Source organism: Nannobrachium achirus (assembly GCF_963921795.1).
Source record: "Nannobrachium achirus genome assembly, chromosome: 20".
In the NCBI taxonomy this organism is placed as follows: domain Eukaryota; kingdom Metazoa; phylum Chordata; class Actinopteri; order Myctophiformes; family Myctophidae; genus Nannobrachium; species Nannobrachium achirus.
Window position 1 is genome coordinate 30,608,746 of NC_137827.1, and position 144,179 is coordinate 30,752,924.

The 144,179-nt window shown below is 41.3% G+C and overlaps 9 protein-coding genes across 10 annotated transcripts in view; 8 read left to right on the forward strand and 1 right to left on the reverse strand.

The window, feature by feature from the left end:
- The window catches only part of lbh (LBH regulator of WNT signaling pathway), a 12,257-nt gene extending 8,363 nt beyond the window's left edge, over positions 1-3,894 (forward strand). Inside the window, exon 3 of the mRNA XM_080750672.1 lies at positions 1,986-3,894. Within this exon, the coding sequence (XP_080606798.1) occupies positions 1,986-2,198 (213 nt within the window). The 3' untranslated portion in view covers positions 2,199-3,894. The remainder of the gene's footprint in view (positions 1-1,985) is intronic.
- A 9,009-nt stretch (positions 3,895-12,903) lies between these two features.
- Positions 12,904-33,373, forward strand: lclat1 (lysocardiolipin acyltransferase 1). Its single transcript, XM_080750006.1, has 6 exons — positions 12,904-13,212; positions 24,300-24,469; positions 24,905-25,103; positions 26,425-26,571; positions 29,305-29,421; positions 30,863-33,373. Exons 2-6 carry the CDS (start codon positions 24,302-24,304, stop codon positions 31,387-31,389), a joined length of 1,158 nt encoding a protein of 385 aa, XP_080606132.1. The 5' UTR covers positions 12,904-13,212; positions 24,300-24,301; the 3' UTR covers positions 31,390-33,373.
- A 2,741-nt stretch (positions 33,374-36,114) lies between these two features.
- On the reverse strand, positions 36,115-39,775 carry ypel5 (yippee-like 5). Its single transcript, XM_080750482.1, has 3 exons — positions 39,637-39,775; positions 37,675-37,845; positions 36,115-36,932 (listed from the first exon to the last, which is right to left on the reverse strand). Exons 2-3 carry the CDS (start codon positions 37,813-37,815, stop codon positions 36,708-36,710), a joined length of 366 nt encoding a protein of 121 aa, XP_080606608.1. The 5' UTR covers positions 37,816-37,845; positions 39,637-39,775; the 3' UTR covers positions 36,115-36,707.
- Positions 39,776-44,749: 4,974 nt separating this feature from the next.
- plb1 (phospholipase B1) lies at positions 44,750-61,386 on the forward strand. The gene is made up of 42 exons (XM_080750974.1): positions 44,750-44,877; positions 45,687-45,736; positions 45,860-45,920; positions 46,263-46,326; positions 46,490-46,524; positions 49,283-49,337; positions 49,421-49,472; positions 49,748-49,819; positions 49,947-50,012; positions 50,134-50,189; positions 50,383-50,455; positions 50,551-50,658; positions 51,240-51,305; positions 51,539-51,616; positions 51,708-51,768; positions 51,853-51,911; positions 52,105-52,178; positions 52,616-52,659; positions 53,073-53,181; positions 53,384-53,435; positions 53,566-53,646; positions 54,010-54,075; positions 54,200-54,300; positions 54,379-54,460; positions 54,742-54,846; positions 55,118-55,213; positions 55,811-55,882; positions 55,986-56,063; positions 56,319-56,379; positions 56,459-56,517; positions 56,772-56,839; positions 56,937-56,980; positions 57,144-57,243; positions 57,414-57,465; positions 57,672-57,752; positions 59,031-59,096; positions 59,288-59,382; positions 59,690-59,771; positions 59,871-59,975; positions 60,285-60,380; positions 60,494-60,568; positions 61,009-61,386. The coding sequence occupies exons 1-42, from the start codon at positions 44,805-44,807 to the stop codon at positions 61,273-61,275; spliced, it is 3,240 nt and encodes a 1,079-aa protein (XP_080607100.1). The 5' UTR covers positions 44,750-44,804; the 3' UTR covers positions 61,276-61,386.
- Positions 61,387-63,211: 1,825 nt separating this feature from the next.
- On the forward strand, positions 63,212-84,642 carry LOC308305230 (serine/threonine-protein phosphatase PP1-beta catalytic subunit-like). Its single transcript, XM_080749978.1, has 8 exons — positions 63,212-63,285; positions 69,421-69,552; positions 79,176-79,406; positions 79,579-79,683; positions 79,969-80,040; positions 80,309-80,460; positions 81,954-82,088; positions 82,464-84,642. The coding sequence occupies exons 1-8, from the start codon at positions 63,234-63,236 to the stop codon at positions 82,566-82,568; spliced, it is 984 nt and encodes a 327-aa protein (XP_080606104.1). The 5' UTR covers positions 63,212-63,233; the 3' UTR covers positions 82,569-84,642.
- Positions 84,643-87,045: 2,403 nt separating this feature from the next.
- On the forward strand, positions 87,046-91,058 carry manea (mannosidase, endo-alpha). 2 transcript variants are annotated; one of them, XM_080750439.1, is made up of 5 exons: positions 87,046-87,287; positions 87,853-88,474; positions 89,419-89,528; positions 89,682-89,758; positions 90,075-91,058. In XM_080750439.1, the coding sequence occupies exons 2-5, from the start codon at positions 87,958-87,960 to the stop codon at positions 90,706-90,708; spliced, it is 1,338 nt and encodes a 445-aa protein (XP_080606565.1). In that variant the 5' UTR covers positions 87,046-87,287; positions 87,853-87,957; the 3' UTR covers positions 90,709-91,058. The 2 variants fall into 2 exon arrangements, with proteins under 2 accessions (XP_080606565.1, XP_080606566.1); XM_080750440.1 differs by lacking the exon at positions 87,046-87,287 and adding an exon at positions 87,433-87,551.
- A 4,974-nt stretch (positions 91,059-96,032) lies between these two features.
- fut9a (fucosyltransferase 9a) lies at positions 96,033-97,115 on the forward strand (the record flags this gene model as incomplete). Its single annotated transcript, XM_080750442.1, has 1 exon — positions 96,033-97,115. The coding sequence occupies one exon, from the start codon at positions 96,033-96,035 to the stop codon at positions 97,113-97,115; it is 1,083 nt and encodes a 360-aa protein (XP_080606568.1).
- Positions 97,116-111,559: 14,444 nt separating this feature from the next.
- On the forward strand, positions 111,560-114,536 carry fhl5 (four and a half LIM domains 5; the record flags this gene model as incomplete). The annotated part of the gene is made up of 5 exons (XM_080750781.1): positions 111,560-111,721; positions 112,159-112,333; positions 113,096-113,265; positions 113,551-113,737; positions 114,385-114,536. The coding sequence occupies 5 exons, from the start codon at positions 111,560-111,562 to the stop codon at positions 114,534-114,536; spliced, it is 846 nt and encodes a 281-aa protein (XP_080606907.1).
- Positions 114,537-119,367: 4,831 nt separating this feature from the next.
- On the forward strand, positions 119,368-129,257 carry LOC308306074 (transforming growth factor-beta receptor-associated protein 1). Its single transcript, XM_080750975.1, has 13 exons — positions 119,368-120,094; positions 121,767-121,984; positions 122,479-122,606; positions 122,972-123,166; positions 123,969-124,123; positions 124,966-125,048; positions 125,210-125,557; positions 125,752-125,809; positions 126,182-126,325; positions 126,551-126,691; positions 126,786-126,945; positions 127,903-128,324; positions 128,422-129,257. Exons 1-13 carry the CDS (start codon positions 119,675-119,677, stop codon positions 128,563-128,565), a joined length of 2,616 nt encoding a protein of 871 aa, XP_080607101.1. The 5' UTR covers positions 119,368-119,674; the 3' UTR covers positions 128,566-129,257.
- The last annotated feature ends 14,922 nt before the right edge of the window (positions 129,258-144,179 follow it).

The window sequence follows — 144,179 nt, forward strand, 5'->3', positions numbered from 1 at the left end:
ACAATGTGTTGCTGTTTCCTGCCGTTGGGAGTGAATACAGTCTATGACATGTTGGCTAGGGGTCCACTGCCAAGGTCATTCACTGCCTGACTCCTCTTAGTGCTGATGCATAGTGAGTACGCAGGCAAGCGAATGCAGAGGGTGAATCTGGCCAATACACATGAATACAAGCAGCTGCACACAAAATGGTGTCTCATTCCTGCTTTTGTGTGTGTGTGTGTGTGTGTGTGTGTGTGTGTGTGTGTGTGTGTGTTTGAATTCAATTAAATTAAATTTTTGAATTGAATTGAATTGAATTTTTGAATTGAATTGAGTGAGTGAGTGAGTGAGTGAGTGAGTGAGTGAGTGAGAGAGCCACACTTGCTCACCAATAGAGAGAGAGAGAGAGAGAGAGTGTGTGTGTGTGTGTGTGTGTGTGTGTGTGTGTGTGTGTGTGTGTGTGTGTGTGTGTGTGTGTGTGTGTGTGTGTGTGTGTGTGTGTGTGTGTGTGTGTGTGTGTGTGTGTGTGTGTGTGTGTGTGTGTGTGTGTGTGTGTGTGTGTGTGTGTGTGTATGTGCACCTGGCCTGGCCTGAACGTTTGTGTGTGAGTGTGCCTGGCCTATCCTGAACAACAGCGCCCCTCCCTCCCCTAACATGTGTGGTTACATGTGTGGCTACAGACACGCATACAGACAGACATACATACATACATACATACCCACACACACCGCCACGTATAGGAGCGTTGTGACCACCGCTCAAAACTGTCTTCAGAGCATACGGCGTAGACCCCAGTATCAGGTAGAACACAGCACTGCATATATTGTATGTTTATGTATAACATTGTGTTTCATGTGTATAAACATACCATGTTATTGTGCATTCAGTACTATGCTATTAAAATAATAGATTAATATATTCATGCTTTTATTTTAAACATGCATGTACAAGTGACCGTACCACTGCCATTTATAAACGTACTTAATAAACTGAGAAGAACCAATGTCAATACTATCAATCTATCACTCACGAATATGTCAATTGCACCCCCTGAAGTATCCCCACGGAACCCCTAGGGTTTGCGGACCCCTTTTTGAAGATCCCTGCTGTACAGTACAATTATGTTCATACACACAGCTGTATTTTGCACATGTAAAAGCTACTGAAAGTCACACATGCTTTCACACCCTGACAAATTGTCACATTCACACAGCCGTTTACAGAACATTTTGTCTTTCTGCTCATTCCCTCTCCTATGGTGTTCATAAAGACTTGAAAACAGCTGGACCCCCTCTTTCTTCCCCTCCCTCTCTCCAGCCGCATCTAATGCTTTCTTTCCACTGGGCTCTTTGCCCAGACAGCGACATCGCTTTCCCCATCCAATGTCTCCAAGTGAAATATGCAGGTCTAAAAATATTCTTCCACTTTATCCAAACAACAGCAAAAAATGCTGTTCTTGGATCAGGAGTGGCAGGCTTTTCCCCCTGGGCCATTTCTCCGGTTCCTGAGAACTGAGTCTCGAGTTTGGTGTCCAATCTCTCTAGGACAGGGAAGACATGTAATCTCAGTTTAAATCCACATAGCTATGTCGGCTCTCATAAACAAGTGTCTGGCTGGGCTTGCATGCCTCATATTACCTGAGTCTTTTGTTTTATTATTTTAATCCACACTGATGTTGGGTGCTGATTTCACATTGAGAGAGAAGCTGATAAATGGCCAAAAGACACACACGTCCCAGAACTACTAGGCTGGGTGCCTGATCAAAAAACGTAACGGTATAACAATAGAAAATCACACCAGTATTGCTGCTACCAAATATAAGTTAACTTGTTTTCATGTGTGAAGGTTCCTCCTCAGACCTTTACACAATGTTTAGACAGAAATGTTTGTATACATTACAGTGTGAAATCCATCATCTAGGAGTGCACAGTATTTAGTGTGACTGATGCACTTTCTTTTTAAATAGATGAGACTCAATGATTTTCCCTAATCTTGTCCCTTTACAGATATTCCCTGACCCCACAGACTTTGAGCGCTGCTGTAAACTGAAAGACCGGCTGCCATCCATTGTGGTTGAGCCCACAGAGGGTGAAGTGGAGAGTGGTGAGCTTCGCTGGCCTCCGGAGGAGTTCCTGGTCAGTGAAGAAGAGGAGGAAGATGAGGAGGAGAATAATGGCAATATCCAAAATGGACAGCCAATGCAGAATTCTCAGCATTAGACGCTGAGGTATCCCTTCTCTGGCCATCCCTCTGTTCATCCCCCACCCTATACACACTGGCTGTACTGCACCTCAGATTTCCTGGCAAGGCACACATTACCCAGTGATGCCCTTCACAAATCTCTCCCAGAAGATGAGCCACACACACACACACACACACACACACACACACACACACACACACACACACACACACACACACGCACACACACGCACGCACAGATATCCTGCAACGCATCTTTCTGGATCTCACACACCCAGTCAAACTTGAAGAGCAAATACGCACACTTGATAATTAACTTTCTACCATGCATACCACCCTGTGTGTCTCAACCCAGAATGGTTGTCTCATTGGACAGTGGCAGCTCAGTGCTCCATGGACAGCTCTTGCACTGCAGGAGGCTACTGCTGCACTTGTTCTTTACTCCAAAATGGCTGGCGTTATGACCCCAGAGACTTGATAATCAATATACATAACTACTGTGGTACCCGTGAGGATTTTTGTCTTTGTTTCAGTTTCTGGACATTGTTAATGATTGTGTCTATACGGAGCTGAGCCCATAATGAAAGTTTGTGTGTTGTATAAAGATTCTGCAGATTGTTCATTTGTGGTGCATTTTGTGCAAGGTTGACTAAATGATGCACAATTATTGTGGGAATGCATCAGACGTTCATATAAATAGGAGAACCTGGAAGCTCTTTCACTGAAATTGAGAAAGCGAAGGAAAATAAACAAGTGATCTGTGCCCCACATGAAGAATATGTTACATAATGGCTGATTATGCACTGAGGCACACGCATGCTTTAAGTTTAGTCCTCACCTTTGCTCCCTAGAAGCCTTAGGAAGAAAATTTAGATGGTGAGGAAGTCAAATTGACTGCTCTCATGACTAAATATGATGCAAGTTTGTTATAGCATTCAAATGAGAGGCTGGGAGGTTTTTAAAAGATGGCAAATGAAGATTAAGACTGATGGTGAGTCATAAATTGATATACAAACCCAATGAAGGATATGTAAATATTTGTACCATAATCAACCCCTGAGGCCTTGTAGCGCTTTGCTTCTGTGTGTATTATAGCTTTGGTCTATTTAATTGTGTTCACACCAGAAGTGAAAGTTGACTCCTGCCTAGTCTTCCTGTTCCTCTGAACTCAGCCATAGTGTTTGACACCATGACATACTGTAAGGTAATGCACAATACAGGAGCAAGTTCACCAATGTTATAGGCAATATCTTGATTGTATTAAATCTGGACATTGCATTGTAAACTGGTCTCATACCTTCCCAGAAGGACTGTAACACAACAATGACAAGGGGAACTGAATGACTTGTCGGTTCCTTTTTATTCTCAAAACATTGCCAGGTGATGTCAGTTATTTTGGTACAGTTCATTGATCTACGTAGCATCCTACCATCATAATAGTAATTTGCTTGAATGCAAATGCTGTGGATATTTCTGTCTTTACATCCACCACTTATTCCCCATGGAACCAATTCGGAGTGTTTTTGGAGTGATGTCCTAACTTGTGTACACAATAATTTGTGCTCTGAGATAACTGTTGTATGAGCATGTTCAAACGTAGTCTTTGGTTGTCTTGTAATGTCCATTTGAATGGCATTAGGGCTGTGTACAGAACATCTTTCAGCTATCTATCACCTACAGGTCCCACATCAATTATGTGAAGCTCAGGGAGAATAGCCGCCATCTTTCCTTTTTTTCTTTTTTCTTTCTTTTCTTTTCTTTTTTTTTTGTAGACCACTCTCTGTGACAAATAACAGAGGCTGTAAATAAACATTTGAATTTGTTATTCAACTGTTGTGTGGAAGGATGAAATATTTGCTGATAAGTAATTAAGGTTTTAGGGGCAACCCGATCTTCTACAGTATCTTTGCAAAGTCAAGATGTGTATTTACTGTTTTTCCATTTTGAAAACCCCCTTTGGCCCCCTCACGTCACCTGCAGTGGTTAGAGATGAGTGTTACTTCCTGCAAAGAACATGCTGAATCTCTATGCGAATCAAGTAGCATGTGTACTAATGTATATAGAAACACCACATACTACTTCCTTTCTTCCTGTCTAACCTCCCCCAAACAAACCTTACCCGACTCTTAGACACAAAATCTCAAATATAGCACGCTGTTTTGCTGTGCTTTGGTTTCCATATTGTTACCCTGCAAGGGCGGGATGTATCTGGTTTTCACCTGTGTGTGTGTGTGTGTGTGTGTGTGTGTGTGTGTGTGTGTGTGTGTGTGTGTGTGTGTGTGTGTGTGTGTGTGTGTGTGTGTGTGTGTGTGTGTGTGTGTGTGTGTGTGTGTGTGTGTGTGTGTGTGTGTGTGTGTGTTGCCAGTCGCTGCCTAGTGTAGATGTCAAGATAACAACCAGAATATTTCTCTCTCTGCAAAGACACAGGCTACAAACTGGAACCAGAATGATAGATCAGTCTGGCTGATATATCCAATATCAGACTTTTTATGGTATTGGCATTACGCAGCCAAACAATTCCTTATAAGTTCAATGGTTAATGTTTTCAAGTAGAACCCTAAGTCAAATCTATGATTCTCAAATGTATTAAAAAAGGTTTGCTGGTATTGACAAAATATTGGTCAAAACAATGGTGGTCTAGGACTCCAAAATCTGGATCAGCATCGGAACCAGAAATCATCTGTCCGGCTCTACTACAAACACTGTTGTCGACATAGCTGTCCTGCCTCACTCATGGTGCTGCACTGTGAACTCTCCTCTCTCAACTTGTCGTGCTGCTACTGTAGTTTGCGGTGCTAGTTTGCTAGCTAAAGATAAAAAGCCACTAGGAAATTATTGAGTGACAAAATATGTACTGTATATGCTTCGGACAAAAGCCAAATGATTGTACTTCCTTCCTCTTTCCATCTCTCACTAGCATGATTTGTCAGACTTTTTACTCAGGGCAGCCAGAAAACAGTGCTGTCTGGAAATACGTCACAGTTGAGGCAAACTACTATACCAAGGAGAGATTGAAGATAAATGTAGCACATGTGTTGCCCTACTTTGGACCAGGAACATAATGATGATGATGGTGTACATTTGATTCCATATACGTATGTGCATTTGACCAGGGCTGTATGTACATTTGACTCCATATTATGTGCTGTTGAAAATCAAATCTTCATATATGTGCATTTGGTTTATGTTGGGTCTGACATCGGTGCATATTGATCTCCATTCTCTATATACTGTAGGTGCATTTCACTAAATAATGTACATTTGACAGGGGCCCCCAAGGGCCGTGGTGACAGTTTTTGTTGTGTCACATCAGTGCAGACGGTGTCTGAAATCAGTGCTGATGGGAGCCATTGTGCATTTGAAACCATATACAGGACCTTACAGGTATGTATGTGCGGTGTTCCACCAGCTCACAGACTGCAGCAGGTGAAAGACTCGCAAACCACAACACATTTATGGATGACTCTTTGGCAGAGACTAAAATGTTGTATTTTTGTGATAAAAGGACAAACATTTCAGTCTCAAGACCATCGTCAGTGCCTGAGCTTACCCAAGAATATTGTGGTAAGCTATATTTTGTCATACGATGTATGGTGTTTCTTTTTTCAATTTTCAATTCGTTGTATGACATTGTTGTACAACAAATCGTAAAATCTTCACCACAATGATACAATACATGGGCATAGCCCATAACATTTTTATAAAGCACTAATGACGAACACAGGAATTTACAGGAATCACTGTGGAAACTTCTCCAGTGATTTGTTGCAATGTTTTAGTGACCCACTCTGGTCACATTTGATTGCTGTGTACCTGGAACTGTCCATCAAAGTTGCGGTAGGAGGGCTTTTAGAGGGCCAAGGGCCTCATAGATTGGTCAGGGGGTACTCTCAAGGTCTTAAGGTCACTTCCTGGAAAGAGAACAATGAGCTGACATTCTATCTCGCTTCCTTCTTCCTGGAAAAAACTGAGCATAAAGAGTTATTAATACACACTGTCCGATAATGGTGGAGGGCTGTGGGGCTGCAGACATCGCTGGGTGCAGCGAGTTGGTAACCTAACCAGTAACCACCACTTGCTTTGCCTTCTCACCCCTGGCTCTTTGTCAGAGCTCTAAATCTAAAGAATTAGGTATAGGCCTCAGAAGACAATGTAGGTCAAAATGTTGCTGATTTTGAGCAGTTAAGCAAGTTTTCTGCTAAAAATGTAATTTATATTCTACCATAGCATCTACCAAGGCAGTTCAAAGGTTAATCACCTTGGTTTTCAGCTGTTTATTATGGCGTAATAGTACAACATCTTGCTTCCCTCTTTGGCTGTCACGTATAAGTAAGTAAGTAGGTCGGAGAGGCTTATTGTGGGTATCAGATGATGTATGAGTGTCCTTATACTGTAAATCTGCTTATTAACCTCCATGCCAGGGAGCAGAGGTGACAGCCTTCATTTGGCAAGTGACACGGTGAGAGAACCTCTGTGACATCGAGGGACGGATTATGTCTTGCACACCATTGTTGGCGTGCTACGCTGCATGCCTGGGAGCGTGTACAGTGTGTGTGTGTGTGTGTGTGTGTGTGTGTGTGTGTGTGTGTGTGTGTGTGTGTGTGTGTGTGTGTGTGTGTGTGTGTGTGTGTGTGCGCGCGCGTGCTTGCGTGCGTGCGTGCGTGCGTGCGTGCGTGTGTGCCTGGTTCTGTATTAAAACTGTTGTCAGAGTCCTCTGAGTGAAGCCACTGATAGCTCTTCTAGCTCATTCTCGGAATTCTTTCCGATGGAAACAATCCCGTCACTGATCCCAGTGTGTCAGCAGAGTCAGACCTCTCCAGCCTCTGACTCCCCTTTGACTCCCAACTAGCCCACACCAACACCTTATAAAAACACACTCACACCCTGACCAGCACCTTCACCCACACATCACTATCTGTCTGTCTCACTCAGATCTGGGGTCTCGGTGGGGGAACAAAAGGCTTATCCTATGAACTCCTTTTCCAACCTCTTTCCATATGTTGTTTCCATTCTCCTTTTTCAGTCTATGTTCTCTTGTGATTTTATTCTCTATTTCTCCCTCTCCCAGACCTTCATCCTACTATGTTGTTTCAGCAAGGTTCCCATACTTAAATGGCAACAGAAACATAGCCTGCATTCCCACAGCAGAGGTTATGTAATAGAAGTTAACATGTCATTATAAACAGTGCCTGTTGTAACAGCACTATATGTTGCGGAGTAGGACTATTCTCTTAGTGTGCGTGCGTGCGTCCATGCGTGCTTGTGTGTGTGCGCGCGCGCGCGCCTCTGTCTGTGTGTAGCTTGCCAGTGGGTGCATATGCCTGGAGATTTTGTATATAACCGTGTGTTATTATGAGTACCATGTGCGTAAGGGAAAGATTCTTTTCCCATGGTTCCTCAAGTGTGAGAAGAAAGTAGAGCTCTCAGGACATGAGGCAAAACCCCTGCTAGATATTTATAACCTGTCTAGAGACTGGACACCAAGCATAGACACATATCTGGCACTGCCAACAAGGGATGATATGCAGGGGGGCATACAGTACAACAAGAGTGGGAGGATGAAAAGGTGAAGGGAAAAAAGCATTGCAGTACAGGGACATATTAAAGATTTGGTTGGCCAAGTAACATAAGACTCGTGAGAAAAGACAAGATGAAAACACAGCAAAAGTCATCTTGGAATCCATCACCGTATATCCATAGAATTGAACCAGTGTGATTTAAGAAAAATAAAAAAGCTTATTCTTTTCTGCCATCATGTGTCTTTCCCCTGAAAACATTTCACATCTAAAAATCCCATAGCCTCAAACGATACATCCATCGAGGATAAGGGAGAATGACGCAGTGATTGCTATTCAAAACAAAGCCTCAGTGACTTCATAATTAATCAATGTCAAGCACAGTCTATTCTGCCAAACAGCTCTGCGCTCACGTTCTTCAAGAGGCAAATATTGTACTAGACAGTGAACCTACATCACAACACACACTATTTGGACATATGACTCTCAGCGCCATGGGATTCATACACGGTTTAATAGGGTGATGTAAGAGTATATTGCCTTCTTGTCTCCAAGCTTTCAAAGCTTTGATCAATGCAAGTCTATTGGGGTCCACTTACGTATGTACTTTTGTGTGTTAATGTGCTAAGCCACAGACTGCTGCCCTTCCATAGGCCAGCACTGATATAAATAGAACACGTTTGCCCCACCACTCTAACCCTTACTGCCTAGAGACCAGGGTGGAAAAAGGACAAAAAAGGGAGTGTGCAAGACAAGAGACAGACAGAAAGAGATACAGACTGAAACAGAGAGAGATGGGGAGTACATGGGGGAAGCACAATTAAGTGCTGTAGATGTAGTTAGAATTCCAAAACAGAATAATATGTTGAGATGCATTGCAAGGAGGAAGGGAAGGGTAAAAGGAAAGAAGACTTAAAGACTTAAATCATCCATGTCCCTTCTTTGAACCCCTTCAAACTCCTTTTTCCTCCTCCCTCCCTGCTATACGGAAAAGCACAAGAGGTCATAAGAGGCAAGAATGTTTAAAAACAACAAACCAGATGAGGTTTTCTTTTTTAACAAAAACTTGTTTAAATGCTATCAATACACAGATTTAAAAATAAACCCCAAACATGGTATTCGGTGCCTGAAAAAAGTCATTCTTCTTCCCCCCACAGACTAGCATAAATGGAATGGCATGTCTAATGTACGAATTTTGTTTGACCTCTACCTTTATTAATTCCCTTCTGACCTTCTCTTGTGAAAATAAGATTTCGCCTCCATTTGCCCACAATTGTAAACTATACTGCACTCTGTCGAGGTGCCAACTTGCGATTTGTGCACTCGTGGCCATGTATGGCCTACTTGTGCGCCATCAACAAGGTCGCACTTGTTGATGGTGGTGTCACCAAGAATGATGGTCCCTGATTGGCCACGTGGACATTGATACCAAGAATGCTGGTCCCTGATTGGCCACACGGACATTGACGGACAATGCATACAACGCATACAAAATCACCGAACGCAGTACTTGCACACTCTGCTGGCAAGTAATTATGAGAGCACTCACACCATAACACATGACAGTGGACTTGGTCAAAAGCTTGGATTTATTAAAGTGAGTGGATGATGATCACATTGTTCCCGATAAATAGTTTTAGACCAGGGCCATTAACTGTTGATGCAATGATGAAGGAGAATTCATAATTTTATAGATGTGCTCGTCTGTTGGGGACTAAAGAGGAACCCAGAGAGCTTGTTTCGAGGCGAGGTTTCATACTCCCTCTGAAGTGATGCGTTGACCCTCTGGAAGTTTATACTGATAAAGCTATACAGTACACTCAGCCTCTCAGATAGAGTGCATGCCATAGGGAGCAAGTCATGGAAAAGTCTTGAGTTTGACTAAGTGCACTCTCTTTTACTCTCTATCTGTACCTCATTCAGCACACATGCACACACTCCACACAGAACACACATGCAAGCACACGCAAGCACACACACACACACACACGCACGCACGCACGCACGCACGCACGCACGCACGCACGCGCGCACACACACACACACACACACACACACACACACACACACACACACACACACACACACACACACACATCTCTCACTTCTGATGTAATTCGTAACACTAGAATAGCTCAACTGTGGGTAAAAGAAACAAATGACACATACAAGGATTTACACTGCTTTAAAAGGTTATGCTAAAGGACTCTGTCAAGCAATAGAATGAATTCTGACATATCAACACACTGGTAACCTACAGTGTGGAACACTTTGTTCAAAAATAAGTTAATTAATGTCACTAGACTTAGAAGATTAAAAAGGTTGTCACTGGGGCACCCGCTGGCCTTACTGGTCCAGGCGCATACCACTTAGCGTCTGGATCGGGAATCAAACCGGCGACACAGCCAGGCATCCATGCCTGGCGGTGTCGCCGGTTCAATTCCTGATCAGTCTACTGTCCTATCAATAAAGGCATAAAAGCCCAAAAACAAATCGTAAAAAAAAGGTTGTCACTGTTGTTAAGGGAAAAGCCTTGTCTTACAGTACACTACTGACAAATGAGGTTGTGGTTCGCCTAGGCCTACCAGTGTTCTGAATATGACCTTATTATAAACCAGTGGTGTAAAGTAACTAAGTACATTTACTTAAGTACTGTATTTGTACTTTACTCAGGGGCGTCACAGGGGGGGGGGGGACTGAGTTACTAGAGCCCAAGGTGAAGGGGCCTGTCTTTAGCTATTGAAAAAAAGCAGATATGTAGATCTATGCTATTTTTGAAAAGTCGTGAAAATGTGTGCAAATCTTTGAATGTATGTATTTTTTACGCGAACATTTGTAACTCAAATTTTGCTTCTGGGGGGTCCCTGGAACTAAAAGAGATGGGGGTCCGTTGCCAAATATATATCATTTTTGGGGGTCCTTCACATGAAAAGGTTTGAGCACCACTTAGATATAGAAACCTAGAAGGATTTGAAATATTCAGACTCCGCACAAATTGTCACAGCCGTGCTGTGTGAGCTTGTATATCTGCTATTTTTCAATAGTTAAAGCACAAAATGTGAGTGAATCCTTGTACCCAGGGCCCAGAATTTGGTGCGACACCCCTGACTAGGATTTCCAATTTCCAATACTTTTACTTGTACTCCACTACATCTTGGATCCAAATAGGCTATTGTACTTTAGTTGCTAATTACTTTGCAGATTTTTTCAAACATTTTGTACTTTAAGTACATTTTGATGCCAACACTTTCATACTTTTACTTAAAGAGGCACTCCACCACTTTTCAAACTATGTTCATATAATTGGTCCTCACTCAAAAATAGCTTTTTTTTTTTTTTTTTCAGAGGAGGGCTGTGGGCAGGTCAGAAACCCATTGTCTTGTGACATCATCGATTGCCAATCCAGCTTATAGAAACTGCAGGCTTTCTATTCCTGAAAAGTTGCAATTTTAAAGTGGAAGCCATTGTTCTCGCGATAATAAAAATCTAATTTTTTTTTCAAAAATATTGATATTCTTTTTTTTTAAAACGATGTCACAAGACATGGATTCTGAACTTCCCACAGCTCTCCTAGGAGACTTGGACTGAGTAGAAAAAAATTTGATATTTTATCATGAAGTGAGGACCTATTATATGAAGACAGGTTGAAAAGTGGTGAACTACTCCTTTAAAGTTGTACCATGTAACTTTTTTTATAAAACAAATCTTAAAATTGTCCTAACTCTTAAATCGCTAAAGTTTTAGAACACCCACTCCGTTATTTTCAGCTTCTGAAGCCTTCTCTTTATATGTTTTCTATGATCCTGACCGGGGTCCGGTTTTCGCGCAAAAATTACGTCATCATACACTATCGGCCAATCACAGCGAGGGTTATACACTGCCGGCCAATCACAGCGCATCTTGAAGTGGGGTCGCTAGCTATCACAATAGGGCGGCCATATTTGTAGGCGCCCGTGTGTCTCTACTCGGGTGAAACACTCCGTTTCTCCGGAATGCCTGAACGCACAGGAACCAGGGACCCCTCTAAAGATAGATCTCGGCGAGGTGGAGGCAGGCGGGGGTGACGCGGGGGTGTGAGGCCCGGTCCGCGGCGAAAAGCGGCCGAAAGACGCGGACGCTACTGACCACTAGTTGAGCAACTTACACAGTATAGCTTTAAGTACATTTTGAATTCCGGACTTTTACTTATATTTAAATAAAGGAGTAGTTCACCCCCAAAATGACTTTTCTTCTATTGATTAGTCACACCATGGAGACTTGAGTTCAATAATATATATATTCTTTTGTATTTTTTGCATTCCTAAGACAAAAAAAAAAAAAAAGATTATAAAATGTACCCGCTTGATTCTGGATGGGGACCGAAATGCATGGCCCTTAGCCTAGTTCCAGACCCTGAATCGCTAGCCACTACCCTTTAATTTTTTTGTTGAATAATGAAGTGAAACGAAATGTCAATTCAGGCTGAGTGTCAGGCTACATGGCCCTGGATGGGGACCCAAATAAGGTCCTGGATGGGGACCCAAATGCATTTCGGTCAGAATCAATAGGGGGTAAATTTAGGGTTGAGGGTCAAGTAACCCCAATTGATTCTCACACAAATTCATGTTTTGGTCCCCGTCCAGGGCCTTGTATTTGGGTCCAGGCCCATGCATTTGGGTCCCCATCCAGAATCAATGGGGTAAATTTACTCTAATACATTTTTTGTCTTAGGAATGCGAGAAAAACAAAAAAATATTATTGAACTCAAGTCTCCATGGTGTGACTAATCAATCGAAAAAAAATCAAACCTCGGTTCGAAGTGGAGCGGTGAATCTGTGTGTGTGTGTGTGTGTGTGTGTGTGTGTGTGTGTGTGTGTGTGTGTGGTGTGTGTGTGTGTGTGTGTGTGTGCGTGTGCGTGTGTGTTTGTGCCTGCACAACAGCGCCCCTCCTTTAACTTGTGTGGCCACTCAAGGTATTGCCAGGCTACAGACATACCCAGCCAGCCAGCCAGCCAGCCACATAGCCAGCCAGCCACAGACATACCTGTCTATTGGGAGCGCTTTCACCGCTCCAAAAAGGCATTTGGGGGGTGAACTGCGTGAACTACTCCTTTAAGATATAGTGCAGTAATAAATGTGAGTACTTTTTCCACCACTGGTATAAACAGCACCCCCTGTTGATACAGGGGCGTAAGGACAGGTGAGAGTTAGAAGTTGAGAGGTCGAGTCGGAGTGGCATGGCGACTATTTTCCTGTTGCAGACAGTAGTCAAAACGAAAGTACTATAATATGTGCCATTGCAATTGTGTCAGGTTTAGCTTACACGTCCCTGGCTTTAAACTACGACGCTTGTGAATTGTTTCCATTGTCTTCTTATGGGATTGTTTATGTGTTCATATCTGCCAATATAGCGTAGCTACATGCTAACATGCTATCTACTTAATTATGTGGAGTTGTTGACACGGATGTCGTCTGGCCGCACCTCTCGGATGAGCTGAACTGACTGTGAAGAAAACCCCAACAAGACGATAAAGAGGTGGGTGCTGTACTGCCGTTGATATCTTTTTGCCATTATCATGGAGGCATAGGATATATACAGATAGTGCACCCAAAATTAGCAAGACAGTGTACTGTAAACTAAAGTGACAGTATCTTCGCAGGCTAACGTTAATTTGGCTTTATTATCTTGTTGTATATCAGTTGATTTCTAATTATTCGCTCTATGAAAATGAATTTAATGTAAATCGTGTGTACACCATGAAACGATATTTTGTGGCAGTGGTCCAGAAATGTGGCGCATTGCACCTTCAAACTACACCGCTATTTAATCCTGTGTCTGCATGTCTGGTCAGATTGTCAAACTCGGAAAAGCGCACAGTATCTATCCATATGTTCAGGCGTCATCGCCACGCTGGCTTGTGGTGCACACGTGTCAAAATTAAAATGTTGCCACGCACATATTATTATTATTGATTGATTGATTGATTGATTGAATACATTATTGGAAGTTTGCACAGGAGATACAGGATAGTACAGTTCAGTGAGTTCACTGATACAAGGTCAACTAAACGGATAGACCCCAAGAAAGCTTTTGGGCTTGTTTAAATTGGGGTCGCTTTTTCTCAATTCATACAATATTTACCAACAAAATGAGAAGACAATAATATTACCAGAAACACCAAGAGATAAACCCTGAATGACTATATCAGGTCTGTAACACTGAGAGTGTACACATGGGAAATGGAACCCATTTGTACACAGTTGGTGTTATGGAGGTCCACTGAGAACCATAGTACTAGTGGATTACTAATATGCCATAGTGTCGCAGTAAATCAGTGTTGCTCATATTCTGAAGAAAACCATGAGAGTGACATTCAGTAATTGGGTATTATTATGAAAATAAGAACATTATAAGGGTGTGTAAAAAAAAAAATAAAAAAAAATCTAAGATTTGATATGGACAAGACCAAGTCTTCTTTACCACGGACACATTTGTCCATGTACGGGCATGTTGATGACCCCTGTCATGTGTATGTTGTGTGTGATGTCGAAAAGGTGTTGGGCCATCACGAGCCGACACCTTCAATGCGCCTTAAATTGTCATAGTTTGTACAAGTCAGAGGAATAACAAAATGTGTTTCGAAGGGTCCGTGGGGAGGAGTTCTTAAATGCCGTTCTAAAATCTACCATAGGTGAGTTCTGGTGACTGCAAACTGATATAGAATAATGACTCCCATCAAACCTTTGGTGACACCTCATGTCCTTGTATCTGGTTCATGCACACTGTGGTGCGCTGCCCTCCTCTATGTAGATTGTTGACGGACTTGCTCAACAAGCCAGCCAGTCTTGCTAGCTCTTACCACATCACATTGGTCACCCGAGGAAGAGATGCACTTCTGTTTTTCCTTCATATTACACTAGTATACATCAGTTTGATTTATTATATCACGAAGTACAATATGGTCTAAATATGTCCCTATGGTATGCAACAACTTGCACGCACACACACACACACACACACACACACACACACACACACACACACACACACACACACACACACACGCCTCTTGGACAGAGACTCTAGGAAGCTATCCAAGTGTTGTCCAACCTGTGTGGTCACTCATGAGAGTGACCACATGCCTGCACTCAGGCTCATAGGAAGCTGTTAGACACACACACACACACACACACACACACACACACACACACATGCGCGCACGCCGCACGAAACCTTCAAAGCCAGAGGATACTACTGTAACTTGTTTGACCACGACCACCACTCCCTGCTCACTCTCTGTTTCCTTGTAATTATCTTATGTATGTATTGTATTGATTATTCAATGTATGTAACAAAACCTGTTTGTGTTTGTATGGTTTCACCCCATTGTATACTGCTCCATCCCCTTATGCTTAAGGGACAGAGCCAGTCAATATATACTGTATGTTTCCGGTCATTCTGTGTGATTCTCTGGTGACAGCCACATGCTGTCACTAGACTTTACCACCCGGACATGTATGCAAGTGTCTTATTCTGGTGACAGTCCATTGGACTGCCAGTAGACTAGCACACACTTTTGCTATGTTCGTTAAATAAACAAACGCTCAGAGACTCAACCTAGTGACTTCTTATTGAACACTCAGTACCGTTTTTGCCTCAGAGTGTACGATAATGTACACCCCAAAAAACGCCACCTGAAGCTCCTGTTCTCTGTGCCCCAATAAATACCCCTCTTTCATTAGACATAACATCTTTTTGCTTGTCATCTTGGTCCAAAATCAAGCTAATATGGGCATTGCAGACCTGCCAACCCGTACGCATTTTGCGTACTTTGCACGCATTTTAAGTGTCAATACGCAGGTACGCTATTTCCCCTCATTGCTACGCAACTTTGGGGGATCTGCAGCGCACGCATCTGCAGCACACTATTGAAGTGAAACATTTTTGGTCCCTGCCGTGTAGTTCCTCCCAGGCACCACTTGATGGTGTGTGAATGGGGCGCATGGCGCTGGGGAGCACTAGAACAGAAGGTATGCTCTTTTTTTGTCGTCAGAAGAAGAATTTAACCGGATGGAAAGCGGTTTGTTTTGGTTTCATGTCAGCATGTAGTCAGCTGTCGCCGCTCGGTTTGTACGTCGGAGTCGATGCAGTTGCACAGGGACAATTCGCCCCCCACAATGCTGCCTGTAGTATAACAGGTAATATATAAACGTACAATAATATTACACTATTAAATTGCGGTCGCCACCGCTACAGCTTGTTGTGTATGAAGCCCGTGTTATACTGTACTTCGTCATACGACGGTGTTGCACGCGAGCAAAGTCGGAAAACTTGTGACGCAGGTCGTAGTACAGTAAACTGGAACATACATTGACCATGATTGGGCTTTAGAGTAAATATCCATCTCTAAAGCTATCTCTAAATGAGTATGAATGAATGAATTAGGAGGACTATATGTATTGTCAAAAACAAAGGTGAACAAGTTATTTATCACCTGTGAATATATGAAGACATTAATGGTTTGTTAACAATGAGTAGCCTGTATCCTCTATGAATGAATATACAGACTAGACGGTATGTGATCTATACACAATGTAGGCCTATATATCAATTAATGAATGCACTAGAAACCTACATGAGTTGAATACTTTCAACTTCATGCAAATCATGCACAGAAAGGTGGTTTTATTTAGGCTGCTCAATTAACAATGTTTAACAAAGACACAGGTAAATATTTAAAGGTAAATAGCCTACCTGACAATGTAAAGCTATTTTGCTATTTGAATAACATGATTATGTTGATGTATGTTCATTCATTAAGTCACTGGTGAGACTGTTTTGCTAGTCTATTGTTAACTAACTCTGAGCAAGTGCAGTTAGTATATTTTATTAAAGATTTGCCAACAATATTGCCAAAGCAACATTACTGTATTGCCTGGTAATACTAGCCTACTTTTTCTCCAGACCAAATGGCATTTTTATTTAAAAGGTTGTTCTAACATCTTGCCTCCTCCTATTAGTGTAAGTCAAGACATGCAATGTGCTACATTTCTGGTGTGAAATTTTGTTAACATAACTGTAAACGTCCCACCCAAAAAGGTGCATGGAACCCCCCAAAATATACGCTGTTTTGTGCGGGAAAACAACAAAAATTGCACCGCGGGCGCTGCGCGGGCGCTGCGGGCGCCGCGCGGGCACTTCGTGCCCGCGCATGAGTACTCAAAAAAATTTGCCAGGGTTGGCAGGTCTGGCATTGTTATACATGCCACAGTCAGTCATGCTCATTTCTATTGTTGCAGACCACTTGTATGGATGCAGATACATTCATTCTGTTTCTCCATCCACAGTACTAAACTAGGTTTTCCTTTAATCAATTTGTTGTAAGTTAATCAATGAAAGTAACGTAACTTACTTACAGTAAGTGGTATTTTTGTTGTTAAAACGAGAAGTGTTAAATGGCTCTATATACTCTGACAGCAATCACTGCTAAAGTGTTTGTTCAGTGACAGAGGTCTCTCTGAGTCTCTGTCTCTCCGGCTTTTTAGTAAATAGGAAATACATTTTCAAGTCAGGATTCCAATATTATATCTATATATCTATATATTTATCTGATTATCAGGAGACATTATTCATATCTATCCCATACAGGAACAGGATGCAGTTGTAAGTGATTGTCAAATTTGAAAGTGAGACAAATTTGAAATTGAAACTATGCATTTTAAACTGATGAATTGATATACTGAAATTGACAACCCACCTGAAAATGCATTTTCTGTTTATTAAATAATTGGAGAGATGGGGAGACTGTATACTGTGTAGAATTCTAACTTTTTGTTTTAACATCAAATATCACTTACACTACCTGTGTAACTTGATAATGTATATGACAATATGGTGGTGTGCAACATATAGCACCTGTGTTGGGATATCTTGTTTCAGACTGCTTTTGTGAATTTGTATATTATTCAATCAAAGCCATTTTTTAAACACAAATAAGTTTTATCTACACCTCTTATCTAACACCTTTTTTAATATTCCACTCAAGTCCTGCCCTACCTTTTTTATATGATAAAATATGTATATGATGGGGAGCCTAGTGGACCAGGCGCATACCAGGCATTGCCATTGCGGCATCGATGCCAGTCAGCGTCGCCGATTCGATTCCCGATCCAGGCGACCTTTACCGCGTGTCACTCCCTGTCTCTCCCCCATTTCCTGTCAGTCTACTATCCTATCCAATAAAGGCAAAAAAAAAACATAAAAAAAAAGATGTATATGATGAAAGATTAATACTGTACGGTATGTGCTGCTTGTCATCCAGTGATTTGATTAAGCCTTTTTATACTGATACTTCTTAATGTCACTAATTCATGGGGATTACCCAGAGCTGATTAATAAACCTAGGCAGATGCCCTCTGTGTTCTGCCACAAACACAAATCTCTCCAGTGGAAATAATATCCATTTGCAAATTGAACAGGTCCAACATATTCCACTCTAATTCGCATTCATTTGAGGTCAATAACAACAGATGCACTTGCACACACAGTATATGAGTATATTGACTGATGTTTGACAGTTATTTATTTTTTTGGGCTTAAAAATTGTTGTCTCTAATGTGATGAAGTGCCAAGCTAAAATGTGAACTGATGGATTTGGAAACGTCTAAAGTAATTACCCTGTTCATGTATGACTCATGGCAGTACATTTGAACATTTGTAAAGGAAATTAAAGCCAATGTGTTGACTTAAAGCTATTAGTCCATGGGCCATACGAGATGTCGGTATCAAAAAGGTGGCAAAGGTTATCATGCATTTTATAAAAGCTCTATATCAGTAGATTATATTTTGGTATGATAACCCTTTCTTAGACACATCTAAATTGGTGTTATCAGCCGCTAGAGTTGTTGTCCCATTAACTTCACATTACAGGAAAAAAAAGCTAAAAATGAATCTGCTTTAATTAGCATAAGAGGGGTCCAACTAGGAGGTTTTCATGATGCTGAATCCATTGCAAGCATCTGTTTTGCACGAAAAACATCCGTGGGGCTAAAACGCCCCCCACAACAGTGTGAAAAGTGATGACTCATCACTAAACCATAGTCTTGTGGGACAGTTTTTAGCCCAATGAATGTTTTTTGTGCAAAACAGATGCTTGCAATGGATTCAGCATCATGAAAACCCCCTAGTTTGACCCCTCATATGCTAATTAAAGCAGATTCATTTTTTGCTTTTTTTCCCCTGTAATGTAAAGTTAATGGGACAACAAATCTAGAGGCTGATAACACCAATTTAGCTGTGTCTAAGAAAGGGTTATCATATCAAAATATAATCTACAGATATAGAGCTTTTATAAAATGCATGATAACCTTTGCCACCTTTTTGATACCGACAACTCGTATGGCCCATGGACTAGTTGCTCAGCTAGTGGTCAGTAGCTCTATAGCAAACCGCGGTCGCGTCCGCGTCTTTCGGCCGTTTTTCGCCGCGGACCGGGCCTCACACCCCCGCGTCTGCCTCCACCTCGCCGAGATCTATCTTTAGAGGGGTCCCTGGTTCCTGTGCGTTCAGGCATTCCGGAGAAACGGACTCCTTCACCCGAGTATTAGAGCTATAGAGACACACGGGCGCCTACAAATATGGCCGCCCTATTGTGATAGCGACCCCACTTCAAGATGCGCTGTGATTGGCCGGCAGTGTATAACCCTTGCTGTGATTGGCCGGTAGTGTATGATGACGTAATTTTTCCGCGAAAACCGGGCCCCGGTCAAGATCATAGAAAACATATAAAGAGAAGGCTTTAGAAGCTGAAAATAACGGAGTGGGTGTTCTAAAACTTTAGCGATTTAACAGTTAGGACAATTTTAAGATTTGTTTTATAAAAAAAGTTACATGGTATAACTTTAATGGTTTTCCAGTTTAAATAAAATCTTTATCATTAAGACATAATTTATACTTTGACTGTATTGGCGCTATAAATATAATAGTTTAGACTACTTAATTACTATGTGTGCCCTGGAACAGGGCCTCTATTTCCTGACTTTTGGACAGCTAGTAATGTTGTCAAATCCTAAAGGTCATCTGATGGCAAAAACTCATTAAAGAGATTTAGTTTTCCACTCCAGCCTAAGGAACCATTGAGACTAATTAGCTGCTCAGTCTAATCCAAGAGTATTGGAAGTGCTGTGTGTCCACTGATCTACATGGTCATGTCCAGTTACCTATTTTATACTACCATAACTACTTGAAAACACTGTTAGTTGTGGCTATATTTTTCTGTTTTTCATTGACAGCTTGAGTGTTCAGTGCTGAGGGACGTGAGGGTGTATTGGCATTCATCAAACTCCAGTGTTTTTCTTGGTGGGTTAGAGGCAGTTTTAGACCAAAAACTCAATTCTTAAAGGGATATTCCACTTTTAAAAACCTTTGGTCATTTTATCGTCTACTCAGGCTTTTGTGAACACCCTGGACAGTATTTTTTTAGCTTGATTCAATATTTAGATATTTGACATTAATTTTTTCTGACACTCCCCACCCAGGGCCCATAACTATATCCCATTGTAACTCCATTTTAACCATGATAGATTGATCTAAAACACCGTCTTTTTTCTGTTGACTCATACTACCCTCCTAATACGATATTTATTTATTTATTTTTCATTTATTTTTAATTATTGTATTATTTTTCCATTTTCCCAAAAAGTTAGCGAAAAAAACATGGCCAGTCCATTGATCCAAGCCGATCAATTGATTGATAATGGAAAATAAACATGAAAAATGCACACAGCCCACCCATCAAATGAGTGTGCTGCGAACGCCTTTGAGATTTTCAAGTAGGCACTGAGCCAGAACAGGTTGAGAACCTACTGATGAAGCAGCCTACTGATGAAGGCATCGGATGCTTCTTTTCACCTGACAGCGAGGAAGAGACATTTTACCGGGACAGCAGAATCTCTCCCAGTCCCCCTCCCCGAATCCCTGCTGAACGGGTGCCTGACCAGCCATATAGTGCTGGTGCTGAGCGAGTGTTTTAGTTTTACCTCTATACCCCAATTCTTAAGACTATATACTGTATAAACCAAGCACAAAAAGAAAGGAAACTTGACTTTGGTCCATTATATATCCCCTTTAATAATACCAATTTGTATTGTGTTTTATATCATTTTTTATCGTTGATTCGTCACCTTTACGACGAGGTACAGCTTGTAAGCATCGGGCATTCGAGGCATGAGCTACACAGCCAAACGTGTGGGTAGCACACACACACACACACACACACACACACGCACACGCACACACAGAGAGAGAGAGAGCTTTAGCTGAATGTTTAGCCTAGACCAGGGTCACCTCTTTATTCAGGGATGTCTGCTCTTGGCACTTAAAGGAAGGAATGCAGGATGATTGCCAGAGAATTTGGGCTTGGATTTAGGAGCAGCGTGCTGTGCATTGCATGTGGACATTGTTTAGGGAAGTCTTTTGTGATGATTACTATGGTGATTGAATAAATGTTTAATCAACTCAGATGGTGAGACTTAAATCAAATTCACAAATGTTACTGGCCCAGGGTATGGAAAAACAAAAAGTAGGCAACAACAGCAGTCTAGTACAGTAGACAGACCTCCCTGCTCTCCTGGATGGAAGGAAGAAAAACATGTTGTGTTAACTTAGTATTGTGTTGGGTTCATAATTCCATTCAGGTTTCACCTTTCAGTCTCTAGGTGTGTTCATGCCCGTTTGCCACATGTGTGTGAGAGGGCTCATTTGCTTGTTCAGTGGGCACCCAGGGGTGTGTGTGTGCACTGGGGCATAATTGTGACAATTGTGCTGAGCCAGCTTGTTCCTCACCTCTCATGCCTCACATTTTCCGTTGTTAAAACCCAACAACCCTTAAACCCATATTGCTTGTGTGCACGTGCTCTCTCTCACACACACACACACACACACACACACACACACACACACACACACACACACACACACACAGATTTAAATGCACCCTCAGTCATGTTGCATGATACAGTGAGACCTGCTGCATCATGGTGCCGGGGTTGCCAAGCGTGTCATTGATGGCAAGAAGACACTGGTGGTTAGGGCTAGGAGTCTAGAGACTTAAGAGGCCAGAACTAAAGGCCTGTGCAATAACTGTAGCATTTGGAGGTGGAAAGGTGTGAACCAACCAGAGTTCACAGAAGGGAAGAAAACACCTGCTGCATGAGACTGCGGTCTATGACTGGGTTCTAATCAGATTCCCTTTGTCAGCACAACTCTTGGCTTTGTCAAATTGGCAATTTCCCTAATTGTATACAATTCATGGGACATGTTTGTACTGTACTTTAAATGATGTGCCTAGACCCAGGTACCAGACTGGTGTGTCCTAGTCATTTTACTCTACAGTCTCTCAAAAAAAGAATATTATTTGTTTGTCATTGAATTGGTTTAGCATGTTTCATTTTGTATTGGCCATGTCTGAATGACGTCCTATTGTTGGTTGCTGAGGCGATGGAGAATTTTACTCATTCACTTTCAATGTGGATATTATGAGAGTAGGTCTGTGCCTGGCCCTGTGGTGGGTCATTTCACTTGTTGCTGCTGCTTGATGTTTTTTTTGTAAGATATGTTTTTGCAGTTGAAACATTGAGGCTGCCTGCAAGCACAATGCTCTCCAGTGACTCTTGTCATTGAAGATATTAGGGTTGGGATATAGCTCCCTCCATTTCTTCACATAGAAGTCCCTTCATCTCTGACTTGTGTGTACTGGGTGCTTGCCACACATATGTATGTATGTCATCGTGCACCAAACTCCTTTTGCACACTTTCTCATTGTTTTATTTTATTTTTCTTTCTTTAATGTCAGCACTTTGGGACATGATTTGTGATATACTGGGCTATAATGAAATTTGACTTTGCTTGGTTAGCAGCTGAAGAGCTCATATGTTGAACTGCTCATAAATTGGTTTGTGTGTCAGTATGTTTACAAACTATGATTGCATACCCCAGGGATGTAAGGCCTTGTGTGGCATTTCTGCTTATGTGTGTATGTATGTGTATCTACTGGTACAAACTTGATTAACAAAAACAAACAAAGTGTACTTCCTCTTACAATAGAGAATATTCAAATGTGACTTTTGACATGCTTGGCCAGTGATTTAACCAAAATATCAGCGCTGCCTTTCTCAGAATGTAAACACACCTAAAGTTTGTCTCTGTTCGCACACTATGTGACCGAATATTCTTTTTTTAATATTGTGTTTTTCGTGTGTGTGTGTGTGTGTGTTTACACATGCATGTATAATATTTGATATGTGTCCATTTATGTATTGTATGTTTAAAGACATATTTACATAACTGCTATAGAATATAGAGGAAGCAAGTCTTTACTCTTTGAGAATGTCACAGCGTGAGACAGAACGCTACACAATACGGGCTAGGCCTTTTGGAAATCCAAATGAAGACACTTTCTCCTTGAACTGTTGATTCAGTGACTGTGCACCCACAATGTATTGCCAGCAGTCAGAAATGTTCCCCTATTTACATTCCGCACTAGGAATGTCTGCCTCGGATTTTCCACTGTTTGTGGGAAAGTGTTTCGGAAGTACAACAGAACAGCAGGCTTTGCTATTGATGAGACCTTTGATAATTCCATTTGTCATGTGTTACATGGTCCTTACACTTCACAGCAGAGCAAAGAGGGGACCACTTTAAGAAAGAATTCCACTTGTCATGTGTTATTCCAATTCACAACAAAGAGGGGATCACATTAATAATGAATTCCACATCAGCCACCTTGCCTTCTGTATTTCCTTTTATACCAGTAAGACTCCCTAATCGGGAGATAAGCGACCGTAGGTCACTTATCTCCACAAATAGGGCAAACATTTTTTATTCCATAAACTTCCTGATCCATGTTGATGACATGAGTGTAGACATACTGTGTAGTGATTTTCGGGCCAAAACTGTAGGAGCAGTGGCCAAAAATGTGTTTTAAAAATTGGCCTGTAGGTGGCGCTAGAAGAGGGCCATGTGAGAAATGAGGGGTGGGCTGTCCGCGTTGCCTTGGCGGACGAATAGGTACTGGCCCCGGCTCTCCCGGACGCTCCTAGCCTGAGTTACGGCATTTTATGTGAGCTGCAGTGGCAGGGGGTCCTCCACTGGGGGCGCCACCACTTTTGCATCCGTTCTGGAGCACCAGGAGTGGGTGGTCCCCAGGAATTCCCCGTGAGCAGCTCCGTTGGGGTGGTCATTTGGTCATTTTTGCACATTTGGTATTTTTTTTACACCTGGGGGTCCCCCAGGGACCTGGGGGTCCCTGGAACTCCGGGGGTCCTTGGAGGTTGTAGTTTGGCAGGCAAGGAGTTTGTGTGGAAATTTTGGCATGGATCGGGCCAACGGTGGCCAAGATATGAGCTGGCCAAAAGTGTGACGTGTGAGGTGTGACGGACTGACGTGTGACGTGTGACGGACTGACGCACGGACACCTCGAGCAGCTTTCTGTAGTAAGATGCGACCTACGGTCGCAATCATGCCTTTGTATAACCAATTAAAGGTATAACTCGATTACACTGCACCATCTCCAACATTTAGCTGGTGTGCCATCATGAACTTTCTCCCTGCTGTTCCTCCCACAGATATGGCTGTGTCAGTGCGGGGCCTCTACTTTGTGGTGACCCTGTTTTTGGGGAGTTTCTTTGGCAGCATCTTCATGCTGGGCCCATTTCTGCCCCTCATGCTGCTTGCGCCAGCCTGGTACCGATGGATCACTGACCGCATTGTTGCTACATGGCTAACACTTCCTGTGGTAGGTACAGTGGATGTGCAATCAAGCTACAGTACGTAGGTAGCCTACATTACTTTGTACACATTATTTATTTGAGTTACATTTCTAGCTTATGTAGTTTGATCCTATCATAATGCCATTGCTTCATGTTATCAACTACTAGTACTTTGTTTGTCCCTTGCTTGTTTAGTTAGAGTCTTATTTTCTTTGGAAGTACAATTTGGTTATTCAAATTCCCTTTGGGCACAGACATGCAAATCTTGTATACAATGACCAAATGAACTCATGAAATTGATTCTTTTGTCTCTCCCGTTTATCTCACTCTACCTTCCCTGAATCTGAAACGTATCTTTTCTCCCACACAATGTTCTCCCCTTCTACATTCTTGCCCCCCCCCCCCTATTCCACATGTCCATTTCATTCCTCTCCCTATTTTCCTCCTACGTCTTTGCCCAGGCCTTGCTGGAGCTGGTGTTTGGCGTTAAAGTGGTTATCACAGGTGATGGCTTCATTCCGGGAGAGCGCAGTGTGATCATCATGAACCATCGTACTCGTCTGGACTGGATGTTCTTGTGGTGCTGTCTACTCAGGTACAGCTATCTGCGCCTGGAGAAGATCTGCCTCAAGGCCGCACTCAAGGCTGTGCCTGGCTTTGGTGGGTGCACAGTATATTCTGTAATACATGTACATTCATATAGACACACATGTATTTATACCCCAAAGCAAAATAAAGACTCTGAACATTTTATTGATAAAACACTTTTTTGGACTGCTGTCACTGCATCTGAGGCTGGTCCTCCTTCAGTTTGTTAGAATACATATTTGAAATGCAGGCATTAATGTTCTATGATTGATTTAGATTTTATTGTTTTTGTTTGCACAACAAGAGATAATATTCATACACAATATGCGTATTTCACAAGAAAAGATAGCACCTGTTTCATCTACTGCTAAATATTTAGAAAGTAGTGAATACAACTTTTCTCATTGTATTTGGAAAACCAGGGATGTTCTTTTAACTTAAAGCATTTCTGTGTCAACTCATCTTTACGGGCCTCTCCCTTCATCCTGTATTTGGGTTTGTTAAAAGGAGACATCATGCATCTACTGATTACTCAAAGGTAGATATTTCCACTGGAAACAAGTGGTAATAAAGTAAACATTAGACTGCTCACTGCTCATTGGCATCGCTCATGATGGTGACAAATATATGTACACTAGTTAAAATTATAACCTTAAACATAATTGATTCATCGCTGAAGGGGTTGAAAATATTACCTAATATGTACAGTAGTTTTCTCTTTTTTGGCAATTATTGCATTGTAGAGTCAGCTTTGCAGCTCAAAATAGAGCACCAGACTTTGTTAAAATATTCCCTGGCTTCCCAGCCAGATGGAAATTTAACCAGGGTAAAATGCCATATGTTGACCGCCAGGTTGGTAAACTGGAGATAAAAACAAACACCAATCAAAGACGTCTCAACATAAAAATAAATAAATCAATAATAGTTCATTTTTACAAATTAAGAGGTGGCAGAAAAGGACATCCGCATCCATTGATTGGAAAAAAGTGGTTGGGTTAGGCCCATATATTTAGTCATACACGAGTGAAAATATTTTGAAACGCTTTTTGAACATTTTCATCTGACGTGCCCAAAATAGGGAAGCCAGGTTGAAATTGGATAAATGGCAAACCTCACCTATAAACAGAATCTGAAATTCTGAAATTAAAATACAAGTACGAGACTAAATGTGCTGAGCCATCTTGTTTTGTTTTTTCCCAGAAGTTATTGATGTGGTTAACTTGATTTCCTCATACAGGTTATCCCAAAGTGTAAATTCTCTGATGGGAATTGTTGTTCAGGTCAGATGAAATGAGGCCATGCTCCTTTACTACAGCCATATGTCAGACCCTGTTGAATGAAGCAGTGAAGTTAAAGTATACATCTAAAGTCTTGTGTTGCATGTATGTTCCAGGCTGGGCGATGCAGGTGGCTTGCTTTGTATTCATTCACCGTCGCTGGGAGGACGACAAGAGTCACATGGAGAACATGTTGGATTACTTCTGTGACATCAGGGAGCCGCTACAGTTACTGCTCTTCCCAGAGGGCACTGACCTCACTGGTAAGAAGTAAAAAATTGAATCATGTGGATCGGAAACCGCATGGCTCCCATGTGGCCAGCCTGTGACGTCGGTCATCAGTGACATACCTATGATGTACGACTCCAACTTTGGGCAGGGTTTCAGTCTGATTTAAGCCCCATAGACATCATTATAAAAATAAAGTTAAATATTTAAAAATGTATGCTTTTTGAGCGTACCTGCAGTGTTCATATGAAATTCGCCGCTGATTGGTCCACTCTAGCAATTTGCGAGATTAGCTCTGGACACACACATGCCTCAGGGGCAGAATCATCATGATGTCCAAAAATGTATTTCTGGGTAGTGGGTAGATGACGCCGGGCAGCAGCATTATTCATTAACCTTATTTCTGGATCCCCCAGCCAGGTCATACCAAAGACTTTACAAATGGGAACTAATGCCTCCCCGCTTGGGTAGGCATTAGCTGGGGGTTAAGTCCCTGTGACATGCTAGAGTCATGTCCAGGGGACCTCCCCGTTTCTAACCGACCAGATAACGTTGCCGTCCCGATGCCTCACCGTTCCTCTTTCCCAGACCACGGCCCACTCGCGACACTGACACATCTCATTGGCTAGATGCCGTACACATCAAAACTGACACATCTCATTGGCTAGATGCCGTACACATCAACAGACACACACTCTCTCCCACACACAGACACACACACACACACACACACAAGAGAAGAATGAAGGCGTTGAAACGCTGAATTCACCTATATCTATACATTTTTGCTTGTTTATATTATAGTCCATACTCCATATACCCTCTGATGTAGCACATAATCTATTTTTTTCACAGAGAAGTGCTTGTTTGTGACCATCATGATATTACTCTCTCGCCCTGCTGTTGTGTGCATCATCTGTCCAATGAGACGCGTCTGTGTCGCGAGTGGGGTGTGGTCTGGGAAAGAGGAACGGGGAGGCGGGGGCCCGCAACGTTATCAGGTAAACAGTGCGGCGTCCAGAGGATGTACTTGTACATCATGGCTGGGGAATGTACTTATACTGTACATCAAGCTGCCTCACGCTACAGGACACATAATATTGTTATTGACTATTAGAAATATGTGATGTTATAAATGTCCACAGGTTGACAAAGTCGACATGTTAGCTAATGTTCTGGACACTTTATTTTATATTGTGAAAATGATCATAGACATTTTACGTTCAGCAGTTCAACAATTCAACATTCAAACATTCTGATCTACTCTCCTGCCTCACACCGTAAAAATACAACACCCATCTATGGGACAGTGAGCTGCTTTTTCAGAAGAGTGGAATACCTCTGACGTTGAATTCAACCTGTGGTATTTTGTTTTGTTAACAAAGTTTGAACCTATCAGTAGTAGATTTGAAATTAATCAAGGTTGAGCAACTGCTACACAGCCTATTTCTTACCTAAAATGTATAGGTTATTTACAAACAAGCTGCCAGAGACGGGCATCAAGTATACTTCTCCTCCCCCTGCCCGAGCTCTCCTGCCGGCCACAGCTGGGCTGGCATTGAGCCACCCAGAGCATCGGAGCTCTTTCTGGAGGCAAAGATGTTGCTCATATATCTTGGACACGTACATTATGCAATAAATATACACTCCACTTATTCTCTGAAAGTCAGGATATGTTGGCCAGTAAATCAAAGCCTTTGATCTAGGGCTAAGGGATGCTCATCTTCAACTCATTTTATGCCTTTGCACCCTGTTGGTGCAAACGCAACTACAAAGTGATGAGGCACAGACAGTCCTTCAAAGAATCTCACCCATCATTTTATGCAATGTTTGGATGTTCCAATCTGAGCAAGACATATACGACATTTAAAGCCCTCTGAAATCACAAATAAGCCAATCTCTCTGTGTGGTCTTAATGATGTCTTAATTCCACTTAAACTAGTATGACGCCAGAGGTGGCCTAGCAGAGCTCCAGTGATGTTATGTCACATTGTAGGACATCACCGCTAAGTGGTGTGTGTGCGTGCGCACGGCCGTGTGTGCGTGTGGCTGTGCGTGTGTGTTTTCAATCCTCTTAAACCTCAGGGCTTAGACTGGCCAGGCAGGGGAACATATAATACCAGTTATCTTATAACGTCTTATATGGTAGTTGCGCTTTTCTCTCCTTCCTGGCATCCACACATTCGTTCTATCATGCACATGCCTCCATCTGTAGGGTTTAGACCAGGGTGCACCTGAGTCTGTCTAAGGATTTCCGTGACCCCTTGATTGATCTTACAAATCGATATGAAGTAAATGGAGGATTGTGTGGTTGGTGGGTCAGAGCTTTGTCCACCTTGATGCAGCAAATCTCCAAGGATAAATTGATGGAGGACTTCCCTATAGACCTCTTAAGTGTGCCTGAACCAACAGCTTGTTGCATAATATGACTTGAATTATTATATAGTGTTCTTTCTTACAACATCAGGCCCTGAAGAATGTTTTGGTGCATCTGTTTTGTGTTTATATCCTGCAGATATGTCAGAGGAAGAGCGCATCACACGCTAGGTGTATTTCATAAGTATAAAACCTTTCTACTGTAAGGTAGGGGTGTGAGAAAATATCGATACACTTGAGTATCGTGATATTATGTTTTGTGATACTGTATCGATTCTCATGGTTTTTGTATGCCTTTTTATATAGGGAAATGTTCATTGCTTTGCCCAGATTACTGGTTACACTGGATGCGTAGCAGCTATTTTTTCTTCCTATATTTATATTTTTTGCAGAAAATACCAGAGCAAAGAGTGATGAGTTTGCTGCCAAGAACGGCCTACCTCAATTTGAGTATGTTCTGCATCCCCGCACCACTGGATTCACGTTCATTGTGAACAAACTACGGAAAGGTCAGAAATTACCTGAATGTCTGTTTTTAAACACAAACATTTTTCACTTGTTAGAATAAGGATTCATATGGACCATTGTTTGGAGTTAGTCTGCGATCAAATCGTGAAAACAGTACATTGAGACATTTTAATGTTTCAAATTGATCTAGATGCGTAAAACATTTTTTGTTACCTTTTGTTTTACACATTGAGATGATATGGGGAAAAAAAAACATTGTTCAAACGTCACTGAAATAAATCGTTGCGCACATCCCTATATGCCAATAATAAATGTGATTATTACGTTCTAATGTTTTTTTTATTGTGTGTGTATATATATATATATATATATATACCTATATATATATATATATATATATATATATATATATATATATATATATATATATATATATATATATATATATTATTATTATTATTATTTTTTTTATCAAAGAAAACATGGTACAGGTACATAAAGCCTTACGCCATGAAGGATTATTTTCCCTTTTTTTGTATCAGCAATGCTTGTAGTTCACCGGGGCGGAAAATTACACGCTACCATGATGATCTTAGTTGTTCCAGTGATGGCTTTATTTGCGGGGGATCATACCTGTTATTCCTCACAGTCCCAGACCAGCGCTTCATCCTGCTGCCAGCCATTACAACACCCGGTGGCTTCTCATGTTTCTCTATGAGCTAATTCTGGCATCCCTCCAGAGGTCTTAAATACTACCTCTGGCCCTGCTTCCCCTGATTCCCCCACCCATTTGAGTGCTGAGCATGGCACTAACTCTCCCAGCAGGTGCTGTGAATCAGAGTGATGTCAGCGGACTTAGCTAGTTCTCTGTTCCCTGGCCCTTGGCGTTGCTGACTGACAGGCAGTGCAGGTGGTCTTTGTCTCCATATGCCCTGCCCTTATCTGCTCTATTTATAGAAGAGAAGTTGAGCTCTATAGAAGTGGTAGCTGGCAGGTGTCATCCTACCAGCTTGATCTCACACTCTGCTGCTATTATGCACAGCAATGTCGGGATGCCAGGCGTTTATGTAAGGCAGGCCTGCGATGATGATGATGTGAGGCTCAGAGTGGTTTAGAAGGAATGGATGATTCATGCAACACTAAGTCCCTGGTTCAATCAGTTGTACATGTGTAATGGAGCAAAGAGCTGAGATTTTGAATGATGTATGTATTCCAATGACCAGTTTAGTTATGGAAAAAGGATAATGTTACTGTATGACTACCTGTAATCTTATACTGTATCTGTCATCATATTGCAGATTATACTGTAAATCAGACATTGATTTGTAATTATTTGGTAACAATCTTTTCTTTTGGCAGCCGTTAGTTGATCGATTTGTCTGTCAGTTTGCTTGATTTTGTCAGGCTGCTTCACTGTTTAATCAGCCTCTATTCATCCATTTATTGTTGCTAATGCAATCTCTCCTTCAATTCATTTCCCAGGAGACAACTTGGACGCCGTCCATGACATCACAGTGGCGTACCCCCAAAACATTCCCCAGACAGAGCGGCACCTCATCTTGGGGCTATTTCCCCGTGAAATCCACTTCCATGTTCGCCGCTATCCCGCTGCCTCCCTGCCTGCCTCTCCCAATGACATGCAGGAATGGTGCCAGGAGCGCTGGGCCGAGAAGGAGGTCCGACTCCGGGACTTCTACTCTGGGCAGCCCAGGGCCTTCGATAGGGAGGGCGCAGCCCACGTGCCACCTTGCAAAACAGAGCTGCGTGTGGCTCTGATCAAGGCTGCCTCGCTGCTCTACTGGAGCAGCTTCATTGCGCTGTGCTTTGTCGGCCTGTGGATGTGGTCCGCAGTCAGACTATATACCCTGGTGATGGTCATTGTGTACATTGGCCAACTGAAGCTTTTTGGAGGGCTGGAGTTTATGGAAATGGCCTGCCACCAGTATTGGAAATCAGTGCATGCCAATGTGAACAAGAACAATAAAGTGCTGGATGCAAAGGTGCAATGAGGAAACGAAGAAGAAAGGGACAGCCTGGAAGTGTCCATGAGCAATCAGCAGGGATGCTGAGGACAGAGTTGTCTTGGCTGGGCTCAGCCCAGAAGACTGGAGGTTCCTCCTTTGGGGCCATATCATCCTCTGCCTTTAGGGAAGAAAGAGTGCATTATGCATCAGCGAGTGAGTCAGCTTACCTTACTGTGGAAGGGGGCTAAGAAGCTATGTTCTATTATCAGCATAAAAGCTGTGCAGGGTTGACGTTTTTTCATCAGTGATGACGTTGTGATAGGTGCCCCACTGTTATATGTCCCTCTATTGTGCATAGTCACTGTATATCCCTTGCTGTCAGCAGTCAAATAATGCTATTTATCTGTTCATGCGGACTGCAGTAGTTTTATCTCTGGTGGTTTGCCCAGAACTTAAGTGTCAACGAATGTCTCACGAAAACTACACTTAGTTTTTAGCTCATTTACAGTACACATTAGCTTATGTTTTTTAAAGGTTTATTTAAAAAAAAAAAATATGTTATTTCTCTTTTTTATATTGTATCCATGTGTTTGAAGGGAGGGAACACACAGCCATAATGCAGAGCACATACACAGTCTAATATAATGTATTATTTAGCCAATCTTGACTAGTCTAGTCAAATTTCTCACTGTTGCCATTAGTAATTTTAGGCCAAGTAAATGTCATCCTAGAAGAGTTCCTTGCCCAAAAGAATAATCAAGAAGATAACACAGACTGTGTAAACTGTGTTTACATTCATTTTGAACACCCCTTGACAGTATAATTTGTTTAGTCCTTTTTACATTAGTTATATTGTTTTTTCATGTTATTTAGCTCTGCAACAAAAAAAGCTATTTTTACGCATGCTCGCTCAAGTAGCTTTTGCACATAAAAGCCAAAGGTGAGAACCAGATGTGAAAAAAACTAAAGATGTTAACCAAACAGAATGCTATCTGGGGAGCCATCATCAACAGAATGTAGTATGAGCAGGACAGGGGAGATGGTCAAAGATAATCAGGCCAGATGAGGACAAGCCTGATGATCAAAGATATGACTGAGCTCTAATGTCTAGGTATCCATAGAAGCAGCTGAGCTTTTTCCGCCCTTTCCAGGAACAGAGAGATGCCTTGTAGAGGCAGGATGTGGGTGGTACTGGGGTGGAAGAATGTCCTGTTGGGACAACATAACCCTCGGTGTACAGGGTGGCAATGAGGACCAGACTTGGAGTGGAAAATTGGCCCTGAACTCAACCTAATCCAAAAAGCCCTGTAATGCCCACCTCTCTCTGTGTCCATCTCTGTCTAGGGAACTGGCATCGATGCGCCTGCTAAACTCAATTAGCAAATGACAGCTGAGAAAGCTACTCCAATTGTGCCAAAAAAGGACAGAAATCGAAGCATTAGATTGGAGCAGCGCTTAATACACTCTTTCAGACACCGTCCTTTTTTTGCCATTGCTCTAGTACCACCTCAAACCTGGCAATATTGAGTTATGAAAGATGTCTTCTGGACAATCTGTAAATGTTTTTATGACACGGTGCAATGTCTAATTTAACTGACCCACCTCAATTGCTGCAGGTCAGGTAATATTGTTTTGTAGAAGGAAAGAGGAAAATGGTTATCTTCCCAGTCGGCCACAACTAAAAAAAAAAGCTGACTGAGATGTCTTTGTTTATGTGAACCTGAAGGCCCTATGGTTAAAGTGTAACGAGACTGGTTTAAGTCACTGCGATGAGCTGTTAACAAATCTCTCATCAGCATGTCAATAGTTTACCAAATATACCACTGTTTTCTCTTTCCTTAATAGAACCTTGAGCTCTTCATGGGACATACATATACATGCTCTTTTTGCCACTTTTGTTGCCAATCACTTACTGATGCTGGACTTTTTTTGCTGTCACTGTCCTCAGGTAAATACACCGGTCATTGTTATAAAGGAGTACATATATTGAATAAATATGTAATAAAAATAAATATGCCATCACAATTCATTCAATTGCCCCAGACACGTTCGTTTTTTGCACGAGTTTGAAATGTTTGTCGACTGCCATTCACTTGAATTGTCAAACAGTCCAGTGAGGGAGAAATATTGCAGGATTTTAACTATTGTCCGGATTGCCCCTTAAGGTAGAGTGGGCATATAGTAACACCAGTGAATGAGTCAACACAACCCTGAATACTCATGTTGTTACACAACATCAAGCCTTTGTGTGCTCGCTCTCCATTTGTCTCTCACACATACACACCCTTTCCAGTACACAGCAGACACAGAGGTCGGAAGATTTGAAGGTGAAGTCGGGTTGCCGTAGCAACAAATGTTGACTCTCCCGTTGCCTAGCAACGGGATGTGGAGTGATGTCAATGGAAAGCATGCTATTTTCTATCTCCTGACTGAATGATGTCATTCCTTTGTATGTGAGTGGTGGAAAGAGATTAATTTCTCTACGCTATTCTTGTGTTTCTTTTATTTAACATCACAAATCAATCTCGACTGCATAGAAGGGGGTGTGATTCAGGAAAATGGAAGGGCAAGCTTGGATAAACTTGAGGTTGATAGAAGCACTTTAAAAATAGCTTCCCAGGGACTATGAATCATTGTCCAATTATGTTGCCAGTTCTTTTCATGTCTTTTTTAAGCATCTGCTTGAAATTCACCATGACACATTTTGACAGTGGAGGGAATGCTGATGTACAATTGTACATAGGCCTACATAGATTCCATAATTCTGTACAACATACAGCGTTGCTACATCACTAAACTGGCTCTCCTTTGTTATCATTGGCAAATGTTACAAAAGCCATCTTTCTCTTCTGTCACAGCTCAATACTTGCTTTTCCTCTTAATGGACAAAACCACCTGACCTATATTAATGAAATCCTATTGATATTCATTGTGGTCATTCTGTCTACTGCTGAAAATAGCGTCCTCCCTGACATGGATTTCCAGACTGCAGTGAAGCAGAAAAGAAAAACCATCTCAAGAGGGTAACCATCAGACAGGCAAAGGACTAGGCATAATGCCTCTCATCCTTCACCTTCTTGGGAAATCCTAATTATAGACGTGCTACTGCCACTTAGTGGCACTAGGTACACATTACACCATCAGAATGCTTTCTAAAGAGGCACTGTCTTTCGCATTCTTTCTATGAAATTACCTGCCAAAATGATCTACTTAAAATTAAAATTAATTTACTACATTGTTTTCGAAAGACTAGTTGACAGCGCCCTTGTTATGGTTGACACAAGTCAAATCAAAGAATGATGATACATTGTTCAGTCATGGCAGAGGATAATGTTAGAGACAGACTACAAACTATGTTTCGTTTACAGCAGAGCATAATTTTGTAAGACTGTTTTAATTTACATTTATAGCGTTATAATCAAGAGAAATGAATGGCAAATATCTATATCTTTGTGTGTATGTTATTTTCATCCCCAGTCCCCACTCTTAACAAGGTTGGAGATCCCTGCTACATATCATTGTGTAAAACCTCACTGCAGAACAAGCAAAGCATTCAGTCTGTGAATGAGTAAACAAACCTTACAAATCCCAGAATGTAGACTCAATACAACGAATGGCCCCGTGACACTGACATAAATGGTAAATGGTGCATTTATATAGCGCCTTTATCAAAGGTACTTTACAATGATTGTCCATTACATTCATACACCGATGGTGGAGGAAACCATGCAAGACACCAACCTGCACATCGGTAGCAATTAGGGGTTCAGTGTCTTGCTCAAGGACACTTCGACACAAACTCTGGGGAAGCCCAGGATCGAACTAGGCAGCCGCTCTACCTCCTGAGCCTCTGCCGCCCTTAATGTAATTCAAGACTATCAGCCACTCAAAAAACAAACTACACCAAGATTATATTCAGCAAGACTACACCTTTATTCTGAAATGGTCACAAAGTAAATTTTGCAAAAGCCAATAAAGGAAAAGACCACCCTTTGTTTTTTTAATACTCAGCAAGAAACATGGCATATAAGATAACCAAATAAGTCAATAGAATATTCCTACGTATAGTTACACAATGATACCAATTAGCCTATCAATAAAATAAAACTAAATGAAAATATATTCTGTCACATCCATTCTATTGCACGCTGACTTGGGCATCGGGATGTTCTCCTGCCGAAACCTTCCCTCTCTAGTGTGTTACTTTGTTTGTGTAATACTCCTGCATATGTCAAATATGTCATTAACCACATAAAAGCCAAAACAAACTTAAAATACAATCATTGTAGAATGTTAAAATGACAGTCAACCCAATTTGTTTCTATTCCTGAAACATTTTTTGGATAGTTTGAATTTGGTTTATTACTTGCTTATTTGCAGGAACTAAATCAGAGAGACAGGCCATCTTCAAAAATAATACCTTTACAGTTGACTGGCATGAGGTTTTGAAAAACGGTCAGTCCACACACACAGAAAGACACACAATCCTGACAGGTCAGTAAAGATGTCACTCTGCACAGCACACTACACACACAGTAAGCGTAGCATCCATACAGAGGGATGGGAAAACCATAGAACAGAACACAAATGTGGCATGTTCGAGCATAGTACTTCCAAAGCCTGTATTTAAGCTATTCTGCGAACCTAAAAAATATATTCATGTCAATCAAAAGCAGATGAGAACTGCAGATGAGAAACTCAAAGGTTACCCAATCCAAATGGTCTCAGAATCTGTGAATTCTGAGTGAAAGTGAAAAGATATTAAATAAACATACATTCCATAAGTGGCAGCATTATAATAGCATTCAATGTTCACCAATGGCAAATACTCACTAGGACAAAACAACACAAAAACACAAGCCCACCAAAAGCCATATGTACCACATCTGGGTATATTTTGTAAGCTGTGTTGTGTAGAGTGGACTAGTTGCTTTTCTCATGTCTGCAATCTTAATGAAAGTTATTTTTCCCATAATAATGCTTCCTCCATTTATCTAACAGACATTGTAATTAACGATGTCTGCTAACATGCAAGCATCTAAGTACATATGAACAACGTGGTGCATGGCTTGTGCAGGAGTGTTGAAGATTCTGTGTGAGCGTGCAGGGACATTTAAACAAGTGAAATCTGACTCCTTATCTATGTCCTCAGCTTTTTGGGGGGTTCCCTGTGAGGGATAAATCAGGATGTATACAGGGGGCAAAGCCTACACCGTAAGAACAGATCCAACCAATGGATCCTCCAATTGGCAGAGCCGAGACGTCAATGACCACCAGCTCTGCAGATGGTGGTGTGCAGCGTAGACGCAGGGGGATAAGGAAGAGGGAACGAGGGCATGGGAGTGAGCATACTACGGGCCGTCTCATGAGTTGTCTGAGGGCACATGTTCTTCGAAGCCCTCACTCTCCCTGACCAATGCCCTCTCCAGGATGACACGTCCCTCCTTGTACCGCTGGCTGTCCTCGGTAGCAAATTCGTAGATCCAGCCCAGTTTGCTGTTACAGTTCTTGCAGCTCACATCTCTCACCATGTGCCTGCCAGTAAGCATCACTCTATCCTGCACCTCGCTGTATTGAAGATTCACCACCTAAGAACATAAACAAATATCATATATAATTGTCAGGAAGTATAATGTTACATTACCGGAACTTCCTGTACTTCTGGTTCACTTTCAACAGTAGTTCTTGTTCAGACTAGCCAATAATATTGTCTTGAAAGTGTAGCAATTATTGCCAAGTCCACTTATTAACTGCGAATTTTGTCTTGTTTTTTTCCCCCCAGAGAGAAGAGAGAATTACGTGTCACAAGTTGTTTTTTTGGGGTCTTGTTTTAAAAGCACTGGGCTTCTTTGGAAAATATAAACAAGACAACATTTCTTTGATGTATATACTATAATTCCCCATAGGTTTGGTGAGGAGTGTGAATCACATTGAGTGGGGGGTATCGGGTAATCATTCTGGTTGGTGCCTCTACTTATTAAGCCCTAGATCAAGTATGTGTGTAATATTATAATAAATAACTTTTTTTATTTAGGAATATATGGCCATATTATTGGGCTTATTTCTCTCGCAAGATTTGGCTTGTCTTTGGAGGTGGGTTTACTTATTTTTCTCACAAGAGTTGGCAACACTGTTCCACCGTGGAGGGAAGCCTGGTATTTGTTTACAAACTGGCCCGTGTGATCAGTTTGGAACAAATATCAGGCTGGTGGTGGGTTCCGGTTGGCGTCACATTATTTTTGTTTTGTTGTCGATTGCTTGCTACACTTACAAGGTGAAATTTTTTGAGTAAAAATGCTATTGACAATGGATTGTTAGTGAACTCCATACCTTATTGAACAGAAAGGCTCTTCCTGTAGCTCCAGTGAAGCGTGTGGAGATGAGCTCCGACCGGTTTGTAAGAATAGTGTCACAGTTGGCACATGAGAAAAGACGTGTTCCACCAATATGGTCCAGGAAGATGCGCCCCATTGTTCAATGGTTCCTTTGGCACTTAATTAACTGAGGCAGGGAAAAGGAGGATAAAAGCACAAACTTAATTTAACATTTAGGGAAATTGATTAAATACATTCCATGCATACCAGTAGTATAGTAACAACCAGTCCAATGTTGCATCAAATCTAATCAAATACCTTATACTTTGTCTTGTCACGAAAAAAATAGAGAAAATGGCAGTTGAGGTTTTGAAGAGTGCTCAACAAATAGCCGCTAGCAACTCTAAATTATATTTTTAATGTCTTGAATCTAGACTAGAGTTGCAATACTACAGCCCATACATCCAAACTGAAAAGTCCTATCTGATTGTATTAAACGACATTAAACTCACCAACATTGCTGCTGTATGGAAAGCTTTTCTATCTTTTTTCTATCTATGTTTGTTTCATAAAAATCCACTATAGACATGTTATGAGCTACTTTCTGTCAATAGATTCTGTGCAGGTGGTTATTTATAGTGTTGGAGTTTGGAAGCGCTCATTTTCAATAACACAACGTCCTGTTAACGCCTGCATTTAGGGATGGGCAATTAATCGGTCATCATATCGGTATCAGGCGATGTTGGCCTTACAATGCAATATCGGTATCGAACCGATATCAAAATAATATATCGGTTTAGCCATTTGTGATGATGAAGACTGCAGATTCTATCAGTGTTTTCTGGGGAAGCTTTGAAAAGGGTCAAGAAGTTGGATTCAAATACAAATTAAAACATTACCTTAAAGCTGTGATGTTGGGATATGAGCCAACAATTCAATAACGGTGCCGACCCTAGTCTTGGAATAAAGAGGCAATGCTTTTTTCAAATATAGTGTTTATATGCCCTTTTCAGAATGGACAAAACGTTATTATTTTTTAACACAGAATGAGATCATATTGACATCGGTTTAAATCGGTTAACGACCATAACAGCAACTAATTATTGGATATCGATATCGCCCACCCCTACCTGCATTATGTGCAATTTAGAAACAGGTACACAGGACCGTAATGTGATTTCCAACCTCGAACACTTTAAAAATTATCACCTGCACAGAATTCCTTGGCAGAAAGTATCTCATTACATGTCTACGGTGGATTTTTATGAAACACTTTGCAGATAGAGGATAATTCAAGCTTTCAGTACAACTGCAATGTTGGTGAGTTTAACGTCATTGATTTAATACATTCTGTTTGTATGGGTTGTCAAAGGTTGGTGTTGCAACTCTAGTTTCAAGAAATTAAAAATAGAATTGTGGCTACAGTACTCACCCACCAATGCCAATGCAAGTCACAATGATAATTAAACTAATCCTCCCTATGTTTACTTTCTGAGATTTCCTTGGACTCTTGGAGTTAGACATGTTTGCCGAGTTCTGATGTTCTGAAAGTAACTAAGTACATTTAAGTAATACAAGTTTGAGGTATTTGTATTTCCAATTTTCAATATTTTTACTTCTACATCTACAGAGGCAAATATGGTACTTGTACTCCCTATGGTAAACTTTAGTTACTTACTGTTGTAGACGCATTGTGAGCTTGTAGATCTGCTTTTAGACATTTGAAAACTAATGGGACACTGCCTCTAATGAGTACTTTTACTTTTGTTACTTCAAGTACATTTTGAAACCAATACTATAAAAACTGTGAGTACTTTTTTATACCACTGTCAACGGGTCAGAAGTAGGCAAGTAGCTACTCTACTGTCCAGTTAGTAGTTAGCTTTCAGGCTAACAAAGCTACAAGCTAGTGGCGAGGAGACAACAAAAACACATCAAAGATCGAACTTACGCTTTCGTCCGTGAAACGGTTTCCTACCTTTTAGAATTCGTTTTTTGGCAACAAATCTTCTCGGCTGTAACGAATCCGATGTCACCGATATTTTCAGTGTGCTTTCACTTGAACATCAGTTGTTTGTGCGGATCGTCGTCGTCGTTGCTTTGTTGTTCTTTTTCAGCTGTCCCTGTTCTCTCCACCAGTATCAACATCCGGTCATGGATGACGTAGCTGGCTGCTGCTGCATGTGCACGTGCCCAGGGGCGTCGTCACAAGGGGGGAAAGGTGGGACTGAGTTACTAGGGCCCAAGGTGGAGGGGCCCTATTTTATATTTTATATTGAAAAATAGCAGATATACAAGCTCTGCAAAACGTCTTGAAAATGTGTGCAAATCTTTGAATAGCCTATGTATTTTTTAAGTGAACATTTGTAACTCAAATTTAGCTTTTGGGGGGTCCCTGGAACTATATATTTTGAGATGGGGGTCCTTGGCCAAATACATATCATCTTGGGGGTCCTTCACATGAAAAAGTTTGAGCACCACTGACATAGAAACATAGATTTTTCAAAAAAGAAATCACGATTTTAAAAAAAATCACACCCGTGTGAACTGAGCGGTGGTCGTGGAGGCTGCGCAACAGCAAAACAAATATATAATAATAATAATAATTATAATAAAAAATATTTAAAAAATATTTAAAAAATAATAATAATAAAAAAATATATATATGGGGGGGGGGGGGGGGGGGGGGGGGTGGTGGTGCTTGCTTGCGTGTGAGAGAGAGAGCCATCCATCCATCCATGTCACTCAGGCCACCACTGGTATTGCAGTTGATGCTCAGGGCAGACTAGACTCAACAGCACCTCTCTGGTCACCAGGGGTACTTAGGCTACATACGGACCCACATACATAGACGGCTACATACGGACCCACATACATAGACGGATACACACACGGCCACGCTATGGAGACGGTGTGACCACCGCTCAAAAAAAAAAGCAGATCTACAAGCTCGCAGCACTGCACTCGGTGCTGCACTGTGAGCTTGTATATCTGCTATTTTTCAATAGTTAAAGTTATACCATGTAACTTTTTTTATAAAACAAATCTTAAAATGGTCCTAACTGTTAAATCGCTAAAGTTTTAGAACCCCCACTCCGTTATTTTCAGCTTCAAAAGCCTTCTCTTTATATGTTTTCTATGAGCCTGACCGGGCCCCGGTTTTCGCGGCAAAATGACGTCATCATAATATTGGCCAATCACAGCGAGGGTTATACACTGCCGGCCAATCACAGCGCATCTTGGAGTGGGGTCGCTAGGGCGGCCATATTTGTAGTCTCCCGTGTGTCTCTATACTCGGGTGCACGGTGAAGCATGGGTGAAGGAGTGTATCTCCGGAATGGCTGAACGCACAGGAACCAGGGACCCCTCAAAAGATAGATCTCGGCGAGGTGGAGGCAGACGCGGGGGTGTGAGAACCAAAAAACGGCCGAAAGACGCGGACGCGACCGAGGTTTGCTATAGATAGAGCTACTGACCACAAGTTGAGCAACTTACACAGTATAGCTTTAAAGCACAAAATAATGCATAATAATGCATTCCCAGTCTAAATGGGTTAAACCCCCTCCCCTTATGAAGAACATTCATGGGGGGCCCTCGCAGTGAATCCTTCCATCATTTGGTGCGACACCCCTGCATGAGTCCCATATCCCAGAGACACGCAGCCCCTCCAAGGGGCTACACATTGATTGATTGAAGACTTTATTAGAAGTTTGCATAGGAAAAGGTACAGTTTCATGACGGTACAGTTCACTGGTACAAGGTCTACTAAAAGGAGATCCATGAAAAGACTAAGCTTATTTCCACAGGAAACCATTTAAGTATCTCATATAACATTGAATGACAGACGAATAGAACACAGTACTATGCAGTAGATATATAAAGAAAAGAATGAAATCAGTGCCGGTTCTAGGACTCAAGTGGCCCTATGCAAGATTATTTTAGGTGGCCCCTCACTAACGAATGCGCGCGTACGCGCGCATCCGTTAGTGAGGGGCCACCTAAAATAATCTGTCGCACCAGATCGAAATGTTCTTTTTGGAGGCATATTGACTTGGCTCATGAATCAAGTACAGTCTAGAGTGAAGTTTGGGATTATGAGGAAGGAGGAAGGGGAGCGCATATTAAATTAATAACGCTAGTTTTTGGATAGGGGATACATGACATAATGTAACAATAGGTTTAAAAAATATCTTCTTCCTGTGATGTGGCCCCCTAAGCCCTAAGCGGCCGCTTATGTTGCTTATGCCAGGAACCGGCCCTGGATGAAATAAAAAACAATTAAAGGACGACTTCACCACTTTTCAACCTTTAGGATTCAAACTATCTTCACATAATTGGTCCTCACTAATGTTCACAATAAAATAGCACCATCTTTTCCCCCCTACTCAGTCTCTGTGTCTCTGGGGAGTTCAGAAAACCATCTGCCAGTGATATCATCATTTGTAAGATTTGATTTAAGTTTTTAAGCAAGATTTAAAAACATAGAAAGCCTACAGATTATTAGCTTGGATTCCCCATCGATGATGTCACTGGACTGCCCACAGCCCTCTTAGGAAAAGAAATGTGCTATTTTAATGTGCCTCATTTTAGTGAGGACCAGTTATATGAAGATAGGTTGAAAAGTGGTGAAGTCATCCTTTAAGTCCGGAATGACTCCAAGTAGGGTACAGTGGTGGGAAAAGTACTACATTTCTTGTAAAAGTATCAATACGGCAATGTAGAATACTCTGTTACAAGTAAATCTGCCCCATCCTAGGTGAAGGCCCCCACCTTAAAATACTCCCTAAACGTCAAGGATTTCCACAATTACAACACCAGAGGCAGCTCCACAAATCACGTTCAACCCAGATTTGCCTCTAAAAAAGGCTCAAATTCGTTCTCCTGCTACCACTAACATGTGGAACGCCCTACCACAAGCTCTAACTAAAGGAGTGTAAATCCCTAACCTCCTTCAAAATCGGTATGAAAAGTCACCTACAGACGGCTGCTACTCAAAACGTGTAATAGTCTAAGCCCATACTTACCTCCCCTTTTCCACTGTAAACTTTCCCCTTTTCTTTTCCATTTTCTTTTCCCATTCCCATGTTACTGATGATATCCTAGTATGTAAAGTACTGTGTTCTATCCGTCTCTCTTTCAATGTTTCCTGTGTAAACAAGCCGAAAAGCTTACTAGGATCTCCTTTTAGTTGACCTTGTACCAGTGATTTGTACTGTCATGAAACTGTACTTTTTCCTAAGCAACCTTCTAATAAATTCTTCAATCAATCAATCAAAACCCCCTGTCTCCCATAACCTCCATCCCCTTACCCCCAACTCTGCCCCCATAATAACCCCCACTCCCAGAAAGCATGGAATTCTCTTCTGATTCCAAGGGTCAGATCAGGTATCTATAAAACCAATCTCAGTCCACTCCAAGCTCATAAAATACTTAACAATCTAATCATCTCATCTCATCATTGCCAAAACGGATCCCTGGTCCTTCAGTGTACAGGTCATAACACAGCCAATGAGCTAGTTAAGCTTACGGTAATGTGCTGTGACATTGAAACAGCCTGACACATCACCTACAATTTAATGCGTTTTTTTGTTGTTGTTTTTTTTTTTACCAGAAAACTCGTAAAAAGTTTGTTATCGCTGGATGTTATCGTTATCGTTAAATTCAACAATACAGGTTAATTTTGTAGGTGTGTTTTATTATTGTGCTCTATGGCAGGGTTTCTCAAAGTGGGTGCCGTGGCACCCTAGGGTGCCGTGACAAAAGTCCTGGGGTGCCGCAGAATACTTATACAGGTAGGCTATTTGGAATTTATCAATATCATTTAACCACTTAGACGTAGACCCTCTATTGAGTCAAATGGAGTTGTTGCAGTTTCCTTGGTGAAACACTAAACACTAAAACACTGAAACATTGAAACTAAATCTACTCACCAAAAATAGAAAGTCCACAACGCTCCACAGTCTGTTTAAAAAAAAGAAGAAAAAACCAATCTATGGATTAGGATTTTAAAATGTGTTAATGTGTTTGTGTGTGTGTTGTGTGTGTGTGTGTGTGTGTGTGTGTGTGTGTGTGTGTGTGTGTGTGTGTGTGTGTGTGTGTGTGTGTGTGTGTGTGTGTGTGTGTGTGTGTGTGTGTGTGTACTTAATAAACTAGTCTTGGAGCTGCAAAACTACCACAATGAGAAGCTACATTTATGAGATCAATATTATGATTATTATTATATCTGTTTGAATCTTTACACCTAAATGAGCTTTATTTCATAGCAGTAGTGCTGTAATCAGCTATTAACCACAAAATGTATGTACATCTGTGGAAAATCACTCTGGTTACTATCACTGTGTCCACAAAGTCAGTCTCCTGTGCCTTGTCAATGCATTAACTCCAGAAAATGTTTCTTGATTACATCACTTCTATTTCTTTGGCAGTCTTGTTCGTGACCACAAATATTACTATACAAGATTGCATTGATATCAATTTTTATATAAAACCAGCTTGTTGTAGCTATGTTAAAGTTTAAAAGATAGTGAGCATTTTCTTAACTTTAGCATTTTGATCAACACATACACCCAAAAGGGAATTCAATTGACCTATTAAGCTACAGTAATCAACATTCCAGACAAAATTTGTTTGACAGATAAGACAGCAAATGTATAACTAGACTAGAGTTTGAAATATTTCTATATGAAAACAAAGTGATATAAATTGTATGGAGCATATTTGTGAATAGTGTCTTCTGTCTCTCTAAACCAACACATATTTGGCAATATCTTGTTTCAAAATGACAATGTATGGTAACATTTATACAAAGTTTACATACATTGACATTTACATTACTGTATGTCATTATGATGAAAGTAGGGCCATAAATATGGCTCCACCTCTCTTGCATCTTTGACATCTGTTGCAAGACTGCAGGGATAGGTGACTGTGACACCGCTACAGTACAGAAAAACCAATTAAGTATACAGAGGGACAGTTAGGGCATACAGCTCTTGTGATTTGGTTGATTGATAGGCTGATAACAAGATAAAAAAAAGAGGTAGTAAAGAGAATAAAACTCTGTGCCAGGCAGTCTTTCTGTCTCTCATACTGAGGAAGAGCAGGGAGGAACAATCCTGACTAGGTCCTCAGATAACACCCCACATCATGACTACCTTGGGACTCATGATTCTTGGTTCTCTTGTGGCAACCTTTCTTGGATCCTGTGCACATCTTTCAGGTAAGTACACAGTCAAATGACTCAAATCCCCAGTGTTCATTTTACACGGAGAGATTAAGAATGGAACTAATGCTTTAGAATGCATTTTGGTAAATCTTTTACACCCAAAAATGTATACTGAGGATTTTACTGTGTTAGTCCAATTTGTTTTTATTAGACTGAATTGTTGACAGAAATTAGCTTGCTGAAATACAATTAGTAATTACACCATCCAACTACACTATCACCACTCTATTGTTGTCTGTCACAAATGGAAGTCCAACGCGCTTCAACCAGGTTGTGAGTAGAAAAGCTTATGTGCTCAACAGCAAAGTTCAATATAATATGAAAGAGGAGTTCATATTTGGTCTGACTGACATTCCGACCAGTGGCTTCTTCATTGTTTGCTGTATTTGAGCCCTCTCTGGAATTATGTACTTTAGGGTTAATTTGTTGCCAATTTGAACAGCATGAGGAATCTTTACACTTACGCAGTTAGTTAACTATACAAAACTCCTTTGTGCAGAAGGGACTTTGGGCTACAAATGCAGGCAAAGTGTAAATCACACCACAGACTATTATTAAACAGGAGCAGTGTCCTCAGAGTGTCAAGGTTGAGTTCATTGAACTCAGATTAATGGTAACATGTCATGGGAAGGGTAGACAATAAGATCATCTTGACATAATTCTCCACTGTTGGCTTGAGAAAATAATTGGTATTTTCACCTCTCCATTTTGTACCTCTTTTTACCCTAACCCGTTCATACAATCGTGTAAAGGTTTTCCTGTATTGCAGCAAACGGTTTAATTTGTTTCTATGTCTCATTTAGATGCAGTCCACAGTGGTTTTAATCAGCTACCATCTGAAGAATCAGAGAATGTGAGTGGTATAGTGTTAGGCTATGCCGTATGCCGTATGATAATTCTTTGTATATTTGATATATGATGATGTGTAAAATCTTTTTCATTAATCATCTGATCATCTGATTTCTTTCTGTTACAGAGGGAAAGTTATATGCCATTCCTCTGTTCTCAACCTGCCCTCTCATCTCCATCACCCTCTGGTAGACCTTTCTAGTACTGCATTCTGATATTAATGAAGCCTTATTTCACATGAAAATAGCTGATCTACAAGCTCACAACGTGTCAGAATGCAATGTGTTGTGTGAGATTGTGTATCAGCAATTTTAGAATAGTTTTTCTATCTTTTTTTCCTTTTTTTCTAAATAAGTGAAAATGTGTTAAATTTGTATACTGACAAGCCCAGAATAAGGATGCCAGGTTGAAAGTGATTAAAAAGGCACTTACAGTATTATATACTTTAATGTACAGTAACCTAGGTTAATTGAACAAGGTTGTCCAATGGTTGTGTGATGCATACTTCATTATTGTTTCTTCTCCATCAGTTGATACCCTCAGACCTGCCGATATCTCAGTGATCTCTGCCATGGGCCTACCACTCTCTTATAGGTACACACTATAAAGAAGTGCACCATCTTCCAATATACTGTATTCCCATCACCACTTTGGTCATCTGAAGAGACAACATTACTGCTCAGTAATAATATAAGTGGAACACGTTTGTCTTGAACTGCCTCACATCTAACACACCATTTTCTGTCTCCACCCATAGGACAGAGGCATTCAGAATTGTCAGTAGGTTAGCAGGTGAGTCTGAATGTCCGTTTTATCAGTCTAAATCTTTCTCATCATAATACAGTACATATTTAATCATACATACCACTTTACTCTAAAGCCTAAAGGGTATTATACTGTACTTCATATTCTTCATGATGTTAGTTTTGAACATTATGTGATCCCTTTGTCCTGGATTTTGATAAACCCCATCCTTTTTAAATGTGTGTCTTTTACTGATATGCAGAGAGTGTGTTAGCGTTTGGTTTTCATTTAGGGGTTTCATGAAAATGCATTTTCAAAGTTTCCTTTGGAAAGCATACTCTAATGTGCTTTGAATGTTTTAATACATGCATCATAGTATTATTTGATCCATGCCCATTAGTTAAAGGATTCTTTCTTTCGGTTTAAGTACAGTAACCTGTTCTGTTATTCATCAACTTTGAATTGAAGTTGGCCAACAATACCTTTTTTCAGCTGGTTCGGAGGATTTCCTGATTATCTAGTTAAAAGCTAGTGGTTTCCAGAGACCGTCTTTGATCTAATCAACATTGTAATATAGGGCTGTTGTAAAGAGGAATGACTTTTGTCTCAACTGAAGTTCAATCCAAGTTCAGAGTTTGCTTAAAGGTTACTGGAAGTGGTAATATTGGGCCGGAGATCTTGGGCCCTATTTTCATCCGTGCCTTACTTTTATCCCTAAACTTCTTTGCCTTTTTTTTTACAATTTCAAAAAACATTTTAAAATAGTTTAATTAACTAGCCGATCTACCGTACATCTACACATTGTGCGCTTAAGAACATTTAGATTGAATTGTTCCAAAGATGCATTAGTGGTGTCGTATTCATCAGTCAGTTATCACAGTGCTCTTGTATCACCAGATAGAAAGACAAGTAGGCTTTTCTGTATATCAACTGTACTGTAAGTGGAATAGGGAGTGGATATTTGACCTATAACTTGATCCATCTATCAATACACTACGAGTTATGGCCATGCAGATATACAGTAAAGCATGCACACATAGCAAGTTGCTATTATGAATACATTCCAAGCAGGCATGACATTTGAAAATGTTTAACTGGAGCTAAGAACTACACATCTTACTTTTTTTCTCAATTTGAGGCAGAGACATTTGTACACAAAATGTTTACATGCACCATTATGCATAGTGCCGTTGATGGTGGTATCAGACTCGTATGATTGTGCATGCCCAGTTGCCCACTACTGTATATATGTTTTATTATGTCAGTATCACTATGGGTTCAGATAAATACATCCATCAGCTTAGATATGTGCACAGGTACAGTAATATAGTAATTAAACTGATCCAGCCTGTTCAAAACTTCAGTTTCCTAAGACAATGTGTTTCAAAGGCAGTGACAAAGGTGATCTGAAAAGTATCTACTGTATCTTACTAAAGTGAACTTTTATCTTTGAAGATAAGAGAGGGGGTCATAAACATAGGGCTTTGACCTCTATGACTTATTCTGTAATGGGTACTTTATTGTAATATGCTATATACAGTATATACTTTATTATCTCCTTGGGGAAACTCATCCTCTGCATTTGAATTATCCTAAATACTGAGGAGCCGTAAGGAGCCGACAGTATAGCACTTGTAACTGTAAGTGCTATACACCAGCTGTAATGCCAGTACCTTGGTCAAGGGCAATGGCAGTATTACCGGGTATGTATCTATGTCTTTAGGTGTGGGAGGAAACTGAAGGAAAGAGTACATGAAGGAAACCTATACACACATAGTGAATATGCAAACTCCACAAAGAAAGGCCCCAAATCGTATTGCTTGGAGTCAGCAGTGCTAACCATTGTGTCACCATCATTCTTATTTTGGCAAAACTGAATATGAATTATGAAAACAAACGTTCCCTTTAGCAACAACAGTGAAAGTGACAGTTAAAGTGATAGTTCACCTATTTTTTACATAAAGCTGTGTGAAATACTGGCCATTAAAACAGTGGTTAAAAATGTATTAATTGATTACCAGAGTCCCGTGGTCAGAGTTCTGGTCAGTTTTAGATGAATATTAAGTAGTTCCAATGGGGTGGGGGCCATTTGGCGTGGCCCAATCATTGAACATAGATTAATCCACAAAACTAGCGTCATTTGTATTGTTGGCCTATTTCTACCATATAGAGCGAGGTTTGGTTCTGATCAGCTGACTGCAAAGCACCTTGTTTTGGGGAAATACGTTGCAGCGGCGTAGTGATACTGGACACAAAAAATAGTACCATGTGACAGAGGGGTCAAAGTTGAACGAAAGTTGGTCTATTTGGTAGAAATAGGTCAACAATACAAATGACGCTATTTTTGTGGATTCATCTATTTTTAATGATTGGGCCATGAGCCCCTGCCAAATCACCGGAACTACTTTATATTCATCTAAAACTGACCAGAACTCTGACCACGGGACTCTGGTAATGAATTAATACATTTGTAACCACTATTTTATGGCAAGTATTTCACACAGCTTCATGTCAAAAATTGGTGAACTATCACTTTAAGGTCCATCCACACCAAGCACTAAAACTATGAACCAGTAAGACGCCTAAGGGATGTATAGTGGATGACAAAGTCCACACCACAACTACAGTATAATAACAACAGTAGTAAACAATATAGTTATAGTGCCTGCTGTGGACGGTCCATGCAGTGAGTGGCTCCCATCTTGTGACCGTGTTGCTTTTTAGTTTTTTTGTTGGTAAACAGAAAATAAGAGACTTTGATTGCCTTGAAATGTTTATGATTGCTCTCTCTTTCCATTTAAAACAGAACTGATGTCCAGGTTTAATCCTGAAGTTATCGCTCTGCCATCATTACAGCATAGGTAACACACTAATACACATAGACACATGCTAACATGCATCTACTGTAGACATTTTAAGTGTGTTGTGTTGTTTTGTGTTGCAGGAGTCTGTTGGAACAGGCTGAGGAACTGTCAGCTTCCCTCTTCCATCATCAGGTGCTTTTTTCTGTTTTATCCCTATTTCCCATACTGTTTATCCATCCCTCTCAATAGAAATCTACACACTGACAAATAAACATCTTATCTTATCTTATCTTATCTATTTATAATGATCAATCCTAGATCACTTTCAATGAAACATTTTACCAAATATATAATATATATATATATATTTGAGGATGAAAACCTGATGGCATTCTGTTCTAAATAAATGTTGCAACACTGATAACAGTGGATTGTTTTCTCATATGTATGTACATATGTCCTTGCAGGCCACAGGCAGCGACTGGAATCTGGTCCTGCTGTTTGTTCCAGTTGACCCTCTGTGTGTTTGTTCATCACAGGTAAGACTTTGCTGTAAAATAATAATTTTCTCAGTTTCTTTCAGAAAATAGACTTTGTATAAAGACTGCATTCTAGCAGGATATGATGATAGTACTAAAGTACATAACTTTGTTCTTATGTCCGTAGGCTGCTTTGAAAGTTGAAGCTATTGTGCAGGAGGTGGAGGCGGCACTGCAGATATTACAGAAGGTCTGTTGTGTGTGAAATCCTGTCATCTTGGAGTAGAATTATCTTACATTAAACTGGGATTCATAGATACATAATAGATTGTGACAAAATGATGCTATTATATGTGCGATACTGTGTTCTGCAGCTACATCACACCCTTATACATACGGTGGTTTGGAGTGTCAACCCTCAGCAGGACAAGTGAGTGCTTAACTTTGCTGCAGTAATCCCACTTCATTCGTGTAGCTATTGTATATTGTGTATTTTGATCTTGCTAATAGACAGACATCTGAGTATTTTTTTACACACAATCTAGAATGTCCTAATAGCTGTAATGTATAATCTGTTAGACATTAATGTGGTTGCTTACGTTTTATTCATTATTGTTTTGCAGTCAATGTCAGTGTATGCCAGATGGCAGCAAGAGCCAGCGCCTACAGAGAGCCACACTAATAAAAGAGCTTCAGGTACATACATATTAAGTGCGAGTGTCATTGAAAGCATCCGAATACTATATGCTTAGCTGCTTACCTAATAGTTTGCTCACTTGCTCTGTGTCTAGGACTCTCTCGATCATCTCTTGGCAGACCAGAAGTGGCACAGCCAAAGTGAAGACTTCTCAGTACTACTGCAGGCTACTCCGCTCATAACTGAGCTCATCTCAGACTCTGTAAATACTGAATAGACTGTTCAGAAGCCATCTGTTATCAACAAATTATCTAGACATCTCAAGATCATTAACAAATGTAACCATGCAAGATCCTTGATGTGGCCAGGAGGCAATAACTAGCAACCTTGTGTCTCCTTAGGAAGAGACTACAGTGTCTGACTCAAACGAACTAGCTATTCAGCTATGGAGAAACATGGTAGGTACTTGTTACACACAAAGTTGCATGTCTTTAAGATGTACTTCATAATTCTTATACTGTGTGCTATGGCAAACTGTCCAAGGTTTTTTAAATGTCCACTCTGTCAGTAAAATAGACCCAGTGTCTTGGTTGTAAAGTGAGTCAGCAGAGGAGAGTTGCCCGTCAAAGAATTGATGTTTGAACACTATGGTGATATTCCAGAGAAGGGAGATTAGATAAGAGATGTAAAGATTATCTTGATCCTGATTATATACTGTATGATCTTCCTCTTCCTTGTTTCTTTGCTACACATAATGTATAATGTCACGAAATCTGAATGATCAAATCATTTGTCTGGCTGCCTGTGCCACATAAACTTGTTAACCAATCACATTGTTTCCAGTTCCAGCCATTGACGGGTGAATCTGGGATCAAAGACAACGTCCTCACAATTCCATGTATTACTGAGGTGAGGTGATACCAATGTGTACTGCCAGTCAAACCTAAACACATTATTACCATGTTCATCAACGCCCTGGGAAATATATCACAAAATCATTATGTAAAAAAATAAATAAAAAAAACATTTTGTTTTTTCTATAAACCCAAGGATAGAACAGGCTTGGTCAACAATTATGAAATATCAAGTGAGAGCATTATGGTCTTAATCTTTACAGCTATTTTTCCTCAATCTCATGTTAGGAGCAACGTTATCTACGGACACAGAGGAATTCTCCCATTAACAGACAGGAGACTGAGTTCTCTCCTCTAATAGACCCAGTGAGTGTCTTTCTTTTTTATGATCAAGACTGGAGGGGAAAGCAAGACTAGAGAAGATCGTTATACTTTACAATTACATGTATTCTTTCAGGTAATGGGCACAGAGCTTCCCTGCACTGATCGCAATCCATCCCCCACTGTTCCCACTTCTGGTAAGGACAATTTTCTGTTATTAAGCTCTTAACCCATTCTAAGAAGTGTGTCTAATGAGCTGAGTTATTCTTTTTCATCCACAGTTCATGAGCTAAGACCTGGGGATATCAAAGTAGTAGCAGCAGTAGGAGACTCTCTGACAGTAAGTGTATCCCTTTAACTGTGTAACAAGATGTTGCTTTCTTCTGCTCTCTTCAAAAGACGTGTATGCTCTATGCCTAAAGAAAATTATTTAGCTGACACTGGGAATTGATTATGTGTGTGGTACTGGTGCTGTATCTCAGTACTGGCTCTGCAGACCAGGCAAACATGACTTCTTTATTCCCTCTGTACAGGCAGGGAATGGTGTGGGTGCGAAGTCTGACAACCTTCTGTTGGTGATTAATGAATACAGAGGATTGTCATGGAGGTAGAGTATCCTACAATACAATTTAAGCCTAATTTATACTTTGTCGCATGACACTCAAACTGGAAAAAGAGCGTTTATCTGTCTGTTTGTGTGTCTATGGATAATCTCACTAACTGTGCTGATAATAGTAAAATTAATGGTCCTGTGGAAGTAAAGACCAAAAATCATTTTACATATTAAAATAACTTTTGTGAATAATCTTCACATTTTGTGAATTAATAATGTTAGACACAACATCCCCCCCAAATTTGGGCAAGACTGATGTCATCAATATGACATTGTCGACGTCATATCAGAGATCAATATAGGGGAACCATGCCATGCCATTATTAGACCCTGATTTGTAATCAGACCTTACAGTAAAATCTCTGATTTTAGTTCATATGGTTGTTTATGAGTAGTGTTTGATTGTAACCGGTTTTGTATCCATTCTTCAGCATTGGTGGTGATGAGAACCTTGCCAATGTGACCACACTGCCAAGTATGTTTCAATGCTATATTGATTTGATTATATATTACATGATATTATATTGTATCATTATATAATGATTGAGAAATTTCAGAAGTTCAGTTGAAAATAATTCATATAATGGTAATATTATTATTTATTTTTATTTTGTTATCGTCTTTAGCACTGTCTTATCTTTCCTATTAGTGCACTGTACAGTAGTATGGTCATTGATAACATTCTGTGATAATGTTATAATAGCCCAATAAAGTTTTAGCTGTGATCTTATCTTTATTAATGTCTGCCAGATCACTTGCCATGTACTGTAGCCTACCTGCTATCAGGTTTAGATGTGGATCATTTGTGATGCATAATACACACAATACTGAGCACTGCTTTGTAATAATCAATCTTCATAAGCTTTTTTGTGTGATTGTGGCAAACAGACATCCTGAGGGAATTTAACAGGAATTTGACTGGCTTCTCAAAGGGGATAGGTGGTCCGGAGAGTCCTCAGGCCTTCCTCAACCAAGCCGTAGCAGGAGCAAAGTGTGGGTAAGTCATATTCTCCTTACCTCTGTTTTTCTATTTACTCTTAGACTACAGACTCCAAAACCAAAAAGAGGTCACAGCATGTCTTTTTTGTTTGTTTGTGATGATTTTGTCCTAACCCCTCTCTCTGCCCCTAGCTTCTTGTCTTTCTGCTGTCCTTTCTAAACACAGACACAAAAACTGACAAAAAGTATTTGTTTTTCAGTGACATGGTTGGCCAGGTTCAAATTCTAGTGAACAAGATGAAGAATGACCCTGTAAGTCTTGACTGATAGACAAACATGAATCCAGGCACAGTCAGGTGCCTATTTTGTAGTAAAACAAATGAAGATTATGCTAATTGGCCTATGAAATAACCCAATAAATTAACATCTTATTTCCTCACAGCTCATTGATTTTGAGAACGACTGGAAGGTTATCACCATGTTCGTTGGAGGAAATGACTTGTGTGACTATTGCACAGACAGCGTAAGCATTGTTACTGAATTTTAGTTTTGTACAGTGGGCAACTTCTAAGTTGTGGTACAACAATGTTATGTTTATAAAAGAAAACAATAGTCCTTAAGATCTGCTTCCAAAATTCATCTAGACACATTTTGAAGTTCTTGGGTTTGATGCTGTATAGTACGTTCTGAATAATCTCCCTAGTAGATTAATCACAAGCAGAGAATGAATGAGCTAAAGCCAGTAATATGAGAAAGATCTTTGCTGCCACATCTTATCACTATTCTTTATTTTGGGGGAAGAAAAGATTGTTTAATGTTAATATACAACTTCCTCTCAGTGCTGTGCAACTTTTATGCCTTACAAACATCATTCTATTTTCTACAGATTTTTTTCTCAGCTAGGAATGTGGTTGATCGGATCCGTGCAGCTCTAGATATCCTCCATAAAGAGGTATACTCACATGTTTACATGACCATCTTTCATTTTTGCCATACCCAAGTTACGGGATTTCATGTCCTAAACCAGCAGACAGACAGCTTTCCAAATCTGTCACTTTGGTTTTGTACCTAACCAGGTACCTCGTGCCATTGTGAATCTTATTGAGATGATACAACTTGTCCCCTTGCGTGAAGTGCACAGTGATGAGAGCCTAGGCTGTCCCACCTGGTTTGTAAAGTAAGTATTGCCTACAAGCTTATTATTGGCAGATGTTAAACACAAACAACTCAAATAATTGTTGTATTCCCTGTACAGATTAATTTGCCCCTGCATACTGAAGCCTACAGAGGGATCTGTTGAACTCCAGAAGGTCAAAGACTACAACAGAGCTTATCAGGTACAGAAAGAACAAAGGAACTGTTATTAGGCCTATACCACAGTTACAGTAGTTCAAACCGTGCATTGAGAAACATTCTAATGATTCTCCTGATATCCTCAATGACGTGGAAATAGCAGATCTACAAGTTCACAATGCGCCGTGCTAAACGCTGTGAGCTCGTAGAGCAGCTATTTTCACTGTGCGACACCTGCATGCAACTCAGGCTTTATTTTGAGTATGTTTGTTTGTACTTATTACAGATTGCACTGTCTAATCCTACACAATGTGTCTCTTCACAGCATGCCATGCAACAGCTAATTGACTCTGGACGGTATGACACTCACGACAATTTCACTGTGGTTATGCAGCCTTTCCTCCGAGAGATCTTTATTCCAAAACTAGAGGTGAGATTATATATTGAAATACATTTGATATGATGCATGACATGCATCACGTTTTTCAGTTCTGGACCCCAGGAAGACTAGAGGCTCATTCATGTGTCTCTAATGGGGATCCTTTAATAAATATAAACGTTTTTCAGTTTAAAAAGCTGTTACTTTTGGTGAGCTATCATATGACGAAATGTGAAGGCTTGACTGTGTGTGTCTTCAGGCACTGGGCTTTCAAATTTTGTTCATACTATACAACTTAATTTCTTTCTTTGTTCCTCTAAAGGACGGACGGCCTGACCGCTCCTACTTTTCTCCTGACTGTTTCCATCTCAGCCAGAAAGCTCACAGCCTCATGGCCCGTGCACTTTGGAACAACATGGTCAGATCTGATGTTTCTTAGCATAGAACAGGGGTCTTCAACGGGGGGTCCGGGACCCCTAGGGGGTCTACAGGGGTTACTACAGGGGGGCCGCCAAATCTTTGTGTGATTGGATTATTCTTTTAAATTGACAACTTGAATCCTTGCATCCCAATTCTGAGGAGAACTTTAACCAAAAATAGCAGATCTACAAGCTTGTAGATCGGCTATTTTCAGCAAATAGGTTTGGTGTAAAGAAAGAGCAGACCAAGTACAGAGTGAAATGCGAAGTTTAGTAAGTAACAACGATTTAAGTGGTTAAAAGTCTGAAAGAATAACACATTTAACATAGACGGATGGCAGTGCTGTCAAAAAGGTTTATGAATCTATATATGAAATCAATGAAAATCTGTATCACACATTTATATAATATGTAGAGGGGGTCCCTGCTTCATGTCTCTCTCAGCTAAGGGGTCCTTGGCCTGAAAACATTGAAGACCCCTGGCATAGAAGATATTACAACTTCAGTCATATTCTGGCATGCATGATTATTTTTATTTGATTCTTTCTGGTATTGACTCAAATAATGCTTTCCCACTCATTTTCACGATGTCCCAGTTAGAGCCGGTGGGAAACAAGACATTTTCCCAAGATTTCACAGCTGACATAGATTTGACGTGTCCTTCAGAGGTACCTTAATAAATGGCTTACTACACCACAATTAAACAATTTCAAACATACATTTCTTTCAGTATATCTACACAGTGAATGTATTTTTTATTCTCTTTAATAGACTAGCCCATTCTTCAGAACGGCTCACAACAGCAATTACACCTTCCCAGGTCCACCTCCAACCTCTCCACCTTTTACGGTAGGCTGGCAGTTTTATACTTGTCTTACAAGTATAAAACTGTATTGTTTATTTTTCAATCTGTTTATATTTGCATCTATGTCTTAACTTTTTAAGGTTGAAAAGATACAATTTCTGTTCGCTGGCACGGCCGTTCAACAACACATAAATGTGCCTTATAACCACTCACTTAGAATTATAGATTATACAGTACGTGGCTCTGGATTGACTCTGTAACCCTCTAACTAAAGTATGTCCTTCTCTGTCATTGTTTAGAACTGGGGCAGTGACTTCTCCTGTGTTGACACAGCTCCATCTAATACTGTCCCAACTTCAGGTGTGCATTCAAACATTATTATGAGCAAAAGAAGTGGTCGATTGTTTATCTATATCTATTTATACAAATCTCCTCACAGTACACAGGCTGAGACCAGGAGACATCAATGTGGTGGCTGCACTAGGAGACTCTATAACAGTGAGTACAGCTACACAAGCATGGATGTGAATGTGTTAATTGTATGTGCGTGCGTGCGTGCGTGCGTGCGTGTATGTGTGCGTGTGCGGGCGGGCGGGCGGGCGTGCATGCAGTATACCGGTATGTATGGATTTGATGTCTGGGTAGGCCTAAATGTGTTTGTGTTCTATTCTAATTTCATGTGTGTTTGTGGATATATCTCATACGGTACTTGTTAGACATTTTTAACATATATCTTACTTTTCCTTCTATAGGCTGGATTCGGAGCTAAGGCAAAGAATCTTTTACAGTTGAGAACTGAGAACAGAGGAGTGTCGTGGAGGTGAGAGTCATCCCTCAAAATTATGTATCTTATATATTTGGTTGACTTATCGAACACATTGCATTGTGATAACATTTTGTGTATTTGTTTGTTTCAGCATTGGAGGGGATGAACAACTTGAAACTGTCACAACATTACCCAGTAAGCACTTACAGTACCTTGGAGAGAAACACATTGTGTAATACATATTCTCACCACTAGGTGACAGAGTTGACAAACTGGCCTTAGGTTATCACATTAATATTTTTGTGTCTCTACTGCATTATAAAGTGTATATATATTTATATATATTTTTTTTGATCAGATATCCTCAAGAAGTTCAATCCTAACATCAAGGGAATGTCAGTTGGTGAAGACAAAACAGAGAATGGCTTCAACATGGCAATATCAGGAGCTAAAGTAGCGTGAGTGCTATCATATCATATGCTATCATACACATTATGATATTTGTTTATATAATAGTGCCTTCATAAGACTTGACATGTATTTGGTCATTGGTTACAGTTTGTAACTGTGTATTTATGTTAGTTCCATAATGTTGACATCTGAAACCATATTCTAATATTTCATATAGAGGAATCCCAGGGCAGGTCAGAAGACTAATTGATGCCATGAAAACCAACACAGTGAGTTGATTTTACTTACTACAATAAGCACTGATGTGATTCTGTTGTATTTTCCATTGACATAAATGGTTTATTTCTGCAACAGAAAGTTACTGAAAAAATAAGGCATGTCATCCCATGTTATGGCATCTCTCCTCCTCGTTCTCTATTTCTCTGAATCCCCCGCACACTTTCTGTCTCCCTCTCTGTCCTTCTTGTGGAAACAGGCTGTCAATTTCGAGAAAGACTGGAAGCTGGTGACCCTCTTCATCGGTGGCAATGACCTGTGTCAGTATTGTAATGATAGGGTGAGTTTCTGTGAGCAGCCATCACCGGCTACTTTATGGGTTTTCGACGGAGGTGTATAACCTCTACACAGAATAACTGTCTAGATAAAACCAGCCATAAAACAGCCCACTTCACATAGAGCCCACTTCACAACAAGTCATAGCAAGGTGGCTACAACTCCTTCAGTGCATTGTGATGTCCTGTTTTTCGAGACGTCTCATAGTATCATGGTCCATGTGGAATAAGCAGCACTGAGGCAGAATAATCAAGCATTGTTGTGACCAAGCCTGCCCTAATTGATTTATTGTGTCACAGCGAGATGTGGGCAGACAAGGTTTCCTTTGAATGAGCACATTCTGTCACTCTCGCCCTCAAACACAAATCAACCCCCTCCCACCCCGTCTCCCTGCCTCCCTCTGTATGAGACAAACACAGCATCAGCCCTTGTTCTCACATCAACAGGGGAGAAGTCAACCCAGACTCTCTTCACCCTCTCTTCTCGCTCTTATCTTTTCTCTGTCCTCCTCTCTTTCTCCTCTGTCTTTATTATCTCTCTTCCTAGCTTGTTTCTTTCTCTGTTTTGTTCATTGCCTTCCCTTTCCACTATCGAGGCAGTATTTTGTGAGATGTATGAAGTAATTAATTAATATTATTTTATGTAGAAGGAGAGTACTGGAGCAAACACAGACTATTAAAGCCTTCTTTATTGGTTACAGGGTGCAGGCAAGAGTGACAAAGTTTCGATGTCAATACGATGGAAGATCTATTGACATCGAAACGTTGTCACTCTTGCCTGCACCCTGTAACCAATAAAGAAGCTAAGGCTTTAACAGTCTGTGTTTGCTCCAGTACTCGCCTTCTACATATTCAAGTTCCGTTTGTGAGATGCACTAGACCGGCCTAAACTAGGCTAGAGGCGCGGTGGACACTGCTCATGCTTAATATTATTTTTTACCTTGAAGCAGAATATCAAAGTGCTCCATCAAAGGGAGATGAAATTTGAGGTGATGGCGGTAACAGCTAGACAGCGTTTGCTCATCACCAATGTTGCAGTTATTCTCATGCATGTTGAATGCCATTGCTTTCTTCAGTCGATATTTGCTTTGTAGATTGCTTTGAAGAATTTCCAATAATGCATTTGCATTTGACTGGCCATGTACATTTCCAGAGCAATGAATGTATTGGTGAATAAGGTATGAGTCAACCACAACAGGGTTTATTGTATGTGTTGATATAACAATGACTTGTCTTTATGTCTATTAATGTACCTGCATGATTCCTCTCAACAACACACACAGGCCACATTGTCACCTCAGAACTATACTCATCACTTGATGACAAGTTTGGATATGCTCCACAAAGAGGTAAGAAAAAAAGTGTTATATCTATTTAATCAGGAAATGGTTAATAATACAGTATCTTTAGATAAAGAAGCTGTGTGAAATTATTCTGAAATTACGGTATAATTAATATAACTATGTCTGACCTCTAAATAGCATCAAAATACTACACCTTGCTGTAACCTCAATGTGGTGTTGTTTCCTTATGGCCTTAGGTCCCCAGGGTGATGGTAAATGTGTTGGAGATCCTAGAAATAGAAGGCCTTCGCAGAATCAAGAAAGACACTATTGGGTGCAGCATCTTAGTAAAGTATGCTCTTCAGTTAATTCACTGCACATCCATTCATGCATAACATAATATCACAGATTCCACAGCTGATTTGACACTTGGGAACAATTAGGCTTATGTTTGATATTCTATTTTCTATATAGCGTAGTTAGTTGAGCAAAGGAACACATTGAAATTCTACACCTGCGAAAGGACTGACAGCCCAGAGTCAACAATCAGGCAGTTTTGTGTAAAAGATAATCTGAGGTGAAAGAGTATAAACTATGCAATATAGACATCAAACAGTGTTGTTGTTTTTTTTCTAGTCTTTCTGCTTTCTTTCCCCCAGATTTGCCTGTCCGTGCTACTTATTACCTGGGGAAGATTCCCCAGAGCTATCAGAGATCAAACGGATCAATCGAGAAATTCAGGTTGGTGGTTGGTTGTTTTCTTTCCTGAATAGGTTTCTATCGGTCACCCTTGTAGAAACGTGGTAAATATTTACTGCATTTGTGATGTTTCTCACACAGACTGAGACAGAAAGGCTGGTGTATGGGGGCCGCTACAACGGTAAAGACGACTTTGCTGTGGTTCTGCAGCCCTTCTTCCGAAACACCATCGTCCCTTTGAATGCTGTAAATCCCCCACCATGTACACACATATACACACACACACACGCACGCACGCACGCACGCACGCACGCACGCACGCACGCAAGCACGCACGCACGCACGCACGCACGCACGCACGCACGCACGCACGCACGCACGCACGCACGCACGCACGCACGCACGCACACACACACACACACACACACTCATACTACTTGCATACATGCATACATACTGCTCGTGTGTACATAAATGCATACATGCATGCTTGACAAACCACTGACCTCAGATAGTATTCATACAAACACTGGTGTTATTCTCTTTATGCTTCAGGAAGGGAAACCTGATGACACCTACTTCTCTGTGGATTGTTTCCACTTCAGTGAACGGGGACACGCCGACATGGCCGTGGCTCTGTGGAATAACATGGTGAGTCTGTTAAGGGGAACAGTTAAAGGCCTTTCTGTGCTTTGGTTGCAGTACATTTTAAACTCCTCGTTGTTTTGAAAGGTGAGCAAAAATGTTTTCTGTTTTGCTGGTAGTTGGAGCCAGTGGGCTACAAACAGACATACAACGTCTTTACAAATGAGAGACACCGCGTCAAGTGTCCCACCACGGTAAGAAATATGACACATTTTTTGTGCCTACTTTCCAGTTCTGAATTGCAGACCTATAATACTGTCCAGGGACATGCAGAGAATGTTAGAGAGACAGGGGCTGAAATTTCAAAAAGGGCCTTTTGGTGAAAACATCGAAAATAGCAGACCTCCAAGCTCACAACGCATCGCAGTTGTGAACTTGGAGGACGGCTATTTTTGATGCTTGATTTCTAGACATTTCTTGATTTCAACATAAGATGCTGCATTCAAGTTCAGGATGCTGCCTTCAGGTATGGCATGGAAAGAGGGCATTTGCATTTCTTTCACCATAGTAAAAGCTGCATTCATGGTCTGGAGAGGGCACTTTTTACAGATGGATAAAAGGGCAGGGGCTCTCGAGCCCCCTTTGATGTCTATGTGTGCACGTGCCTGATACTGTCCCCACTTATGTCTTTCAGGAACACCCTTACATCTTCTCAGGAGTGAACAGTTTCCCCAGTGTAACCACAACACTATCACCCGTAACCACAGTCCCAACCACAGCAACACCTTTTGACCCATGCAGCTCCTCGGATCAAAATGTACCACTGTGGGCTGCTGCTGTGATGGCCGTTGCAGGTCTTCTGATTGGCTGGGCTGTCACCTGGCTCCTCCTTTCTTGCAGAGAAAAAAGAAACAAGAAGAAGATGGAAACTGCGGTCGAGTTGAAGGGCACAGGCTTTTAGAACTCGCAGTAGTGCTGTACTTACTGTGGACTCTGGGACATATACTGTACTAGCCCTTACCCGTTCAAAGATATGAGCTCCAAAATGATGTGCAGTGTGTGGGTTATGGGATGTGCACTGTGCATACAGTATATGAGGGATGGAAAGTAACTTTAACTGGTGCTGGCATGATAATATGTAGGAGCATCAATGTAAGAAATACCCGTTCCATTTAACGGCTACAGAGATGCTGTGTACCGATCTGCATGATTTTTGGACAACATCTGTAACAGGGCCCGCCCGCCCGCACACACACACACACTCCCCCCCCCCCCCCCCCCCCCCCCCCCGTGTGTGTGTGTGTGTGTGGGTTTGTGTGTGATTGTGCATGGCCTGAACAACAGCGCCCCTCCCTTAACATGTGTGGTCACAAAAGGTACTGTAGGCTAAATAGATATAGATACACCATAAAAATGCAAATATACAGCATATGATTTGTGAAAGTGACAAACGGGCTTCACAGTTATGTTAGGTGTGTTCATCTGCTAATGGTGATGCGATTTCAGATCAATTGCTCCAGCCACTGAGGAGAAACGCTGTTTCAGACAGACAGACAGACAGACAGACAGACAGACACTCACTCAGACAGACAGACAGACAGACAGACAGACAGACAGACAGACACTCACTCAGACATTCGCAAAATTATAGTATAGATGTGGGGGCAACACTTAATTTTAACTACGCAGAAAACATCATTCAAACTGTAATGTGTAATTCTGGAAGAATATGAACAACTAATACTAGGCTGACAACACATGAGGTGAGGTGGTGTCCAAGGCAGTGATCATGCATTCACACCTTTGGGATTCACACCCAATTTGTACACTTAGATGATGTCCCAGGCTGAGTTGCCTTAATTATTGTCCTTTTCCCTTAAACAATGATTTCCCTTGGTGGTAATAACAACAATACACTCAGAGTTGTCATTTTGTTATTTAGAAAGTTATAAAGGAAGAATTTTGTGATGAAAATGTGCACTTTGTGGTAGCAACAACTGCCACTTAAATTTCAGCTTTTGGATAATTGTTTGTAAATATTGTTTTTATAACATTAAAGGTTCAGATTGGAATTTGACATAAAATGTGTCAGTGATTGCAGAAATGTGTACAGCTATCAACAAACCAATTTAAATGTTTTGTACTTATTTGGAAAAAGTACAATTAAAATATATAAAAAAAAAAGAATTTGCCCCCGGCTGTATTCAAGTGGGAGTGAGAGACATTTGTTTTGTACCTTGTAGGCCAACACAAGAGAATCACCATTTCCAATAATATCACAGTTGATATCATTCAATTAGGATTCACATGAAACTTTATGAACATGATGTGATGATCCAAAGTAGCACAACAAGGGTCTTCAACAGGGGGTCCGGGACCCCTAAGGGGTGAGAGTTACAATAGGGGTCCTCCAAATCTTTGCATGTGTGATCGAAACTTTTTTCTCATTTTTTATATTAACCACTTGAACCCTAACCTCGCCTACCAGGCTTTCTACTTGAACCCTAACCCCCAGCGTGAGGCGTTGTGAGCTTGTAGATCTGCTATTTTTGGCAAAGAGGTTTGGTGTGGATGGGGGATAGTACAGAGTGAAAGGTCAAGTTTATTTAATAAACTAGGCCTATTATTGACAGTTCAAGTGGTTAAATATCAGAAAACACAAATTGACAATTTGACATGAATCCAAAATACACTGATGATTGCGCTGTCAAACAATGAAACTATATGGAATCTATGAAAAGATTATGGGGGTCCCTGCTTCATCTCTCTCTCAACTAAGGGGTCCTTGGCCTGGCTGAAAACGTTGAAGACCCCTGAAGTAGCATATTGACTGCTGTATCCCTGCCCTGGCCTATCAACGCCCTCTGGCGTGCGTTGAGAGAATTGAACCGACGAACATTTTGAAACAGCAGTTTGAAGATGGCGGAGAGTGAATTGAACGTGGACAGCATCATCTCAAGGCTTTTGGAAGGTGCGTAAGATAAAATCAAATGGAATTTAAGCAACCACCAGCATTTTCATTCTTGTTGAATCGGTCCTGTAGTTTGCTATGTACATGCAGTTGATTCACGAGACAAAAAATGTAACTGGAGAGCATAGGCTAGCGATACCATTAGCTAACGTTACGTGGTGGCTAATGTTAATAGCTACATACACATTTATAGCCTATTTCTATTTCGTCCCGCCAGCCTGTGTGTCGCTTGACAGAAAATACGTATTTTAAACATTAAAAGGCTGACGTATTTCAGATGAGAATTATTGTAATATTTGTCAAGGGGCAGTTTCTGGAAAGGCTCGGGCCACGAAGTATAAAATGACCTGCTGTCGTGTTTATAAACAATCTGTCAGCAGCAGGGAACGCCTGCCTGCCTACTTTCTCTGTTTACTGTTCACTGTACTGGGTCGTTAGGTCCACAGCAAACACAGTACAGGTAAAAGTATCAATACTGCATCGTAGAAATAGTACTACGTCCGTAAAAGTCCGGGATTCAAAATTTACTTGGGTAAAAAAAGTACGAATGGACTGGCATCAAAATGTACTTCCACTAATAGAAAGTGCTCATTATGCAGAATGTACGTAGCATTTCAATTTTTCAAATGTATACAAATCTTTTGAAAATAGACGAAGATCGGCTATTTTCTAAAGGCTGAAATGTATATAGGGTTGGATACTGTTGTTAAGGTTTTGTAATTATGATCAAAATCTAACTAGTAAAAAAAAGTAACTAGTAATAACGTTTTCAAATAATTGTAGTTGAGTAAAAGTAATATATTTGTATCCAAGATGTAGTGGTGTAGAAGTAAAGGTATTGGGAATTGGAAATACTAGTAGGAAAGTAAAGTACAAATAACTCAAAATTGAAGTACAGTACTTAAGTAAATGTACTTTAAGTTACTTTACACCACTGCATTTATCTGTCTTACTTGAGAGTTGCAATGTGAAAGTTTGGTCGCTGGTTGGGAGACAACTCCTAAAGCTATGAACCAGAGCGTTAATATGGCATTGTTGTATTCGGATCAATGTTTAAAATATCAAAATGTTAAATGCCCCTTTGCTCCTCTGTACTAGCTGGCATGTCTTGTAACTTACAACTTGAGTAACTACTCTACTAACTGTACATGTGTCACACAAAAATACAATGACATTTCCCAGCGATGTGATCATCACAGCAACCATGCCTTATGGCCTATCCTATCAGCTAGTATGCATTTTGTGAAAGCATATACCTTATCTGACTGACACACTTGGCTTGTAGGTGGACATCTTGCTGTGAGGCAGTAGCAGTACAAACAGAGATAAAATACTATTCATGGGTTGCATTTGTAGTCCTAAACCGGCCATATTGAGGACCACAGGTGTTCAATTTGTCTCATTGGCATAGAACCAATGTTCTATGTTAATCAAAACACCTGTGTTGGTCCTCAAAATGGCTGGTGTAGGACTACAAATGCAACCCATGAATACAATAATATTCAGCCTATTACATAATCATTGAAATAGGACAATGACCAAATATAGCAATCACTGGTACAAGGGCCACCAATACTTTTCTGTAGCCAAATCTCACTTCATTCTAGTGCTGTGCCGGGTCCGGGGCTTGTTAAGAGCTGACTGTTTGCCAGCTTCGGAATGAAAGTTCAATTTACGTTTCCCTGGTGAAGCATCTGTTGAATATAGACATGGCCACCCATGAACCTTCAAAGCACCTTCAGGCCACCTTGGCACAGCTTCCACAAGAATGTGGAACTGTTGGAAGGACAGACCAGCATGTCTGTTCACAACTAGGTTCTCAAGCTCTTCCACTATCTTTGAATGTTTAGTCTGTTATTCTGCCTTGTCATCTGTCATTTATGATTTCGGGAATTACTTGCGCAACTTGCGCAACATCCACTTAGAAAATAGATTTCCTTGTTAAAATAAATTCTGCATCAAAACTCAAAAAAGGAATATTGGATTTACAGTATGTTGGCTCTGGAAAGTTGATTATATCTCAGCTGCAATGCCCACTGCACCTAAATTTGATCTGATCTGAGGGAATCCAGTGAAACTGCTTTTTGTGCTTTGCCTTGACTAATGTTTTAAGATGTAGCTAAGCCTACTACCAGTAAGACTCCCTAATCAGGAGATAAGCGACCGTTGGTCGCTTATCTCCACAAATAGGCCAAAAGTTTGTTTTACCAATTATCAAGACATACGGGCAGTTGACAGTTTGCCATGGTTACTCATTGAAGTTGAATCTCCATATATGGAGATAACCTACGCATCACACTAAGTCTGACCTCACCAGCCCATATTTGGGCATGAGCAACTTATGTCTCCATATATGGAGATATGATGACATCACACAGTCCTCAGCCGATGATTTGGCGTGATGTCATACAATACACAAACGAGCCCTACAGTATAAAGGGGCAATTCTTGCCAGGAAAGAAGCATTTCTTCGACTCAGACCTTATCGCCAGCTTATCTCCACAAATAGGCCAAAAGTTTGTTTTACCAATATAAGAGTTGGTTGCTAGGGTAAAAAACATGGTTGCTATGGTAAACAGTTGGTTGCTAAGGTAAAAAAAGACATGGTTGCTATGGTAAACAGTTGGTTGCTAGGGTAAAAAAAATGGTTGCTATGGTAAACAGTTGGTTGCTAGGGTAAAAAAACATGGTTGCTATGGTAAACAGTTGGTTGCTAGGGTAAACAGTTGGTTGCTAGGGTAAAACCATGGTTGCTAAGGTGGTTGCTAACGTACACTAACAGACCAGCAACAACAGACTGTTGCCACAGCAACGTACACAAAGGTTCATACTGATGTCAGCAGTGTGATGTCATACTGATGCGGAGATATGAGCAGGGCAAAGGTGTGACGTGTGACGTGACGGACGGCCGGTGGAGGTTTTGATACTAAACTGCGACCTTACGGTCGCAATTAACTCCAGAGGTTTTTCACAGCTAGTTTATCTGGGCTTTAGTATTTTTTGGCATTTTTTAGGCATCTAAAACCTGGTCCTGAGTCCCTACTGAGTGTGTGCTTATTTAGTCGACTTAAAGTGTCACTTTCTGTTGTCAATTTTAGCTCTATATTCTGATAGTAATGATTGATGTATTTTGTTCAGTAACAGGGTCTCTCCAGCAGCTCTTTAGTAAACATAAAATACATTTTCAGGTTGCAATATCAATTTGATCCAAACAGGAGAGAGAACTCCTACAGGAGCAAGTGAAATTGGAAGTGATGAAGTAAGCAGACAAAATTAGAACTTGGAACAAATTGAAGCTGATTATTGGGTACTCTTTCCTGATTGGATGAATTTGTCAACCCACCTCAGAATTAAGAGCTGGAGAGATGGGGAGACCCCTAATTGACTTTCCGGGTTGGACGCCACGATTTTCTTAAAGGGCCAGTTCACCTCTGGGGCAACCAGATCTTATTTTATTGTTGTTTGGGACACGATCAACACAATCCTGGTTATTTTTTTGTGTTCAATCTGTGTTTTGAGATATTTTTGTATTTCAGCATGAATGATGATGCTTTTTGCATCATATGATGCAGCATGATGACTCATATGATGCAAAACGCAGTCGCGTGCGTGTCCATAGTCCACAATGATGCACTGATCGTGCACGACGATCGCGAACGCAAACTCATGTGAATCTGAGCTGCCATTCTCCAGTTAGCCCCAGGCCAGCAGTGTGTTTACAAAGTGAGCAAACAGTCAGAAACAAAGTACAGAGAAACAGCTTCTTCTGGCCCAAAAAAATGCGTATTCTGCTCCAGGTTACTTAGTAACCCCGGAGCGGCGATCCGATTTTGGATTTTTTAAAAATATGAAATCAAATTAAATTCTCTGGTTTCTCGGGTGAAGCGGCCTGGACAAGTTCAACAAATGTTGTATAGCAATGGTTATCATATACAGCTTTTACAAAAACTACCTTTAAGAACCAAATTGCTTAAGAAGTGCCAGCCTACAGAAATGCCAAACGGTAACAATAGGTGTCGTTAACATTATATTATAATGTTAACGACACTGAGCAGTCAAACTTTGCTCACTCAGTCAGTAATGATTCAGCCTTGCTATTGACTGCAGACTCAAAGCCCTGCTTAAAGCAATTTCATGCTTTGTGACATTCACAGCTCTCAGATATTTGTAGGCAAATCAGATAGTCTAGAATAGATGGCTGATAAGGAAATTGATTGTGTGAAATTGATGTTGAGAAGCGCACGACCACTTTAGTGAGGTTGGTTGAGCTTTACAGCTGCTTGTTTTGTCACAGCATCACTGCAACAACAACAACATTGCACTCATTTACTCGCCTCTTCTCTCTAGGATTTAGAGAGTTGGATTACATGACTAATGAGACTTTGAGAGAAAGTGTGTGTGCGGAGCCTCCGTGTTCATATGCATGTTTGTGCGAGTGCACGGCTGTCTGGCTGAGTGTGCTACTGCTAACTAAGCCAAGGGACACTAAGCCACACCAATACATACATTAATCCATCTTAAACGGTTGCTTGTGGTACCATTCTGCAATTTGTCACCTGTATAGGAAACAAAGAGATGGAGAGGAAAACGCTGTAGGGGAACTGACTGCCTAACACACTCTAATTTGGCCAGTCCTAGCTGTCCTAAATAGGAATCTGCAGTGGGTCTGGGTAGCTTGAGGGCAAAACTTTCTTCTTCGTTTCAAATGCAAATCCTCCCACAATGCTTTGTTTAGTGTCAGAAACTGGCCGTCGACTCATGTTATTGAAACGAACAGTTGGTCACCGTTCCATTTTTACACCTATATAGCATTACATTAATTCATTTGGACATTGACCATGGTTTACGGGTCAGTTTTACTTGAGGCTACATTATGTCTCATTATGAATGATTGTTTATGGCAGAGGACTGGCTGTTAGATAAAGGAGGCAGTCAGTGGTTATTTGTCAATGTAATGAAGGGGAAAAGAATGTCATAGATTGTTAGCTAGACCACCCTAAATGTAGGCTATAATGTCAGTTCATCACTCAGCTCCCCCTCAATAAACTGAAGATGGAACTCAGATTTGCTCATAGATGGTGCATCAGCCAATAGCTACCTTAATAAGGAAATTATTTTCATGTTCTCCTCTCAGCTCAAAACACAGCTCTCGAACCACCACTCTCAGCTAGCCAACAACACCAACACGTGCAATTTACTTTCTTCTGTTTATCATCTTTATATAAATCTGTACTCTGAACCCTATGGCTGAAGTCCAGAAAGTAGGCTTAGGATCAGAACCGATAAAACCCACACCATTTCTGAAGAAGCAAGCAGCCTTCATAGTCTTAAGCAACAGCTCTGCTGTGTAGAATGTCTTAGCTTACCCGAGCTGAGGCTCAACTCTATAAAGCTTTAGAAGCACTACGCACACTATCAGGGACATGCTGGGCCCCTGATTCAGCCCGGGAAAAAGTGTTGGAGAGGCCCTCATTGTGCACTATAGAGAGAGATCTCTCTCTATAACGCTGCTGCTACTCAAAGATTTGTGACAAAGTGACAAGCCAGTGGGCCAATTACATGAGTTATTATATTTTGTCCTTGTTGGGCGGAAACCTTGTATGTCCAAAACCGTTTGTTTTGTATTTATCATTTTAAAAATGATTTAAACTAGTGAAAACAGCCAATCTGTGCTTGTAGATCTGCTGTTTTCACTACTTTTGTGTGACGACATTGTATGATGAAGCAAGGCTTCGCTTTGCGAAAAAATGTACAAATTTGAAACTTGGAGGTACGAGGTTTCTGCCCGACAGTGACGATTTACTTTGTTGGCAGCCCAGCCTCCAAAATGGAACAAAGGCCGACATTTTATTTTAATTTTTCTCCTAATGGCCGGCCTGGACCGGCCGAGAATGAACCGGCCGTTCGGGAGTTGTCCCGCTTTTCCCAATGGCCAGCACGTCCCTCCCTGCACACTATTTAGTTAATGCCAAGATATTGGTGTTTTACTGCTGTTGTATACATTTTATTTGAATATTAAATAATAATTGTATGATGATGAGATATTTTTTGCTGGCCTGATTCTAATGCTGTCGGTGGTGATGGCAGTGCTACAGAAGTGATTAATGATGCCAAATGTCCTTGTCTCCTCTCCAGTGCGAGGATGTCGTCCTGGAAAGATAGTCCAGATGACGGAGGCAGAGGTGCGGGGGCTCTGCATCAAGTCCAGGGAGATCTTTCTCAGCCAGCCCATCCTCCTGGAGCTGGAAGCTCCCCTCAAGATATGTGGTCAGTAGTGGCCCACGCTGTTCTCAGTGTTGTGTAATGTGTGGTGTATCCCTACATGGTACAGACAAAGGAACTTTCCATTGTCTCAAGAGTTGAGCAGCACGTTTCTTTTAACTGCCACCCTCATACTTAAATCAGAACAATCTTGCAATCCTCTTTCTTCTTGACATTTTTTCACTCCCTTTGTTTTCCTCTCCTCTTTAGCTTCATTTCCTTCTATGTAATATCGTCATTTCTCTTGCACCATTCATGTCACTTCCTCTGTATTTATTTCTCTTACATTATACAGGCCATGCAAATGTGCTTCTAAATTGAGTTAAGTGGTGCGGAAAAGAAATTTAGGTGGGTGATCTCAGAAAAACGATTTGAATTTAAAGTTGTGCACAAGCTCCTTTCCAATTTTATGGGTAATATGAATTGAATTTCTGGAATATGTTTTGATTAATGAATGCACTATAGAATCCTGACTGAATTCTTGCCTACCTTCACATTTACGTCTATGGGTTTGCCGCTCTGACATCATGCTCTGACATCACGCTCTGGCTTCACTGTGATGTCACAGAATCCCTTTTATGCCCATATATTGAGTTCCCTGATGTCATCAATATTAATCCCAAATCTAACAGGACTTCATATGGTTATGCCCATATATGGAGGCCACATCGGCCACATACCACACTAACAGAATCCATATATGACAAAGACAGATGGCCAAGACAGCCCATATCAGTGTGGCTGGTTCTACAGACAGGGATCTCCAGGGATCTAACTGTCAAAAATTCCCCTAGGGATTTTGCAAATGGAATCATGGATTTTGGTTTTCCTAATCCCCCGAAAATGTGAACAAACTTTATTGTTGGACATATTGAACTGGACTATTGGGTCTTAATAGTCGAACATAGTTCTTGTATCCACCCTCGCACACCATAAACAAGTCTTGTAGAGCCCTGGTCATTATGTGTCATTTTCATTGACATAAACTTCCATAAAACAAGTGTTCCTATGCATTCTCCAGCCTAGACATGATGGAGTGGGCAGACAACATATTGACAGTGACTTATACGGCTCAATCTAGGAAAGCTGTGCTCTGACGAAGGGTCTGCTCTGGTGGGCAGTGAGCATGCTCCCGTTCACCAGAGCTTTGGCCACTTCAGTCAGAGCACAGAGAAAGAAGCTATTGGTTTGATGAAGCACGGGATTCCCGTCTGGGGATATGAGCACCCAAAGTATGTGCAGAGTTTGGGTTATGCACTGTGCACACTGCATAGTATCAGGGATGGAAAGTAACTGTATTTAGTACCTGCAACAGTTCCAACACACACGCACGCATGTCACGTCTCGGATCCACAGCAAACACACACACGGCCGGACACGTGTCTCACACAACCTGGATTAGATCTCCGGTGTTCACATAAAAATCACTATTAAACAGCATACATTTTGGCAAATAGAAAAAAGGACTTTCTTTTCTTTATTTTGTGCATATGCTACTGGTCAATGCCTGTGTGAGAATTCAGATCAGATTCAGCTCTAGCCACTGAGGAGAACCGGGCAAAACAGAGTGATTTTTAGAAGAGATTTGTAGAATTATAGGAGGATGGGATGATATAGGAGGATTGTAGCATGAAAACTGGCCCAGATAACACTGCCGCTGCCTTGGTCATATTTGTACTGTACATAAAGAAAGGCGTGTGTCACCATGAATCGCCATAGATAGCGGCTTTATATATTCATCTTCTCTCTGTCCTTCCATACATTAGAAATAACCAGCATTATCTCTATCTGGTGAGTGTCTCTAGTACATAATTCTCGGCACACTCCCACATGTTTTATCTCTCTCCAGCACATCTTTGAAGCTGTACACAACTCTCCCTCTCTGAACCCCGTTAATGTATTCGCCAGTCCTTCAGTATTCAATGCCGGCATTGAAATGCACAGGCCTAGTCCTGCACATTGTTAGTTTGTGGTACTCCTAAATAAAGCTACCTCCCACATACTGTAACTTTGTGCAGTTGTTATCGACTCATAGGCCTATCAGATATCGGATGGTAGTAGACTACTTGGTGCATGTTTGTCCATATAAATCAGAGGTAGCTATGTTGAAGCATGGTTGGCATACAGTAACGGTACTACTTTATGCATGCTTGTCCATATAAATCATGTTAAAGCACAGTTGTCATTGTCATTGCTCAACTTTACATTAACTGGACCATTCACATAACAAATATCAAATCAATTAACTTTTAATGGCCCTGCAGGATCCTTGATAGCCCTTTACTTGGTTCTATACCCCTCCAAAATATGGTTGTTTATATCACTATGAAAATGTCCTTTTTTTCCTCCTTTTCTTTTTGTTGCTCCAATGCTATTGTTGCTGAACTTGTAACCCCATGCCGATTGCCTTGTCTTTAAGCCACATCTGAGATGATAGCCTTTCAGAGGCCTGATGCCAACTCTGTACACACAAAACAATGTTTGTGTTAAATTATTCACAAAGGCCACTAGGACGAGGTTCTGCTTCTATTCTCTTTCATATGCTTACCCTAATGTCACCATGGCACGATGTGTGCCCAAGACAGTAAAGATATTTCTGAGGATAGACCAGCATTACCATTTGGAATGTCGAAAGATATGTAAACGGAAGTTGGTGGTTTAATTTGATGTGTGTTGTACTATATATATGTATATACAGTATATGTATGTATGTGTCAAATTTCACCTTGCAAGGTGTCACTCCATTTCTCAATCTCCTTTGGCTTCAGTTTTGAGAAAAACATGCTCATAAATTAACTGATATTGTATAACTGAAGAAGACACTTTTGACCAGTCTGCAATTTTAAATGAATTGAAGCATAGCGTTAGTTTATGCAGGACATGTGTCTCACCCACTTCAGCTGTAATCAGCTGTCAGTTAGATCCTTTTCTATTCCTCATTCACAGATCTGCTGATTATTACATCACATTGTCATAATCCAATCGGAGCTCACGCTCAGTAAGGGAGCCTCCTTTAAATACCGCTTGCATTCACTATAGTTCTGCTTGTCTTGGATCTGAAGCCTTGGATCCGCTGCTGCTTAGCTGCCTCCTCCACCACAGCTTCCACATTTTGATTTGAGTCTGGCATAGGCTCAAATACCTGTGATTTTATGTCTGCTGATTCAAGCTAATGTCAATTTATTGTCGCTATTGTACTACTATTGTATCTCTATGGGGGGGTTTTGCTTAAAGTTCCCTGATTTTGCATAGCAAGCATGCATGAACAAGCATTTCCAATCGCGGAGCCCTTTAACGGCAAGTTTAACTATATTCCATGTGTTGCAATAAATGGTTAAATCTACTTTGATGTGAGTGTTCCTGACTAAAATACATTTTATTGCAGGTGTCATGCAATGCCATGTGAACGGCATGGCAGTTTTAGAACACTTGCCTGTAAATACACTTTTTGTCAAACATTTTTCATGCAAGCTGGCAGAATTGGTTATTTTGCCATGCAACAGTGCTAAGAATAAATAAATGTCCAATAATTTGGGCATTGTCCAGTAAGTCAAAAGGATGTGGTTAAATTGGACATAAATTAAATGATGGTAAATGTTGCATTTATTTAACGCTTTTTATCCAAAGCGGGTTCAGAGTCTTGCTCCAGGACACATTGACACTTAACTCTGGGGGAGCCTGGGATTGAACTGGGAATCTCGTGGTTCCCATCCATTCAGTCGCTCTACCGGCCAGCCACTGCCGCCCCATTATGATTAATTAATCAAAGTTAGCATCATTAAGGGGATTCCAGACGGTACGCGGTCACCGCCTGCTAGTAATTCATTTTCAATGAGAGGCGGGCGGCTATTTCGTCCGCGCAGCGAAGTTTAGAGGCGGCGAGGCGAGCGGGCGCAGTCCCGTGAAAATCCCCGCGAGCGTGCTCGTTTGTGCATGCGTACGCGGGCGGTGAGAGATGGATTGTGTTCATCTTTGTGAAATACCGCGCAGCGTTTACTCAAAGAGCGAGTGTGTTTGTGTATCACCGCGGCGTGTTCCTCGCAGATCCAAGCGGGAGCCCCGGCGGCAACCGCTGTCCGTCTGTAGAGCGCCTTACTCTGCCTGTGTGCACTGTGCATGACAGGGTATGATCGACCGTGGTGCCTGAACAATAACTTGACAATGAAATCATTTTCATGAAACTTGGGGGAATGATCAGTAGGCGTCCCTGAAGAAACTATTAACTTTGGATATAAAAGGTCAAGGTCAGATTGACATCTGCCATATCTCCGGAGCAGAGGAAAGTAGAACAAGAGATGGTGGGCGGGCATAGTAGGCACCCCCAGGTGCATTTTTACTCTCTTTGTCACTTTAAGAGTAGATAAGTCCCTAAAATTTACAGCTCCAACATAGGCTAGTGTTTTTCTCTTGGGATTTCTCCTTCCCTGTTCTATAATAAACATTAAATCTCTGCTGCTGCTATTCTCAGACACCGCATAAGACGGACTGTAAATTATTCACCCTCACCTTACAATTCATTTTGAGAGGACAAGGCTGGGTGCTACCGCCCCAGAGAGCCAATCCTGACACAGCCAACCTCAAAACAACCTAGGCTATGTCCAGTCATGTAGGAGCTTTCAGTGTAGTGAAGCTCACACTTAAATGAGAAATGTAGCCACTGACCACCCTATAACTTGGTTTGGATTCAGACCAGTAATGGCTAGCTCGGAGAAGGGAGGACTTGTTGTTCCTTGTGCTCTTGGAAATGTTCAAGAAGTGCAAGGGTGTTTTTTTTTGTTTTGTTATCAAGCTGTGTAGTTAATTCTTGCATAACATGATGGGACCACACTCTTTCCTACTAGTGAGGCATTCTCTTAAACAGTTTTCCACTGCCTGCACTGACTTCAAATGCTAAAGTTAAGACCATTAGGCTCGGAGTGACTGAATAATGATGTTTCATTGTAGTTGATTTATTTATATTTCTCCCTTTTTTCCAGTTGAAGGACTGATCTAATGAAAAGGAATGCATTCAGGAAAATAATTCAGTAATCTTCAGTAAAACATAAAAATAGGGTCTACATCCAGAAATCAATTGAGGGGAATTGGGGGCTAAAACTACTGCTCTCCCATTTTGCCTGGTATAGTATGTATTTGATAGCAGTACACAGGTATCAGTGAATTCTCACTTACCACCTTCCTCCATCAGGGGCAGCAGTAGCTCAGGAGGTAGGCCTTGGAATTGGAAGGTTCCCAGTTTCATCCACAGGTCCTCCTGGCTTTATGTCAAAGTGTCCTTGAGCAAGACACTTAACCACTGTCTGTTTAGCAAGTTGATGCCTTGCATGATTTCCTCTGCCATCATTGCGTGAATGTGTGTGTGAATAATGCACATTGTAAAGCACTTTGGATAAAGAATATATATAAATGCAACATTTACTACACGTATCTTCTCTCCTTACTCCTGCACAAAAATAATTTAAATATAGGTTTGAAGGGTAAGCGCATACTGTACGTACACAATAACAAACGTAGGGTTAATATGGCCCTGTAACTTGCTCAAGGCCACCTTTGCAACAGAGGGCACTAAGATGTTAAGAAAGGTATTGGCCATAATTCCAGTTTGTATTCTTCTCAGGGCCAATGTGTCAGACATTTAATCAGGCCTATTTCATTATGAGTTGTATTTAGTGCCACCTTATAATGAAGTATTGCTGTCAGATGGGATTGTATTTGTATACATGACTCCTTTCCATCTGTGACTTTGATAAATGCCTATTATTGTTGTCTGAAGGCATCTTGAGTGGCTCTCTCCAGCTCTGTCTGGAGCACTTAGCCCAAAATAGAGCAGCTCTTTTAAGAGCCTCACAGACGAAACGCGATGTTGGATCCGATCAGATCTCGTGCCCGGGGGTTTATCGGTGTTCATTTCAAACGACAGTCTTGAATTCGGGCCCGGTATATCCCGCTGTGCCAAGTGAAATATCTCAGACCATTACAAATGAGACCGACGTCTCGCGATTCTAGCCACCCACGATCTCGGGGGGGTGGTGCCATGAGAGACACGACTAGATGGTTCTCAACCTGTGGATCGGGACCCACAGGGGTACAAGATGTACAGAAAGGGTTCCTTTAAGATGAAACCATGTTTACATAGGCCTACATATATTCTAAGGAAATGGGTTGTGATTTTATAATATTAAAATGACGAAATTAAACAAATATATTCGCTATCTAACGTTCGCACATTGCTGACCATACTACTGTGTATAAGTGTATTTGCCCTTCAACTATAAAATATATATTGTTTTTTATGAGACATCCATTGTAATTAGGCTATGCTCCCAAATCCATGTTATTACCTTCTGTTCGCATATGCAATGAGTCCCGCAGTGCTGCCAATCTGTTGAAGGTGAAAATCATGGAGGTTTTTTAGCGAGGTGAAACGCCATCAAAAGCCATGGAGCGTGTATCACATTATCTGCGGGGATGGGTGACATAAAGTAGCCTACTGGAAATGTGCATCAAATGACAGTGCCGTCGAGCGCTGATCAGCTGCTTTTTTTCCTTTTCTTTTTTTGCGCAGCCTCTTAACAATTAAGGCACGCATGGTGCTTTCTTCAGTGGCAGTGCTACTAATTAAATATTAAAACGGCGAAATTAAACAAATATATTCGCTATAGTCTATAATAAAGAGTCTCTCTCTCTCTCTCCCTCTCTCTCTCTGTCTGTGCGATATTTGTAGCTAATAATGCAGTAGGCCTATTGATACTTTTACTTAAGTAAAGAATTGGAGTACTTTTTCCATCACTGCTCAAATTAACTGTTCATCAGCGTGAATGCTTTCAGGTGTGTATGTGTATCTGATCAATATAGGAAATTGCCCATTACATCCTGCATGACATCAAAGCGACATGTTGTGTGAAGTCTTGTGAGCATGAAAGAGTTTGAACTTGAACATGTAGTGCGCTACATCGTGAAAAAAGTATTAAGAGTAGACCTAGGCTAGGCCTATAAAAGCCTTTTAAAATGTTATATCTTGCTCAAATTAATCATTACATCATTGCGCGAAACTATAGCACACGCGAGCCCATGGCATCTCACCCCTGGTCAGATCAATAATTAGCGCATCAGTTCCAGGTGGTGGTCGCTGATACGGCGAAGTGCAAATCAGGCTTGTCACTCACACAACACAGCTGCTGACTGCACGTGTTTTAGACTTTGGTTGGTGTTATTACTGTTATGTTGATATGATTGATCTGAACCAAGCTGGACCCAGCGGATTATGTAGTCTACAAGGAAGCACGTTGGCTGTCTCACCCTGTCTGTCTGTCACAGCAATGGATTAATTGGTAGAAGTTGGTGTTACATTCTTCTTTCGTGTATCATCGTCCTTTCCACACAAGTGATAACTGCGCCATCATGACAAAACATTATAAAAACAAAGGTAGGTTGGTAGTCTTCTAGGTAGGCTACTGTGCGCACACTGGCCGCTGCTCACTTTATAGATATTATAATTATATATTCAGTTATGTTTTTGGCAAGCGAGACGCGAGATGTGATGCGCATCCAGCAAGACACGGCTGAGAGTGTCGCATCTCCAATATCATTGATTGACCAGTGTCCACTCCTAAAAAGCATCAACCAGCATTTTAACGGCAACCAGCCAGACATTAAACAGACATGAGCTTAATCAGCTAATAGCAATTATGAATGTCCAAACCTCGCCGTTGTGGGCGTGCAGTCGCAGAAAAAAAAAAGTTTAACCTCTCGCTTTTTTTTTTTTTACTGTCCCACCAACATCCAAGCATATAGAATAGGGACAGGGCTAGGTTCCTCAATATCATTTAGCTGGGGACCCCCTGGAACTCCCCAAGGACTGGCGGTCCTCTTTGAGGACCAATGAACAAACTGACAGAACGAGAGGCGCAATGATGTTCCTGCAGCCCGCGCGTAAAAGTAAAAAAAAAAAGGAATGCAATGGAATGTCTCTGACTTTGAGTATTACATTATATGAATAAGATATTATATATAGGGTGTCTGTCTGTCAAGTTGCACAAGGTCAATTTAGAGCCCTTATAATACACGGATAGAACAGCACTGCCCTAGCCAAATCTGCGCAGCAAAAAAAAGACACTGCCTTGTTGCCAAATGACTGCGCAGAAGAAGAAAAAAGAAGAAAGAACGCTATAGGCTATAACGTTTTTGAACAAGTGATTACAACAAGGGAGAGAGTAGGCTAAAGTAAAAAGTAAGTAGGCCTAGGCTAATAATAATAATAAAAGTGTAGGCTGTGACCGAATAGCCTACACTCTGCGCAGCCTAAAAAAGGGAGGAGCTGGCTTCATATAATCTGATGCAATCCCGTGAGCTCATTCAGACGACAATAATTGTAAAGGATTCCTACCCGATGACCCGACAATATCAAGCTTTTTTGATATTATCGTGAGTGCTCCCGACGAGTCCCGAGGTCATAAAAAAGCTAATTAACATAATCCGATCGTGTCGGGGTACTGTTCAAGCCCAAGACCGATTCCGGGGCCGACCAAACGATTTTCCCGGGGGGTCCTCCCGAAATCTGGTCGGGGATCCTCGGCCCCGAGATCGGCTCAATGTGAACGGGCCTTTAGCTGGTGCAAGAGGATATAAAAGGAAGCAGGTCTTGGCTGGGTTGTGAAGAGAAGGGCCCCCTGCAGTGTCCCTCTGCTTCAGTAACAGTGCATAGGGTTCAGATACTAACTTGGTTGATATTGAGGCTTGCTGGTGGTGGCCTAGGGGCCACATGAACCACTGTAGGATTAATTTAAAGGTGTGTGTATGTGCATGAACCATACACATGCTTCCATACGTGTTTTTGCCTGTGTGGGTATGATTAACCTGGATTGTCAAATAGTCTCTTCCTCATTTCCCATGGGCCTTGGCACTGATCTGGTCGCAGCAATGATGGCTCATTCTGCCTGCATTCGTGTCCTTGAGCTTGCACAATTATACACAGGCCTTTATCCCTAACCAATCTACATGCCCTGTAGTGCACTATGGAAGGTGTGTTTTTGCAAGCATGGTGATGAGTGAGTGATGGGAAGTCAATCAGTGGTTAAAAACTGATTGACCAATAAAACACTGCATCTTACTTTAGAGCCTTTTGATGTGAGATGAGATGTTGGCTAATTTAGGGTTGAGAGAGAGAAGGGTGGGGGGGCAATAGACGTGCAGAGATGCACTGCAATAATAATAACTATAATGACAGTCCACATGCAGCCATCGTCCATGGAGACCCTTGATCCACAGCTGGAGGGACCATAATCACGATCCATCAAAGCCATGGATTAGGAGAAGAAAAGGCGGGGAGTGGATGTAAAGGTCATGTGGACAGACATCACAGCATCCACCGCAGAGATTCGTGTAGAAGATTCTTTCTCATTGCTCTCCCCGCCTTATCACCCACTCTTTAATGCATCCGAAGAAAACACAGCATCAAACAGAATTTGATTTAAAAATCTATATTATTCATTATTATTATGCCCCATCACAGCCCCGCAATGGATCGCTGTTTTGGAGTAGTATGCAAGAGGTCATAGAGCTGTGTGTTGCTCATTGTAAAGTTTTGTCATCCTTCTTTTGCAAACGGGTTTAAATGTACTGCCTTCCTCCAGGTGATATCCATGGCCAGTACACAGACCTGCTGAGGCTGTTTGAGTACGGTGGCTTCCCTCCAGAGGCCAACTACCTCTTCCTGGGGGACTATGTCGACAGAGGAAAACAGTCCCTGGAGACCATCTGCCTGCTGCTGGCCTACAAAATCAAATACCCAGAGAACTTCTTCCTGCTCAGGGGGAACCACGAGTGTGCCTCCATCAACCGCATCTATGGCTTCTATGATGAGTGTGAGTTGGCATAATAATACCCATACTCTGACTGACACACACACACACACACACACACACACACACACACACACACACACACACACACACACACACACACACACACACTATCTCTCTTAAAACATAGATTTGATCTAATTTTGATGGTGGTTGGTTTTGTATACTTCCCCAGGTAAGCGCAGGTTCAACATCAAATTATGGAAAACCTTCACAGACTGTTTCAACTGCCTCCCCATCGCTGCCATCATTGATGAGAAGATCTTCTGCTGCCATGGAGGTAAGCCGGCTGAGCTACTGTATCAACCTTTTGATCTCTCAGTTCTCCACAAGCTGTTCACTTTTTCATACCCTGGCTTTCAGCCTAATAGTGTGTTGCTGGACACAAACTCAGTGTTTTCACCTGATAATTGGACACTTTTTTTTTGTTTAGGTGAAAGTGTGTGTTATTATTTTCACATGACACTAAGCATGAATCAGACTTTACGTGGAATAATATACCGTGGCTGAGGGGCCAACACTGCTTGAATTGCACAAAAGTCAGCTCTTCATTTCCTTTTTACAGGTTTGTCACCTGATTTGCAGTCCATGGAACAGATCCGCAGGATCATGAGGCCAACAGATGTTCCTGATACAGGTATAGGTATCTTGTGTGTGTGAAAATGTGATACTGAGCTAGTTCACCTCATCGTTTTTCTATACTTTTTTGTCTCAGTATTTCCCTTTTGAATGATATGACCCAGTCCTGCTTTTTTTATGAGAAACTATTACACCAGCTGATCCCCCTTTTTTTGCATTGGAAAAGAAGAAAGATCTTTCACTGAAGACATTCCACGTGGCATGTCTTTGTTCTCCTTTCATGTCTATCTACCGCCTACATCTCCCCCTGTCTGCACTTCTCTCAGGCCTGCTGTGTGACCTGCTGTGGTCTGATCCAGACAAGGACGTGCAAGGCTGGGGGGAAAATGACCGCGGTGTGTCTTTCACCTTCGGGGCCGACGTAGTCAGCAAGTTCCTCAACCGCCACGACCTTGACCTGATCTGCCGAGCCCACCAGGTAGTGGTCGAAGGATGAGATATACCGTTGATGGATTACTATTTAGATGGGAATCATAGTGGTGATTTATGGGAGGCTCCAAGGATGGAGTTGTTTGTCCATCCAACACTAGCTTGCCATTGAAGTTGCTGTGCACCTTTTATGCTCCATAGAGAAAAAGACCTCAGCTCAAACTTTCCACTTGCATACCAGATTTCTCAAAATGTGATGGGTGGATTGACAGGAATCATGCTACCCTGAGGATTAACCCCAACCATGTGATTGAACTCATGACATTCCGTTTAGTGTCACCCTCAAAATATTTTGTCTCACTAGTGAGAGGACCTTTCTTGGAAAGACAATGGTCTGTTGAACCACTTTAGTCTGGTTGGGTGAAGACTCGAGCATGTACTCGAGTCCGGGGGCTGTAGGGCTTTTAGACACTTAGCTCCATTTGCACAGGACTAGTATTACCTGGGGACCTCTGGTAATTTATAATAATTGTTGAGGTAATCTGTTGAGGTGATATTAACCACATGTGAAGTTAGAATTCCAGGGGAAATTACTGACCACATTTAGAATTTTCGACAAATGCAGAAGGTCATCTGATAATACTAAATAATGCTGTGTGACTTGGCATCTCAGTAATAATTTTTCTTTAGCAAGGTTTTTTGTTGTCTTTTTTCCCCACCTCTTTCCTGGTTGAGAATTATGGAGGCTGCATTATGGTGGAAATTTGACTTATCTCCCCCCAGATCATATACAATAAAATCCTGAGTGTTCATTTAAATCTTGAGAGTGTACAAATGGAACCAAATCCATCAGAAGCGTGAAATCTCAAAAGATGGTGAGATGGGTGACATTGGTGTTGCATGGCAGTAAGGAATTCTTTTCTCTTTCAACAGGCTCAATACAAATACCCTTTTTCAGATTTGAGTAAAATACAGACTTCACCTATCCTGTGTGAATGCGCCACACAAAACAGACATCGGAGGGGATATATGTTTTGATGGAATGAGAAATTGGATGGTGTGATACATCTGACTTAATAACGCAAGTCTAGATGTTAAACGTGTATTGAAAGAAATGTCTGTGACTTCGTTAATTACACGTCCTTGAAGCTGTAGTTCTTTTCGTGTGAATAATGACTGCAGCTATTGAAAGGACACAGAAGTGTAATAGCCTCCACACATTAACAACATACATAATTAATCCCCACCTACCTCCTATTGCTAGTTTCTGCCGTCAGTCTATGCTCACACAGCGAAGCTCTTGGAACTGTGAACTGTGTTTGAAAGTGTGTGTGTGTCCGTCCAATAACTACTTTATAAGCTGATAGTGGTTTTGTATTGGATGTTTAATACTGATCCAGAAGGTGGCTGTTTAGGTAATGTTTTCTCTTGTGGGTAGCTGGTTGGTTCTATGAAAATCAGATTTAGTCATCATCAAAAGTCTTTGTCTTAGTATTGCCAATAGCAGATTGTGTTATAAAGTCACATGTCCTCTGCAAACAGGTCGTGGAGGATGGATATGAGTTCTTTGCCAAACGCCAACTGGTCACGCTTTTCTCTGCTCCAAACTACTGTGGGGAGTTCGACAATGCCGGCGGTATGATGAGTGTTGATGAATCGCTCATGTGTTCTTTCCAGGTAAACACACGCCCACACACAAGTTAGTGGTTACCTTTCATATTCATGATTAGTAATTATACTGATTTTCCAGGTAAAGCTATTTACTTTATTTGCGACAGCGTTTCGATCTGTGAGATAAAAAAATAAAACGGTTTGATCTGTGAGATAGAAACGTCGCAAATAAAGTATAGCCTTTACCTTGAAAATCTCTTCATATTAGTTTAATTTGCCTATAGTGACCACTGTCGATGTGCATGTAAATAAGTATGCTTTGTACTAGTAATTATACTCACACACACACACACACACACACACACACACACACACACACACACACACACACACACACACACACACACACACCTCTTATCCCTTTTCTCTATTTCTTTTAAGATCCTGAAGCCCTCAGAGAAAAAGGCCAAGTACCAGTATGGGGGGGTCAATTCTGGTCGGCCTGTCACGCCACCCCGTACTGCCCAGGCCCCCAAGAAGAGGTGAACATTCAGCCTCACCTACCCTTCTTTCCCCCTACCCTTTCCCAATCTTTCCACCACTGCAACCCCATTAAATCCCCTGTATAGGGAATATACAGGGCTTATCCATCGCCCCGATAATTCTCCTCTTTCCTTTCTTCCTCCAGTCCCACTGACAGCTCTTTTCTTAATATGTATGTGTACATAAATTTGCTGTGACCAATCGATGTATTATTTCCTGCCTGTTTGTTGGTATTTTTGATATTATTAACAAATATACTATTTGTGGTTTTACTTGCAATGCCATTTGAGCCCCATCTTCTCTGAGGTTCTATGTTGTGTAAGGAAACAACCCCTCTGTTCAGAATGGGGCAAGTGAATGCTTTAAGAGGAATTTCTTTTGGATCTCTTAATTGAAAAAAAGAAGGAAGGGAAAAAAAGGATGTTGAACATTGTTTTGCCTTGATTTCTCCAAAAAACAGTGAAAAGCCTCCAGATGAATTTGATTGCAGCTAACCTAGGCGCTGTGTGATGCTCATCACAGCCACTTCCATTAGTTCACAGTTAACAGTTCTAACGCATTGCGTTATGTCTGTGTGTGTGTGTGCACATATGAAGTTGCTTGTATGAATGCTTTTACGCGTGCTATGCACACTCGCACTATTCAACCCTTTGGGGGATCGGGGGATCCATGTTCATACACAAGGAGAAACAATGAATGGACTGGAATGAACTAAACGGGCTTAAACTAATGCTGCTAGCATTGTACACTCACTGTACAAACACTCCCCCACTCTCTCATACATCCCCGTGCCTGGTTGCCACACCCACGCAAGCACGTCACTTCTCACATAGAGGTGGTTAATGCCCTCACAGGTGTACTTACTGTTAACCTTAAAGGTAATACTCCCTGACATAAAATACTTTTTATTTACTGTGCGCTAAAAGACACTAACAAATCTTGTAATTGATAACGTCTTGAGAGCCATGTACATACTTAGGTTTTTTCCCTAGGTTTGAGACATTCATTATTCATGGTAGATATTTTAGTGGCGTGGAACCAGAGTAAGTTGAAAAGAATGCTAATGTTAATGCTTTGCCATTCAGGACCTTGTTTGTAGATGCTCTTAATGGTGGGGAAATACCTAACAGCATGTTCTGCAAATGTGTAGCTTACCTAACTCCTCAAGGGGTAAAATAGCAGATATAGTATTCAGCAAACATCTGTCTTTAGCTCTGCATGCACAGGATACAGTCAGCAATACTTAAAGGTGCTGTAGGTGATTTTCTTGTGTTAAGTGTTAAATAGGTTGATGTCATGATAGTAATCATTGCAGTACTGTTGGTTTAGTAGAGAGATTCTCCCCGTCTCTCAAGATCTTTAGTAAAGCGAAAATGCATATTCATTTTATTAAAGAGCTGGGGAGACCCATGTTACTGTACAAATACTATATAGCAATGATTACTATCACAATATAGAGCTTTAACTTAAAACATTTTTAACTAAGAAATATCACTTGGCCTACCTTTAATTAAACTAACAAAGAGCACTCAAAGTTAGTTATTTTGAAGGGACTGTCTTGATCAGCCCTACTCAACATCACCCTGTCTGTTCATATCAGGCACAAATAAGAACTAGCAGCAGGAGTGATAAACAAATCACATGGATTTCACATTACTGTGTGATAGTGGCGCCACCTGGTGTACTGTAGGTCTTATTTTTCCAAATTCAAATTACACTGAGGGTGAGTATTTGATGTTACCAGTGTAAGATGCTGTATCACTAATATCAGGAGGTACTTCAGCTCTCTTCTACGGTCCTACAATTTGCCTGGTTGGCAGTTAAGCTTCGGTCTACTTAACACATGATTGCAGCAGACATTTTGTGAAATAGTTGCCTCATTTTCTTTTTGCTCTGTCTGTTGTATTCTTTTCCAGTTGTTTTTCAATGTACTCTTCACATTGTTTACTTTATATTCACTTAATTTATTTCCTAATCACAATAATAAGGAAACTAAAAACCTGAGGTGTTACCAAAAGCTGTTTTGCAATTTGTACAAGGTGGTTTCAGAAGTCTATGAATTCAATAAAATGGATGAAATAAACCGTTTCTCCCTCCTTTTTATTGGTAGTTTTCTGTGTTTTGTATATTTCATTTAGTGTAATATCAAGACATTTGAAGTGAAATATATATCTGAGCACCTAGTTCTTCATTCTTCATCCTTCATCTATACACTTTTGTTAAGCCCCACAGAAGGGTCAAAATTGTAGTCTGAACTCTGAATGGTACAGGCAACTTATTCGATTTATTCTGAACTTTGATATTCATTATCAATTTCAACTGTCAAAATGAATTCAATCAATGATTCAAGTAAATCAATTCAAAATCACATTTATTGTAATGAGGCAGCGTTCAGATATAATACAGAAATGCAATTCTCTGACATTACTGAAAAACATAAACCTTTTGTTATGCAAAAATGAAAATAGAACATATTCTCTTGTTAATAGCAATTGAAACAAGTGCTGTTTTTCGTGAATGCACTTTCAACAAACAACTATCTGCTGCCTGACTTGCTGGGTCACTTGTGTGTTTAACCGTGGGGGGGACGGCCCCCTATTCCGTTCCTCTGCATTTTTTTCATTGCCCACTCAAGGCCTTTTTGCAGTGGCCCATCATACAGTGCTTTTACCAGCGCGACGAGGAAACAGGGCAAACCCAGATGGAGGTGGGACATGATCCAGATCAGGAAAATCCACATGAGGATCTTAACAAGCAGGAGGACGGAGAAGGTCAGGCAGCTGTGTGAGCTGAGCCACTGCTTTAGGCGAATGATCCTCTGCCCAAGGTCAGCCTAGGAATAGAGAGGTGTGTGTCAGTAGAGATGGATGGCTATAGACGAATCCACAGAGCGCTGCCCTGTAGTTGCAGTGCCGCTTGACACCGCAGTTATGATTGCCGCTTCTGTGGATTCGGCTATAAAATGAGGTTATGCAGGCACATTCAAATTCTAAATGTTCCTTATTTCTACAAAGTCTAAAGTAAGTCTTGTATGTCTTTGAAGATTGCCCCAGCTGTAACTCAAGAGAGAGCAGATGGAACCAAATGGACCCACAGGGTTCATTTGGTTCACTTTATACTGTATTTTGGAGTGTACATAGGAGTCCCCAAAAAAATTCGGGTGGGGGTCCATGGCTAACCTGTTCAGGAACTTCAGGTGTGATGGGGGGGCTCTCGGTCTTGTCTGCAACCGCTGCACTGGTGCTTCGTCTGTTTTCAACCTTCTGCAGTGGTGGGAAAAGTACTCACATTTTATACTTTTATAAAAGTATTGATACTGCAATGTAGAAATACTCTGTTACAAGTAAAAGTCCTGAATTAAAAATGTACCTGAGTAAAAGTACAAAAGTATTGGCATAGCAATGTTTTCTTGATGCCTTGTGAGCTTGTAAATCTGCTATTTTCAAATGGAAGTGGTTAATGTTGTAATAATCAAAATCTACAAATGAACTACCTTTCAAATAATTTTTGTGGAGTAAAAGTATAATATTTGGATCCGAGTTACTTGACACCACTGACCTTCTGCACCTTCTGTTTCTTTGGTCGTGGTGAAGCTGCCTCCATCATCATTGTTTGTCACTTGTGTGCTGTAGCCTACTGAACAGAGATATAAGCAGCATAAATTGCAAAGCTGTTGAAATGAAAATAGTTGGCAAATAAGTCCTACTACAGGGCTTTTTGTATTATCCTCTCAACAATCATTGTAAACCGTACTTCTGTACCAATTGCAAACAGTCAATAAAGTATAATCAATCAATCAATCAAAATAAATGAGCTAGCTAAGTTACTAACTGGTGTCATAGATTTATAACACAAATTTGGCTATCTATAACCATAGAGTTATGTCTATATAACAGCATTAAAAAGGTTGCTAAACATGCTATTATTAACCCAAAAAAGTAGCTAACTGATAACTAACTTACGTTATATTTCCGGTGTTAACGTCCAAGTGAAGGTGCCAAATACGCAGTGAAAATATGCCAATAAACGGTTTAAACTTTAACGGGTTTAATTTGTTTTCACAACACCAAAAGGATTATTAGTTTGGTCTTGTATCGATTCAGGTGGTTTCTTATGAATACGTTATTATGGTGTGATGTGCGTATAACAATAATAAAGTAATATTTAATAAGTTTTGACTGTCGCACCTGATATTTTGTTGGCACCTGTCTTGACTTGTTCAGGCTAATGTACCCTCCCTGCCGAATGGGGGCGATATGATTTGATTCAAGCTGTCTGAATGCAGCCTTAAGGTGACGTCACACGCTCGTTCTGAAGCCGGTGTCCCGGAAACGGCAGATCTACAAGCTCACAACGCTCCGCGATGCGACGTCTCGTGAGCTTGAAGATCTGCTATTGTCTGCGAGCGACACCGTCGTAGACAAAGTGAAAGCTCTTCCCAGGCAGCCTGCCTGTCGTACATCCCATCCCATCCCATACAGTGAAAATATTACACTAAATTACGAGGACTTGATATTGCTCGATATAAATAGATAGATTGGCTTCAATTTAACAAGCCGCGGGGTCTAGCAAGCTAGCCATGCGATGCTTCAAATAGCTTAGCAAGCATGGTTATCATCACTATCAGTGTCCAGTGGGATTGGGAAATCGATATAACCTGCTGATTTTGCCTCGCTGTTGTTGACAGGTCAAAGTTCGTCTTTTAGCCACGCTAGTATGAAGGTATAGTTTTATTTAAGTACCCTTACTATTTCATGTGTTTTGTATGTGTGGGTAATTGTTGGTAATGTGCGCGGGGTTAATAGAATATCGTTTTACCAAACTTCCGCATAGTATGCAAGGATAGTATGAGAGTGCTCACTGCTCCGGACCAGTCAGTCAGGTGTTGGCAGGTGTTTTTTCTTCAAAATTAAAACAGGATTTATTCTATTGATAATGACAATTAAAGTAACTGAAATGCACTTGGCATACTTGAGGCTAAATCAGGTAATGTTTAGGCTATATTGTATTTGTATATTCTGTTAACAAAGGGGTTTTATTCGTTTAATCGTGCATATTGCATATTATGGGGATGTCCATATCCCTACATTCTTTGATCTTAATTTTTTATTTTGGCCTACTCAAATTTTGCATCCATGGACCTTGGCCATATTCTTGCCATCTTGTTGTGCTTACATAGTTTGTTTGTTTGTTTCTTCTTCTTTCTGTCTGCCTGTCTGTCTGTCTGTCTGTCTGTCTGTCTGTCTGTCTGTCTGTCTCTCTCATCTACATTTGTTTAATATCCTAGGCCAAGCAAAGATCCAGCTGCCAAGTTCCAGTGGAACCGTGTCCAAAAGCCCCCTTCTGTTCCCTTGACAGTGCATTGTGGAAAACCTCATGTGCCAACTGAAGAATGGCAAGGTTGAGACGCAGATCTTGCATCACATTAATTGGCTTGGTGCTGCTCACATTCATAGTAACGGTGGTCTTAAAGTCCTTTGCACTGCAGGATTCACCATTTGGCAACTCTGACAGTCTTCAACCGTTCCCGGAGATCAGAGGAGTTGTAAAGGATGAGACTCAAGTTAAGAAAGAAAACAAGGCTGTCGATCGGACAGACACTGCTCACTCAGAGAATAAGGATGCAGAGCTGGAAGCTACACTTAGGAAATTCTCTCCTCCCAACTACAACATCCATGTCTTCTACTATACCTGGTATGGTAACCCACAGTTAGATGGCAAATACATTCACTGGGATCACCCACAGCTGCCTCACTGGGACTCCAAAGTGGCCCAGGGATATCCACAAGGGAGACACAGCCCACCCGATGATATTGGGGCCAGCTTCTATCCACACTTGGGGGCTTACAGCTCCAGAGACCCCTCTGTTATTGAGGCTCACATGCAGCAGCTGCGAACAGCAGCGATTGGTAAGGCGATGTTGTTCTACTTTGTACTGAAATTAGATTTCATGCTGTTAGAAGTTTTTTTTTTTACATACACGGTACACGCTGAGCGCTGACATCAATTAGGTTCCCTGATGAGTAGTCACTGATGCCCCCTTTTAATGTTTCTTTTTCTTTCTTTTTGCTAGTCCATATACCTGGGGATGTGAGCACTCAAAAAGCACTTTGGGTTATGTGCTGTGTATTGATTCTGAATATTTATAGTTTCGAAACTAATTTTGTGAAATACAACAGCCATGTTTTCCTGACTCAATCTCTACCTAACTCTGACAGTTAAACACACATACAGTGCGGCTGAGTGAGCTGCACCTTCGTTTTTCTCTGCAGACACCTCGCCTCATTTCTCAACTTGAAAATGCTTTAAATAATGTACTTTCTGAAACGTGAGATTGCACAGATAAGCAATGTCAGAGCTGCACTGCTCGCTGACGATCTGCTCCATGTATCAATGAGTAAACACACTACTGCTATTAGCACCAAGAGCTACGTTGTGTGTGAGTGTGAGTGTGAGTGTGTGAGAGAGAGAGAGAGAAGCCAGCATCCCATAGCCTGCCTACCACAGCTCTAACCATAATGACAGATCCCACAGCCAGAACCAGATCTCCGGTGTTTACACAAAAAATGGTGATAAACAGCTTACATTTTGGGAAAGTGCAAAACAGGCTTCCTCACTGTCTGCATGTGCTAATCATCATAATGCTCAATGCCCGTGTGCAAGTTGAGATCAACCCACTGAGGAGAACAATGCTGACAGACAGAGGTTTCCTTATTTATATGTAGGATTATTATAATTATAATTTTTCTTTGTATTTCACAATTCTTAGGACGTCCTAGGTCCTGGATTATATATATGTTTTCTTTCTTTTTTAATCTGTTTAATGATAAATCCATTTAGACTACTTTTTCAGGTGTTCTTGCTGTCTCCTGGTACCCTCCTGGTATGAAGGACGACAATGGTGAGCCTACAGATGACATTGTGCCGTTGTTGCTGGATGTGGCACTTAAATACTATATAAAGGTTTGTGGATTGTGTTTGTTGGCTGTCTACTCTGACACACATCTGATGAAATGCTTAAAATATACTTAAACCATGAACATGAATATAAATTTAGACATACAGTATAAACAAATATTCATAATATTGTATTGCCACTGTTGATAATTTGTACAGGTGGCCTTTCACATCGAACCATACCAAGGGAGAGACGAGGCCACAATGTTAGCTAACATCAAGTACATCATTGATAAGTGAGTAATAGTGGGTTGTCATTCTTCTTTTCTTTATTTTATAACTTTATTTATAGGATGTTTCAAGTATAAAGACATACAACCCCACATATGCCCCGCCCTCCCAGGTTCCCTCGTCATTCTTCTTTTGTCACTAACATCAATACTGTCAATATGGGATCCATCAAAGCATCATTTGGTTCCAAACAGTCATATTTATTGATTCAGATATAAAGCAATGATGACAGTTACCTCATGAGCCTATCTGTTCCCGTGACTCATCCTGTTTCAATTCTAATTTTTTGAGATCTTTATTTGATAACTCTTCCCTCCTCAGTTATGGAAAACACCCTGCCTTCTACAGACACAGGACAAACACTGGGAAGCTTTTGCCTTTTTTCTATGTGTATGACTCCTACTTGCTGAACTCTGAGCAGTGGGCCATACTGCTAAAGCACACAGGGAGCCACAGCATCAGGGATACCCCGTATGATGCCATCTTCATTGCCCTGCTGGTTGAGGAGAAACACAAGAGAGACATCTTGACCGCTGGCTTTGATGGAATCTATACATACTTTGCCACCAATGGATTCTCCTATGGCTCTACACATCGTAATTGGGAGTCTCTTAAAACATTCTGTGCGGTCAACGATCTGATATTTGTCCCTAGCGTAGGCCCTGGGTACATTGACACGAGTATTAGACCCTGGAACTTCCAAAACACCCGAAACCGAATTAATGGGAAGTACTATGAAACAGCACTGAGTGGTGCCTTGAAAGCCAAACCTGATATCATCTCAATAACATCTTTTAATGAATGGCATGAGGGGACTCAAATAGAAATGGCGGTTCCCAAAACAGGTCAGACTGTGTTTCTAGACTACTTGCCAAACAAGCCATCAGTTTATCTGGAGATAACTCGCAAATGGGCAGAAATATTTAGTGGAGAGCGCAGGAAATGGCAAGAATGATAGTCAGAATGACTGACAGACAGGAGGGGGGGAAAAGTGGGGATGCACCTGCCACCGACACAAGTTTTTCTCAATTTCGATACGATAATATTTTGATATTTCCCGATATCGATACCCGTAGGGCTGTCACGATTATGGCATTTTACATGATGATTAATTTTCTCTCAAATAATTGCGATTAACGATTTAATTGTGTTTTTGTCGTTGACAATTACATTTGTTTGGCTTTTAGGCTTTGAATTACACATGATAGATATGACACATAAGCTAAATACACAAAGAAATCGCTGACATATTTGACAACTTATACTTAAAAAAGAACATTGATAGTGGAAATAGCAGATCTACAAGCTCACAACGCGTCGCGATGCGACGTGTTGAGAGCTTGTAGATCTGCTATTTCCACTATTTTTGACATGGAAACGATTATGACGATTATGAAAAATAATCACGATTAGACGATTATGTAATAATTGTGACAGCCCTAGATACCCGATACGTACAGTAGGCTACATAGCAAGTTTAAAAAAAATGCACCACCTTTCAATTAAAAGCCATTTATTAATTGTAGGATAGGCTTCAGTGCAAAATGCAATGCATGGCAACTCGTGTCTCGTCTCTCGTGAGACAAGAGTGGAGGAGCAACAAAAAAAGTTTGCTGGATAAGATTGTGGGATATCGCTTATTTAATAATTAAATGCTAAAACGTTTGGTTATGGGCTTAGAATTTTGTGATTATATTATATATTTTTAAGCCAGAGACCTGTTTTGTATTTTTTTTATCGTGTCCGATATCCGTTGTCCGATACATGAATTAATTAATTAAGATATGGTATCAGTACATCCCTAGAAAAAAAGCATGAACATGGTTATAAGATGACCTAAGACAGAATTATGTGCAATTATGTTTTGCTCTTGAAGAAGTCACTTAATCTAAAGATCACACAGATTTATTTATTTTACTTTACATCTAGGCCATGCAGTGGTAATGTCTAGGTTTCATCACTGATCTAGATTTCCTTAATCAACAACAAGCATAAACTGTGCATGGACATGTACATTCTGAACCTAAAAATATTTGCCTCCATAAGATAATAAATACACAAATAAAAACATCTGTTTTTGTTTTTTGTTTTTTTTGTTCAGAGGAAGGTCTTGCTAGGGCTGTTAACTTTTGGCCATTATTGACTTTGTTTTCTTTCATGTGTCTTTTGGGTGACACTGGTAGTGGCTCCCATCTGAAGATACAGTATATTTGAGTTAACATGCCAGTGCCTTTTCTTGCTAAAGCCATACTTGTCAGGAAGGTGAAACAAAAGTCTATTACTGATTGAGAATGAGAGTAAGTGTTGTTCAGCAAGAGAGACACCAGAGAGAGAAGTTATGCAGGCAAAAGGGGCATTTTCTTATCAAAGCAAGGGGCAGGTGCTTTGGCACTGCATGGTTGGCATACTGTATACTGTATGTGCCTCTCAGATGACATTTCAGAGAAATAAATATTTGTATTTGAATTGAAGTGTTGTGATATACATGAGGATTGACCCACACCCCATCTGTACATAATCTTGTAACTTAAACACTCTGTGTAAGCATAATACAGTAGATATGCGTTAACACCTCTCTACAGGCCCATGCCACTGTTGAACTGCCCTCTGCTTGTTAGATCATGTTTTTTATTTGTCCCTATTACCTATTTTGTCTCTATCCCATCTTGCTTCATTTATACTTATCTATTATGACCTCTTCCAGTCATGGAGCCAATTGTGCAAAGGTATACAATTACATTACATGTCAGTCAGTATATTCGTTGAGTGTTTAAACTTAAGAACACGTGTGTGACACTGCAGTGCTGTCATCTTGTTCTCAGAGCTGGTCGCTTTGCTTGCAGAAGCACCACCTACTGTATGGTAGAGATAGGATCACACAGCCCTAAAGCAAGCCCGTCTTCTTGAGATTCATCTAGGACTGCCCACAACAACATCCTCTGTGATGCGAACAGCCACGTCTGCGGGACAGCCCAGGACAAATGTCAGGCTGTCCAAATAGGCTGCTTCATCATGTCCAGAGCCACTGTCAGAATTATGTCCATTAAAGAGACAAACCAAATCTTGTTTGGCCGAGAGAGAGAGAGAGAGGATCGAGAGAGGATGAGAGAGAGCATTTTAACGTGATGCGTTAAAAATGCACCACCAGTGTGTAAATAATTTGAGTCCTTTTTTAAAAATGGGGATCTCTTAACCCCATCATGAATAACGTCTAACATTAAATCATTAATGCATTAAAACACGCGCTGCCTGACGCGAAATCTCAGCATCCTACACACCGAGGCTGATGCTCCAGCCTGCAGCTGCATTGTCGGTAAACAGAGTAAGGTAGCGCATGGGCAGCCAGCAGGGAATTATTCCACATCGCATCACATCCCTGAGCATACATGGCGTCCTCACACACCACCAAACGATGAATCTGGTCTTCAGGGCAGGAGGGGTGTATTAGATAGCGATCAGTCTTGCATCTATTTAGAATTCTAGACATTATTCTTTGCAATAGAGGACAGCGAGAAAGAATAGACTCCCATTGCAAGGTAGCGACCAGGACGATGGATCGGAGCTCATTGAATCTATTCCAACGAATTCGGCCACCGGCACAAACATTAATTCCAGCCTGATATTCCGAATGCCTTCGGTATGTTGCAAGGTGTCTTTGAATGAGAGAACGACCCTGTGAGGAAACGAGACGAAATGGCTTTTTTATTCACGTCTGTCGAGATGGTGAGTGAAATGTATATGGCTATTTTCACTGCACTCCATGGCACAACAGTAGTATAGCCTGTTTTTCAACCAAACTCATCGTATGCTAATTAGAAATCATTGCTATATATTTTTTTCTTTTCTTCTTTTTATTTTTTGCATTGCCATTCATAGATCGTCACCTATAGCTTCTTTCCCGTTAGCCTACAATGAAGGCTTTTTCTATTGGCTATTTGGGTTGGGGAACTGGCACATTTTCCTATGGGATCATTAAACGCTTCCACATCGATTTTGTCACTCTTCGTTGTAGATAACGTTGCTGATGGTGTTTTCATTGCAAATACTTTTGTCACAGCTGTCCTATTATTTATATTGTGCGCGTCTTGGGTGCGCAAAGGGCGTTTTTATAGGTAACATGCAGTCACTGCCAGGCATTCTTATTCTCATCAACTTAAATGCCATATACCGACAATGACACCCATTTTAAGTATGCGCCTTGGTGGTTACCATAGCCTTTTGAAATGACCTTCAGAGCTTATAGTGCCCGAAAATTAATTCTCACCTTGGATGGGATGCCCTTTTGAAAGCCGTGCCGTTGGCCTTCCTTTAAGAATAAAATAGGAACCTGAAATGAAATAATTTCTTATAAATCAGTAGCCTACAATTCCATCATGGCATTGGCATTGCATGTCAAGGCTAAATTAAGCTATTAAAACCACCCCAAGCAATCAATCACCCTTACCCCTTCATGATTGATGCTACCTAATTGTATTTTTCGGTTTTCTCGGTCAGTTCAACCCTGCAGACTACTTACCCATGCGGTGCTATTTTGGTGTCCCAAATATCTCACAATGCATTTGCCAGAACCCAGGCAGTTTGTTCAAAATCTGAATGAAGGCAGGCAAGCAACCATGTCTTATTCAAGTGTTATTTGTTAGTTGATATACAGTTTAGAAATAATGATAAGGAAAAGGAAGAGCACCCTTAATGCTTTTGACCTCACTCACTGCATAGGCTACCTGCCAAAACACACCAGAACTTTTCCATATACAGGTATGTGCAGATTTTATGTCACTTTGACCACAATAGGCCTACTAGCTACTATATAGCATGTTTGCAATAGTATTTTATTTCTCCTTTATCGTATGCATAGATACATTACTACATTGTGTAGTCTACATGCCACATTCTATGCAAAGCAATGAGCATTAGCCTACCCCGATTATACAGAAAGTGTCTTCAACGGTGTAAGAGGATTTGTACCTATTATATGAAAATATTGATACCATAAGAGCTTAAAGGGAGTTAGATTCATCTGACCCTGATTGACAGCATGAACATGGAACTCTGTTGCTAATTCACAGCTGCTTGTACAGTAGTAGCTTATGTGTGAAAATGTCATAACAGGACTACTGTATAAGAAATAGGTCCAGTTGCTCTATGTGAACCATTTTGTAGGTCTAATTAGAACAGATGGATTAAAGAGACTCTGCAGTTGTAATTTATAGCTTTTTCAAAGAGGTATAGAATGAAACAGGGTCTAGCGAGGTCTCTTCTAGACTTGGCATCTCTGTTTGCTTGTATGGCCTCTTTATGCAACATGCAGGTGTGTTGAGCCCCAGAGACTTGGGAGAGTCATTGAGCCTTTCTACTCTCTCCAGCCTTAAGATGGCAGTATTCTCTTATATGTCTGTCAAAAAACAACTGGCATCTTATGTCTGCTTTTGTGGTGTTTACTGTTTATTCTCCATTCTCAATTAGTGAATACGAAAGTAAATTATCATACTATTCATTTACAGAGCAAAAACATATTTGTTGATTTAACTCCTTTTTTAATGTGAAAATTGACCCAATTAGAACATGCATTTGTGTCAATTGGATTTCAACATATGACTTTGTGCCCACATGTTGACATGCAGTCTGTAACCTCAGGGTTACCAATAGGGAATTGCATTTGTGTGCCATTATATGTTTTAAACTGCTGGTTTTTGGTCAATTTCACATTGTTTCACTTTCTTTCTGTCTCACACTCCTCACTTAAAAGTGGCATGGAAGCTCATAAGCTTGCTGAAAACCTGTCAGAAAAAAACCTGGAGTTGATTAAGGATCCTTATTATTCTGCATGCGGTTGTGATCTCTTAAAACAGCTGTGACCAGAAACATTTCCTACAAACACTGCATCACTGAGAAGAATGAGCTCAACGTCGACCCAATGTAGGACCCATGACCCCCGATCCCCACAACTTCTCTAGCTTGGATTTCAGCACAAAGTAAAATCCACCAGGTCTGTATCATGAATATATAAAAGCATATCATCAACGTTGGTAATTTAAATTATTTTAAAAATGATAAATACAAAACAAACGGTTTTGGACATACAAGGTTTACACCCGACAGCGATGATATTCAATTTGACAGCTGAGCTTAGTGACAATGGCATCTACAGTGCATACCCTCCAAGGCGCTGGCAAACTTTATATATTTATAACACAAATCATATTTGATGTTGAATGAAAAGTATACACTATCATACATTTTTAACAGGCTTTCTCGTTTTTTTCCTTTGCAGGACAGATTATGCCATCTGCACCTTTCCACAGAATTCTACGACCCCTTTTGCTTGGCACATTTTTACTGGGATGCTTTGTGACTCTGTTTTTGATGTACTTTAAACCCTCCACCAGCTGGCTATCAGGTCCCATAGAGTCCACAACATCCACAGATGGGGTGAAAACCCTCTTCTCCACCAAGAGTGACAAGAACCTGACCACAGTGCTGGTCTGGCTGTGGCCCTTCGGACAGACCTATGATCTCAGTGTCTGTAGCTCTCTGTTCAACATTGATGGCTGCGTCATCACAGCAGACCGGAACCTATACAACAAGTCGGATGGGGTTGTCATCCATCACAGAGACATCTGCACTGACCTGTCCAACTTGCCACCTCCACAGCGACCATCCTTCCAGAAGTGGATATGGATGAACCTGGAGTCACCCTCTCACTCATCCCAGCTGCCTGGGATCGAAAACCTATTCAATCTGACTCTCAACTACCGACAGGATGCTGACATTGAAGTGCCTTACGGGTCTATTGTGGCAGCGGAGGGCGACGACGACTTTGTTCCACCCAGCAAAAGCAAGCTGATCTGTTGGATTGTGAGCAACTGGAACCCGGACCATGTGCGGGTGAAGTATTACAATGAGCTCTACAAACACATTGAGGTTCATGCTTACGGGCAAGCCTTTGGGGAATACATTTCTGACCAAGACTACTTTCCCACCATTGCCAGCTGTAAGTTCTACCTGGCATTTGAGAACTCCATTCACAAGGACTACATCACTGAGAAACTGTACAACCCACTGTCGGTAGGGACCGTGCCTGTGGTGCTCGGCCCACCCAGGCAGAACTACGAGAACTTTGTCCAGGGGGACGCCTTCATCCATGTGGACGATTTCACTTCGCCCAAGGAGCTGGCCGACTACCTGCTGCTCTTGGACAAAAATGAGGAACTGTACCTGAGGTACTTTGAGTGGCGACGGCACTTTAAAGTGAAGAAGGCCTACTTCTGGGCAGAGCATACATGCCTGGCTTGTGATTACCTGAGAAGGCACAAGGAGTACAAGGCATTCAATAACCTTGACAAATGGTATTGGGGTGGATAATACATCAAAGGGCTGTGCAGTGCTTGCTTTGTGGTTGTGGGCAGTGCTTTGAGGTTTTTATCCTTCATGTCCTCATGAAGGTTCATCTTCGACAGTGATCCTGAATGATGATTTTCTATTGGTTCAGTGGCCCAAATGAGACATTCTTTTTGTAATTTTGTTTCACTTTGCTAGTCTGTCTTTCTAAGCCTTACTTACTTTGCAGTTTTGCATATTGTTATTAATTTATGGTTTCTATTTATTTTTTTATCTGTTACAGTACTTGTTTTTGTTATGCTGTTTGGAATCGTATTTTGCACTTCACCTGTACACATGACTACATTTGCTGCTATTTTCTTTCTTTTTTTAATCATTAGTATGTGTGCTTGACTGGATGTATACCTGTACAATTAGGTTACATACTGTACATGTTGCATTTCTTGCCATTGTGTATACATCATACGTCTTGTCATGAAATTATACAAAATGGACATTGAAATAGTGTTTGCTTGAAGGTGGGAATGACAATTGTTTGATTGAAAAATATTTATGTAATATTTATTGAAGTGAGGCATTATTATGATAAACACTATGTCATCTGTAATAGTGATGCATTAACCTATGCAGTGTTTACTGAACTCACATGTGAAGGTAGTTCAATGGTCAATGGTGTCATCTTACTGTAAAATGTACATATTGTATATTTTTGGAAATATCAGGCTTTCTTTTTCATATTTGTAATGACATTTGCACTGCAAAACTGCAAAACCAACTGTTACCTATCTTTATACAATATGACAGACTGGGATATAAGCTGCTGTAAGGCAAATTATTACTCCAGTAGTTTGGGACACCAGAACAGATGTGGTTAAAGAGAGATTGCTAATGTATTTATTTATTTATGTTATAAGGACAACATAGTTATAATGCCATCCAGGGACGTGCTGGGCCCCTGATTCAGCCCGGGAAAAAGAGTTGGAGAGGCCCACATTGCACGCTATGGAGAGAGATCTCTCTCTATAGCGCTGCTGCTACTCAAAGATTTGCCATTTCAGATGATTAGTGACAAGCCAGTGGGCCAATTACTGTACATGAGTTATATTTCGTCTTTGTCGGGTGGAAACCTTGTATGTCCAAAACCGTTTGTTTTGTATTTATCATTTTAAAAATGATTTAAACTAGTGAAAACAGCCGATCTACAAGCACACAACGCCTCGCGGTGTGCTTGTAGATCTGCTGTTTTCACTACTTTTGTGCAACAGCCTTATATGATGAAGCAGGGCTTTGCTTAGCGAAAAAAATTATACATTTGAAACTTGGAGGTTTTTGCCCGACAGTGACAATTTACTTTGTTGGCCGCCCAGCCCCCAAAATGGAACAAAGGCCGACATTTTATTTTTATTTTTTTCCTAATGGCCGGTCTGGACCGGCCGGGAATGAACCGGCCGTTCGGGAGTTATCCCGCTTTTCCCAATGGCCAGCACGTCCCTGATGCCATCATTCTGCAGTGTAAAGGTCCTCCGCTTCTTCATAATATGTTGCACTCTGATTATGATCTGCAAATGTCTCATAGATTCTACAATAACAATGTGAGCACAATTTAAACAGACATAATATTGAAACCTGTGACCACACAGTCTTATGTGTGGGCTTGTTATGTTCTTCGTTCCCATCGCAATCCCAACACAATCGCAAATATTTATGTACGGTACGTATTTTCAAGCATTTGAAGCAAATATAATCATATGGGCGTTTTGAGCAAGAATTAAGAAATTAGTCAAGCTGAGATCTGCCCACATGTTTGGGAAACTCTTTTCAGAAAATGTGAATTTTGGCAGTGATAATCACTATGGGATTACACACACACACACACATACACACACACACACACACACACACACACACCACACCACACACACGTGGGTGTGTGTGTGGGTGCATATATACTGTGTGTGTGGTGTGTGTGTGTGTGTGTGTGTGTGTGTGTGTGTGTGTGTGTGTGTGTGTGTGTGTGTGTGTGTGTGTGTGTGTGTGTGTGTGTATACAGTATATATGTACAGTGTATATGTATATATATTAGGGCTGGGATGCGATTAAAAAGATTAGTCGAATTAATTACAGGCTTTGTAATTAATTAATCGCAATTAATCGCATTTTAATCGCATAATATTTGACACGAGAAGCATTTTTTTTTCAAGTGAAACACATTTTGTTGTACGAGTGAATCAACGACTGAGTTTTTAAAATCTCGCAAATTTCGCATCCACTGGGCCAAGCAAAGCGCTCTGATCGGCTACTTCTCCCTTTGCGTTTGTTGTCTCTTCTTGATTGGTGCATCGCTATGATCGGTATGCCTGAAACTGAAGGTTCTGTGGTGCAAAAACTAAGTGTGATTTAATCGCGTTAATTTTCTGTAATTAATTAATCGTAATTAATCAGTTAAAGTCCCAGCCCTAATATATATATATATATGTGTGTGTGTGTGTGTGTGTGTGTGTGTGTGTGTGCGCGTGTGCGTGCGTGCGTGCGTGCGTGCGTGCGTGCGTGCACACACACACACAATCTGTCCTTGAGTCTTCATACCATCCTGTTCTTTGGCAAGGCAGAGAAGCTGAGATTTAGTGGGAAAGACTTTACTTTTATACTTTCCTGTTTATTTTTCTGTGGCTTTCTGCAGCTAGCTTACACCACTTACTGTACATCACAATGTGAAAGGAAATCTCATTGTGTACAGAAACCACATCATTTTTCTAGTCACAGGCTATCCACTGGAACAGTGAATCTTTATTCAGCTCAACTATACACTTCACAAAATGGTTGAGTCTTACAACAAGAACTGTGCAAAACATTTTATGCAAGATGAGTCAGAGTGGCTTTGCAGTCAAACTACTCAAAACATGTTTCAGGTTATTTACATGTTACTGTCAATGGGACCATTGATTGATTGATTGATTGATTGATAAAAACAAACTAGCCCACTAACATAGATCATTCCTCTGTATGCAGTATGCAGAAGACAAGGGGAACTATATAATAACTTTTCATTGGGATAAACACCCACTGGTTCTCCATTGATGGAAAACAAGTGTGTTGTATATATTTTTAATGTTAAAATCTCTTTCTAACATGGAGGTATCAGGCATTGTACATGGTTTCACTGTACCTATGTTGAGTGATGTTGGTGCTTCAAAATAGCTATGAATGAAGGGAACCGAAGAGACATTTTAAGATGGAAGGCCAGTGCTGGAGACAATGATTTCATTGTTGTGAGATGGACATTTTCCTCAAGTGAGGCAATTTTACACAGAAGAATACAGACAGTTTTTTGGATTAGGCGGTAATCCTGTTTTCATGACCTAATTGCAGAAGTCTTGTCTGAAATGCAGCAGCGATATACAGTAGCACTTTTATTCATGTGGAAATGTGTGACTCACTGTGCTGGTGGCTTTTCTCAGATGGAGCTATTGTGAGTTCAGAAAATGGCATCTTAGGCCGTCCCAGAGTATAACTATGAAACTGTGTGGTATGGTTTCACATTGTACAGTCTAATCTCATGTATGAAAAAACAATGGTTTGTTGTTAAACGTGGTTGGTGACTTAGCGCAAACAACATATTTGCTTTTGTGTCACTGTTGACTGTACGCACTCTATTCCTCTTTTCCCAATGACGTCTTTTTTGCACAAAGTCAAGCAAGATGATGTTCCCTACTGTGAGTGTGTTACAGAAACAGAGAGTGAACCATCGAGGTCTCTGGATTCTCTAGGACCTGGCACTGGCAATGGCGATGTCCAAAACAGGACTCAAATGGACTAAATTCTTCATGTATTGCTGAATATGAGCATTTCTCAAACAATGCTCAGATTCCGTCAGTTGACTTGAAAGATTTGTGAATCAATCAGTGCAAGTTTTTTGCCAAATCATTGTATTTTGCCAAATGTTGTGTTTAACTGTAGATGTCTGATACTGTCAAAGAAAATAAAGATATGGACAATTAGCCGTTGAAGAAGTCACTCCTTGTTGAACATGCAGGGTAAAAATGTAATTCTACCTTTTTACATGGACCATAATGCCTAGTGGAAGTATGTGTTATAGTTTAGTATCCGTGGTAGTAATGGTCTAAGCCTCTATGATGACTTTGGCACTATAGCATAATGCAGGGGTTTTCAACCTTTTCAGCCCGCGACCCCCAAAATAATCATCTTTCAACTGGGGACCCCCACCCTGCACAAGCAATTGGAATTGTAGGAGTTGGCAAGCCGATCTACATGCTCTGATCATGTAGATCTGCTATTTTCACAATTTCTACTTCTAATATTTGACATGTTTGACCAGAGGTACTAAAAATGTATTTAAAGTCCTTGAATTGTCATTTTAGAATGCAGATACTCTGTATACACTTTTTAGCTAAACATCCCCAAAATAATATGGGGACCCCTCTGGGGGTCCCGACCCACAGGTTGAGAACCATTGGCATAATGGGTGGTCTTGAGTTTATCTATCTGAATTTCAACAACATTGTTTTAGGTTAAAAATAAACATAAATTGGTAAGTCAGCCAACAGAGCTACGGTATGACACAACAGCATTCCCACTCCATGAAAAAAGACTGAATATAAATTGGAATAGGGCAGTGGTTCTCAACCTGTGGGTCGGGAACCCCAGGGGGGTCCCCAAATTATTTTGGGGGGTCCCCAGATGATTAACTTAATGAGCAACATTGTTTTCTCTCTCAACAGTAAACAAACCAACATAAAGTTTAAGTGTATAGCTATATATATATATATATATATATATATATATATATATATATATATATATATATATATACGGTATACACATTTCTAAAGTGACAAATTAAGGACTTTGTAATGCCTCTAAAATGACAAATTAAACATTGGCCCAATTGTCAAATATTAGAGGAAGAAATTGTGAAAATAGCCGATCTACATGCTCACAACGCCTTGCAATGCGAGGCGCTGTGAGCATTCTACTGTGACATTCGGATGTCTCTCTGTCCATCTGTGTCCCTATCTATGCTGTACTGTACATAAAGGATCTTCTATATGTGACTGCAGTGCAGACACAACAGAAACAGTAGCTTAGTTACAATTATAATTTGCATGCCTGCCCCAATGACGTCTTTTTTGTGTGGCTGGGTGAAAACCCTGAATGTACACTCTTCAAAAGGGATTTTGAAGGACAAACCACCTCAGTAAAGGACTGTTTGTGACTGACTGATAAGAGCTTGAGGTGTTTCAAGGCTCAGAAAGAGTTTTTTCCGTTGTCAGAGCCCAACAAGGACAAAAGTCTGAGTTAATTGCACAATGTTATTTACAATGTCTACCTTCTGCACATCCAATAAATCATAATTCTAATTAAAGCTGCAAGCAGCGATGACCGGGCCCTCGCAGCTCTACCCACGTCACAAGGGGCAGCAGCCAATCAGAAGAGGGGGCGGGGCTAATTAAACCAATTAAGCTGAAGGACTCTTAATCAAGCCATATGACGCCACACACACGTCTGTACGACAAACGGTTCATGATTTATAGAGGCACTTCCTGTTTGGCGAAGGGCACTTCCTGTTTGGCGAAGGAAGTGCCAATTAAGGTTAAGGACTCTTAATCAAGTCATATGATGCCACCCATGCGTCTGTACGACAAACGGTTCATGAGATGAAGAGCCACTTCCTGTTTGGCGAAGGGCACTTCCTGTTTGGCGAAGGAAGTGCCAAATATGGTTAAGGACTCTTAATCAAGTCGTATGACACCAGCCACGAGTCTGTACAACAAACGGTTCATGATTCATAGAGGCACTTCCTGTTTGGCGAAGGGCACTTCCTGTTTGGCGAAGGAAGTTTGATGCTTCGCTACGGGCACGCCGTTTTATGAAAACTCACGATTCGCACAACTTTTCATCGTTAAGGTGTCTTGAGTATGCCGAGCGAACTTGAAGTTGATCCGATTAACCCCCTAGGAGGAGTTCGTTAAAGTGCGACCTGTGAAAACGGCCAAAAATGCGCCAAAACGCCACTAATTAGTCAAAATGGCTGACTTCCTGTTTGGTTTCGGACATGGCGCCAAGAGACGTTTTTGTGAGTCCTGACATGATACAGATGTGTACCGATTTTCGTACATGTAGGTGAAACCGTATGGTGGGGCTTGAGGCACGAAGTTTTGTAGGTGGCGCTATTGAGCCATTAGGCCACGCCCCCTTTTGATTTTTATTAAATACGAAAATTTTCGCCACTTGTGATGTGTGTGCAAAGTTGCGCAACTTTTGGAGTACGTTTTGCGGCTCAAAAACGCGATTTATTCGGGGGAATAAGAATAATCTTTACAATTACAATAGGGTCCTCACACACTGTGTGTGCTCGGGCCCTAATTATTCTCTCCCCTAGGGCCATTCACACTGAGCACTATAACTATAACTAACTATAACTATAACTATAACAATCACTATAACTATAAAAAATTGCTTTAAACATCGTCAAGTGAATGGCAGAGTTCACACTAACTAAACATGGTGAACCATTATGGCCCCTGTGCATATCTCCCATCGCTGCTAAAGAGATGTGACCATACCTGCTTTTTTTGCCCTAGGATGGCGCCCTCTGCCCATTTGGGGCCATGCATGTTGGGTGTTTCAGATGGACCCTTTCCTCTGCTTATTAGTCTAGGACCTGGCTAAGATACGTATGTGCAGGGCCGGATTAACACCTCAGAGGGCCCCTGGGCACTGAAGCGCCAAGGGGCCCGCCCCTGTGTGCGTGCAAAATGTTTTGTAGACATATGTAGGCATGTAGGTCCAATATAACATCTGCAGCAGCAGTTGGCTCAGTGCGGTCCGGCAGAGTTTTAATCAGTTGACTTGACTTTCATGAAATATTGTACATTGTACTTAACACACAATCAGCACTTTTCAGCAGCATTCTCACAGCATTTGTTTCAGGGGGTGGTGGACATCATTTATTTCATTCTGATTAAAAAAAAAAAAAAAAACGTTGGAGGGCCCTTGATGCCCAGGGGCCCCTGGGCACGTGCCCAAAGTGCCCATATGGTAGATCCGGGCCTGCGTATGTGCTTCATTTAGGAGAGAATATCTCAACTGTTCTTGGCTAATATGACCCCAAGGAACAATGTAAGAACTGTGCGAAACTCTCTATCTGGGACGAAATACCGAAAATGACCACGCCAAATGACCACAACTTCCAACATAGATTAGGCAGGGGGCCACAATTGTAAAATGACTTGAAGTCAGGGGCCACAAGACTGTTACAACAAAAATGAATAGTTTGACTGTTTGTTGTGTGCTATAGGTCACTCTGATAGGAGTAATAGTTTGACTGTTTGTTGTGTGCTATAGGTCGACATCATGTGTACATTATAGAACTTATTAGGGCCTGCTTTATACTGCATTCATGCATTTTGATGCACATACGGTAGGATAATGTCTGTGGCAGTCCTTTAAAGTGCACACGCAGGAAGTAGATATTTCAGTATGTTCTATGCACGGATCCCTGTCATGGAAGGGTCTGTGAGAAAGATATTGGAGACAGACTTGCAAGGTGAAGTGTTTACATGTTCCATGATCCATTAATTGAGAGCTATACCATCTTTCAGACCAGACCGCTATTTAGGATATAAGATAGATAGATAGATAGATACCTTTATTATCCCAAGGGGGAAAAAACTGTGTAAAACCTTCAATCGAAATTGGACAGTGCACTGCAGATGGATAATTATTTATTTGATGTAATGGACAACATCCTCTCAAAATTCAGAAATAGTTGCTACAAATGGATGGATATGGCATGTGATGAACGGATTGCACTCAAAACTCATCTGTTGCTACCTGGCTACTTGAAAAGTACTGAGATGAGAAGTAGTAAAAGTACATTTTGATACTTATTGTACTTTTACTTTTGATACTTAAAGGTGATACACCATGCATTTAAAAAGTATTTATATCATATTTATAAATGTCCCAAAAACGTTTTTCACAAGGTTTGAGGCTAAATTACCACTCCTGAATAGAGAGCCTCTCTCATTTTTGAATGGCTCTCAGAGCATTTCAGCTGCAGTACCACCTTTGGCCTGAACTGCGCCAACCCCCCCCCCACAAAATCACATGTATTATTATTTTTTTTATGATGACGTCACAATCGGCAGATGACGTCACAATCGGCAGCAAATCGGGATAGCCTGTTTTGAGAACCCGTGGGATACTTTTAACCTTCGCCTTCTCAAAACCAGAGAAAGACACAACGGTCAGAAATGGGACTTTGTGAGGATAGAAGGTGCTAGTGGGACCCCAAAAAAAGGTTTTAAAATAGGAAAAGTGAAATTTCATGGTGTATCACCTTTAAATACATTTTAACACCAGATACGTTCCTACATGTGAACTGCAACACTTTGACCCAAGTTATTTTCTTATGGAAGATTTCAACTTTTGAAATATCTGTAAGATATCTGTACTTTTACTCAAGTAATGCATTTCAAGTATATGTGCCACTGTTTTCTTTTTTTTCACCATGTTTAACGTGTAAATCATGAATCAGCTGCACCTTTGTTACATGGCGGCTGGACAGCTACCCTCTCACCATAAAAGTAATAAAATATTAAATATATGGAATCTGGAGTGGGGCCACAAGAAAGCTCTACAGGGGCTGGATTTGGCCCACGGGCCGCCAGTTGAATATCATTGCTCTATTGATTTAGGAAGGGTGCCCAGCGACTCTTCAGAGTCATCATTTTGGTCAAATCCAATATGGCCACCACAGTTTAGGCAAACTTGGTGTCTGCTTCATTTTTGTTGACAATTAAAAACATGTTGGAATGCTTATCTTGATGATTAGTGTGTCCGAACTTCCAATTTTTTTTTTCCAATTTCAAAGATTGTGACCATGGTATGTGAAAATGTTTTAATAATGTCAATATCAATCAACTGGCTCAACTACCTTGAACTTTGTCATTCTGTTTACAAATGTGATTTTGTTAGCTTTTTGAGCATTTACAGTAGTGGTTGTGTGTGTGTGTGTGTGTGTGTGTGTGTGTGTGTGTGTGTGTGTGTGTGTGTGTGTGTGTGCGCATGTGCGTGTGTGTGTGTGTGTGTGTGTATGTGTATGTCTGTGTGTGCGTATGTGTGTGTGTGTGCGTGTGTGTATGTGTGCGTGTGCCCAAAGTCATAATTATGCATGTGGTGTAGGCTACAGCAGCACACATGCGTGCGTGCGTGCGTATGTGCGTGTGTCGGTGTGTGTGCGCGCACGCATGTGTGTTTGCGTGCGTGCGTGCCAAAGTGTGACCCTGACATAACTCGGTGTAGTTAAGGATTTTCTTATCCTTTATTTCAGATAAGTACGTGTAGAGAGACGGGAAACCAAGGGCAGAGAGAGAAGAGACATGCAAGAAAAGATGTGGGGGGAGGGAGGGCAGATTTATTTCCAAAAGTAAAAAAGTAATGTACAAGTATATATACAGTATATATTGTTTAGGAAACACTGCACGTACATGAAATGTTTGGCCCATCAGATCAGACCCCGGGTGTGGATCCTGTCACATTTAAACCTTGCCAATTATAACAATCTTACATTTAGAGCATCTATCATTTCCACAGTTGCTGCCTTCTGTATTACACAGTGCCATGCAATGTAGTAATGCAGGCAGAGGTATAAATAGGGCCTAAATCTATGATACGTGATGGATGGGAGTCTAGAGAGCATTCATGATGTTTACACCTCGATAGTCTGGCTGTTGTTAGTTACCCTGTATCCTCACTAGCATGCTGGCATTTGGAGACATCTCATCCAACACAGAGTTGACAAAGCTCAGTCCATTTCCTCTACTGCAAAGAGAGTGCCAAATCCTTACTTGAAATAAATGAAACATAAACACAGAAATAATCCACTGATGTCAGCATGGGGATTAAAATTCAAAATTCATGGCAGGATTTGTCCCTCCAACTAGGAGCTCTCAAGAAAGTGTCACATGGGAGTTCACTGCCTTCATTAGCATTCGTTTTCATATTGACCTAGTTACATAATAAAACTAATTTATGAATTCTAGGCCTTAATTCTCTCTGGCCGCCTTGAATCCCTCATTCACTCTAGACAATAATGATGTCCTTGTAAATGTTTAGACATAATTCTCAGGGAAAACTATATGTGTCAGCAGTGTTCTACTATTTTAGAATAGTTATCTCTAGAAAAATTTCCTATTTAAATGTTACTCCTGCAATCCTCCTGGAATCCAAATGTGAGCCATCATCCAGCTCAAATTCCTGCCATAGCTATTAATGCTGCTGGAGCCTAATCAAGGTCAGTGCTTTTGCCAGAATGTGGAATATTTTCATAGGAAACTTGTAGAGTTGTGTATTTGAGCTGCAGTGTTTGTATTAGCCAAAAAAGCACAAAGCACTGGGGGAGTGAAGTTAGTATTCCTGAGAAAATATTTCACAGGAATCGCAGCTGATGCTCAAAACTACAGGAAAAGGGGAGGCTGGTCAAGGCACTCAAGTTCGTCTTTGCGTTTTGCAGTTGCCTGAGGCTCAAACAAGATTCTGCTTTCTTCTAATAGGTAAGTTTACATTTGGTGATTTGATTTCTAACAATTTAGAATATGGCAAATGAGTACTGTCTATTGTTGTCTATTTACTGTCCTAAATACTGAATGAAATCAGTAGGATGAATGTCACAGATTGATTGAGTGCGTTAATAGCTTCTACATTCTCAATAGTATACAACATTCTCTTCTCCTTAGCACGATATCTTATATACTGTATCTGATTTCTGACAGGTCTTGTCAACCACTCCCACCATGACTTAAATGGCGAGATTGGTGGTGGGGGTGGGCATTACCCTGGCACTTACAGTGCCTCCCTGAAGGGGTGTAAGGTTTTGCTAGATCATAGAATTTGTGATTGTACCTTCTTGTCCCCTGGCAAACCCCAGTGTGGCTATCTTGTTCTGTTTGAATGCTTTGCTGAGAGCTGGCTCTCCATGTCAGAGAAGAGTTTTGAGCCTGGGTCTGTGTGACCCCTCATTAACTACCAGAGCTTCCCCCTCGTCTGAACCTAATGGGTCCCACTTATACTGTCATCACCATGCTGACTAAATGTCAACTCCAGTTCGGCAAGGCTTTTGTCCTTCAGAGAGAAATGCCTGTATATCGTTGATCCCTCTAGTCTACCAGTCACTACCTCAAAGGAGGCACAAAAATGAATTCGTTCTTCTCTGAGATCATTTGATTAAGTGAAGGGGGGTGGGGGGAAACAGCCACACTGACACCTCACTCTAAAGATGAAATGCTTTAGAAATAAGAGGACATCGGAGTCCAGGTCAGATAAAGGCCTTTCTATTGGGGCTAGACAGCCTGCATACGAAATCTGTTGGCAGCTTCCCCCTGGTTGACTTCAGAGGATTAAACGGGGCAAAGGAATATGCAAGATCAGCAAGCTTTTTGCTCTGCAGAGCTGGAACAGTCTGGCATCTATCTAAAAAGTTAATAATCTAAGAGACAAAGACAGCCTCTGGTCTTGTGATCTACCAGAGATTGTGTGATTTGGGGAGGGCATTTATTATATAGTTGAGCAAATTCACAAATGCGTATGTGTGCACACACACACACACACACACACACGCGCATGCACGCACACATTATAATTGTATTAATATTTACATTGTACAAGAAAAATCCCTTTATTGGTGTGTCCCTACAAAAAATTATAATTCAGGACTATTTCAAGAAGTTGACCGACCGTGACAAAATTGTGGTTTTGTTGGAGCCATTAGTGGTTTTGTTTTTGCTGATGAAAATAGGTCAGACCCACAGTGACTTGGTGCCACAGGACAGCCATACAGTAGCCTACCGACTCATGCAACAAAGACAGGACACATGTGGCTCAAACAGCTATAAATGAAATGAGGGTTTATTCAAGGTCCCTGGCTTTTTTGATTTGCATCTGCTGATGTGGACGCCGATGGCAACTGATACATGTCATCGTAATCAAGAGGCAGTTGAAAACTGTAATCCAATGTATCCTCCTATTTACAATGAATTTGGCTAGGACAATGTCATTTTAAAATAAGCCATTTCCCCTTCCCAGAACTATTTCCTGGCCCTAAATCCACAACCTGATATGGTATTTCTTTTCCCCCTTAAAATCAAATGCAGCAAATTACAGCTGAATGCAGGTCAACAATAACTTGGGTATATCTCCCCCTGGCCCATAGAGGTTTGTAGACATCACTCTCTTACACAACACATTGGAAAACAAACCCAGTTGTCTGGCAACAAGTTCAACACATTTGCATGGTGTGACTATTCAGAGGTGGAGAGCCATATGGAACAACTACATTGCCATTACAGCTATGTGTCTGAACTAAAGAGAGAAGATGTTGAGGAAGTGTGTCCATCTTATCGGAGTTGCATTCCTCTCAGACATATTCCTCTCGCTGACCTTCCTGTGTGGGTGTATGAAGGATTAGACCTCTGGGCTGGCTGGTGGTCTTCTAAGCCTATTTTTATAGACCCCTGCACCCTGATCCTCCTGAAAAATGATATGACCACATGGTCTGAGATTCAAATGTAATTACTTGGCTGTCAGTCAGAGATAATCAAGCGCAAGGATCTTTTAATGAGGTGGCAAAGTGGCAGTTGGTATGCATGGTGTTTGAGTACATGCTGTCTGACATGTATTTTCTACCTTTTCACTTATTGCCATTTGTTCAGTTGATACGGCCAAACATACTGTAAATAAACAATAGTCGATTTCCATTTTGTTAGTTATAATGTAATATTCAGGACACTGATCTTTTCCCATTTGCAGAGACAGGGCCCATTATTAGCAAAGGATGTGATTTTGAAACGAAATTCACCAGTACAATCAAGCAGCTATTTGCAGCCATATAATAACCTATTATATCCACTGTCCAGTGTTTTCTTCTGTTCAATCTTGTGTAAGGTGATGGCCACTCTTCCATGGCTTTACTGAGCGTTGAATCTTCACAGAGCCAAAGCTTCCAAACATATAAAGCTACTGTCATAAGCCATTGACAGGGACTGAATCCAATAATATTCAGAGCCTGGCATCCACTTGGCTATTGGCAACTCCCCATCGCACCGTACAGTAAGCCATCTACTGTACTACTGCTTGTGTGGAGCAGGCATGGGCCAGGGCCATAAATGTATCCAGACATGACATGACATGACATGAGGCAAAATCTGAAAATTATTGTTCAGCAGTTTTATGAACGGAAGATATTCTTCAGATGATGTGAAACTGATGTCAAACAAATTGACTTGATTTAAGAGTATAACAGGAAGAGTCAGCTTTGGTGTTTAAACACAGATTTCTCACTTTAGCAGTGCTTGAATTACCTCACACATACTGTGTTTTCTTCATAGAAGAATCAACATGTTATCTAAATGATTAATCTAAACATATTGAATTATATCCAATATTAAAATTGGCGGAGCAGGCGAGCAGGCAGACAGATGGACGTACCACTTACATCATGCTCATGTCACCATAACCACAATCTGGGAACCCATCATCAAAGAAAGTGCGACGCCCACTCTGTCTCTCTTCCTTTGCCATCATTGACTCTGTCTCGAGAGATTGCCATAACCATAAGGTCGCCCTTTAGGACAGTGTGTTGTCTAACCTCAATGTGTCATCATGGCATCAGCAAACAAATCAGTCAGCTCCATATATGGGCACAAAAGGGGGCATGTCCATATACTGATGGCATCAGGGATCTCCATATATGGAGATAAAAGGGACATGGGCATATTGACAGATACAGAGATCTCCATATATGGACATAAAAGGACTCTTCAAATACAGTATAGGCATAAAATGGATAAGGACCGACCGATACAAATATCTCCACACATGGTCATAAAAGGGACATGGACTGACAGATACAGAGATGTATTCTTTGTGTTCTTTGCTGCACGTATTTCTTTCTGCATATTGCATCCTTCATTGCTTCCCAACATTTGTATGATTAAAGAATAATAACTAAATTGACACAAGTGCTTGGTGACATGCAAACCTCAACTCCCTTAAAAGGTGGAGAATGATGCAGTGGAGCATGTACTCGAGTCTCCCCAGAGATTATCGCTAATAAGAGGGACAGTATTTATAGATGAGCCCCCAATGTATCCCCTTAATCCTGCCTCACCCCTTTCCATGCCCACTCCACTGCCTGCATTGCTCTGTACAGCATCAAGCTCAGCCTCATCCTCTGCCCCACATCAACTGAGGTAGAGACTTAGTTACTTCAACAGAAGGTCACGCTTCACCATTTGCCAATGCTTTCGGACAGGGAGGAAAAATTGCTTTCCTTTGACATGGTCGATGAGAACGGGAACATATTGCTCAGGCTCTGATTGTATGAAGTAGCATCTGTTACTGGAATTTTCTCCTTTTCTTTCCTATTGTTAGACGAGAAACGAGTGACCATGTCCATGAGTGAGCGATTCGACTGCCATTACTGCAAAGACTCCCTGCTGGGGAAGAAGTACATAATGAAAGAGGACACGCAGTACTGCACAAAGTGCTATGAGAACCTGTTCGCTAATTGCTGCGAGGGCTGCTCTCTACCAATTGGCTGCAACTGCAAGGTAAGTGCGATACCAGCACTGACCTGAAAATAATGGCTTCTACGTCAGAGATGAGGGAAGTAGCTAGGAAAGGAACAAGTTATGAGTTCCTAAAGTACTTGATGAAAAAGGTTAAGCATAGAAACGATTTTAACCACATGGTTATTATGGTCAACCCAAGGACACACCAAACAACACAGCACACTTGCCCATTTATTCAATGTAAGTTTATTATTATTTTTTATTATTAATATTGTCATTATTTATTCAGATAGAATAAATAGTGGAGAGCAAGAACAGAGAGGAGGGGATGGGATGCATCTCCCTGGTTAAGAATCAAACCAGAGACCGATATATGCTTTTATTTTATCTTCGCTCAGTATTTTATCAAACCTTTTTGTTGAAACATGATATTTACAGTGACAAGTAGAGTAAATACAGTTTTTGTACTTTGATAGGACCTGTCTTATAAGGATCGCCATTGGCACGAGCAATGCTTTAAGTGTGCAAAATGCAGCCGCTCTCTGGTGGAGAAGGCCTTTGCTAGCAAGGATGACCTCCTGATGTGCACAGAGTGCTACTCCCAAGAGTACTCCTCCAAGTGTAACACCTGCAAGAAAACCGTCATGCCAGGTATGGCACACTTTCAAATCTCAGAGTTAGAAAGCGCGAGATTCCCTGTCTGTCCTTCCGTCCATCTGTGTACAGCTAATCTCGAACACTGCTGGACCAATCAGAGTGAAACTTTGCATGCATGCTCCCAGTAAGACAAGGCAGATGTCAGAGTTTTCAAATCTGGCTCATATAACAGGTCACTTTACATGTTGACCGGCCCATAAGTCTTGACCTGTAGGTTGAACAATCAAAGTTTACCCCCTGGATTCTGATTCCCTGGATCATGATGCAACCATCCATATACACTATACATTAGGCTGCACCCATTTCCTCCAAACTAGAATTTCTGCCATTTTGCATGAGTGATCTGCACTCAGAGGAGCACACCTTTTTCGTTTAATTTGATAATTTACAATATTATATGACAAGTGACAAAAACAATTATGTTTCCAAAGATTGTTAATGAAGTCAAGAAAATCCAAATCCAATTTATATATTAACGATAATATTAATATTTTATTAATAAATCCCATGTGCAAAAAGGGAATTTAAATTCAAAATCACAAAGGCATAATTCTCTGTCTGATCGTTTGAAGCCAAATCACATCAGACCTTTAGTTCATCCCAACGATTACCTCATCTTTAGCCCATACTAGATTATGTGGATTACATCGCCCTGCCTAACCCTACAGGTAGAGGTGGTCTATTTCTGGTCAGAATGTGTTACTGCCACTGAGGTACCATATGCTGACTAAGCTGCTCCTTTCTCCCCTGTGCCAGGTTCCCGCAAAATGGAATACAAGGGGAACAGCTGGCATGAGACCTGCTTCCTGTGCCACCGCTGCCAGCAGCCAATAGGAACAAAGTCCTTCATCCCCAAAGACACCAGCTTCTTTTGTGTGCCCTGTTTCGAGAAGCAGTTTGCCTACCAGTGCGGTGCCTGTAAGAAAGTACGTTTACGGCCCATTGTTGTATTTATTTTGACTGCTGCAATAAATCTCCCACGCTGTCCGGCATTTTTAAGTTGCTTGTACTGTGTCTGAATACTAAGGGGATGGCTAGCAAGAAAAGCCTCTGTGTGCGTGTATGTGTATACATGCATTTATGTGTGTGTGTGTATGTATACAATACAATCCTTAGTGTTAATTAATACTTATAATTATAATACTTAATATTTCTACACTCTCAGATTTAAGAGTTGCTTGTTCTTTGCCTTTCTTTTGTATCTCCCTCAGGCCATAACAACAGGTGGAGTGACCTACCAAGACAAGCCCTGGCACCGTGACTGCTTTCTCTGCATTGGTTGCAAGAAGCAGCTGTCAGGCCTGCGCTTCACCTCCAGAGAGAACTACCCTTACTGCCTGGACTGTTTCAGCAACCTCTACGCCAAGAAGTGCGTGGGTTGCACCAAGCCCATCACCAGTGAGTCACAGACTGTGCTAATGCTTTCATTCATTTTGACACCTCTCACGGAACTCCACAGCTTAGATTTAGAGCCTCTATTTACAGATGGGGGGAACTGTCAACTACACAAGGTGAAGATCCTAAATTAACTTGCTTGTGACTTGTGCGCAGGCATACACTGTACAAACAGATGGCTGTGCATCTGTGTGTGTGTGTGTGTGTGTGTGTGTGTGTGTGTGTGTGTGTGTGTGTGTGTGTGTGTGTGTGTGTGTGTGTGTGTGTGTGTGTGTGTGTATGTGTGTGGCCATGTGCCCATGTCGCACGCATGCGTGCACACATTTGTATGCATGCATGCAAATGTACATTCTAATATTATAAAACATACATAAACCACTTTAGCCTTATTTTATACGGTTGCTATTTGAAAATAGCTGATCTACAAGCTCATGTTATTTTCAAACATTTTGTACTTTTACTTTTGGTACTTTAAATACATTTTGATGCTGATACTTTTGTACTTTTACTCAAGTGCATTTTGAATTCCAGACTTTTACTTGTAACAGAGTATTTCTAACGATAAAATGTGAGTACTTTTTTCCCAGCACTGCATTTTATCATACATAATATCTGATTGTATCTGTCTCTGTTCTAATGTGTGACAACAGGTCTGGCGGGGGCCAAGTATATTTCTTTCGAGGAGCGGCAGTGGCATAGTGAGTGCTTTACCTGCATGCACTGCTCCGTGTCTCTGGTGGGACGTGGCTTCCTCACCCAGCGAGACGACCTCCTGTGCACCGACTGTAGCAGGGAGAAGTGATCCTCCTCCTTCCGTGGGGTCCAGGGACGTGCTGGGCCACTGATTCAGCCCAGGAAAGGGAGAGAGTTGGAGAGGCCCTCATTGCGTGCTATAGAGAGAGATCTCTCTCTATAGCGCTGCTGCTACTCAAAGATTTGCCATTTCAGATCATGACAAGTGACAAGCCAGTGGGCCAGTTGTTGTCGGGTGGAAACCTTGTATGTCCAAAACCGTTTGTTTTGTATTTAAACTAGTGAAAACAGCCGATCTACAAGCACACAACGCCTCGCGTGTGCTTGTAGATCTGCTGTTTTCACTACTTTTGTGCAACGGCCTTGTATGATGAAGCAGGGCTTTGCTTTGCGAAAAAATGTATACATTTGAAACTTGGAGATACAAGGTTTCTGCCCGACAGTGACGATATACTTTGTTGACTGCCCAGCCCCCAAAATGGAACGAAGGCCGACATTTTATTTTTTATTTTTTCCTAATGGCCGGCCTGGACCGGCCGGGAATGAACCGGCCGTTCGGGAGTTGTCCCGCTTTTCCCAATGGCCAGCACGTCCCTGGTGGGGTCTCACTCCCTCATGGCCATGGAATCAGAACACAGTGTAATTATAATGCTTACTAAGGGTCACTGAATATTTCCTCTGGCTCTTGCATTAGTAAAGCCAACAGCCTAGCTGGTGCATAATGCATATTATAAATGTCACTGCATGTCCCGGTACAATGTAAAATGTGTTAATGTAACTGTAAAGAGAATACAAAAAAATGGCCCATAAGGGTCCATTCAGACTTTTGACCCTATAGGGATTTTACAGCGTATGATAATAGTTGTGCAGCTGTAGCTCTCCCAGGCCTGCCTGTGTGTGTGTGTGTGTGTGTGTGTGTGTGTGTGTGTGTGTGTGTGTGTGTGTGTGTGTGTGTGTGTGTGTGTGTGTTGTGTGTGTGTGTGTGTGTGTGGGTGGGTGTGGGTGTGGGTGTGGGTGTGTGTGTGTGTGTGTGTGTGTGTGTGTGTGTGTGTGTGTGTGTGTGTGTGTGTGTGTGTGTGTGTGTGCGCGCGCAAAACACCTGCCTGACTGTGTGTGTAACCAAAATATTCTATATATTAAATCACAGAAATACTAGAGTAATACTACAACGTTATATTTGCATTACATCTGAATCACATCCCTTAAAGGTGCTTCTAAGAAATTCCTTAAATTTGTCAACAAACAATTAAGGAGAAAATATAGTCCAAATGGCAATTTAAAGAGTTCCCAATGAATTTATTATCAACTGTTCCACTACTCATGGAATGGTAGAGAATACTCAGTGGCAATTAATTTAAATGACAATAAACATCAATTGCCCTTCTGTAGCATCTAGAGTGAAACTGTCTAATACTGGCGTCAACATATACATTTATCTTGCTAAAATAAAGAATGGCTTTCTAGATCTTTACCTTGAAAGCCTTGTTGTGATAACTTGTGACCAATGGATCTCAATGACAAATTGTCTTTAAATGTAATGTTATAGTCTTAAGGTTTTATTCTAGTATTCCAGTGATGTACGTATATCCCATCAAGTATTGTGGTGGTCATAACATGAAGCGTGTGCTGTTATATTTTAACCTACTTTGTTCCATATCATGTACTGTATTTGGATTGTGTCATCCCACGCTCCACATGTTCTGAAGTAGAGGATGAAAGCTCAAACAATAATTTGATGCTGTTTGCCTTATGGAGTTGTATGGGGTATCTGTCACAGAGTATTTCTACCTACTCACACTAGTAGGACATTGCACACAGACGCACGCACGCACGCACACACACTGTCACCCCCACACACACACGTGCACATGCACTCACTCGCTCACTCTCTCTCTCACTCACACACACACACACACACACACACACACACACACACACACACACACACACACACACACACACACACACACACACTACCTTCTATGGCTGCACTCTCACTGGAACGCACTAAGTTGTGTGAGAGTTGTGTGGGGGAGGCGGGGGGCAGAGACAGCACAATGCATTCCGGATGGAAGTCTAGTGGTTTGAAGTCTAGTGCGTGTTGTGTGCTTGTTGGATGGTGCTCTGTGCAACCACAGGACTCTCACTAGACTTCAAACCACTAGACTTCCATCCAGAATGCATTGCGCTGTCTCTGCCCCCCGCCTCCCCCACACAACTCTCACACAACTTAGTGCCTGCCTGTGTGTGGAAAGCCTATTAATTGATGAGCATAAAGCCTCCTCTGCAGCACTGTACACTATGGTACTGGCCTCTGGGTGGCAAGTACCGGTAGGCCTACTGTAGAGGAGGAGGGGTGTTTTGGTCATGTTCTCTATGGCAATGGCAATCTGGCAATCTGAATTTTATATATATATATATATATATATATATATATATATATATATATATATATATATATTATGTATGGGCGCCAAAAGGTCTTGCTTGTTTATTTGATTGTTTAGGTTATTCCTACGATGTTGGTAATAGGACGATGTCATTTGACTTTGTGCCGTGTGGTAGGATCCACTACTTATAGAAGGGAGGCTGCAGAACAGGTGCAGTTAGTCAGTTGGGCTTGATGGTAGCAAGCTGAAAACACCTAGGGGAGAGCTGCCAGGTACCTTTGCGGAGGGTTATTACTTTTAAACAGTTTCTTGAATTCTTAGAGTTATTTTTCTTAGTTTTGCTGTTCTTAGTTTTGCTGTTCAGTCTATTTTTGAAACCCTTATTTCGTTGCCAGCTTTATTTTTGTGTCATAGTGGCTGCACTATAAATAAGCTGCAGAAGACTGTTGGAGGGATTTGGGGGAAAATAAAATATCCCAAAATTGCATTCTCAGACTCTGACTGTCTTTTTGGAGGCTTTGAAGTGTATAACAATAGGCCAACTTTACAGTATCTACTATGATGCATTCAGATTTTTTTAGTTTTCAACTTTTGCTATTGTCCCTGCATAAAATATCTAAATACCATTGTCTGCATAACATTATACTTACTTAGATTATGAATAGACTTCCCTATGCCGGCTGTTTTGACTCCCCACTGTACATGTGTCTAGTGTTAACATAACATTTTGTTGCAATGATGCCATTCAGAGGAAAAGCCTACACATTTCAGATTATTTGAATGTCTCAGCAGGTATTCTGTAGTACAGTATGCAGAAGAATACTTGCAGGAGAGAAATCAAAGTTACAGGTAACATACTGGAATTGACTTGTGTCTGTAGCTTTATTGCGGCCGTAGGTCGCAGTTTAGTATCAAAACCTCCACCGGCCGTCCGTCGGTCGGTCGGTCGGTCGGTCGGTCGGTCGGTCGGTCGGTCACACGTCACACGTCACACGTCACACCTTTGCCCTGCTCATATCTCCGCATCAGTATGACATCACACCACATGTGCACACAAACCTTTGTGTACGTTGCTGTGGCAACAGTCTGTTGTTGCTGGTCTGTTAGTGTACGTTAGCAACCACCTTAGCAACCATGGTTTTACCCTAGCAACCAACTGTTTACCCTAGCAACCAACTGTTTACCATAGCAACCATGTTTTTTTACCCTAGCAACCAACTGGGCATAAAAGGGATTCTGTTAGGGATCTCCATATATGGGCATAAAAGGGATTCTTTTAGGGATCTCCATATATGGGCATAAAAGGGATTCTGTTAGCTGTTAGGGATCTCCATATATGGGCATAAAAGGGATTCTGTTAGGGATCTCCATATATGGGCATAAAAGGGATTCTGTTAGCTGTTAGTGATCTCCATATATGGGCATAAAAGGGATGCTGTTAGGGATCTCCATATATGGGCATAAAAGGGATTCTGTTAGGGATCTCCATATATGGGCATGAAAGGGATTCTGTTAGGGATCTCCATATATGGGCATAAAAGGGATTGTATCCCAGATGATGCCCTGTTAGGAGATCCACACTAACAGAATCCATATATGGTCCTACCGACAGCTGCTATAAGCCAACCCTGGCGATGAGGTCTGAGTCGAAGAAATGCTTCTTTCCTGGCAAGAATTGCCCCTTTATACTGTAGGGCTCGTTTGTGTATTGTATGACATCACGCCACATCATCGGCTGAGGACTGTGTGATGTCATCATATCTCCATATATGGAGACATAAGTTGCTCATGCCCAAATATGGGCTGGTGAGGTCAGACTTAGTGTGATGCGTAGGTTATCTCCATATATGGAGATTCAACCTCAATGAGTAACCATGGCAAACTGTCAACTGCCCGTATGTCTTGATAATTGGTAAAACAAACTTTTGGCCTATTTGTAGAGATAAGCGACCAACGGTCGCTTATCTCCCGATTAGGGAGTCTTACTGGTGATAATACTGTCCCATTCCTATAATAAGTACATAATTATACAAATAAATAATGAGTTCTGCTTTGCGCCACGTATTGAGGTCAGGTCACCACACCAAGATATCAGTAAAAAAGTATAAAGCATTCAGTTGTAACATTATGAATAACACAAGTTCACAACATACTGTACAGTAGGTGACCACACTTTATGATTGACAAATTGCTCACATTGTAAACATGTTTACTTGGGCTCAAGGTTCATTCCCATGCTACTCAACTTTAACATCATCTACTGACCACAGTGTCATTTTTGGTACAGGCCAAGGCCAGAACTACAAGTCACTGTGAACTCTGCGGGCACCTCAAAATATCTATGTTGACCATAACCATTGTTTTGATCCTTGTGAAAGAATTTTATTGGTCAAAGGGTTGGAGGGATTGTGTAATTGTCCCTGCAGACAGGGGTGTGCGGTGTAAACTGCTGACACAGACTTCCTGTCAGGGTAGAGTCACATGAGGAGGTCAAGCAAGCCGCTCACTTTACAATGTAGCTGAGATCACAAACATTCCGGGAAGAGCAGGGATCTTCAGAGAGGTATGGATTTCATTTGAATGTGTAAATATATACACATTGTTCAGAATCTCTTTTTGTGCTTCCTTGCTATTGTAAAGACTTATAACTTATACCCAATAACAAAATTGATGGTCTGTATTCTTGCTGCTCATTTCCTGGTTTCTGCAAAGTCATTTGAAAACCTTTGGATTGAAAACCACACAGGGTTCTGCTTTTACTGTACCTTACGGAATTAAAACAGAGAATCATCTCAGCATGTCTACAATGACTTTGAGGCCTTTCACGCAAGCGTGTGTCTATGAAAAGCAAGCAGCCCCAAAAGAGAAGGACAGATGCAGCATCCAGTGCCTCGAGTGCTGTGAGCGGAATCTCTACGTAGGAATGAAAGACTCAACGGTGCAACATCTGATCCTTCCCATCAGCACGAATAGAGACCTGGACCTCAGCCAGAACAGAACCAGGGAAGGCAGGGGGAGAAAACTAGGCTCCAGCAGCGTTCCGGTGACCAGGCTAAGGACAGTACCAGTTCTGAACCACCTGCTGGTTCTGTGGGACCGGTCGCTCATCGCCCTCAACATGTTCTCCCTGGAGCCCGTTCCCAACCTGAAGAAGATCCAGCACGTGTCGTTGTTTGAGGTGGGCAGGTCGTCACCCTCGGCCCAGCCAGGGCCGGATGTAAGCTCTAGTAGTAGGTGGGGCGAGAGGAAATGCCAGGGGGGCAACCTTTTTAGGGGGTCATAACGCCAGAAATGCATAAAAACCTATGCATTTTGGCACACTTATACCAATGACACACCATGCTGTGTACAGTACAAGTCACAGAACTTAAGAAATAAAATACACAAAAAAGTAAAAAAACAACAAAAAAAACAACAACAAAAGGTTAAAGAAATGATAAATAATGTGATAGACAAAAGGCAGACATGTTACTGGTGTGATAGCTATATAAACTGATGTGATTGACAAAGATGAATGCAAATGATACTATAAACTGATATAGATATAGATTGATACACTGATATGACACTAGATGGATGATAAATATGATACTGGATAGATTGATACACTGATATGAGACTAGATGGATGATAGATATGATACTGGATAGATTGAGACACTGAGATGACACTAGATGGATGATAGATATGATACTGGATGGATAGATTGATATGACACTAGATAGGATAGATAGACAGACAGACAGACATGACACTAGACAGACAATGACATTGTCATTATTTCCTCCAAATTTGCGACAAGGAAAACAAAAGCACGCATCTAGCTTCACTGAATATTCCAGCCATGGTCTTCCACGGTACCAGCCCGGGCTGAATGCGCGTGCCGTCTTGCCAACACAAGAATAGCGGGCTGTGATGGTGCTGTTGTGCTTAAGCCAGTGCTGTTAGCAGCGGCCACTGCTGCGTCGTGTACGGCGAAGCTTTCAGGCTGTGTTGCGGTGGTTGTGGAACTCAATGGATCGGGTCGAGGAGCAGCAGGTCTACCCTCCTGCGTGCTGCTATCGGCGGCCGCTGCTGCGTTGCGAACGGCGACGCTTTCAGCTTGTGTTGCCGTGCTTGTGGAAGGGTTTGGGTCGGGTCGAGGAGCAGCAGCTCTACCTCCTGCTCCCTGTGTGCTGTTATCGGCGGCCGCTGCTGCGTTGCGGACGGCGACGCTTTCAGCTTGTTGCCGTGCTTGTGGAACTCAATTGGGGGTTAGGGTTTGGGTCGGGTTGAGGAGCAGCTGTACCCCGAGTCGACGACGGCTCGGAGCCTGCCTCTGGACTGACTGGAGCCGTAGCAGCAGTGCTACTCGCGTCGCGAGGTTTAGAAACCAGAAATCGACGCATATTGACCGAAAGAGCCAGAGAAAGAGAACAGAAGTTAAAGTGAAACAAGCTGCAAGCACAACTAAAAAACAAACTGTTCCTTCTCTCGATTAGTTCCTTAATGCGCTGGACAAAACTGAAGTTAGTTGGCAACCAGAAGTGGTGCGTGTACTTGTCTGTCGAGACGAGACTGACTGCTGTTCCCTCCTACGCATTCAACGCATATCGGGGGCGGAGCTGCTGGCCTGGCTGGAACATTATTATTTGTTTTACTTATTTTGAGGTGCAGAGAGGGAGAGAGATGGCATTGGCGATCGGAGTTTTTAAAATGTATATATAATGAAATGGTGTTGGTTAATGGTTTTGGTGGTGCGACAGCTGTAGCATAATATAAAAAAAATATATATATATATATATATATATATATATATATATATATATATATATATATATATATATATATATATATATTATTTTTTATTTTTTCATGCCATCTTGTTTGGTGGGGCAGACAGGGCATTTAGGGGGGCAATGCCCCCCCTTGCCTATGGGGAGATCCGGCCCTGGGCCCAGCGCTCGGTATGTGTGGAGATGGTGAGCACGTCCAGCAGGAGAAAGGTGGCCAGGATTCACGTGGTGGGCGTGGACAGGTGGGATGTGGTGAAGGAGGTCCAGCTCCTCCAGGACCCGCTGGCCCTGGCTGTGGATGGCACTAGTCTGTGCCTGGCTACAAACGACAGGTACCCAGTGGTGTCAAATAACTAAGTACATTTACTTATGCACCGTACTTACTGTAATTACAATTTTGAGGTATCTGTACTTTCCAACCTTTTGGAGTATTTCCAATTTCCAGTATTTTTACTTCTACTCCACTACATCTCAGATCCAAATATTGTACTTTTACTCCACTACATTTATTTGTAGTTGCTTAGTTATACTTTGCAAAAACATACATTAAATACTTTAGCCCTATTTTATACCGTGGCTATTTGAAAATAGCCGATCTACAAGCTCACATGTAGATCGCGACGCGTTGTGAGCCTGTAGATCTGCTATTTTCAAACATTTTCTACTTTTTGGTACTTTAAGTACATTTTGATGCCAATACTTTTGTACTTTTACTCAAGTAAATTTTTAGTTCCTGACTTTAACTTGTAACAGAGTACTTCTACATTGCAGTATTGATATACTATTACTTAAGTAAAGCATGTGAGTACTTTTTCCACCACTGCAGGTACCTGCTCCATGATTATGAGACTGAGAACAGCACGGAGCTCTTCCCCCACAATCATAACAGGCAGAATGTCATCGTTGCCGTGGCAGAGAGAGGGGAATTCCTGCTGAACGGGCCCGGATCCTTAGGTAAGAGATGTCACAATGTTTACAGCACATGCCGTGCTGCAGGCAACTCGTTCTCAAGGTGTTTCTACTTTAAAAATATGTTGGCAAATGGTGACAAATATTTTCTTATAGGGGTTCCTGGCTGGCTTGCAATCTTTTCAATTGGGGGTCCGTTGCACATACATTGAACACACATACGTTGACATGAACATATTCGTGAACTCTGCTGTAGGCCATACTCTCCATAGCCCTGTCCCGTTTTTGAAAGTGTCTGGGCAACATGTATTGGGAATTATGCCTCATAACACATCACATACTGTATATCCATCTGGCTAGGGGATATTAGTTTTGTAGATATATCATTCCTCTGTCCTCTCTTCCCTCAGGGATGTTTGTGATGGAGACGGGGATATGCCAGCGCCCTCCCCTACCGTGGCCCGAGGAGGTACTGGCAGCGGGAGTGTGTTTTCCTTACATCCTGGCCCTGCAGCCCCAAGCTCTGTCTGTCTACAGCGTGTTGGATCAGGGGCTCAAACAGACTGTGTGTGTGAATGGGGCCAGGGGCCTACGCACCACGCCAGGTACACTGCTGCCATATGATATATGAGCTGGTGGAAGGGACCCCGTACACGCAGTGCTCAGCTTCCCTTCTACTCTGATTCTGGCTGCCTAATTCATCCTCTGTCACACGACAATGCTGCTTGCCAAAAATAACAAGTCTTCGAATTAAAATCGGTTATCTTCAGTAAACCAGCACGTCATAATCATGAAGTATAATATTGCCATTTGCACCTTATCAAGGACTTTTCCAAGGATTTTGGAATCTTATACAGTATTATTACATAATCATGGCAGACTGCAAAACCAACCAACTGCCAAATTTGTATTTATTTAGCTATGTATTTGTTTGTTTGTTTCCTTAATTAGGCATTTTTTGGGGGGGGTTACTTTCACCTTTTGCATGGACTAAACTGCCTGGTCCATTAAGTAATTCAATAATGTTCTAATTAATTATAAGGAAAAAAGTTAGAATCCCCAGTGGTGCATCCAGCTTTGTCAGGCGTCTATATCTATTCAAATAATTGGCCTGTGTTCGGGGGAGGGAAGCCGGGCGGGGACGGTGATATTGGTCATTGCACATACTCCTACGGGCTGGGGCGGCACCTGTCAGCAGGGATTGTTGGGCGAAGGCCTTACGTCCGGACAGGTGAGTCAGTAGGATACAACAGCAGTGATCACAGAAATGTGTGTGGTATAAGAATTATTTGGCATAACGACAAATCATTGGCTACCCTAAATGTATAAAAATAAAAATAAAGAGAGAGAAAGAAAAAATTTATTAACGTTCTCTTATCTATCTCCAAAATATCCTTTCTGTTTCAGATGGTGTGTTGGTGTTCACAGACAGAGCCATATTTAGCCTGTCTCTAGTGCCGTTAGAGGAGCAGATCCAGGTTCTGGTAAAACATGAGAGGGTGGAGGAGGCCTTGGTGTTGCTGGATGGAGTTCAAAACCATCTTCTACCAGGCTCATACAAGGTAGAATGCAGCCAAGCTGCTGGGGGGGGGGCTTTCATTGCGTCTAAAAATGAGAACAACTTGGTGTCTCAATGTACTACCTCATATAAATAAATGAAAAGATGCACAGCAGGAAGTAAACATGAAAACTAGGTCTCAAACATTCATTTTACTGTACTTCCTCCCAGGGGTTGTTAAAATACAATTCTGAGGGGAAACTAGATGAAGCACATTATTAATCTATCATTTCCCTTGCCTGCATCAACAGAAAGGGACACATTATGCACCTATGATGCTGCTGTTACACCAGCTCAGATGTGTGCGCTTTAGTGTGACCGTAAGCTCTGATGTGTTGATAATATGCACAATGCACATTTGACAAAACCTTACATTACTTTGCCATGTATAATGCCACATTCATATTCCATCTCTGTAGGATACAATTAAACATGACGAGCAGGTGGAATATATGCTGTTGTGAGCTGCTTTGGTACTGTAGGTGTTGTGTGTTATTCTCTGGTATGGCGAGCACATCTGAGAACAACAGATGGTGTCTGAGATTTGTTTCAATCTGTGAGGTGGTTCAGGTTACGGGTCAGAGGTTGAGCTGAGGACACTTGAATTAAAATCCTCATGACTCATGACTCATTATTCATTCATTATGCTTTGTCTGCCCATGCAGTAAAAGCTTTTTTGGTGTAGCATTTGGATTGTCAGGATCAGACGTATTGCCCTCGAGATTTAAACGCCACCACAAAAGCTTGTGTCCTCTCAATTTGAGTTCAAATATTCATGCTTTCAAAAAATATATAATCTACTTTTCCTAAATGTGTCCAGTCAGAGAAATCTTTTTCACTTGGCAGGAGCTGCATAAGACGATCACTTGCATGGCTGGATTTGCTCAGTTTTACCAGGAGGCTTTCTCAGAAGCCAAGGATCTTTTCATGTAAGAGTAAAATCCTTGTGCATGTCATTCTGTAATATCCGTTTCACATTGTGGTTTAGTCATTTTCTTTTATGGAATGACAGTTCATAGCAATAACCGTCTTGAACACTATCAATTCCAAGTATTAACACAGATGAAAAAAAAATTGCATTTTTGAGCAGTAAAGGTGAGCTGGACCCCAGAGAAATCATTAGCCTCTACCCAGGCATGGAGTCAAGTCTTTGTGAGGCCTTTCAGTCCCAGCTGGTCCAATGGAGCAAAGCCAGGGACCTCCACATGCTACAACAAGAGGACAGTACCACATTTCATCATTACCTGGGTTTCCTAGGTGATTTTCTCAAGGCAGTTAGAGGGACTGAGCAAGTCCTACTGTGCAGTGAGGAGGTGGATTGCGCCCTCTTGTGGCTATACACAGAGCAGGGAGACAATGAGAACCTGGGGCAATTTGTGGCATTGCCCAATGCCTGCAGACTGGACTACTGCATTCCTGTTCTAGAACAGCATAAGAGGTCAGAATAAATGTTGTATTATTTGTAATACTGAGGATTAAGTGCTTCTCAAATGACAGAAAAAGCTTTCTTTCAATGAAGAGGTTCCTTTTAGTTTCATCATATGTGATGATGTGATGATGTATATACATTTATTGAGTAAAAATGTGTGTTACTTTTGATGTCTGCTAAATTATGGACTTTCTCATCTCCAGATTTTTTGTACTAGGCTTACTCTATCAGAGCCACAGGCAGCAACCCAATGCAATCAAGGTAAGTTCTCAGTCAAGATGATTTTTCTTGCTTGCTTTACTTATTGAAAACGTACTTATTGGTAAATGGCCCATTTATATATAGTGCCTTTATCCAAGGCGCTTTACAATGATTGTGCATCACACACATTCATACACCGATGGCGGAGGAAACCATGCAAGGAAGGCACCAACCTGCTCATCAGGAACAATTAGGGGTTCAGCGTCTTGCTCAAGGATACTTCGACACTAACTGTGGGGGAGGAAACTTTTGCTTCCCAATTGGCCACTCTACCCCTGAGCCACTGCCGCCCCGGCCCCATTGTACTGTATGTTGTATTAAAATGTATACTGTATGTTGTGTAGTTAACAGAGCTTTGCTATATTTCTACAGACGTGGGCAAAGATTGCAGAAGGCCACTATGATGACAACACATGTGCAAATGTGTATGAGCACATAGTGTATACTCTCAGTCAAATCAAAGACAGAGATGTGGTGTGGATGTTTGCAGAATGGGCACTGCAGAGAAACCAAAAGGTGGCTCATTTTATTTTATGCTCTCAGCTCAACTGCAGAGGGCAGAGTTTCACAATATAAATTGATGCATAATTCCAACCTGAATTTCAGAACTAAATGAATTCTAATTTACCTTACTGTCAATCAGTTATGAAAAAGTAAAAACAAAATTCTGTTTAATTTTTAGGTCATGTTATTTGTCGCTTGACTGATATAGATTTTCCTTTAACCAAAAAAAAAAAAAAGCTAGGAGCTCAGATTTTCACCAGGCGTCATCCAGATGATCAAGACACATTTGAGAGAGAAGACGTCCTCACGTTCCTGGAGGCCTACCCACTGGCAATGATTCTGTATCTTGAGTTCTTGATTCATGACTTGAGCAGTGAGGTTGGTACCACAGATTCTCTATGTAATGGACTCTTACCAACAATACACTGAGTAACGAAAGTACATCTTACTGTATACCCTGATCTGCCCCAAGGAGGAAAGACATCACAACGTTCTGGCCCTGGCATATGTCACCCAGATATCTCAAGTCATGCATAAGGAAGATGCAACCATTTCAGATGTTGGGGCAACTAGAGAGAAACTGCAGCAGCTGCTATGGAACTCATTATTTTATGATGTTTCTACTGTATATGGTTTGTGAACATAGTACCAAACATTGTACCTGATTTATGAAAGAAATTCATCTCCCTTTCGAAGGTGAATCAAGTCCCTGGTTGAACATTTTACAGCCTGGATTGTGTTTGATAGGTTGAATAATAACATGATGAGTAGCTTGCAAGCTATTTCAGACATAGCTGAGGGAGTTAACTGCCACACACCAATATCTGGGTTATTTAAAGGAGTAGTTCACCCTCAAAATGACTTTTTTTCTATTGATTAGTCACACCATGGAGACTTGAGTTCAATAATATCATTTTGTATTTGTCGCATTCATAAGACAAAAATGTTAGTAAATTTACCCCCATTGATTCTGGATGGGGACTCAAATGCATGGGCCTGCATGGGGACCCAAATACAAGGCCCTGGATGGGGACCCAAATACAAGGCCCTGGATGGGGACCCGAATGAATTTGAGTGAGAATCAATAGGAGTAAATGTACTTGACCCTTGACCCTAAATTTACCCCCATTGATTCTGACCCAAATGCTTTTGGGTCCCCACCAGGGCTTTATTTGGGTCCAGATCCAGCAGGCCCATGCATTTGGGTCCCCATCCATAATCAATGGGGGTAAATTTACTATAATATATACATATATATTTTTGTCTTAGGAATGCAACGAATACAAAAAAATATTATTGAACTCAAGTCTCCATGGAGCGACTAATCAATAGGAAAGAAATACATTTTGGGGGTGAACTACTCCTTTAAATGTGAAGTGTCAGGCAGCTGACCACCTCATTCCACTCACCTCTTGCTGTCACATACCACGCCACCTCCACCTATAGGCTCTGTTTCCCCTGTGGGATTTGTGACATATCTCCCAGCTCAAATGATTGTCTTCTAATTGTTCTTGAGTTAATGATACTTATGGAAGATTTGAACACAGCATTTTTGGTAATTGTGCCCTTCATATCATTTCTCATCACAGAGCAAATCGAACCAACAGCTCTCCACATGGAGAAAGCCATCCTTCTGGGTAAGGCAGGTGAACATTCACTGGCTCTACAGGTCCTAGTTGATCAGGAGAGAGACCCCCATGCTGCAGAGGTCTACTGCCACAGGGCTGCCCAGGGCCAGAGTACAGAACGCAGGCAGACCCTGCTGCTCACCCTGCTTAACATTTACCTGAGCGCCAAGGACATGGCCTCTGCTGCCGTAGATCTGCTGAACAACAACCCTCAGGTCTTTGCTCCGGAGACAGTTATCCAGTTCCTGCCTGACTCCTGGTCAGTCCAGCTGGTCTCACAGTTCCTTCTAGGGTCCCTCAGGGAGACCTTCCACAAGAGAAGGATGGGAGGAGTGCAGAGGGGTTTGGCCCAAGCCGAGCTTCTCAGACACAAAGCCATTTGGGTATGTTTTAATTATTTCCCCTACTTCTTCTTCTCCTTCTGTATTGTTGTTTGTTCCCTGTTTCTGAACATGTTGTCACTTCCCATCTCCCCTTCAGACCCAGGCCTCAAAAACGATGGTGAGAGTGGACACGGGTCATGTGTGTATGGTATGTCAGAAGCACTTCATGGAGCCACAGTTTGTCTGTAACCTGAAGGGAGAGCTGATCCACAGAAAATGCCATGGCTGCACAGAGTCATAGAGACTGAAGTCCCAACGACTGATCCCTTGTGTTGTGTTGTGTTGTGTTGTGCTGTATTTGTGTGTGTGTGTGTGTGTGTGTGTGTGTGTGTGTGTGTGTGTGTGCGTGCGTGCGTGCGTGCGTGCGTGCGTGCGTGCGTGCGTGCGTGCGTGCGTGCGTGTCAACGTCACTGAACATTGTGTCATGTCTATATTGGGCCAGATAAGTGCTACTTAACCAATAATTATACTGCATTAAAGCACATCATCCATGCACATGCAGTACAAAGACTCAATTCACAGGCTGTGGACTAGACACGTTCCCTAATTGGAAAAAGAAAATATATTGTGTAAATAACTGGTTTCGAAAAGCAGAAAAGCAAGCGATGCACTTTTTTCAGGGCGGCATGTCTGAGCCATTTCCTTGAACACTGTATAGACAGCAGTAGCTATAAAGTGAACATGTGCGGGGGACACTCAGGGGCAACGATGAGACGTGGGTTTTTATATGGAAACCACAACTGGTCAACCTGCGGACCAGAGGGAATTTGACCATCCTCCCTCGCTGTATATGCACCCCTACCATCATGGTTTCCACCGGCTATGTATATTTGTACGCATGGGGATGGAAATAGGACATCAGTGTCAACAACCGAGTACACGTGAGAGACTTGCATTCAGCCGCCACTTGATGTATTAATATAAATGTATGACTTAAAAGAAATCAGGCTTAAATGAAGAGTCAATATGTTGAAGTGCAAATTAAGACAAGAGTTTCATCTGCCACCATGGTTTAGTTAGTTCATTTCTCTTATAAATTGATTTTTTAAAATAAATCACACAAAATAACATGTCTGTATATGGATTCCTCTGACATGTCACGCACATTATTCCTTATCATTATGGAACCTCAAAGAAGTGTACAGCAAATAATAACACACCACCCCAGTCGATTCAGAAGTACTGTATGGAAATCCTGTTGTAAATAAACTTAAACACATGTAATTAGGTCAGATGTAGGGACACCAGACACAAGACGTAATTGTCTATTTCTGTTTCAATTCAGTCATTAAGGCTAACCATAACTGCACGTAATTCTTTATGCTGATACATTTTTGGAAGAGTTAAGGAGACGCCTTGGGAACTGGAACAGTAGACTGAGTTGTGCATCAGGCTGCAAGTGTTTTTGGCCTAGAGTGAGTGAATAATTGTGTTCTAGACATGCAGTGAATGAGTGAATTATCACCTTACTTGTATGCATGAGCCTGGTCAGAATACGTTTAGAACATAATTTGGAAAGTACATAGGAAAGTACAGGAAAGACTAAGATATTATTAATTATATATTTTTCCCCCCTTACGTTTCTTGTTGTGTATACGTTTGCTCTTTCATTATTACTATTACTATTATTAATGCTGCTGTCTAAGTAGCCAAACTAAAATAAACAGTCTACCGTACCTATATACAAGACATAACAATAAAGACTACCTTGTAAGCTTGTAACCTCGTAACGTGACAAAGCAATAACTTTGTCCTACATTTTAATAGATAAGGAATGATAAATGAATTATACGGTATATGTTCTGAAAGTGGGTGTGACACAGAAAAATCCAGTACACTGCTCTCACTTTTCTTTTGTATCATGTTATATTTTATACTTTGAATGAGTTCCCTCTGGGACTGTCATCACGTCAAAATCCTGACTATTAAATTAACACTGAGGATCTTACTGTGTGTGCTGACCTGCTGTGAAGGCTTGGCACTCTGTGAGTGGCTAAACACTGGGCCGTGCCTGATGACCATTGACCACTGGGTGGACCCGACATTGGGTAGAATCACATCCCCGCTGCCCTCCCCTCGCAGATGTCCCCATGGCAGGCTAATGTTGTTTTGAACACTTGTGGCCTTAACAGCCCCCAAAAATGTTTTTCTCATCTTTGATGTTGACCATGGCCGAAAACAGAAACTCAAATAGAGACAAAACACGCGCAGATGGTTCCTCTGGTCAGATGTGGAAGCAACTACTGTAATGTAACTTCCATCTTTGACATAAGCTGACTAAGATATTTAATTCAAAACTGAGGAAATCCTTTTTTCTTTTAGATATGTTTTTGGAATTTTTTGCCTTTATTGATAGGACAGTAAACTAAAATGGGAAGTGACACACAGCAACGTTGGTCGGGATCAGGATTCGAACCAGCGACACGCTGTCAGGCTACACCAAGCCTATGTGCAACCGTATATGCCTGGACCGTTTGGCCCAGGGATGTAGTGGGGGGGTGGGGGAACTCGGGGGTATGGAGTGCTCACACTTCTCTCAAGTCAAGTCAGTTGATATTATATTTTCAGGTCGTTCTGACCCAGCAATTGCTTGAAATAGGCTCGCCAGCCGTGCTGAAATGAGCATGACTAACAGCAGATGGTAATATAAGATTTGAAAATGGATTAATTAATTGGAAATATCAGTTGTGGAGCTATTTTGCATGGGAAGTTTGGCTGATGATCCGGTCATCAAATTATTGGTTGAGAACCACTGGTCTAAGGCTATTTCTGCCCGCCGCGCAGACCCGTTTTAAGCCAGCGAAAACGTTATGTGCGTGCACGCGCGGGGAGTGCCCACACTTCCAAATTTAGCACTACAACACTGGTTAGGCCAGAGGGCACCCCAAAACTGAGGAAATCCTAAAATGAAATTGTCACTGTGCATGCACATGCAAAGGATAAACACAGACACAGACATTCGATACAGATGGTAAACACACTGTATCCATACTCCCCCTATAAAATACCCATTTATGCATTCTAATTTTGTATATGTGTACTACATATGAAGTAGAAATCTGCAGCAGAAAAAGCCATCAGGTTCTGCACATCATGTGGATGTCATGCTCTTGCAATCTGGTGTTCTGTGAGTGGGTAGGCTTGGTCCGGGCAGGCGACAGCTTCCCTGGAGTGCAGCCTTGGATCTCTATAGGGCTCTATCCAGATGGCCATTTCACACACGAGGGAATGGGATGGATGCAAAAATCAACAGCTATGGAAGAAAGTATGGTGGGTATCCAGACATTGGTCTCCCATTATAAATATCCGCACCACCACCACAGGCTCAGCGGAAGAACATTTTCTTCTTGCACTTGTCTAAATTTAAAATGAAGTCGGCTGTCTGGATTGCAGAATGTTACTGTTTACATGTGAAGTTTTAGAATAGCAAGTGAACACTACTTGAGAGAGTTGCACAGAGCTTGGCTGTCTGTTTTTTTTCACAGGTATATAAGCTGAGACTTGTGTTTGTGTTGTTGTTTTTTTGTGTTAAAACTCACCTGTTTGATACTGTGAAAAGAAAATAGTCACTTAATAATATACTTAATTAACCGGCGTGATAAGTCCCCCAAGACCCCCTACTTTTGTCCCTCTACAACAAATCTCTTCGCTGAAAATAGCCGCTTTAAAAGCTCACGTTGCGACACATTGTGGACTTGTAGATCTGCTATCACTAAAAGTTCACCCCAGAATAAAGGCCCATTCCCACTGGGCCAGATAACAGATAAAAAAATCTCTTTCTCCAGATATTTTTCCATTCAAAGTGGATGGTAGATACAGATAAAAAATATATCTGCCACAGATAAAAGAAATATCTGTGGCAGATATTTTTTTAGGATGATACGCTTCATGTGGTTAATCTCTTGTGTGTTATAGGTTAAAAGGCCATTGCGACCGGTGCTAAAAAAAAAGTCACCACTGTACAGTAAGTGCTGTAATTGTAATGCATGCTGTCACAGCATGATTTTCTTATTCCTGTAAGTTGTATACACTGAATGGTATGTTACTGAAAGGGGAAAATGAATGTTCTGACCACAGAATCTGCAATCGGCAGGTAGCTTGATGAGTAAAGCCCATGGAAAAAATAAATGCACAATGCTCTGCTGTGCATTGCCGACATTTATAGAGTCACAGCCACAAATTACTGCATCATGTCCCCTATGACGCATTTTTCAGTCTCTTAGTGGTTGCTGAGAGACAAGGGGAATCTCAATTTGCAGCCCTTTTTGGTAGAAATAATGGTAAGGTAGCAGAAAACCTAAAACGATTGAACTTTCTTTAATTTCTACTTTCCCTGGCATACTGTAGCTAATGCTATAGCTGTAACAGAACATGTATGGGAATAAATAGCAGAAGAGGATGATCAAAACATATCTATTTTTTGACGCTCTCATTTCCATGGCTTTCTTTACCTCTGGTTTTGGCTAAGTGCCACTGGGGGAAATGTGTAGGTGGGCCCACTGAAAGGGGATGACAGTGACCACATACTGTATGTACACTCACCCAGTGATCCGGCACCAAGACATACAGTATGGCATAAAGTCACAATACAATTTCTAGAGCAGAGGTCTTCAACGTTTTCAGGGCAAGGACCCCTTAGTTGAGAGAGAGATGAAGCAGGGATCCCCACAACCTTTTCATAGATTCCATATAGTTTAATCGTTTGACAGCACAATCATCAGTGTATTTTGGATTCATGTCAATTTGTGTTTTCAGATATTTAACCACTTGAGCCGTCATTACCTAATACACTTGACCTTTCACTCTGTACTAAGTCTGCTCTTTTCCCCCTCTACACCAAACCTCTTTGCCGAAAATAGACGATCTACAAGCTCACAATGCCTCGAAGGTTCTCAAATTCAATCTCGGCTCTCCCTGGCAGATTGCGTCGAAGTGCCCTTGAGCAAGACACAAGGAGCAGGTTGACATCCTGCATGGCTGCCTCTGCTGTGTGTGTGTGCGTGTGTGTGTGTGTGTGTGTGTGTGTGTGTGTGTGTGTGTGTGTGTGTGTGTGTGTGTGTGTGTGTGTGTGAGGCAAACGCTGTACATTGCTTTGAGTGGTCAGAACTCTAGAAAAGCACATAGTGTAGGCCTACAGTATGTCCATTATATTATCTTTTGTAAATCTATGCCTGACTGTCATGACGTGTCATTGTCTCCCTGCTTTATTCTTGTGTTCCTTGTTTCTTAGTTATAGTTACTGTGTACCCTTATCTGTTGCTGCTGTCTGTCTTGTCTCACCAATCCTGTGATTTGCCAATGTTTCGCAACTGTGTCCTAGTTGTATCTCTGCGTTCATTGTCAATTTAGTTCACCTGTGTCTAGTTAGTCCTTGTCTATTCATACTCCCCTAACACTTGACTTCACCAGTTTGTTGAATGTAGTCACTGTGTTCAGTATTGTTTTCATTGCATCTTTTCCTAAAGCTTGAGTTCCCAGGGTTAGTTTCCAAGTGATTCCTTAAATTTTCTGTAAAGATCCTCTTGCTTTTGAATCGTCCTGCCTCTGCTTCACTGTCTACGTTTGGGCCCTTGATCCTGCCTTGCACCATGACACTGAAGGTGACTATCTTTTCAATACATTTGCTTGAGTAAATCTCACTGAAATAACCAAAACAGCTTAACAGCTGTGACCTGAAATCAACCATAAAATAAATATTCCTCAGCTATTTAAGTGACATTAGCTTAATGATCTGTAGTCTACCTGGCTAATAATGGTACCATTTTAGATGATGAATGAGTGTTCCGTTTATAGAAAATGGAAAAATAACCCTTCTTGGCGACCAACATGTTTTTCGCAGAAGCTTCAGTGGTTACTTTTATCAGATTGAAAGCCTTACCATGCTCATATATAATGGGCAAATTTCAGGAGGAGAGGAATGTACCTTTCCCAGAGGGTCCGTTTGTGGTTGTCCATCTGGGTCCTGGATCTCGAGACCTATTTGATTTTCAAGTCCATCACCTATAATCTGTGGTTCATTTGGAATTCTGGGAGTAGATCCAAATACTGCTGCTGACTAATGGAAAGCTGGGAAGATATTTGGTCTTAGTAAGGAATATATCTCACAGCTGACCTTATTTGCCAGACTGTTAACTCCATGAGATTGATTGATCTCCCTATAGCCTATACTGTACACATAATGCATCAGTACTCAACATGTGGGCCAGGGTGGTATTGCAACTTTGCAATACCCCCTGTGGTTCACTGTGGTTCACTTTGACATCACAGGTGACATCACAGTGATGAGCTTCAACTTAGCAGTAAGACTCCCTAATCAGGAGATAAGCGACCGTCAGGTCACAGTATACACAAACAGGCCTGTTAGTGGCATGGGTTCCACCCACAACTTTGTACGACAAACAGTTGATGAGTAAAGCCAAATAAAGTTTCGGCCAATCAGAGGAGGGGGCGGGGCAAAGTTAAACCAATTAAGGTGAAGGACTCTTAATGAAGTTAATTGACACCACCCACAAGTGTGTACGACAAACGGTTGATTGTGACTGTCAGGTCGCATTTACTATCAAAACCTCCACCCCACCGCCTGTCTGTCTGTCCGTCAGTCAGTCCGTCCGTCCGTCCGTCCGTCAGTCCGTCAGTCTGTCTGTCACGTCACACTTTTGCCCTGCTCATATCTCCGCAACCGCTGCCCCGATCCATGCCAAATTTTGTACACATACTCCAAATCAATTCACACATGACCCTCTTCTAGCGCCACCATGAGGCCGATTCTTGCAAAACACATTTTTGGACACAGCTCCTACAATGTTTGCCCTAAAATCACGCAAATCGGTACACAGTATGTCTTCACTCATGTCATCAACATGGATCTGTCCCATATAGCGCCACCTTCAGGCCGATTTTTTAAAACACATTTTTGGACACTGCTCCTACAGATTTTGCCCTAAAATCACGCAAATCGCTACACAGTATGTCTACACTCATGTCATCAACATGGATCTGTCTCATATAGCGCCACCATCAGGCCGATTTTTTTAACACATTTTTGGACACTACTCCTACACATTTTTCCCTAAAATCACGCAAATCGGTACACAGTATGTCTACACTCATGTTATCAACATGGATCTGTCCCATATAGCGCCACCTTCAGGCTGATTTTTTACAACACATTTTTGGACACTGCTCCTACAGATTTTGCCCTAAAATCACGCAAATCGGCACACAGTATGTCTACACTCATCTCATCAATACGGATCTGTCCCATATAGCGCCACCATCAGGCCGATTTCTTCAAACACATTTTTGGACACTACTCCTACACATTTTGCCCAAAAATCACGCTGCGACCTGACGGTCGCTTATCTCCCTATTAGGGAGTCTTACTGGTGAGTAAAGCCAAATAAAGTTCTGGCCAATGAGGGGAGGGGGCAGGGCAAAGTTAAACCAATGAAGGTGAAGGTCTGTTGGAGCAGCAAGAGTCAGTGGTCCCCGGGAATTCCCTGTGAGCTACCCAGTTGGGGTGTTGATTTGGTGCACTATTTGGGCGGCGGTGGCAGGGGGTCCCTGGGGGTCCGTGGAGGTCCGGGGGTCCTGAAGGTTGTGATTTGGCAGGCAAGGAGTGTGTGTGGAAAGTTTCACATGGATAGGGGCAACGATGGCGGAGATATGAGTAGGGCCAAAGTGTGACGTGACGCGACGTGACGTGACGTGACGTGACAGACGGACAGACGGATTGACGGACGGACGGACGGACAGACAGACAGCCAGTGGAGGTTTTGATAGTAAATGTGACCTGACGGTCGCAATTATACTAGCTTAGTTCCATTGAGCCGGAACACAGTCAATTGATTGATCATAACCTGCTCTGAAAATGCACCACCAAAGTCTACCCCTCTGTTCACATGCAGCCAAATGGCTGCCGTTTTGAGTAGTCAGATGGGTGGGCTGCGAGTGCTTTAGTGATTTTCAAGTGGACCCTGATCCAGGAAATGTTGAGAACCACTGACATAATGGATCTCACAACAAATGCCAGCATTTACTCCACAAGGTAGATTGTTCTCCCCAATCACACAAAGCACCAAACAGGACAGAATGCTCAAGTGAGCCTCTTCAACAAGCCGATGTAAATGTTTGTTTGATATTTGCATCATGATAATCCACATTGGTTTTAAAGCTATACCGTGTAAGTTGCTAAACTAGTGGTCAGTCGCGGTATTGCTTTTTTCGTCCGTTTTTCGCCCGTTTTTCGCCCAGAGTCACCGCGGACCACCGCCGCGGACCACCGGAGCGGTGCCGCAAACCACCGCAACCGATACGAATCCATGGAGTGGTAGAACGTAATTTTCTGAGCAGGATTTGGGGAATAAGAGGTTAAGAATCCTTCACCATCGTAAACACTGGTTGCTGAGGGAAGCTACTTCCTGAAGAGTCGGTTATTGGCCGGTAGTGTATCATGTGTGTATGATCTGCGATGTGATTGGCCAACGTATACACAACGTATACAGATGATACAGATTACGTCATTTTGCCGGGAAATCCCGCCCCTGTCACTGCTAAGAAGAAAACATATAAAGAGAAGGCTTCAGAAGCTGAAAATAACGGAGTGGGTGTTCTAAAACTTTAGCGATTTAACAGTTAGGACAATTTTAAGATTTGTTTTATAAAAAAAGTTACATGGTATAACTTTAATATAGCCTAAATGAGATCTTTTCAAGTTTGATAGTTGGCAACAGCACTCAACACTCCTCTATGCTCGTTAATGATAGGACATCGATTCAGCTAATTCACCCTGATTTCCAGGATTTCTACCACGGCACATCTTAATTTTCTGCATCCTGTGGCTGACAATAAGAGATGAGAAGTCCTCAAACTCCCGCAGACCAATATACTGCCACAGAAAATGGTTTTACAGTGAGTCCCGTGTGAAAGTAACATAATTAAAGCTCTGTCACCAGGAGGGACGTGTGTTCCTCACCACTAGATCTTGGCTCAACTCTGAGCTTTATCTCTGAAACTGTGCCTCATATGGTGCTTGACATCACTGATTACAGAGCGAACGCCGCCTTAAGTTACTGTTACTGTACCCTGAGAAAGTCAAGAAAGTTCTGTAGGATCACACATAATTAGACATTTAGCGCCAATTGCGACCACAGATGAACACACCCATCACCACAATAGAAAGGCCAGGGAGTTAAAAATGTCCCAAAGCCCCCTGATATCAACCACTGGGGTTTTAAAATACAGCCTGCCTCTGCTATCTAGGAGTCAACCTGCAGTAACCCATACTGAAGGCCACAGGGGGCCAATAAGTCCAACACAAATTTCACATGGCTTCACTCGGTCTCGCAAGAAATGCAGAAGTCTGCATGTATATGGTACTTCATGGCCAAAAAGTCCCCTGACCTATCATAAAGTTTTATATAGTGATCAAAGCCCTAATCAAGTCTTCAAAATACAGGCAAATTAGAGGTATAATGTGTTTTCTGTATAGAATTACAATGCTATTTCTATAGATTGGATTGAGTATCTCTGAGAGGACATGTCAACGGCATCACAAGCCTTTCATAAGCTCTGTCACGAACCATAACTATCATGGAGGGTGAAAGAATAGACCCATTCTCAGCTGATGTGAGGCTGCACGACAACGCTGCACTTTGTGGTTTTACGCCCCTACACATACTTGAGAGTATTTCAGGAGTGTTCGGGCATAATGCTGCATCTAAAATGCTGCAAGGAACAATTCGTAAGACTAGCGGTTCCCAACCTCTGGCTGGGGCCCACTGATGGGTTGTAAGGATATATACATTGGCTTGGGCTTAAAAACTAAAAAAGACTTGGTCCACTCCTTTTTTCACTCTATAGCACCAAAATAGCATCAACAACAACCAATCTACAGGTTTGTAGAGCTTTTTGCTGAATATTTGGTTTACGCTTCCTAAACTGGTGATGCTGAGGCTCTGGTTTTCAGAGTTTATGTTCATCAAACACTCATCAGCATCCCTCATTGGTGATACATTTTCCCCAGCATGCTACTAAAACACAAGCCCTAACTAGTATGATTAATTGTTTGCTGAATGAGATATTCATAACATGTTCAACATTATAGACCTTGTGAGACCAGACCAGACCAGAGCAGAGTTGTAAATCAATGAGGATTTTGCACAATAAAATCATCAGTGTAATTTTGTAACACAGAGTGTACACATAGGGTCCATTTTGTTACATGTGTGCTCTCAGAATTGAATGAACACTCTGGATTTTACATTGTAGTCAAGGGGGAACACAGTGAACCACGATGCTCTAAATAAAGCATCTCTGCTTTCCATTGTCTAATCACCAAAACCACGAGCTCTATTAATGTGATCTGGTGCCACTTTAACATGTTACTTAACACAGCAACAAAACCATGGAAACAGTCACTATGCTGAATGTGTAAACCTGTGTAGACATGCTCTTCAAAGCCATAAAACCCTTCTGAAAATACATTTCTAAGAAATTATGTTCAGGTTATGTTCCAAACCTGGGGCAAGGTTAGGGTTAAAATAAAATATTTTGAAAGGTCACTCTCTCCCATGATCTATTAATCAAACTTGAAAATGTAGGCTACACACTAAGTTCTTGCTCCACTGTTTCCATATTTTGAATACTACTCTGATTTTCTATGAATAAAACATGTACTGGGTTGAGTATGTGAATAATAATATGAAATACATATTACACTCATGAAACATAGATGATAATGTGCTGCATTGATAGTGATGTGAAAGTACTGTGAAAGTGCCTCTTACAAGCTAAAGTAGACTAGATCTTTTATTTGTGGTTACCAACCTTTCTCTGCATTGTTGCATGAGTGCACTTGTCTATATGCTATATGCTCTCGGGTGATTATTGACATTCATATTTCATGATAATTCAGCAGAGCCCTGAGAGTGTAAAACATGTACATGTATGAACAGCTCAGCTCGTATCTCCTACCCAATATGGTCTTGAATGAAAGTTAATTTGTACTAAAGCATTATGCTAAAGCTGTGCAGCTGATCTCACATTGAGATACACGTGCTGACTGACTGGAGCGATTGGATGCCTTTTCACTCCAGAAAGCTACCAGCTCATAATGTCAGGCCTTGGCACATTTCCGACCTTTAATTTGCAGAGGGTGTTTCAGAGAAGTCACGGAACCTTACAAAGATAATGGTGGGTAAAAGTATAGCTTACAGTGACTGCAAGTGTACAGGCGTGGAATATAATTAGCTTAATTTCAATGGAGCAAGCCACTTGTCTGTGAGGTATAGATAGGATCAAATTCTGCAGTCAACAGGGAGGCTCCACAATGTGTGGAAATAAAATCCGACAGGATCTCAAACAGTAAAACAAAGCTAATATTAAAATCTATATTTTTGGAAACATTGCTTTAGGCCTGCTTAAAAGGAAGATGATCTATGCATAGAGAGGCATGCCCCCCCGCGTGCGTGCGTGCGTGCGTGCATGCGTGCATGCGTGCATGCTTGCGTGCGTGCGTGCATGTGCGTGTGTGTGTGTAAATGATTGCTCGGCTTAGTCGGCTATAAAGAATTCTGATATTCTAAAGTATTATAATTAGTGGAGTAAATTAATTTTATAGCCTCATTCATAGCCTGGTCTCCAATGTACTGTAGGAATACAACATTTACTGCTCATCCAAAGGGGCATCTCGTCTTATCAATGGAGATTTTAGCCTCATGTATTTGCAGGCAGAGTAACTCTGCTACGATAGCACAATAGCATAATGAAGTGATGTGTAAAAATAAAATCCAGTGTTTTGCTGGACCAAATGAGGCTGTATTAAAAGTTTAGTTATATGCAAGTGTGAGGTGTGATGCCTTGATCTTCTCAGAGCCACAGGGCCCTCAACACCCTTTAAACACCCTTTAATACCAACATCCTGGGGTTGACATGTGATAGTGGTTCCACTCAGACCACATTACTGTATGGTTATGGGTAAGTATCAGCTCATCAACGATGACATCATGGTTAAAAAAAAGTGTAAGTAGCGCAGAATTAGATACAGTACATTCTCAATGTTCCTGCCAGGACTGGTACTGTACAGGGCAAGAAATTATCAAGGAAGTAGGATTATTACTGGTTATTGGTTAATGATCAAGTTAAACAACTGAAACCTAATTACTTAAACCTTTATACTTAGTTGACCGGGGTCTTCCATTGCTCTATATACCCTACTATAATTCCCTCTACATCGAAACTCTTTTTCCTCAAAGCCCGACTGACTGACATCATGGAACACCATATATGGGCATAAACGGGTGAAACAGTCTGCATGCTGACATCACTGATATTAAACAGTGTTGCCACCATGGTAACATCCGCATGCTGAAACAATGCCCAAATAATGTCTGTCTGACTGACAGACTCCTCCTCCTGCATTCTGATTCGAATTCAGGACGAATCTGGTTTACGAGGCTAGACTGACATCACTACAGTGCCCAAATTTGGAGATGACATCACAGACTAGCCTGGACACGGAACACCATATACCGGTATGGGCATAGAAAATAGTCAGACAGACAGAGATAAGAGATCTCCATATAATGTATGGGCATGAAAGAAAGGGACACAGATAGACAGACAGACGGATACAATGGGTATTGCACAACTGGACGTCAATGGTGACTAACGGGCACTGGTCTGGGTTCTCCAACAATACTTTTGTGACAAATGCAGTTAAATCAGGGTTGATTAGCAGAGCTTCTGTATCATTGCTGCTTAACTTGACGTGCATGAAAACTATGAGGTTTACCCACTTGAAAATAGACAGTTTTTAAGAATTAGATATTAGATTAAAAACATTATGTCTATGTGGTGAAATGTGCGGGGACTAAAGACCGATGAGGGAGGAAGGGTATGGGGATTGTTGAGTGTTGTTTCGTGCCAAGCCCTAAGTGTTAACCCAAAGTTAATTGTACCATTGTTTTCATGTTGAGTGTTAAATGTTATTTTGGGTGTGAACTGTTTCGCTGGAAAAAAGGAGGGGAAAAAGGCAGGCATTGTATCGGTATGTTCTTCCAACAATTGCCCGACTACCTGAATGCTGAATAAAAATCATTAAAAAATCTGATTAGTGTGTGTGTGCAGGGCTTTTACCGGTATGTTACAATAATGGGTGCTTTAATGATATTTCATGGTCATGTTGATGTCCTGAGTTGTTGGCGTATAGCTTTGGCATTACGCCACCATCAGTCATCTTCATCATGTGACTGATGGAGGCCTGTCTGTTGTGTGCACGCCTTAGCCAATTCAATTGGTGTGGCCACCAATATTTTCTTGAAATAATCGCAACTGAGATTATAATTAAAATAATTGTAATTTTGGAAGAGCTTTAGTGTCTTTTGTGTCTCTTAGGCTGTTATGAAAGCTTAGCTAACTACGCCTTGGTGTGGCCTTGTGACTACTGTTTATCCTCTCTCACCACAGAGAAGCATTACTTGTGGTAATACTGGCCTGCCAAAATAAAACGTATTCAGTGATTTATTCATTGGAAGCCAAAGCGCACAATCAAGCTCTTAATCAATAATGACTGAAAAACGAAATGCTGAATGTAATCAAGGCAGAAAATGGAACACTTGACGAATGGTTCTGTGATGCTAAAAATACATGATTAATGGAACTAGTTGTACTGGTTCTAAGAAACAAGGGGTTTGCTCATTGCCACAACCTAAACAGTTGAAGGCTCTTGGTAATGGCTGGTTTGGCTTATTTAAAGAGATGTGCACAGCTGCACCCTTTGTTGGTGAAGACTGCTGCCATCTTGGGATATTTGATTCAATTTTCTGCCCCTTGGCCTTTATTTGACAGCCAATTCAGCAAGCTAACGCCATTTAAATACTCCTGCATTTCCAGACATACTTGGTGTCCACCTGTCTGGTACAAGATTGGATTCAAGCAATGGCTACTGCCACAATTTCATTCAACCACTAGCAGTTGCAATTTGACCAAAATGTGATGACCAGTGTAAATACTCTGGGGAAAAAGAGCAGCTTAGCTATGCCAATATTAGTACGGTAATTCTCTCTTCCTTTACCACAAGACCTCAGACTGCTACATTTGGAGATTTTGTTTGAAATAGTGCTTTGCAAACAGCCAAGAAAAATGTCAACTGGAACCCCCTTTAAAGTCTTATGTGTGCCTTTCGTTGGAATGATCAAATCACCTTGCACTTTTAAAAATGTGAAATTGTAAGGGATTGTACTGTAGATAAAAGACCAATTTGTAAAACATCTGAGTTGAGAGGGAGAAAAAAGATTTGTTTGAGGAATTAAGGGAGAAATTAACAGAGGTTCTTTGTCGGGAAGGAGGGTTATAGGAACCCAAAATAAAAGGTCTTCCAGTAAACTGTCATTGTAGTTAAACCTATACATACTGTCACTGAGGGAAAGCGCTTTGAGAAGTGATGCTATAATTATTATGTTAAAAGGAAGGAAAGTCTTACATGTGGACTACACAGGTCTTCAGCGGTGGTCAGTTAAAACAGCTGCTGTGCACTGAAATTACAGAGCACGCTGACTCATTCTCCTCACTCTCTCTGTTCAAGACCACTTGGCTTGTTTTAGGATGGGACAAGCCTTCACAAAGAAGCAGGCCTTCCACAGAGATTCTGTTGGCTCATCAAAATAACAAACAACTCTTTGTCTTGCCTTCAATAATACTGGCCCTTCCAGACCACCCACAAAGATGTACTATTTCTGTGCTTGTATAGTGATCGACTCTTGGTTATTCACACAGAAAATGACTACACATTCTATTTGGTATATTTATTAACTTTATCCAAAATATTTTCCAAGACCTCCCACTGGCAATAGAATTACTATTATGATTTTGTGAAATAGCATTTCCATAGCTTTAATGTATGAAGTAAATGGCTTTCAGTCTCTCATATATGATTTATCATCATAACCCAGGATTTGTCCCATTAGTTGCTTTGGTCTTCTTTCAAGCATGTGCATGTAATTTTAAAAGCCAGGCACTAACCGTGTGCATTTGAAGTGCTTAATTCTTCAGATTTGAGTTAAAAATAGGGGTTTGAACAGCTCATTTCATTCAAATTCAGGTCTAATGGCCGCTTTTGAAGCATGGCCTACTCAGCCATGACTTTACATTGTGAAAAAGGCTTAAATCACCTGCCATTATCCAACATCCTGCAAAGTTGAGGTGGCAACATACAAATTCACTTGTGTGGTTTTATGTTGCATTTCTGAGTAAATGTCCACCTTCTGACCTAGGCGGGGTTCAGACACAGGCCTTTTCAGAGGACTTCTGATTTGTTGTGTCTGAATGGTAGAGACAGTCTCGTTCACAAAGATGACCAGTGGCTAAGACAACTTTAACATTCTGTGGTTTCTTCACAGTGGCAGAGTGGCTGTTCAGAAGATAGAAACACACTGGTGGAGACATGCTCCGTCAGGCAATGCCACAATCAGAGGACACGTGAGGCACTTGAAAAACTCAGAACATGACTGTTTTTGCTCTCAAGGGCCACCTTTAGTACCACTTTTCAAAATATCCTACAAATATGAAGAGTTTGGTTCACTAAAACCCCAATACAAACACACTGAAAAGCCAACATCCAACATTTAAACCATGTTGAATAAATATTTGTGTATTTTCATGACTTATTCTGGTGCTTTTCTGTGTGTGCATGGCCAACAGTAGATTTGAAAACATCTGTAGCAAGCCACTTGTTTTGTAGAGGTGTTGTTTTTCTTCATCTTTGCAAATATCATGTGAACACTTTATATATAAATGCTCAGCTAGATTGTTTAGATTTGATGTAGAGAGTAAATATATATATATATATATATATAT

Coding starts and splice junctions, on each gene's coding strand:
- LOC308306074 (XM_080750975.1), top strand. CDS start 119,675: ATGTCTACAATGACTTTGAGGCCTTTCACGCAAGCGTGTGTCTATGAA. Junction 120,095..121,766: donor CGGCCCAGCCAGGGCCGGAT/GTAAGCTCTAGT, acceptor GACAGGGCATTT/AGGGGGGCAATGCCCCCCCT. Junction 125,558..125,751: donor GTTCTAGAACAGCATAAGAG/GTCAGAATAAAT, acceptor TCTCATCTCCAG/ATTTTTTGTACTAGGCTTAC.
- lclat1 (XM_080750006.1), top strand. CDS start 24,302: ATGGCTGTGTCAGTGCGGGGCCTCTACTTTGTGGTGACCCTGTTTTTG. Junction 25,104..26,424: donor CAAGGCTGTGCCTGGCTTTG/GTGGGTGCACAG, acceptor TGTATGTTCCAG/GCTGGGCGATGCAGGTGGCT. Junction 26,572..29,304: donor AGAGGGCACTGACCTCACTG/GTAAGAAGTAAA, acceptor TATTTTTTGCAG/AAAATACCAGAGCAAAGAGT.
- ypel5 (XM_080750482.1), bottom strand. CDS start 37,815: ATGGGGCGCATCTTCCTGGACCATATTGGTGGAACACGTCTTTTCTCA. Junction 36,933..37,674: donor GAGCCTTTCTGTTCAATAAG/GTATGGAGTTCA, acceptor TTATGTTCTTAG/GTGGTGAATCTTCAATACAG.
- LOC308305230 (XM_080749978.1), top strand. CDS start 63,234: ATGGCGGAGAGTGAATTGAACGTGGACAGCATCATCTCAAGGCTTTTG. Junction 63,286..69,420: donor CATCTCAAGGCTTTTGGAAG/GTGCGTAAGATA, acceptor TCTCCTCTCCAG/TGCGAGGATGTCGTCCTGGA. Junction 79,684..79,968: donor GATCTTCTGCTGCCATGGAG/GTAAGCCGGCTG, acceptor TCCTTTTTACAG/GTTTGTCACCTGATTTGCAG.
- manea (XM_080750439.1), top strand. CDS start 87,958: ATGGCAAGGTTGAGACGCAGATCTTGCATCACATTAATTGGCTTGGTG. Junction 88,475..89,418: donor GCTGCGAACAGCAGCGATTG/GTAAGGCGATGT, acceptor CTACTTTTTCAG/GTGTTCTTGCTGTCTCCTGG. Junction 89,529..89,681: donor CACTTAAATACTATATAAAG/GTTTGTGGATTG, acceptor TAATTTGTACAG/GTGGCCTTTCACATCGAACC.
- plb1 (XM_080750974.1), top strand. CDS start 44,805: ATGACTACCTTGGGACTCATGATTCTTGGTTCTCTTGTGGCAACCTTT. Junction 54,847..55,117: donor TCTTTATTCCAAAACTAGAG/GTGAGATTATAT, acceptor GTTCCTCTAAAG/GACGGACGGCCTGACCGCTC. Junction 56,840..56,936: donor AACAGAGGAGTGTCGTGGAG/GTGAGAGTCATC, acceptor TGTTTGTTTCAG/CATTGGAGGGGATGAACAAC.